At 36.2% G+C, this 144,179-nt stretch overlaps 1 pseudogene; it reads right to left on the bottom strand.

Moving 5' to 3' along the window:
• Positions 1-25,978: 25,978 nt before the first annotated feature.
• Positions 25,979-132,195, bottom strand: LOC129086814 (ribosomal biogenesis protein LAS1L-like; annotated as a pseudogene).
• Positions 132,196-144,179: the final 11,984 nt, after the last annotated feature.

The following is a 144,179-nucleotide window of genomic DNA, read 5'->3' as shown; positions in this document are numbered from 1 at the left end:
AGCTTTTTAGAAAACACTATAAAGAAAAATAAAATATAAACTGAGAACAATTTTAAATATATATGAGAATAATTAGTGATCATTTTAATATATAAATGATTCTTCCAATTATATGGAAAAGTTGAACTATACATGGAGAAAAAGACTAAGAATATAAACAGTAAATATTCTAGGGGAAAAAATATAAATAGCTAATTTTACAGAAAATGGTACAACAATCCCTAATATATCAAGGAAATGCAAATACAGCAGATGAAAATAATTTTTTAATTATAGTGTTAACAGGTTTAAAATGTATGATACTACTTCCGTGTTTGGAAAGGTTTGGAAGAAAGACACTAATATACACTACTAGAAATAATATAAATTAGAAAAAAATCTGAAATTTTTTTATAAAATCACTTAAATAGTACATTCAATTCATGTTTTTATCCAAAGGAAATGATTAACTGAGTAATTGAAGACAAATATACGTATATATATGTATATACAAATATACACATATACACATATGTATATACAAATATACACATATATGTATAAATTAGATACATTTATAATATATACATAATATATGTAACATATGTAAGACATTAAGTAATTTACTCAAATACATTAAGTTGTTCAGTGACCCATAGCTTATAAATGACAAAGATAGATTTAAATTCAGATATGAAGTATAGTTTTAAAAAATTGAAAAGAAGACATCAGGGACTTGCATTTTTCTTTCATTTCTTTCTTTCTAAGAGTTCCATGTAACAGGAAAGTCCCATGTAACACAGAGGCAGATATGAAGCTAAATATATTTGATGGATGTAATTTTAGTCATATTCCAGAGACCCATGAGCCCTAAAAATGTGAGAGCCTCTGGTTTAATCTGAGAGCCCCGTCATCATCATTTCCTTGGCTGATGACGATCCACTGCCCACTGATATCTTGTGTCTGGTCCCTCTCCGTTTCTTTTCACCCTTTTGTTGTATCTCAAATATCCACCCTTAAACAGTCTCAGATGCCTCTCTGCTTCTCCAAGACGAGATCAAAACAGTAGTTTTGTTGAGGCCAGTTCAACAACTAGTCACACAAAATACTAGAGGCCAATGAGAGATAATCTCTTCATACCTCCAGTCAGGGAAAGCACTCAGTTGCAGTTTTCTCTCATTCACTGGCAGCCAAGGAGTTCTATTCAGGTGTTTTGTTTCATACTGAAAATATTTCAAATTGATTCAAAGAGCTTGAATTTTTTAAAAATCCTACTTTAACATATAAAGTCCATTCTCTTATAACCCATCCTATAACTTATAGCCTTTTTCTGGGTTTTACACACAGTGAGAGAAAACTTACTTGGATGTTCACAAATGTGAATGTCTTGCTACATAATGAAGTAAATATGGCAAACAGTACAAATAATTGATTCAAACATTCTTATTTTTATAAAAGCAGAGATTTTTTTCTACTTTGGTTAGGTTAAAATTACACTTTCTCATTTTGCTGGCATTCAACTTAAAATGACCTACAAAATAAGCTATGTTCCTTTCCATGAAAGTATATTAGTCAAAGGAGAAATTAAATATGTAAGGAGCTGGGGGCAAGAGTTGGGGAGAGATGTCACGGATACAGTTATGCAAATGCATTTCTATAAAATAATACTGTTAAGGTCATTTTGTGAAAACCCTGAGTATTGTTAATTTTAAGTACATATTATATTTTAATCAAATTACCTACTTCCCACACATTCCTGAGAAATTTACATTCTGACTACATTTCGAGGGCAATTAGAATCCAGCTAAGCTCTCAAACATAAGTATCAGGAAATCATCCTGAATTATTCATGTTAATTATGCTGAACTAAACATTGTAGGTAAGAAAATGTATTTCCCACTGAAATATGTTTGCCTTAGAGAGGTTTCCAAATTGATCATAGTTTTCTTTTCTTAGACTTAAGGGCCCTAAGATGGTCAGAAGCTCATGTAATGAATTGAATTCTAGCCACCATTGTGCTTTTTCAGCATAACAAGTATCATCTGAATCAATTATGCATTTCTCCTCAGTTTCATAAATAATCATAATTAAGCCCCAGTAAAAACCAATTATCAATCATTGTAGCACACATTTGGATTATATATGGGAAAAAAGAAATATTTTTGGTTGCATTCTATTTTTGTATAGATTTTCTAGCCAATATATTAAACTCATAATACATAAAACACATATTATTCATTATTCTTTATTGTTATTCACAAATTAATTTTATTCAGTTGTTCAAGAAACAATTATTGAGTAACAACTAGGTGTCAGGTATTGCATTGGTTATATTCTCCTTGCCTCAGGTTACTTCTTGTAATTTGCTTTTAATTGTTGTTTGTCTGATTGTACTAATTATCATCCTTAATTAATAACACACTATCACTATTTTATCATTTTTCTCACATTCTATATCTACAACCCCAATTCTAACCTCTCCAGTTCCCTTACACAGACTCACTTTCTTTGTTTATACACATGTATTTTTTAATCGATGAACATGCATTTTTTAGTATTATTTTAGGTACACATATGCTGTAATGTAGTAATTGGTATTATGTTATTGGTCTCATTCTGTTTCCTACTTTTTCCCATGTATATGATATTTAATGTGGATTTGTTTAGTTGTTTCTAAAGATGTGTAATATTCAAAGATAGGAATATTCCACTTTTTCATTTCTTTTGAGATATGGTCAATTTAAAAATCAGTATGTATTTAATGCTCCCATACAACAGCCAAGACATGGGAACAACCTAAATGTCCATTGACGAATAGATAAAGAAAATGTGCTAATATATATACAATGAAATATTATTCAGCCTTAAAAAAGGAGGAATCCTGTTTTTTTGCTCTATCCTGGATGAACTTGTGGACATTATGCTAAGTAAAATAATACAGACACAAAAGAACATGTATTACATGTCCCCATTTATAGCAAAAATAAAAATGTGCATTCCTCTTTTTATCCTGTGGACACCAAGGCTGACTTCAACTCTACTTAGAACAAACAAATCCAAGATGAACACCTGGTGAATGCTTCTGTGTGTCAATAACATAGTTTCTTTGGGATACACAGATAAGACAGAATTAAAAACAATGTGTTTCATTGTCTAGGATAACCAAATTCTTTTACAAGGTGATCTTACTCATTAGAAATCCTATAAAGATTATAAAGCAATTTCTCTACTACTGCTCAAGAAGTTGGCCATTCATTTTTTCCAATATAAAATTGATATGTTATCTCAGTGTTAGTTTAACTTGTATTTACATGATAATCACTCAAATAGAACATACCTTTAATTGATTTTATCATTTCTGGTATTTCCTTTAAGGCAAATTATTCACTCCTATTATTTCCAATTTTAATTCTGTCGGATTTTATGCATTTTTTATTGTCAGTGTCCCCAAGTTTCTTGATCATTTGTAAGCAATTCAGATATCTATCCCAATCTGTTACCAAGCTTGTTTTATTTCTGTCAGAGAATTAAAGAGTAGAAGAGATTGTCCTGGCAATATGAAATGCAAGAGGGATTATAGGATCTGTTTTTTAAACAGACTTTGAACCAGCCCTTCTATTTTTAAGCTAATTTTCGTCAAATTATGGCACTTTGGGTGTTAATCCCACTATAGCTATTAGATTGTTTAACAGGTTTGGTTTCTTCTAGGATTCACTTTTCTCATGTCTACTAAGTTATTGCCACTGTGCATTGATTTTTCTAGCTTCTGACATTTCCTTGCTGGATTGTCTTTACTCTTCTTTCTTCAGTCCTCGAAAATATGCCTTTTAAAAAAATCTGTCATCTAGTAGGTAGCAGGAAAAAAGTTAAACATACTTGGGTAATCTGCGATCTTTAACTAGACATTCTATCCTATTTACAGTTTTTAAAAATTTGTGTCTTCTGAACTCTCTTTAGTTTATTATATATAGATGAGTTTATTCTCACCTTTATAGCCTGGAGAAACTAGCTCCATTAAAATAATCTTTCCTTTAAAAATATAAAGAATGATGTGTTAATCTTTCCCCCACCAAATTTTGACTTTTTACTATGTAGCAACAGGGACTTTCCCATGAATGATGATAGATTAAAGTAACATAATCAGGAAACTTCTATAATAATAAGTAAAATATACACAAGCAACTACAATGAAAAGTAGAACACTGTACAAACCCTGGGAGATTTGGTAAATCCTCTCTACCCTTCACGTAAAGTTACTGGGAGGGTGGGAGGGGTTATGTGCAAATAGATTATTTTAATAATTCTGAGATTATTTATTTTTAAGGTATATAGAAGATGCTGAAGTTTTTTTGTTTATTGACTGTATTTATATAAAAATATGCATAGAAAAAACATATAAAACTGCAATTAATTATAATTACTGCAAATAATTATGTATGCAATTATTTAAAGATCCAACTTGTATTTTTTCATGATTGAGTCTGAATAATACTAATATATTTGAAAAAAACTTCTAATTTTACTTTACTAGAAGTTCTTAAACTCACCAAAAAATAATCTCTTCCAAAAACAATTTCAGCATTCAAAAAACAGAAAAAATGTTCTGGTGCTCAAGGTTCACTGATGTATGCTCTCTAAATTCACTCACTCCTGTGACTTCAATCCAATTGTTAAGCTAAATGAATTAATCATTACCAGCCAACATTCCTTCAAGACATTGCCAAAGAAATAAAGGAATAAGCATGGTGAAGTTACACATTTCAGTTCCAAAAGCCCCAGCTGTGCTCTCCTTCTTGCCAATCTATCAACATTTGATCAAATAAAAATGATACTTCGGCATAGAAATTATTGGCTAATAGATGTCTCCTTTTGCCCTGCAGAATTCCAACAGCTCGCTAGAACCCCGTTATAACCGTATCTTTGACATTGTCTGACATGAAAGCAAATTACTACCACTGCAGAAAGGAACCAGAATATAACTGCTGCAGAATTAGTAGTTCTGCTGCAAACCTTATCATTTTGATCTACTTAAAGTTTCTGTTGCTAAAACAAATCAATATCTTGAGAAATCTTAATTCAGTGAACATGAGGGATACCAAATAAAATGTAAATCCTTATTTCTAATTTCAAAATGTATAATTTTCATATTTGATTTCATAAATATTTCAGATAAATTAACTCCCCTGTATTTCTACCTCACTAAATAAAACTATCTTACTTAAGCTTCTAAGAGACCTAAGTTCTTAGAGGCATTCTTTAAAAGATATCTATGAGAAACTGATACCTCAGTGGAAAAAAACTTAAGAAACAGGCTCAATATTAAAAAAAAAAAAAAAAGAAAGGCAATCTAAATATCTGAGTTCAGAGGGCAGGAGTAGTGCTGAGATATTTGACTACAGAGTATAGATCTCCTTTATTTAATGATAAGCAAGAATTTCTCTCTACTGACTCTCACCTAACCAATCTCTCATCTTTGTTCCCAAAATGAAAAAAAAGAAAAAAGTAAATTTGCTAAAGTCCTCTGAGCTAGTAAGCCAGACAATGAGGGTTAGATTTTTCTTGGGTGGTAGATGCATTATAAAGTTGACCTTTTCAAGAAATTTTCTGAATTTATCACTTAAATATAGGAAGTCATTACGACAGTGGCTTCAGGCAGGATTATGGGGCTGCTGTAGGTGAGGAACTGCAAAGGAAGGCCAGGCTTGGGAGTTCAGCCAGGGTAGGTGGAATTCCCTGGGAGCCTATGAATCACACTGTGATCGGTGCTGCCCACTGCTCCTAAGAATAGTCCCTATTGTGATGACCAATGCTCATGGTTCCTGCAGCTTTGTGTAGCAATCTGCATGAGGCCTCCTTCTTGCTGCCCTCTCCCTGAAGGGCGGAGGAGTTGAACAGAGGTGGACTCACTAGGTGGAAGGAAGGCTTTCCAAACAAAGTGTGATTGCTGGAGAGCTTTAGACCAGAAAACCTCAGGTTCATTGGTTAATATGTAATCATTATCATCCACATGGAAAATGGTGACATGATTCTGAGTCAGTGAGCCAGGGGATCCGAGTAATGGTCTCAAAGGGACAGCTGAAGCCTAGGCAGGTGATTTGAAGGAAGAGAATAACGTGTTGCCACTCAGTCAGGACTTACCCATGTGTCATCCCAGAGGGGAAGCGTGTCCATAAGAGCATGCCAGGCTTTTTAAGCACCAGCTCCATTCTCTTATGTTTGCAGTTGAAAGGTTATACAAAATGATTTTTGTCCTATATGTTATTAATGGATTCATTCTCTTATTCAATAGCCATACCAACATATTTTAAGCAACCACAATTTATAAAGCACAGAGCTGGTGTCTTGGTATACAAATAAAGCTAATAAACCCCTACCATTAAATAACACCATATCTCCAGGGATATAGATATATTATACAAAACCATACTTTTCCTTATAAAAAGTATGACAAAAATTAAAACATATCAAAATTAATAGAAAATTTGAGGTTATTAACATTAATATGAAATTTAGAGGGAAATTCCCATATGAATAACATAAAATCAAATATTATGAAAGATATTTAACACTTCTAGTGGTGCTAGTTAGATTACAAATTAATCCAGCATGGAACACATGAGGTTAATGCTACATGCAAATCCGGTGCATTGTTGACCTGTTTCTTTTATTTTTAATGAAGTCAAGGTGTATACATTCACTTTAGCCCATGGATCTGTTTTGTGTGAATAACAATAATACCACCATGTTTCAACACATTCTATTATATTGCACCTGTTTCATTCCATTATTTTCTATTTATGCCATTAAGCTATGGCTGGTTTGTTATGTTGTAATTGATAACTGAAATAACCTGAAAGTCCTTACCCCATATGGCCCTTATCAAGATATTGTCTCATGTAACACCATGTTCCTCTCCATTCTCTCTCTCTACACAGGAGGGCAATCTCTCTGGATCTTGAAACTGGAATTCTTCCTTGAAGCAAAGGAACATGCGGTTGACTTTGCGTTTCTCTTTTTCCTTTCAAATCTCAAGTCATAACATTCAAATCTCAAGTCATAAAAACTTCCCTTTTCTTCTCTCACTAGGTCATATCCTCAAAAGAGCTTTTAGAAGGCCTTGAACCTCCTTTTAGCACTTGCAAAAATAAAATTTTATATATCTGTATGATTTCTGTATTGATATCTATTTTTCTGTACAATGCTTAGCTTCAAGAGGGAAGAGGTATCTATTTGTGCTAAGCATTGAATACTCAATGTTCAAAATCATATCCCCTGAAACTGTTACAGAGCCAGACATGTTAAGTCCTCAGTAAAGATTTAACTCATGAGATGTAAAATGTTAAGCAATTTTTAGACAAAAGTATATATTTTCCAGTTCTAGGAAGGAAATTTGGAAAAGAAAAGAGGATAGTACATGTATGAATTCTTGCTTCTATTTAACAGAATTGTTCTGCCAGGCTCTTTGGAAAGTAAACATACTAAAGTTAGAGAATAAAAGAATAGTGATTGTCCTTTGCTGTACCTAATCACTTTCACATTTTAAGACAATGAGCTGTTTTGATGTTCAAGAAATCAAAAAATTGAAAATTATATACATTGGACACTTACTGCTAATGCAAGCAACCTTTCTAAGAGCTCCCCAAAGGGATTATCTCTGTACAGATGAGTAAGCAAACTCAGAATAGTAGACAGCCTGCCCACCGAAGGCTGATCAGTTAGCAGAGCTAAAATTTTTCCAACAGCCAGCTTCTTTCTACCATACTACATTGACTCCAAATCAAGGGGCTAGCAAAGAAAAAGGGAGGAATAGTGTTTTTATGTAATTGCAAGAAACAAGCACAGGACTTTTGCCTCAGAACTAGCCTGGCATTATCTTCTCCCATAGCTTTGTAACTGTCAGAAAAGGATTTGGGAACAGGAGGTGGCAAGGGGGATAAAGTTCATAATGATGTTCACTGACTGTATAATGAAAATACCAACATCTGGTATATCTACAACACCAATATTTCCTTAAGTAGATCTAAGTATATCACCATCTATGAACACAATTTTAATAGGAAAAGAGTATGCCCTTAAATTTGAGTCTTATTTAACGAAAAATGGTACCACCAATACATGTACATCAAATAAGGAATTATTTACAAGTGAAATTTCAAGTTAATTCTCAGTGAAATATAGTGGCAAAGAGTTAACCCAAAAAACAAACCTGATAAATAAGTCAGTTAATTAAAGAAAATTTTGGTTTAAAAACGCTTCTAGACACTAGAGCAAAATCTCTTAACATTCACTAAAGTGCTTGGGAAACAGAGCCAGAGAAGATGCACATTTAAGATAAAAACTAGAAATAACAATAAACCTGTTATCAAAGTCCAAAAAGAATATCATTAACCCGAAGGCCAAAGGAACTGATTGGACAACTCAGTCTGTGTCCACCTTATCAGAGGGAAAGCAAAGTCAGTAATTAGGAGATACATAGGAAGAGTTTTGATGATTGTGCGAATCTTGGTTCAAAACCTCACGTATCCAACAAAATAATATAACTGTTCCACTGTCTCACTGCATTGCTGTTGAATACTGAGGAAAATGATGTCCTTTATTCCATCAACATGCCTTTTTATAGACATTAGAAAATAAAGGAGAAGATGCACTTAATGGTTGTCAGGTGGCAGAGGAAAAAAGTCTTGGCAGCCCTGTGCGAGTGAACCTGTTTTCTGGGAGGTTACTTGCTTTGATTAGTGTATCTTAACTACTAAAAGTGTCATATGAAAGGAGGATGAAGAAGAAAAATTCGACCTTGGTCACTAAGACTACACTAGATGAAAGCTGAACAGACTGTTTTTTCCTGGAAACAGCAAACTGGCTGAGAAATGTGCCTACCTCTAGGTGTTTTCTGACTGTAATTCTGAGAACATTAGAATAGCACTGAATGTAAAGAGAGAAGCCAGGGGCAAACCACGCAATCTTTTGGGGCCATTATAGGGTCTGGATATATTTTTCTCTCACTCTCTCTTTCTCTCTGCCTGGAGGATGAGTAAACAAGGCAAGTCAGAATGCAGAAAGACTACATTACAAGGGAAAGTAAAATAATCCTGAAGATTAAGAGGGGAAGCTCTAAATATGACTACAGAGAATTTTAGAGAACATTTTAATATTTTCAACAGAATGTAAGAAAAGACAGCATCGAAAATAAAGGAACAAAAAGTAATAAAGAGAAAAATTGTAGGATTAAAACAAAAACAAAATAAGAAAACTGAGGAAAGACTTTCTCAAATATTTATTAACCATTTGTATTTCTATTATGATAAATTATTAAACCAAAATACCTTTGTATTTTCTTTTCTAAATGTTTTAAATTTTTTGTTAATAATATTCATTTACTTATTTTTGTTGTTAAGCTATTTTTGTATTACACTAATAAAATTACAGAAATGAAGTGGTACTCTATTAAGCAAAGAAAACATTATTAATATTTATGAATATAAATATTTTGTAGTGGAGTTCTTAGGGTTTTTCTATATATAAGATTATGCCATCTGCGAACAGAGATATTTTTAGTTTTTGTTTCCAATTTGGATACTTATTTCTTTTTCTTGCCTAATTGCTCTAATCAGGATTTCCAGTATATATAGAATATAAGTGGTAAGGGTAGGTACCTTCACCTTATTCCTGATCTTAGAATGAAAACTTTCAGCTTTCATCACTTAGTAGCATGTTAGTTGTTGGTTCGTCATATACAACCTTTATTAGGCTGAGGCATGTTCCTCTACATCTGATTCTTTTAGAGCTCTTACCATGAATGGAAGCTGAATTTTGTCCAATGCTTTTATGCAGCTGTTAAGAGAATCAAGTGATTTTTATCACTCATTCTATTAGTGTGGTATATCACATTTATTTATTTGCATATGTTGAACCATTCTTGCATCCCAGGAATGAATCTCACTTGATCATGGTATATGACCCTTTTATTGTGCTTTTGAATTCAGTTTATTGGAATTTTTTGAGAAATTTTGCACCTATATTCATCAAAGTTATTGATCTATCATTTTATTTTCTTTAATGTCCTATTCTTGCTTTGTTATCAAGGAAATTTTGGCCTCATAGAATGAATTTGGGTATTACTGCTGTTCAACAATTTTCTTGAAAAATTTGAGTAGGTTTGGTATTAATTTCTTTTTAATGTTTTATGAATGTATAATTCATAAGTGTATCCATCTGGTCTCTTTAATCTCCTTATGAATTATTGGTATTTTTATTTCTTCATGAGTCTTGGTAAGTAGTATTTTTCTAGGAATTTATCCATCTCTTACAGGTTATCTAACTTATTGATGTATAAATGTTCAAACTAGTCTCCTCTAATTCTTTGTGTTACTGTTGTGTCAGTTGTAAACTATCTTCTTTTATTCATAATGTTTTTTAATCCATTTTCTTTTTTCTTGGTTAGTCTAGCTAAAGATTTGTCAATTTTGTTTATCTTCAAAAAAACACTTAGTTTCATTGATTTTTTCTATTTTCTTTCTAATATTTCATTTATTTTTATTCTAATCTATATTATTTATTTCATTCTGATAACTTTAGACCAAGTTTTCTTTTTTTCTAATTTTCTGAGGTGTAAAGTTAGCCAGTTTATTTAAAGTCTTTCTTGTTTTTTGAGGAAGAAATTTATTGCTATGAAATATCCTCTTAACACTGTTTTTGCTACATTCTGCAAGTTGAATATGATGTGTTGTTGCTTTAGTTCATCTCAAGATATTTTCTACTTCCCTTTTGATTTTTTTAAACCATTGACTTTTAGGAGTATGTTGTTTAATTTTCTTTTCTCTCTTTTTTTAAAATTAATTAATTTATTTTTTGAAATACATCTGTCTCTGCTTACCCCCCACCACTTTCCCTTGCCCCCTCCCTCCCTCACTCCCTCCCTCCCTCTCTCAACTCTTCCCCTTTGGTTTTGTCCATGAGTCCTTGCTATATGTTCCTTGACTTTCCCCTTCACTTCCTTTTCCCCGGCCTCTGCTCCCTCCTTCCCTCTTGTCTCTGTTGGTTGCTTTTCCTTTCAGTGTTGCTGGTCTTATTTTCCTTGCATCTTTGTATTGTTGGTTAGGTTCCACTTATAGGTGAGATCATATGGTATTTGTCTTTCGCCCCCTGGCTTGTTTTGCTTAGCATAATGCTCTCTAGTTCCATCAATGCTGTCGCGAAGTTTAGTAGTTCTTTTTTTCTTTCTGCTGTGTAGTATTCCATTGTGTAAATGTACCATAATTTTTTGATCCAATCATCTATTGGTGGGCATTCAGGTTGCTTCCAACACTTAGCTATTGTAAATTGTGCTGCTATGAACATTGGGGTGCACAGGTTCTTTTGTATTGGCGTTTTGGGATTATTAGGGTATAGTCCCAGCAAGGGAATCACTGGATCAAAAGGCAGTTCCATTTTCAGATTTTTGAGGAAATTCCACAATGCTTTCCACGATGGCTGCACCAGTCTGCATTCCCACCAACAGTGTACTAGGGTTCCCTTTTCTCCACAGGCTCGCCAGCACGTGTTGTTTGTTGATCTGTTTATCATGGCCATTCTGACTGGTGTGAGGTGGTACCTCATGGTGGTTTTGATCTGCATTTCTCTGATCGCTAGTAATGCTGAGCATCCTTTCAAATGTCTCTGGGCCCTCTGTATCTCCTCCTTGGAAAAGCATCTGCCCAGGTCCTTTGCACGTATTTTTATTGGACCATTTGTCTTCTTGGAGTGGAGTTGAGTGAGTTCTTTATATATCTTGGAGATCAAACCTCTATCTGATGTATCATTAGTGAATATATCTTCCCATAGGGTTGGCTCCCTTTTCATTTTGCTGATGTTTTCTTTATCCATGCAGAAGCTTCTTATTTTGATGAGGTCCCACTTGTTTATTTTTTCCTCTATGTCCCTTGCTTTAGGAGACATATCAGTGAAAAAATTGGTGTGTGGGATATCTGAGAGTTTCCTGCCAAAGTTCTCCTCTAGGACTTTGATGGTATTGCGACTTATATTTAGGTCTTTTATCCATCTTGAGTTTATTTTTGTGTATGGTGTCAGCTGATGATCCCATTTCAATTTTTTGCATGTAGCCAGCTCTCCCAACACCATTTGTTGAAGAGGCTATTATTGCTTCATTTTATGCTTCTGCCCCCTTTGTCAAATATTAGATGCCCATAGAGACCTGGGCTTATTTCTGGGCTTTCTATTCTGTTCCACTGGTCTATGGATCTGTTCTTGTGCCAGTACCAGATTGTTTTGAGTATAGTGGCTTTGTAGTACAGTTTGATGTCCAGTATTGTGATCCCTCCTACTTTGTTTTTCTTTCTCAAAATTGCTGCAGTTATTTGGGGTCGTTTATGGTTCCCTATAAATTTTTGAAATGTCTGTTCTATTTCCGTGAAATATGTCATTGGTATCTTAATAGGGATTGTGTTGAATCTATAAATTGCTTTCGGTAGTATGGACATTTTGATGATATTAATTCTTCCAATCCATGAGCATGGTATATGCTTCCATTTATTTGTGTCTTCCTTAATGTCTTTCTTCAATGTTGTATAGTTTTCTGCGTACAGGTCTTTTGTGTCTTTGGTTAAATTTATTTCTAGGTACTTTATTTTTCTTCTTGCTATATCGAATGGTATTTTTTTTCTGATTTCTTCTTCTTCTATTTCATTGCTGGTATACAAAAATGTTTTTGATTTCTGAATATTGACTTTGTATCCTGCTGCTTTGCCAAATTCACTTGTTAGGTTGAGGGGTTTTTTGGTAGAGTCTACAGGGTTTTCCATGTACACTATCATGTCATCTGCAAACAATGATAGCTTTACTCCTCCTTTCCTATTTGGATGCCTTTTATTTCTTTTTCTTGTCTGACTGCTGTGGCTAGGACTTCCAATACAATGTAGAAAAGAAGCGGTGAAAGCGGACATCCTTGTCATGTTCCCGATCTTAGTGGGAAAGCTTTCAGTTTTTGCCCGTTGAGACTGATGTTGGCTGTAGGTTTTTCATATATGGCCTTTATTATGTTGAGGAATGCCCCATTTATTCCCATTTTGCTGAGTGTTTTGATCATAAATGGGTGTTGTACCTTATTGAAAGTTTTTTCTGCGTCTATCGAAATGATCATGTGGTTTTTGTCTTTTCTTTTATTTATGTGATGTATTACGTTTATTGACTTGCGTATATTGAACCATCCCTACATTCTTGGGATGAATCCCACTTGATCATGGAGGATAATCTTTTGAATGTATTGCTGGATGCGGTTTGCCAATATTTTGTTGAGGATTTTAGCATCTATGTTCATCAGTGAAATTGGCCTGTAGTTTTCTTTCTTTGTAGGGTCTTTATCTGGTTTTGGGATCAGGGTGATGCTGGCCTCATAGAAAGAGTCTGGGAGTCTTCCCTCCTCTTGGATTTTTTGGAATAGTCTGAGCAGGACAGGGGTTAGCTCTTCCTTAAATGTTTTGTAAAATTCTCCTGTGAAACCGTCCAGCCCTGTGCTTCTCTCTTTTTTTCTTGATGAGTCTGCTTAAAGACTTGTAAATTTTATTTATCTTTTCAAAGAACCAGCCTCTGGATTGGTTGATCCTTTGAATTGTTCTTTTCATCTCTATGTCATTCAGTTCTGCTCTAATCTTGACTATTTTCTTCCTTCTACTTGCTCTGGGATTTATTTGTTGTTGTTTCTCCAGTTCTTGAAGTTGTAGTGTTAGGTCTTTTATTTGAAATGTTTCTATCTTTTTTAGTTAAGCCTGTATTGCTATGAACTTCCCTCTCAGGACTGCCTTTACTGTGTCCCATAGGTTTTGGACCATTGTCTATTCATTTTCATTTGTTTCCAGAAATTTTTTGATTTCTTCTCATCTCATTATTGACCCATTCATTGTTTAATAGTCTACTGTTCAATCTCCATGAGCTTGCAAGTGTTTTAAGTTTCTCTTTGAGGTTGATTTCCAGTTTCAAGTCCTTGTGGTCCGAGAGAAAGTTTGGTATTATTTCCATTTTCCTGAATTTGCTGAGGTTTGCTTTGTGTCCTATCATGTGGTCTATCTTTGAAAAACTGCCATGAGCATTTGAAAAGAATGTGTATTTTTATTGTTTGGGATGTAAGGTTCTATATATGTCAGTTAAGTCTCTTTGATTCAGTGTTTCATTCAGCGCCACGATATGTTTATTAATGTTTTGTTTGGAAGATCTGTCCATTTTTGACAGTGGGGTGTTGAGATCCCCTACTATCAGTGTGTTGTTGTCTATATCTTTTTTGAAGTCGTCCAACAATTTCCTTATATTACTTGGGGGCTCCTATATTGGGAGCATATAAGTGTACAATGTTGATGTCTTCTTGATAGATTCTTCCTTTAAGTATTATAAAGTGCCCCTCTGGGTCTCTTTTTATGGCCTTTGTTTTGAAATCTACTTTGTCTGTACAAGTATGGCAACCCCAGCCTTTTTCTCTTGCCCATTTGCTTGGAATATTTTTTGCCATTCCTTTACTTTCAATCTGTGTAGGTCTTTGGCTCTGAGGTGGGTCTCTTGTAGGCAGCATATATGTGGGTCATGTTTTCTTATCCATTCAGCTACCCTGTGTCTCTTGATTAGGGCATTTAGTCCATTTACACTGAGAGTTATTACTGATAGAAACTTATTCATTTTTTCTCTTTGTATCTGTGTTTTTCCCTTTCTCACTCTTTTATTTCATCTTCTTAAACCAGTCCCTTGAGCATATCTTGGAGTGCTGGTTTGGTAGAGATGTATTCTTTTAGCCTTCTTTTGTCTGGGAAACTCCTTATTTCCCCTTCTATTTTAATTGGGAGCCTTGCTGGGTAGAGCAGCCTTGGTTGTAGGCCCTTGCTTTCCATGACTTGGAATATGTGTTGACATTCCCTTCTGGCTTGTAGTGTTTCTATTGAGAAGTCAGCTCCTAGATGTATCGGGGCCCCCTTGTATGCTACTTTCTCCTTCTCCCTTGCTGCCTTGAGGATTCTCTCTTTGTCTTTGATAGTTGCCATTTTAATGATAATGTGTCTTGGAGTGGACCTCTTTGAGTCCCTCTTGAGTGGGGTCCTCTGTGCCTCCTGGATCCATGAGAGCCTTTCTCTCCTCAAATTAGGGAAATTTTCCATCATTACTTTTTCGAGGAAGTTCTCTATCCCTTGCTCCTCTTCTTCTACTTCTAGTATCCCTATTACATGGATATTACTGCGTTTCAGGTTGTCCTGCATTTCCCTAAATGACTCTTCATTCTTTTGGAGTCTTTTTTCCATTTCATGTTCTTTCTGGGAGCTTTTTTCTACCTTATGCTCCATCTCACTGATTCGATCCTTGGCTTCATCCAACCTGCTTTGGATTCCTTCTACTGTGTTCTTCAATTCAGAAATGGTAGTCTTCATATCCTCTTGTGTCTTCTTGATCGTTTCTATGTCCTTTTCCAGGCTGATATAGTTTGCTGTAAGATCCTGATAGTTTCTCTGCAGTTTCTCATAGTTATCCTTGAGCTGGCTGAGCTCATTGAGATTCCTTAGAACCATTGTTTTGAATTCAATATCTGATAGTTCCCTTGCCTCTATTTCATTTAGCTCTTTCTGTGGGGAGTCCCCTTTTCCACTCATTTGGGGGGAACTTCTTTTTTTTACCATTTTTGTGAGAGTCTGTTAAGTAATTTACTTATTTATTTATTTATTTTTGCTTCTGCTTTAATTGAGCTGTCTAGATTTCCTGACTTCTTGGGTTAAACCTCTATGGTAGTAGGCGGGTCTTTTTATCTCTTTGTTTGTTTGTTTGTTTGTTTGTTTATTTCCTGTACTTTTCTTTCTGGGCCTGCCTCTGATGATGTCAGTTGTTGACCCCATATGGCCTTGGGTCATTTGTTTGAGCCTGCTAGGAGTCTACTGTCTGTGTCTGACTCCTGCTTTGGGCAGCTGTGTGTCCCCTTCGGCCTGGGATCCACTATTTCTGTGGATCACTCTGCACTCTCATGCCGACTCCTTGATCACGCTCCCCTGCTGGCAGGATCCCCTGCCCACCTGGGCTCCCTCCTGCTTGCCCCAGCCCAGGGGTCTTCTTCGCAACCTCGCGTACTGTCTGGCCCCCCTGGCCGGCGGGCACCCCGGCACTGGTCCGTTTAGGGTCTCCTATTGTGTGGTTTCCCCGCTTTTGGCTCTTTGGATGCGTTGCCTGCCCTCACCAAATGGAGACTACGGAAATGGGAGGAAGTCCGCTCCACGACTCTCCGGTTAATCCTGTCTCCAGTCTCTCTTCCAGGGACTCTGGGCAGCTCTGTGACCCCTTCAGCCTGGGATCCACTATTTCTGCGGACTGCTCTGCACTCACAGGCTGCGGGGGTCGATTTACACCTGTGCTTGCTGATCTGCACACTCCCTCGCGGGCCCCATCAGTGCCAACCTGTAGGAGGCCTTGCCAGCCCCCGCGGGTCCACACACACAGGCGCCAACCCTCGCCAGCCACTTGGTGCAAGTGTGTGCGCCTGTACTGGGTGGTTTGGGGTTGTCTATTGTGTGCTTTTCAGCTTTTGGCTCTTTGGGGGTGTGGCCTGTTCCCACGCAATGGAGACTACGGAAAAGAGAAGGAGTTGGGACTCGGGTTCCTCCTCCCGTTCTTTCCCCAATGCCTCCATTTCCAGTCCCTCCTCTGGGGTCTCTGGGAAGTTCCGTAACTCCTTTGGCCAAGGATCAACCACCTGTGTGGACTGTGTTTCAATTGTGGGCAGTCTGGTTCATGCGCGCCCCGCTTCTACCTCTTTGTGGGGGCGCCTTGCCTGCCCAGAATGGAGACTACTGATCGGGGAGGGAGTTGGGACTCCCTGGTTCCTCCTTCCATTCTTTCCCCAACGCCTCAGTCTCCAGTCTTTCCTCAAGGCTCTCCCAGCCAGTCTGCACTTAGCACCCCCGGCTCACACACGTGCAAGCTGTGTGCGGAGCGCACAAAAGGCAGGTTAATTGATTCCCTTTTGCCTGAGCGAGATGGGAGCTGCAGAGTGGGAGGTACGTTATCACCGGGGCTCCACCCGCTGCTGTCTCAGTTCTCTTCACACAGTTTTCCTCACCAGTCTTTTCCCAGGCACCAGCCCACCCTGCTGCCACCTCTACCCAGAGACCAAGGAGGGTGGCTGCCACTGCAGCTTTTGCGTTGGCCCTTTAAATGTCTCTTTGCATCCCCAGCCACCTGTTTCTGGCAGAGGGCGCCCTCAAGCTTTTCGGCGTTGCGTTTTGTCTGTATTTTCTTGGTTTTAGCTGCTGTAGTTTAGAGGTCCCTGTTTATGATTCAGACCCCATTCTTCTCGGGCGAAGCTAACTGGTCGTTTCAATGTCCCTCTGGTGCCAGTGCCCGTGGGCACTCAGCCCACCCTCTCGAGTCTCCACCACACTTCTCACCCATTGGGATGTGTGAGAGTTGAATCCACTGTCTGTCCGCGGCTCCAAGGCTCCTCTCCCACTATAGTTCCATTGTTTTCCATTATTTAGTTGCAATTCCAGTTTGGTCTTGGGAGGAGGAGGTCAGCGTAACTCCCATTCACTCTTCTGCCATCTTTCTTATATCTGTTGTTTAATTTTCACATGTCTGTTAATTTTTCTGTTTTCCTCCTGTTGTTTCTATTGTCATACCATTGTGGCCAGAAAAAAAAATACTATATATGACTTAATTTTTTTTAATATGTTAATCTTTGCTTGATGGCTTTTACCCCGTAAAATGCTTCATGTCTGTTTGAGAGAAGTTTTTAAGTTTTAGCTGTTGGATGAAATATTCTGTATGTCTGTTTGATCTACAGTATCATGCAGGTTGAGAGTTTCTTTGTTAATTTTCTGTCTGGATGAACTATTCATAGTTGAAAGAGGGGTATTAAAGTCCTCTAATTTTTTTTATTCTTACCTGAGGATATTTTTTCATTACTTTTTAGATAGAGAAGGGGAGAGAGAAATATCAGTATGAGCAAGAAGCATCAGTTGGTTGCCTCCTGTACACACTTAGACTGGGGATCACAACCACCGGACAGGGGTTCAAACCCGCAACTTAGGTAGTACCTGTAACCTTTTGGTTATGGGACAATGCTCAAACCAACTGAACCACACTGGCCAGGACTAAAGTTTTCTTCTTTTATTGTAGAACTATTTTTCCCTTTATTTCTGTTAATATTTGCTTTTAATATTTGGGTACTTTAATGGGTGCTCATATATTCACATTTTTGTATATTTTCTTGATAAACTGACCCCTATATCACCATATAGTGACTTTGTTTCTTGTGATAGATTTGACTGACTATTTTATCTAATATAAACATAGTCACTCCTGCTCTCTTTTGGTTACCATTTTCATAGAATAACTTTTTTCTTCCTTTTGTTTTCAACCTGTGTGTGTCCTTAAAGCTGGAATAAGTCTCCTATGGGGAGAATATTTTTGGATCTTGTTTTCTTTTCACATTCAGCCTTTTTGTGTCCTTTAATCGGAGAATTTAGTCAATTTCCATTTAAGCGAGTATTGATAAGTAATAACTACTGTCATTTCATTTATTTTTTCTGAATTGATTTTAAGTTTCTTTATTCATTTCTTCCTCCTTAATTGTCTTCTTTTGTGATTTATTTTTTGTAGTGAGATGTTTTAATTTTTTTGTCTTTATCTTTCGTGTAACTGCAGCAGGATTTCTGTGTGTGTCTGTGTGGGTTTACCATGAGGCTTACATAAAGCATCTTGTAGACATTATTTTAAGCTAATTAGTTAAATCCAATCACATACAAAACCTCTACACTTTTACCTCTCCTCCCTACAATTTATGCTATTGATATCATACTTTACATCTTTTTTTACATTGTGCTTTTTTATTCATTAATAAATTGTAACTATAGTTATTTTAATATTATTTTTTAACTTTTATACCAGAGATTACAGTGATTTATACACCATTTCATATTAGGGTATTCTATAGTTGATTGTATAGTTACCTTTAACAAAGATAGATAGTTTTATATGTTTTCATGGTGTTATATACCATTCTTTTATTTCTTCTTGAAGAGCTTCCTTTGGCATTTCTTATAAAGTGGGTCTTGTAGTAATTAACTTCCTTAGCTTTTTGTTTGACTGGAGATGTCTCTACATTTCCTTTATTTCTCAAGGAAAGAATTGCGGGATATAATATCCTTCACTGGCAGTTTTTTCCTCTCAGCACTTCAAATATTATATCCCATTCTCTCCTGGCCCGTGAGGCTTCTGCATAGAAGTCTGTTAATAGCCTCATGGGAGTTTCCTCATGTATCATGGGTCATTTTACTCTGTTGCTTTCAAAATGATCTCATCCTTGACTTTTAACATTTTGATTAAAATATGTCTTGGAGTGATCTTCTTTGGTTTGATCTTCTTTGGGGTCTTTTGAGTATCTTGTGCCTGGTTGTCCATATATCTTGCTAGGTTTGGGAAATTTTCAGATATTATTTCTTTAAATAATTTTTTTGCCCCCTCTTCTGTCTCTTCTTCTTCTGGGTCTTTCATAATGTGAATGTTCATTTGCTTGATGGTGTCCTAAAATTCATGTAGGCTTTATTCATTCTTTGTCATTTTTTTTTTTTACCTCTTCTTCATCTACCTGGTTCATTATTTTGATCTATCTTCAAGTTTTCTAGTTCCTTATTTTGAATTTTCAAGTTGGTTGTGGAAGCTCTCTATTGAGATTTTTAGTTCTGTCATTGTATTCTTTTAGCTCCTGGATTTTTGTTTGGTTCTCTTTTATACTCTTTATGTTTTTAAATTACATTTTTAATTTTGTTTCTGCATTGCTTTCCTGATTTTGTTTAGTTGATATGTGTTCTCTTTCATTTCATCAAGTTTCTTTAAAATGATTATTTTGAATTCTTTGTCAGGAAATTTGTAGATCTTTATTTACTTAAGGTCAGTTACTGGAGCTTTAATAGTTTTATTTGTTAGTTTTATATTTGCCTAGTTTTTTTATGATTGATGTAAACTTACCTTGGTGTTTGTACACTAGAGGGAGTAAACACTTCTTCAAGTGTTCATATACTGGTTTCAGCAACTAAAGACCTTCTCTTATCTGCTACTTTAGGTGTTGGGATTACTTCCAGAATTGCATTTTGCTAGTTGAAGCTGGTTAAAATGATGTCTCTGGGTCTGCAGTGGGTTCTATTGTTAGCAAGCTTGTTACCCGGGGCCAGGACAGATGTAGATTCTCCCTGGTCCCTGGGTGAATGGGACTGTTTCTAGTCACTTGTTCAGTAGGGTGGTACTGGAATAAGAATATGCTTCATGTTTCACAGTTAGTTCCTCATACAGCAGGCCTATTACCAGTTGTATGGCAGGTGTGGTTCCTGCTACTTTCCTGAGATGGCTGCATCATGGTCATTGGATGTGTCCCTAGGTAGGCAGAACTGGACCTGGATTGTGACTGAGAGAGATTGGAATCAAGGGCTGGTTGAGATTCCACAGCCCAGACTGATATCTGCAGACCTGGCTCTGAAGGCATGAATGGTCATGTCTCCACACAGGCTGGTGGGCAGGCTAAACTGTTTCCTGACTATGAATGGAGAGACTAGGGCCAAGTAGAGGGACCTTTAAGGATTTTCTGAGATATAGATGGGAGTGTCTCCCACCAGTTTCCTGGATCACCAATACTATTTGTAGGCTAAGAAGGGCTGGAGCTGAGCATAAGGTGCTTTTAGGACCTCCAGGAGCATAGACAATAGTGTCTTCCATTGGATCACTGGGCTGGCAGTTCTGTTGTTTAAAAGAATTTAATGTGCTTGGAGCCTAGTATAGGGCTCTTTAGAATCTCCAGGTGTGTATCGTCATATGCCCTGTTGGGTCCCTGTGCCAATAGGACTGATCACGGACTGTGGTTAGAAAGGATGGAGACCATCATTGGGTTTTTACAGAATCACAAGGGTTGCAGATGAGAATGTCTACCATTGGAACCCTGGATCCTGAAGATTCCCAGCAGACTGTGACTGGGATGAGCTCCAGCCCAGTTACATGGATTTTCTAGAATCTGCAGTCTGACTGTATTTGGTTGGCTTACTTTCAGGGGCTCTTGGACCATAGCCAAGAGGGGCTGCAGCTGCTTAATAGGCCATGTCAGGGCCTGCAGCCTGTTCTCAGTGTTATATATCTGTTGCCCAGTGCACAAGTGGTCATAACTTACTCTTTTGTCACTTGGAGTATGGTACTGGTAACAAGATCATTGAAAATGGGTGTATAATCAATCTCTCGATCTCTCACAAACACAGAGTTGTTTCTAGGTTTATTGCTGGAACCATAGTCAATGAGTCAGCTATGAGACTGCCTTCTCAAAGTAGCTCTCCTTGGTCTTAGACTGCACTGGAATTTCACGGACTCCTACCTGGATCCCAAAGTTCCTATAAAGTCACTTTGATCTGTCAATGAATGTCAGGTTGTAATTTTGGGGGGCAAGGGTAGATGTACAAGGGACATCTTATGCAATAGTTTTCATATATTTTAATCACAGTGTTTTTATGTAAATGTTTTCCTTTTTTAAATTAGCACTTTCTTGTGATTATTTTTAAGTAATTAAATATTTTTCATATCATTTGTTATAGTTATATTTTATATTTCATTGAACAGATATTTATTATTACTTATTCAACTCAACCATTATTTATTGAGCAACCTCTATGATACAGGCACTTTTCTAGACATGGAATATAATAGTGAAGCAAGAATAAAAAACAAAATAAAGTAACCCCCCCCAAAAAAGCACCTCTATCCCCATAAAGCTCATATGAAAAAGTAAAGTCATTATAAGTCAAAAAGTAGCAAATATTATGGAGAAAAATAAACCAAAGTACTAAAAATGGTAGTAAGAGGAAATGGTATGGAGTTGATATTTTATAGAGAAGACCTCACTGATAAAATGATGCTTAAAAAGAGATCTAAAGAAAGTGATAGAATAAGCCATGTGGACATCTTACTTGAAACAATTTCAGGCAAATGGAGGTTCTTGAAAAGGAAATGTCCTCAGTAACTTGTCCAAAATCTATCTGTAGCAACATGTGAGTAAGGAGTAAAGTGAAGAAAATATGTTTGCAGAGCTGGAAGTAGAGTATAGTATGTAAGTTCTTGTAAGAAATTTTTTAACTCAATAGGAAGGCAGAAGCCATTGGAGGCAATTAAACATGTGTGTGACAAAATTTGACATGTTTTTAAAGGAACACTCTAGCTGCTAACTCGAAAATAAATTTGAGGAAGACAAAGAAGAACAAATAAACTACTATTACAATAACCTATGTAGGAGGTGATGGTCATTTAGACAATGTAGTAGGTTAGAATGATCAGATTTTATATCTGTTTTGAAAGTACACCCAGCTTAAGGCTTAAATATGGGATGTAAAAGGAGTCAAGGATGAAAAAAAATGAGGCAGGATTAAATTAGGGGAGTGTATGAAATGAAGTACAGAATACAGTGCTAGAATAAAGACTCCTAAAAATAGTGGTTTAACAAAGAGAGAGACTTGTTTCTATCTCACAAAGCTTTGTAGGGGAAAGCCCTTCAGGAATAGAAAGATGTTTCTGCGTCAGGAGTGACTACAGGATCCAGGTTCTTTTCAGCCTTATTGTTGCATGATTTTCCAAAATGTTGTCTTGTTTCTCATGAGGAGAACTTACTACCATGTCTCAAGTGGAGCCCACACTAAAGGTATTAGGAAATTCCAGAACAAATAGCTTCTTCTTTAAGAAGATGACCTGGAGTTTGAACACAACGCTTCTATTGACATTCTAGGAGCCATAGTTTTATTTTATAGTAACAGCAGAAAGATGACAACACAAATACAGTGGAACCATGAACAACATGAGTTTGAAAAATGCAGGTCCATTTCATGAGAATGCTTAAAATAAATATGTTGAAATCTACTGCAGATTTGTAACAATTGAAAAAAAAACACTCAGAAAAACCACACAGCCTAGATATTTCAAAGAAAGTAAGACAAAGTTAAGACTGTCTTGAATGCAAAAACATGTACATAGATACAAGTTTGTTTTATTATTTACTTGTAAAAAATAAACACAAATCTATTATATAAAGTTAAAATTGATGAAAACTTATGCACACACAGGCTATACATGATGCTATTTTCAGTCAGGAGAAATGTAAACAAATGTAAACATGCAGTATTAAATCATAACTGTGTAAAATTAAGTGTAGTACATACTGTACTATTATAATAATTTTATAGCCACATCCTGTTGCTATTGCAGTGAGCTCAACTGTTGCAAATATCCATTTAAAATGTCGCGTAATGCTATTCTTCGGGAAAGTAGTTTGTCTCTCCAATAAATTTCATATTGCAGTAAAAAGTGATCTCTTGCAGTTCTTGTGTATTTTTCATCATCTTTAGTGCAATACCGTAAACCCTGAATAACACCATGGGGCCCATATGAAGTGCCAGTAGAGATGCTGAAAGTGCTCCCTAGAAAGAGAACAAGTCATGGCATTACAAGAAAAAGTTGAACTGCTTGATAGGTATTGTAGATTGTGGTCTGAAGCTTCAGTTGCTCACCATTCGAGAGTAAATGAATCCAGTGCAAGGACCATTGTAAAAAAAGAAAACGAAATTTGTGACACATCACTACCACTATAGCAGCAGGCAAGGAAACCTTGAACTTTTTATGAAATACCTTTTATCTTGTATTGAGAATGCAGCTTTATTTGGGTGCAGGATTGCTATAAGAAAGGCTAACCTACAGACTCGATATGATTTAAGAAAAAGCAAAGTCATTATATGACAACATAAAGCAGAAGGAAATTGAAGGATCTAAAGTTAGATAATTTAATGCCAGCAAATGCTGTTTTGATAATTTCAGAAAGATGCTTGGCTTAAAAATTGTCAAGATAACCTAAGAAAGGAACTTCTGCCAACCACGAAGCTGCAGAATATTTCCCAGACCCCAGTAAGAAAATAATCGAGGAAAAGGATATATGCCTGAACAGGTTTTTAATGCAGACAAGAGGTGCCCTATTCTGGAAAAAAATGCCACAAAAGACATGAATTAGTAAAGAAGAGAAGTGAGCACCAGGATATAAGGCAGAAAGAGATAGGCTAACCATACTGTTTTGTGTAGATGCAGCCAGGTTTACATTCAGGACTGCCCTTATTTATAAAGTTGCTAATCTCTGAGACTTAAAGGGAAAAGATAAACACAAGGTGCCAGTCTTTTGGTTGCACAACAAGAAGGTTTGGACAAGGAGAACATTTTTTCTGGATCCACTGATGCTCTGTCCCAGATGTTGAGAAGTATCTTGCCTGTAAGAGATTGCCTTTTAAAGTTCTTTTGACTTTAGGGAATTACGCTGGCCTTCCCTGACCCCAGGAGTTCAACACCAAAGGTGTCAAGTGGTCTACTGGCCTCCAAACACAACATTCATAATTCAGCCTCGAGAGCAAGAGTGTTGTAAGGACCTTTCAAGTTTATTACAAATGGTACTCTTTGGTAATTTTATGGAAAGAACCCTTATAGAGAAAACATTGTGAAAGTCTAGAAGAATTACATCACTGAAGCTGCCATTGTTGTTAGAGAAAAAGCCATGAAAGCCATCGTGCCCAAAACAAATTTCTGCTGGAGTAAAAACAATGACCATAGAGGGTACAGAGTTTCAAGATGTAGATCTGGGAGAAATTTGAGGGGTAACGGATGCCACACCAGAGGATTTAACAGAAGATGACTTGATGGAGATGAGTGCTCCCGAATTGGTGCCCGGAGATGAGGAAGAAAACCTTGAAGGAGAGCCAGAAAACAAATTGACATTAGACAATTTGGCATAAGAGTTCTGATTGTTCAAGACTGTTTTTGATTTTCTTTATGACATGAATCCTCCATGGTACAGGCACTAAACTAAAGCAAACAATGGAGGAATTGGTACTATATAGAAACATTTTTAGAGAAATGAAGAGGTAAAGTCAGAGAGAAATTACAATGAATTTCTCTAAATTTACACTGTGTGTGCCTATCTCTCCTGCCTCTTCTCCCCCCTCCTCCATCTCTTTATCTCTGTACCCCTGAGACCACAAGACAAGCCTTCTTCTTCCTCTTCCTCTTCCTCCTCCTCCTCAGCCTACTCAATGTGAAGACAATGAGCATGAAGACCTTATGATGGTCCACTTCCACTTAATGTAAATAATTATCATGCCATACAGTTAATAAATTTATCTGCTGTGTATGTGTGTCTTCATGTAAAAATCTAGTAACTGTGCAGCAAGAACTGTATGAGACATTTTTGAGTCATCATCCTCATTGAGTAAGTATCCTGTGTGCTGAGCATTGTGTGCAAAACTTGTATGGAAGTGGATAGCTTATGATTACATGGGCATAAGGTGAATGATATTTCATATAAAAGTAATAACATGTTGGTTTTCATACTGTTTTATAACTTTTTTCCAAAGAATTACATTACCATGCTATATGCTTCTCCTTCTCTCTCTCTCTCTCTTCTTTCTCCCCCATAACTGGAAAAACTGTGTATCAGCCTATCATTACAGTTAAGTGATTTTTCAAAATATATAACAATGTTTTTAATACTGTATTATGAATATGATGATAATACTGTATGCCATAAATTTTTAAAACAATTCATTCGTTAGTGTATAGGCTAGGATACCATGAAGCAATTGTACCAATCATATTAGGCTACCATAAAGCAATAGTATCGCTGCTTCTTTGTAATCAATCCCTGAATCACTATACTGTTAGTAAATATGAATTTATTTCTTACATTGTCTATTTTTGATGTCTAGTGTTAGCAAAATATATAAAATCTACAGAGTTTTGTATCATATAAGACAATATTTTTTAATACTTTCCTGTTTATTGTTTTTTAATAATAAAAACAAAGCAAAATGACATTGTGGTGAATGCTGAGCTGATGTGGCTGACAAGCGCTGTCTCCCTCATTGTTTCAGGGAACATGAGGTGCACTGGAGGGTGGGTTCCTGCCTCAGCGGAGATAGTACTAGAGTGGATATCATAAGAGCTGCGGACCAGGTTTGAGCCAGTGCAGCTGGCCCTGGCTCCACGAAAGGCCTTCCAACTTGCTGCTGCCTTTGCTACTGTAGTCAGTGCTGATGCCACAGTTTAGGCCCAGGGTGCTCATTCTGCGCCTTGGGAGTTTCCAGCTGCTACATTAGCACAGGCTGGTCTAAAAGGTACATGGTGTCATAATTCTCCAGCATTAGCTCTGCTGGGGCCTCAGTCTGTCCTGGCATTAGGTCAGTTCATCTTCTGAACCAACTTGCCACGTAGAACCCTGGAGCTCCTCTCTTCTGGGCCAGGAGCCTGGCCTTCTTGGCATTGGAGGACCCCTCCCCCAGAGAGAAAGACCTCACCTCCATTCCATTTTCCTTTTCATCGTCTTCATCATCTTCATCCTCTTTCTCATCTTCTTCCTCCTTCCAGTTCTCTTGATCGTCTTCTTCCTCTTCCTCCTCCTCTCTATGGTCTTCCAAGACTTCTTTCACCTTCTTCTCATCTTTCTTACCATAAGTAAGGCTGCCCTTCTCCTCCTGCTGCTGGCTTCTCCTTCAGGCCTGGAGCTGGAACCAGCTGGCTTGAGGCTCCCATGCAGGGTGCCCAGTGTATATGCAGACTTCCCAATGGGGGAGGCCTCTGAGGCACCAGGATGATTTTTCCATTCTGAGTATGAATGGAACAGATGCGCAGCAGCTTCTCTGCTCTTCATCAGGCAACACTTGCCCATGGCTTTGAAAATGACCTGAAGAAGATGGGGGCTGGCCCATCAGCAACGTGAGTCCAAGCAGGACTCAGCCACCCAGGGCCAGTCAAGGGGGGCAGAGCAGCTGAATAGCCTCCAGCTCTTCCTTGTTTCCCACCGGACTGCAGAAAATCAGTGACCATTCTGTCCAGTCTTGGTGTTAGCCAAGGTCAATTCAACAGTCCATCTGAAGATGTAGTTGGGCCAGATCCCACTGTTCCCCAAGGCTGACAACTTGGGGAGCATGCTCACTAGCAGGGCTTGTCCAAAGCCTGGGAGTGCAGGCCCTGGAACAGGGGCTCCCAGAATTGAGAGAATGGCTTTGGCACCAAGATATCATTAAAGTCCATGTTTTCTTCTTACTCTATCTGCAAAGCTGCTAACTGCTCAAAAGTGGGGATGAGAAAGTCATCAACCAGAAAAGCATCTAGCGCAGCTTCCCTGTTCTCCCATGCAATGCCCTTGGGCTCTGCTAGCATACGGTCTACAGGTGGGGATAGGTGAGTCCATGCCTTAATGGCCTGAAGCAAATGCTTAAATTTCTCCAGCACCTTAAACTGCTCCTCTTCATAGGCTACCAGTAGTCCTTGGGCTCTTTCATAGATCTCTATATGTCTCTGAGCTTTTTTCCAATGTACATCAACCTCTGTGTCACCTTGGCTGTCTCCATCGGCCCTGCCATCCAGCTCTGCACTTTTCCCCTCACTCAGGCTTTAGTTTGTATTCTGTGATGTTGTCATCAGTGTTCTTTAATTCCTCCTGGATGTCTTCATCTGCCTCTTCCTTGTCCTCCTCTAACCCCAAGGTCTCTCTCTTAGGCTGTTCTCCTCTTGACAGCACCAGGAGGCCTTCTGGAGTCAACGCAGGACAAAATAGCAATCTCTGCAGCAGTCATTTATATGTGGCACTTTCTTGTGAGTCAACTCACAGCGAAGTTCAACAATCCAATTTGGAATGTTCACCTCCTGGGCCAGGATCTTGAGGGACACCCTGACAGACCTTGTCTTCCTCTCCAAGATAAGAGTCACACACTTGACCAATCCCATGTCATAGAATAGTCTAAGTTCATCAAGTCCCAAGCCACCAGTTACATCCAAGAGCTTCCAGCATACCAGGTCAGCAGCAGAAGTCACATCCAGGGAGAGCTTGTTGCCTCACCTGTTCCTCCACGCTGTGATGTGGTTCAGCACTTACCGCTGTAATTTATGGCCATCACAAAACAGATATTCTGTCACCGGATCCCACTGACCCAGGCAACTAAGATACGCTGGGCCCAGAGGGGTGACAACTTTTTTCTCTTTGTCGCATTTCCCACACCATGCCGTCCACACACCATCCATTCTCCGAGGACCCGGACCTGACCCAGCGCCAAATTCCAACCACACTGTCCGCTAGATGCCAAGCCTTGCGCTGCGGCCCTCAGCAGAGCCTTTGGCTGAACGTGCAGCCCCCTCCCAACAGCCAGGGCTTCAACAGCCAATGGGAGAGTGTGATCCCGAAGCAAGTCTGCTTCCCAGCGTTAGCATAACAAATGAGGACCTGAGAGCTGAGGACCTGCCAAACCGCCAGTTGAGGTTACCGCCTCATCAGCCGGAAGCCTTCATTTCTCAAAGTAAATGCGCCAGCTACTAGCGTTCGGCCTCAAGGTTCCGCTAATTCCCTGGTTACAAATGTGTCTGTGTCTCACATCCGGAGAAATGTGTCTGGAGCATAGGGAGAATTTTAGTTTGTGCTCCCTGGCCAGCAATGGAGGGATTGTGATTATCCTATGTGCTAGAAATGCACTTCTGTTTTCATTGCCGTGAATCAGCACCTGACCCAATAAAACTCTATAGACACTGAAGCGACACTGCAAAGTAAATATTTAGAGTTGGGTCGAAAAATCTGCTGAGATTTTACATCTATACAATGAAGGGCTCAGAACGGGTGATTTCTAGGTTCTCTTCCATAGCTGAAAATTGCAGGGAGTTTACTCTGCCAGCATTCCACTGCTATGCTGGTTTCACCATCCGCAAAGGTATAGTAGTTTTTCTAAATAATTCCTTGGAATTCTGCCACTCTGGGAGGTAAACAATTTTATGAACCCCTTCTGATTTTCCACGTTAGCTAAAATGTGTTCAGGAATCCATCCTAATCCTCACAGAAGTTATTTTTCCAATCTAATACTGGAGAGAAAACTGTTGCTAGCAATTTGAACATCACTGCTGTGAGTAGACTCTTTTTTCACTTTGCAGCAACAAATTCCAACTGGTTCTCCATATGTGCCTCTTTCTCCAGCCAGCTTCTCCTAAGAAATAGTCAGCCCATTGTTCTTGAATCACGGTTACTCTGTCCTGAGCAGTCATACCAACCAGTTTGCCAGGTATCTGCGAGAAACCAGATACCCTTTCACCTTCAGGATCTCACAGTTCTGGAAGTCAGAAGTCCAAAATCAGTATTATTTGGTTGAAATCAAGGTGCTGGCAGGGATATAGTCCCTCTAGCTGCTCTAGAGGATAATCCATTCCTTGTCTTTTCCAGCTTCTGGTAGCTACTGGCATTCCTTGGTCTGTAGCTATATCACTCCAATGTTCAAGGTCAGTATCTTCAAATGTCTTCATATAAGGCAATACTGATGTAGGTTCTGACAGAGATGATAGATCTTGTGAATAGATGATATAAACTACAGTATCAATAAATATAGTACAATACTACAAATGTATTTTCTCATCCTTATAATTTTAATACCATTTTCTTCTCTCTAGCATACTTTATTGTAAGAATATAATATATATTACATATAACATACAAAATATGCATTAAGTGACTTTATGTAATATGTGTAGTCAATAGTAAGCGATTAGTAGTTACATTTTGGGAGGAGTTAAATGTTATATGTGGATTTTCAACTGTACTGGGAATCAGCTCCCCTAACCCCTACATCATTCAAGAATCAATTTTGCAGTCCCTAACTACATGACTATGTATGCAGTCAAAATTCAGGTATTTCTGTTCCAAAAGGAAGACAGAGAGAATGAACATCAGTAGACAAATAGTGATGTTTGCCATAGAAATGAGACTGAAGATGTAATATTTGGACCTATATGCTTTTGGAAAATATATAAATTCAGAATACTAAAATTATTTAAAAATAGGTATAAAGAAAAATAAGTCCTTTGAAGTCTGAGTTCCAGAGCACTCCAATATTCACAGATCAGGAAAATGAGACAGCAAAAAGTCAGATAGAAGCCAGTGAGGAAAAAGGAAAATAAAGAGAGATACATACTTAAGAAAAATCCCTGCTCTTTTTGTCTAGTTGTGTACAAAACCCATGCTGTCCAACTTGGGGTAGCTTTGTGGTAGGTTTTATTCATTGGTGGAGCAAATTTCCTACCATATATATAATGTTTAAGACCACTTTAGCTCATTTTGGCCTTTGAATTTCTATATGCAAGAAATCCCTTCACAGATTGAGACTTACCTGACCCTATATTTTAGGTGGTAGAACTACCCACATTCTTTCTTCCACACTACAAATGTCACTACATTTTTAGTAATCCAACTTTGTTTATAGAAACCCTGAACAAGATCATTTGAATCTAGAGCTCTGCATTAGCCTCTTGTGAGGGTTCCAGTTTCCTCTTTACACTGGTTTGAATGTCAGCCAGCACAATTATTCCTTTAGAGAATCAAAGACACCAATTATCAGATCAACTACAGATGTCATATTTCTTTATAACTACTTTTGTAACCTTATATCTGCTAAATAAAAAGGAAGGTCAGCCAAAACATTGAAATATAACACTGTTACCCATAGTAAAAAACTGGAACTGAACAGAGATTATTAATAATAAGCCTCAAAAGACATAATTAATTGCTTAATCTAATGGCCCCCATTAATTATCAGACCAAAAGCACAACTGAAATTACAACCTGACTTGGAATCTCAATAGACAACTTTACTTTATCTTATTTTAAGACACCTAAAATACTGACTTGAGCCTTTCTTGATTCCAATAGGGACAAAATAAAAAAAAATAGATAAATCAATTTCTTAAATGTAGCATGGTAAAATGTGAAACTATGTGAAGGAATTGTTTTAACTTTTTATTTTAGGTCATTTTTAATTCATATGCAGTTGTAGGAAATACTGAAGAGATCCTGTGTACCCTAACTCAATTTCCAACAATGGTAACATCTTACCAAACTCTAATACAAGTCACAACCAGAATATTGTTATCAATATAATCAAGCTTCTAACACCACTAAGATCTCTGGTGTGGCCTTTTTATAGTCACACTTACCTACTTTCCATACGTACCCACCTAGAGTCTGAAACCCTGGAAGTCAATAATATAGTCTACATTTCTATTTGTTTTTTTCGTTTTAAGAATATCATATAGGTGAAATTATACTGCATGTAACTACATATATGTGTATATGCATTCACTATATAACCTTCAGATTGACTTTTTTCCCCACACAACATAATTACCTCCAGATTTATCCAAGCTATTGCATGTAAAAAAAGTTCATTACATTTTATTGCTGCCCAGTGGCTATATCATTTTATAGTCTCACCGGCAATGGACTAGTGATCCAGTTTCTCTGCATTCTCACCATATTTGATGTTGCCACTATTTTTTAATCCATTTTTGGTTGCATATAGTGATATATCACTGAGGTTTTAATTTACTTTTACCTAATGGTTAATGATGCTAAAAATATTTTGATGCACTTATTTGCCATCTGCTTGTTCTTTTTAGTGAAATGTGTGTTCTTGTCTTTTTTCCATTTTCTGACACATTTGTTTGTTTTACTGTTGAGTTTTCAAAGTTCTTTACATATCTTAGATACAAGTCCTTTGCTGAATATATGGTTTGCAAATATCATACTCCAATCTGTAGCTTGTCATTCTATCCTCTTCACAAGGTCTTTCACAAAGCAAACACTTTTAATTTTAATGTCTTTTTAACTGAGGAACATGACAAGATTCCATTCCTTGGAGCTTTTCTGCAATATTTGTGTTTATCAGGTTCTATAAGGTTCATGAATATTTTGTTGGTATCATATGTAGTAAACCAATTATCCAAACTGAAGGGTGTGTAGTGGTTATTGTGGTTTATCCTTGAGAAAAGTCGCCCCCATCTGTTGATTATAAATGTTAGTACCTTGAATTAATTCCTCACAGTGTGTACAGGCCATCTCAGTTATGGATAGGAGACAATATTTCCACATGTATGCGATATTTGGTGGTCCGCTTTTTCACTGTGTATAGCCATGACCTAGGTAATGCAGTTGAGTCTGACAAAATTGGAGTTTATTTATAGGATTATGGTAGAAAAGTAACAGAGCATCTCTTAAACTTTTAGGAAATTACTGTCCACATATACTGATAATTCCTTACTATGTAAGAAAATAGATAGTGTGAGTCAGGGTGCCTGGTTTGGCTGAAGAATGTTGGCCAGGACTGGCAACTTGGTTTGTGGGGCCCAGTACAAATGAAAATGAGGGCTCTATATTTGAAGTTAAAAAATTCAAGGTGATGACAACAGCTTGAAATTAAGCATAGAACCCTTCTCAGCATCAGGACTTCTGCTACTACACAGATTGCATCCTCATGAAGCTGGTCATAATGCTAAGCATAGATTCTCTACTGTAAAATGAACATTGGGGAGTGGAGATAGGATAGTATTAGAGTTGGCATGGCAGAGAAGTAAAGAAGGAAAAAACCTATTAATATCTCTTGTCTTGTCCCAAGGGATATCCTTACCTATTCATCTGTTTGAAAGCAGAAAGGAGCACTGGTAGTGATAGCAAAGGGGAAAACAAATCCTTTCTGGAGATATAAAGAGATGGTAGGCCACAGCTATTATTTTTTCTCTCATAGGGTATGTGGCTAGTAATCTTAAAGGAATAGCCAGTTCAATTAAGACTTTCAAGGGTTTGTGTATGAATCCCATATCCGGGTGACCTGTGTCTCAGAGACTATGTGGGACAGACTTACGGTCTGATATACGGATAGGGAAAGTATCAGAAAGTGGGTATTCAATCTCTGCCATCAGATGGGTGGATTCTTCTTCGGGGGTTTCCAGAAACCATTTTGATCACATTTGAAAGCAACTGATATACTTAACAAATCTTGTCCCATCAGATTAATGGGGTCAGGAAGGCATTCTGACTATTTGAGTGGGTTAAGGAAAAAAAAAAATGAAATAGAGTTTGAAGAATGATTGAAATTGATTCCACTAAAACAGTATGGTTACATCAAGGAAAAGGTGACAGAATGGTTGCAGAATTAATGACTGAACTATTGCTCATTTGTCCACTAAGAAAATGATCCTTTGTTTCTGTAACTGTACAGCTATTTTCTAATATATATATATATTAGTTAGTGCTAGATCAAGTTAGACTAAATCTTCTCTGAATATACTTAGTTGGCTTTGTCTGCTCACATTTGAACCCTACGGGCTGATTTTGTTTAGTTCTATCTGTTCTTTTGAGACCCGAGTGGTTAAAATGGAGACCAGCAGCAGCCATCCTGGAAATGCACAGCCTCAAGCTTGCGAAGTTTGCAAGTCCTGCTGAGAATACAACAGTTGGAACTTAAAAGATGACTGTGAGCTAGGAAATATGGGGGAGCCCTTGTAAATAACATATGGTGGAATTCTTTTAAATTTTGACTTGAAAATTTCTAATTTAGTTGAAAGAGATTGCCAATTAAAACAAGTTAACATTAAATTGGATATTGAATTTGATGTTTATGATGTTAGCTACCATGGTAAAAATCAATGTTTTACTAACATAATTTACTGTAAATGTTTTTAAAACTTAAAGTATTAATAGTGATAGTAATAATGATAATTTGTAGAAGAAAATAAGCAGTCTTTCAGATAAATATCACTGTAAAATTTATTGGGCAAACATGGATCCATTAGATGAATAATAACAATATATAGTATAAAATCATTATGCAAAAGTTCTTAGCAAAAAATTCAGAATCATATTTAGTAATAGTAACAGTGTACACATTTGCCTGCAAGAAAAGTTGAACAAGTGCTTTATAGAAAAAATAATAAAACATTATTAATAAACTGAAAAAGACTGCATGCTCAGCTATAGAAAGGCATACTGTTATACACATCAATTATTTTTATATAAATCTGCAGATTCAACACAATTACATAAAAAGGCAAGAAATTATTTTTCATAGGACCTAATAGTATGATTTATTGATATAAATGAATATGGAAATTCAAAAGGACAAGAATAACTATGATACCCCAAAGAAAAACTATGATGGATGAGGGCTTGCCCTGTCAAACATGATGACATGTTATATATTGCTATTAATAAACTATAATAATCAAGGCAGTAGAAGAGATAAACAGGCCATTGTAAACAGGACAAAGCACACACACAATAACCAAAAATGGTGTTATTTACAGATCTGATCATGGTCCCAGGACAACTGATTATTCATAAAAAGAGGAGCGGGGGTGGGGGGGTGTTAATTCTAGTTCCATACTTGCTTTAAATGTATAATAAAACAAGACAGCAAAACTCTAATCTGAAAATATTATAGGAGGCTGTTATGACTAGAATAATGATGGAAAGTGATTCTTATCAACAGTATAATATAACAATAGATACTCTGACCTAAATGTAAACATCCCAGATTTGGCTTTTAATACTTGCCTTCAAATTTTACAAATGGTGTAAATGAGGAGCATAGGCATTACAAATTCAATTGCTTCTGAGTTTCACAAAAAGAGAAACAAATCTCTCATAGATTCCTAACATCCTTGATCCCAAGTATGCCTTGATTTTCAGAAGTCCACCAAATGCCTATTTGTTTGACTACACAAATAACGATGACGATTTCCTGATAGAGAAATATATAACTAAGCTTTCTAATTCTGCCTAACAAATCTTTCTAAACAGGTTCCAAGAGAAGGGACTAATCACAGCAGGTTTGGTGTATTTCAAAGGTGAGGGATATCACAGAGGAAAACAATAGCACCTCACCACTGCTTTGGTGGTATTTTGAATTCTGGTCTTTTCACCTTATCTGCAAGATCATGTTCACTTTTCAGACTCTTAAAACAGTTGTTTCCTGAATTCTGTTAAGGTTTTATAGCTGCATTTAGCAGAAGAGATAGGATGGAATTTGCGTGTTCTGTCTTACCTGGAATAAGAGTTATTTTTGTAATTTTTATAGCTTTGATAATTGGAATTTTGTTTCATTGTTTTCTAGAGCATAGAAAAACAATTAGATTTTTTTTAAAATTTAACATATGTCAGGAAACTTGCTAAACTGCCTTATTCATATTAATATTTGTAAAGCAGAGTTTTCTCAATATACAGTCATATTATATACAACATGGTAGTTTGGTTTTACCCTTTTAATATTTATATCCCCCCTTTTTTTGTTATACTGCATTATCAGGGACTTCAAAATAATGTCGAAACCTTGATACCAGATATTACTGTCTTATATCTGATTTGAAAATGAATGACTAATATTTTATCAATATGTATAATATTTGCTATACTCTTTTCTATTTGTAGTTTGTTAAAAGTTTTTTGTATCATAAATGGCTTTTGCTTTTTATCAAATAACTTCTCTACATCATTTGAGACTATTCTTTGCTTTTTCTAAACTCAATTAACATAATAACACAGTGAATTCAATAATTGGTTTCCGATGTCAAATCAACCCAGAATCCTGGAATATATTTTGTCATGACTTTTATATATTATCATACATATTGCTTGGATTCATACAATATTTTATTTAGCATATTATAAAATCTGGGTTAATGAAGAGATTGACATAGTTTAATATTATTTTATAGTATTTGACTAATTTTTATGTAATAATTATCTGAATATTATAAAATGAACTGGAGAGTGGCCTCATTTTCTATTGTTTAGACGCTTGTGTAATACTGAAATAATCTGTTAAATCAATGCTGTATAGTAATTATAAAACCACCTGTGTGTAGAGTTTTCTTGTGGGAAAGACTTAACAAATGATTTATATTTTAATGTTCTAGTATTATTAAGGTTTTATACATATCTTAGAGCCAATGTGCGAGGCTATTTTTAAATGCTTTTAGGATGTTTTTAATTACAAGAGGTGTAAAGTCTCCTACCTTTATAAATCTCTCCTGTATCTGTTAATATATTTCTTTTCAGTTTCTAAAATAATTTTGAGCATTTTATTATTTTCTTGGCGAGTTCTAGTGGAGTTTGATTTTTTATTTTATGTCGTTTTTTAAAACAACCATGGGCTAGTTTGATTTTCTTTATTATGTATTTCTCTGATTCCTTAATCCAGCGCCTCAGATGCTCAGTCAGGCTACCTCCAATATTCCTCTGATTCCTAAGTTTTTACGCTTACCTTTATTACCTCAATTATATTTTAAAGTCAATTGTTCTTTCTTAACTTCTCAATTACTGAAAAACAAAATGTAGTTGATTGGTAGTTTTATAAATGTTTACATTATATATTTTGAGGTTACTTTATAGATCTTTGTTTTCCTCCAGCTTTATGGAGGTATGGTTGACAAATTAAAATAATATATATTGATGTTTTACAACAGAATTTTTATGGAGTATAACATGATGACTTAATGTACATATCAACTGTGAAATGATTTCCACAAACTAATTAACACATCCATCACTTCACATAGTTAGCATCTGATAAAAGAATATCTGTGTTTGCGCATTCTATCTCTTTGGAATTTTCTGTATATATTTTTGTTTCTATTTTATCGATCTTTTGTTGGGTTAATTAAATTCCCATTTTAATTTTTTAAGTTTTACCGCTACAGTATTGAAAATTACATTCTTCGGTATTTAATCTTGTAGTAGTTATTTTAAATTTTACCATGCATATTTAAATTTAGAGAGTTACAATTAAATTAATACTTTATATCCTGCTTCCAGAAAGTGAAAGGAGATTAGGATATTTTAACTCTGATCAGACCATTCCCAAGATATACTCTAGAGACCACTGTAGGCTCTTCCTGGTTTTCTTACTCAATCTTGCATCTCAAATCTACCTAGCAGTTAGGAATTTTTTTTGGCTACTGGTAACATTGAACTGACTACAGTGTCTTAAACAAATAGGGAGATTATTTGATCAAGTTAAAGGAGTTTGAAGCTAGGCAGTCCAGAGATGTGCTTGTGATTCCACAAAGCCATTAGTGATTGTTAAAGAAAAATTGCACTGGACAAGATGAGCAGACAGAAATTGATTTATTCCGATAATATTGCCAGCCAGAGAGGAAAGAGCACAGACCAGGTTTGGATACTTCAGCCCCGCTGAAGTAAAGGACAAGGGAGTGTATTAAGTACTGGGGATGGGGATCATAGCCCATTTTTTCTTTTATCCAAAGGAAAATGAAATATTCTCCTCTCTTCCCGGCAGGAGGTAGTCTTACAAGTTGGAGCAAGGCCCCCACTGAGTTTAGGTTTGTATACTTCCTGAGAGACTGAGGGATAGAGCTCTAACATTTTCCTTTTTGATGTTTACACTTAAAAGAAATGGTTCCAAGATCCTACAGAAACACTAGCCCTAGGGTCTTAAAACTGGCACGTGCCTTTAGGGAGATTAAGACACTTTCTAGAGGGGCAGAGAAAGGATTAGTAATTATGAGTTTTCTAAAGTAAATGTGGTAAGAAAGGGGAGGGTCAGGTATAAAGCAAGGAAGAAACCTGTCTAAAGTTTACTCAATCTGTGGGAAACATTAAAACCACCTTACTCAGAATTCAGAATTTCTTTTTGCCACCTTGTCTTTAGTGTGTTGCTTCCATTTTCCAAGTCACAGGAGGGCTGCAGGACTCCAGCCACTATGCTTGCATTCCAGGTTGTACAGAAAAGGATGACAGGCAAAATGGCGGCCCTCATGTCTGAGTGAGCCTTCTTAAAGACAAGTTCTAGAAACCCTACTCAGCAACTACCGCTTACGTCCCCTTGTTCATTTTAACCTGCAAAATTTGCTGGAAAATGGATGTTTTTAGCTATGAATAAAATCAGCCCAGAGTAAAATAAAAATTATGTTTTAAGGAAGATGGTAAAATGTGATATTTGATATCCAGTATAGTATCTGTGACAGCCCCTTCCTAATTACTCACATCTTTACATGTCCTTCTTCCATTCTGTACTTGTTTCCCTGTCAAAAAGTTGCAACTGAGCTTCTGCATCTGGTAACTGCATCCTGCTCAAACTGCAGGTAATGTGCTACTTTCTCCATCAATTCCACTTGTAGCTCCTGTGGCCTAGTCAATTATAAAGACATCTGCTTTCCCACTCTGGGACATGAAACATACGAATGAAAAAATAGAGGAGGAAAATAAGTAGCTACAGTAAAAAGCTTCCATTGGGAAAAGAGAAAATAATAGGAATCATACAGCCATCTCTGGGCCAAAACAATGAGCCTATCCTGTTTAGAAGGAAGAGTGAGAACCCCTTTTCCTGGCAAAGAAGTACATTCTATTGTTAAACCACCTGGCAGCTTCTGGTTTTGCTGTAGCGTTCCCTCCCTGGCCTCCACTCTTCCATCCAGGAGGTACATCTGTCCTCTTTCTCTCATGGTCACAAGAAGGTGGGTATTGGTGAGGTTGTCCTTTCTGCCCTTTCTGGAGGCCGCACAGCTTCGGAGCTTCACTGCTATTGGGGGAGGTTAGGAGGCCCTGGGTGGTGTTGGTAATTTGACAGTGAGAAGCTAGTATAAGTCTGGCTTAGATGTTCTTTAGAAATATTATTTCCTCAGAACTTGGTAGGTTCTTAATGCATTTGTTTCTGACCAGATCCAAACTCAAGTAATTATAGCCAAAGGTCTTGATAAAGATTGTTTTTAAGATTATGAACTCACCTTTAATTACAGGCATCAATGCTCTGCCTATTCCACTAGCTCCTAAATTAACAGTGGCTACTTTGAGACTTTTTAAAATGATAGCCTCTGTAACAAAGTAATATTGTTAATCTGAACATTGCCCCTTATACTATAGTATTACGTTAGGCTGAAAGAAATGTCAACATTTGTTTGAATAGATTCTGAAGTATTTATATTTTTAAATCATTCCTGTTATATTTTCAATGTCCTTGAGAGGTGTTATGGATCCCCAGGTAATTCATCTGTGAAATGCAAATAATCCCAAAATGCATCCTCGCATTTCTGCATTTTGCATGCTTTGAGGTGATACACACAAAAAAGAGATTATTTATTCTGAGATACAGGACATTTGAAAGAGCAGTGATGAGAGAAAGAAGAACTGCAAACATTTCAATTTCTAAAAACAATAGAGTATATTTTAGAAATTTCTCTTTTATTTATAGTTTTCTAGGTAATTAATAAAAGGTTTAAAATTTAAATTAGATGTTTTATAAAAATATTTTAATATAATGGTGATGATGGCAATAATAAAACAAATCTCATACCTGGGAACTGTGCTAAGATTCTTCTTACATGGAACATATAATTTAATTATCATGACAAGGGACTGTTTCATAGTTTGAAAGGTAGTTACTAGAATCTCTCATATGGTTCAGGCTCAAACTTAAGTAATTTAATTTTGGTATAGTGCCTATGCATGTACATGAACGTCATGCCAAAAGAAACAAAAAGATACGAAATTATACAGTTGACACATCCTGAAATGCGTATCATTTGTGTCCATTTTTGTTGTTATTTTAATTTTAGGCATTTATACAGCACTTTGAGACCTCATGATTCTCCGAGGGCCTTTTATTAAAATCCATCTAGTGTTAAAACTTTTACAATGGACAGCTCTGCTGGCTTCACCTGTCACTGTAGCATCAAGATGTGTATTAACCATGACTTCCAAGCCAGAAAGTTTCACATTTGTTTTGACAGCTTACAGTGAATTTTTGACCAAAGTCAATTTCTTGTGAGAATTTTATGAACGAGTCCTTGCAAAGTAGAAAGTTTTGGGACCTTTTGATGTCAGTGTTTGCCTTCTCTGTATGTAATAGCATTGTGTTACTAACCAAGGCTGTCGTCTAACAAATGACCCACTTTTAAAATCCAGCTGTTTTTCAAGATGGTCTTTTTGAGGTTGAGACAGCCAACTGTTGTAGAAAAGACAAGCAGAATCTGTTTCTTGTAAAGCATAACTGGTGCCAATGATTTCCTTATCACAATTTCTTTTGCTACAGGAAATAAAATAAAGGCTGATAGAGGTATATAAAGAAACACAGCATGATGATAAAGCACAAAAAAGAAAACAGAGAAATATTTGACTGCATGAAGAGTGAAAGAATGAATTGTGTGTGTGTATGTGATAGAAAGACAGAGAGAGAGAGAAGTGCAAATAATAAACAGCAAAAAATAGTTGCAACACTTTATATAAACAAAATGTTCCATATCCCTTAATATCAGATAATTTATTCAGTAATTTTTATGTGCCAAACATTGTGCAAAGTATTTTTATATATTATTTTATTGAGTTTTCATAATAACCCTGATGGTTTATATTCCAGCTCCCCGCACAAAAATCATCTATTGAAGCCCCAACCTCTAGTACATCAGAATGTGACCTCATTTGGAAATAGGGTCATTGCATGTATAATTACATAAGATTAGTTAAGTTAAACTTAGTCATACTGGAGTAGGGTCCCCCAGTATGACTAAGTCTTAGTAAAAGAAAAAATTTGTCTTAGTAAAAGAAAAAATTTGTGTACAGAGATAGAGAAACAGGAGGAATACCATGTGAAGACTGGAGTTATGCTGCTAGGAAATGCCAAACATTGCAGGAAACCCATCAGAAGCTAAGATAGAGATCCGCACAACTTCACCCTCAGCCCTCAGAAGGAATCAATCCTGCTGACATCTTGATTTAAGACTTCTAGCCTCCCGAGTGGTGAAACAATATTTCTGTGATTTATATTACCCAGACTGTAGCACTATGTAATGACAGTCCTAAAAAAAACTAATACAGTAGTTATTATAATTATTCCTATTTTGTAAATCAGTAAACGACTGCTCAGAAAGTTTAAATAATTTTTTATGGTCATACTATTAGTACATGATTAAATGGGTATTAGAAGTAGTTGTTTTATCCAATTTTAGAATAAGGAAAAGAATATCCCATATAGTAGGACAGGCTGAAAAAAATATGGAGACAAGGAAAGCAAGGCATTTTTTGGAATTGGAGGATAATTTCATGCATAGATTGAGGTGAAGGAATTGGAGAAGTGAGTGGAGAAGGAGAGGAAGACAATGTGTCTACTTGAGATGACTCTTCTATGCACTATTCAAGGTTGGATTATCCACTATTTCCTCTATGAAAGGCAGGTAGATTTTTTTAATATTACTTCATGTTCTGAGGGAGACTTCCAAAGTGATTTTCTTGGTCCCATATTTAACACACTGATTTGGGTACTGTCGGGGGCATTGTTCAGACAGTTTCATGGCCAGTGACCTTTTATTTATTCAGCATATAATCTCAGTGTTCTCCAGTGCAGACATCAAATGGAGAGTGAGTACGAATATTCATGTACGATTCTTAGTCTATGATTCTTATTAAAACCCTCCCCCCATTTCCCCCTTCATTTTGATATTCCTGATATGTGGGTATAGGCATTCATGTCACTCAGCCTTCAGTACCTGCCTACTTAATGCCACCAACAACTAACTTTCTTTTTTTTTTCCTTGTAACCTTTATACAGTCAGTCTACAAGACGTTGTTTGGCTTAGAACTTTTCAGCTTGTTGCAAACACAAATTGGTATAATTTTACATGCTTTGGAATCAATTACCCAAAGATATTTTTCTCTCTGAACAGCAGTGCAATGTTCCATTTCTGATATAAGCATCTCTTCAGATGTTTCTCCATTTTTCATAAATTGTGACATGTACTTTATGTGTATATTATGTACCTAATAGAGTGGAATGGCAACAAAGAAAACCAGAAAGCACTCTTTATATATGAATAAAACCAAATGAAGTTGTAGCTAAATTATTTGTGAAAAAAAGTATTTAAAATTAACCAAAGGAAATCAATAATCCTACGAGTAAAAAGACACAGGAAACAGTAATTGGTTTTAGAAATTTACTGAATTGCCAAAACATTTAAAATATTTAAATAACCATTTCAACACAATTTAGTAGTTGAATCCTTGTTCAAATATATTTTAAGTTATTTAGAATGTCGTCTATTTAAGGTAGGTGTCAAGTTGCTGGAAGCAATATTTACTCATGCAATTCAGCAAATCAAAGCTAGTCGTACCATGTACGAGTTTCAGGGATAAGTAAAGAAAACAAATCCTACCTGCACAGATTTTATAGTTTACCCAGGGAGCAGCCAACACACAAACTAATAAATTAGATTATTACTGATTGACAAATTGTGATATGCTGAAATTGAACAGGGTGATAAAATAGCAAACAACTGGTAGATGTCTCTGTCTCATTAGCTGCATGGTAAGGGACAAAAAAGAATAAAACTGGCCTAGACATTCAAAGAGTTAGGAAATAATTGTAACTAGTTTTCTCTTGCTGCTTAACACATAATTAGCACAAATTTAGTGTCTTAATAAAATACCCACGTATTAGGTCACAGTTTTGTTAGAGGTCTGGCGTGTACAACTGGTTTCTCTGCTTAGGTATCACAAGTTCTAAATGAAGGGGTTGGCTGGCTGGACTTTTATCTGGGGACAGAAAGTATCTGCTTTCCAGTTCATTCAGGTTGTAGGCAGAATACCAATCCTTAGGGCTGTAGGTCGGAGGTCTCCTATTCTTTGCTGGAAAAGCCCTCAGCTACTCTCAGCTTCTAGAGGCTACCTTCATTCCCTCGGATGTGGCCCCCTCCATCTTAATTTATCAACAGTGCATTGAATCCTCCTGATGTTTCAAGTATCTTTGACTTCTACCATTCTGTCCCATTACAGAGAAAGTCCTCTGTTTTTGCAACCTCATGTAATTAGACACATCTGGATAACCTCTCTTTTATAAGGTCAGCTGTGCCACATCGCATAATGCAATCTTGGGAGTCATATCATCATATTCATAGGTTCTGTGGATTTGGAGGCTTGAAATGTTTGGGGGAAATTTTAGAATCATACATACAACAAATTTCCTAGACACTAATGGCCACACCTAAACACCTAGTTTGGTTTGCTTTTATCTTCTATTAAATTTGTCTTTTGCAATTCTGAAGAAAGGGAATCACTGTATGTTTCTGAAGCCCTGCTATCAAAGAGGAAGAAATAGTGAAATTTATTAGGAGAAAAAAGAGCTTTTGATAGTGACATCTAGGAATTTGTGGGGCAGGCTGACTTTTTTTTCTAGTTATAAAAGAAGAAATTTAAAGCTCCTGAGTAGCTGAGCAGTTGAATCTTCCTTGTGCAAAATGTTAAAAAAAAAAAAAAAAGCCAACTTCAACACATTCTACTTTGGATATGTTGTCTGCTTGCCCATTTTCTGACCTTAGGAACAGAATTATATCTACCTCATAGAACATGAGTTAATATATGTGCATATGCCTCACACTATGCCTGGCATAGTTTGTATTCCAAATGATAAGTCCTTTCTTTTTTCCTTCTATAAACCCAAAGCTGCCTTAACTGTAGCAAAATAGAAAGGAACTACTGTTCCTTGTCCCTCTTTATAAAACATTTTGTAAGATTTCATGGTTTTACTATTAAACTTTATTTGAAGGTACAGCTTGACAATTATGGGTTATATTTTATTTTGCTGTGCTGTGTTTTCCAGTTAAAGTGTTCCAGGTTGAAGTTTATAATCTATCACATGGTCATTTAAATACCTCTAGTACAAAACCCTGCGGAGAAAATTCATTATGAAACCAGTTCTTTCAATGCTGGGTGGGAACTAGATTGACAATTCATGCAGAATAAAATAGAAAATTGTAAAACCCAGTTTGTACATTGTTTTTTCTAAGCCTAATGCTCAGATGATGGGACTAAAATGGTTAAAATGCAGCCACACACCAGGAAACATGTTTAATTATTTTCTACATGAAGTGTCATTGTATACAGTTACTCACCTGAACTCAAGCTAGAAGCGACTCTGTCCACCAGCACAGACATAATGTGACTTTAGTTCTGATCACAGCAGTTCAGCTGAGAGCCTTAACAGCTGGCTGGAGCAACCAACACCTCAGCACAGGACTCCCGGCCTCGGGGTCTTCCTCAACATGTCACAAAGATGAAGACCATTCCAGAAAGTTGCTTTTATGAGACATTGAGTGCATATATCATGAAACAGACTGTAAGAACTGAAATCTACCCTTAATATAAAACACTAGAGCACCTTCTTTATGTGTATTTATTTTCATCAAATATTTTTATTTACTTCTAAAACTCTCCTACTTTCAGTAAAAACAGACCATGTAATAGTCTACAGAGCTGGGAAATTGCCTGGTGAGAGAATGAAGACAGGAAAAATAAAATTTTGGAATTTATAAATTTATAATTGTATATTCTAAAGCAAAATTGCAAGTGTTCTAAGCTCTCTCTAACTAGGATCACCTTAACTATTCCTGGATTCTGAAGAAGTGGGAACAAGTAGAATAAGTTTTGTTCCTTGGCTCATAGCACGTACAAGAAAATGCTGTGACTCTGGAAAAGTGTGGAATTTCCTCAAAAAATGAAAAATGGAACTGCCCATGACACAGCAATTCCAATTCTAGGGATTTATCCAAAGAAATCCAAAACACTAATTCAAAAGAATATATGTACCCTTATGTTCACTGCAGTGTTATTTACAATCACAAAGATATAGAAGTAACCCAAGTGCCTATCAATAGAGTGGATTAAAAAAGCCGTAGTACATATATACAGTGGAATATTACTCAGCCATAGAAAAAAATGAAATCTTACTGTTTGTGAGAGCGTGGATAAACCTATTATGCTCAGTGAAATAAGTCAGAGAAAGACAAGTAACATGTGATTACACTTATATGTGAGATCTAATGAACAAAATAAATGAACAAACAAAATTGAAGCAGACTCATAGACACAGAGCAGACTGGTGGTTGCCAGAGTGGAGAGGTTACAAGTTGGAAGACTGGGAGAAAGAGGTGAAGAGATTAAGAAGTACAAATTGGTAGTTACAAAATAGACACAGAGATATAAAGCACAGGGAATATAGTAAATAATATTGTGATAACTATGTATGGTGCCAGGTGGGTACTGGACATATTGAAGGTAACACTAAGTAAAGTATATGATTGTCTAACCACTAAGCTGTATACTTGAAACTGATTCAAAAATATCTTAAAAGTAAACTGTAATTTATTGTTGTAATTTAAAAATTTAAATGCTATGATAAATCTATTATTAAAAAGACTTGGTCCCAGACAGTGCATATTTTCAAAAGCTGCAATAGAGAAAGTTTCCGCAAAAATGACGATGATACTCTTAAAATACAAACTAGAAGCAATTCCAGAGATGTTACTCTCTAATCATAATATCCCTGATACACAGAAGTAAATTATCTCAAGTAAGAACAAAACAAGTAGCTACAGAAAGAGGGGAATCTAAGAAACTGATAAAACAGAAGCCCCGATATCACCAAAGCAAAGATAATTATGCAGTTATATTTGACTTTAGATCTTGAACAAAGAGACATGGAAACTTTTTTAAAATGTAAAAATGTGTTTATTCACAGTCCTTGAGAAATTATTCTTCCTTCAAAAACTTCGTTATGAACAAAATGCCAAAAATTTTACAATAGTAGCTTATGCCAAACCAAAAATATATATCTGATAAATTTCTACAAGTTAAAATATAGCTAAATTCCTTATAATTGCCTACCAATTGCTACTTGATATGTCACCTTCCAACCCCTCCCACTCCTCTCGCATTCCCTCTCGCCTACACACCCTTTCTTAGCCTTTCACTATTTTCCCTCTCACACAGTCTTCTCCTCTCCGCTGGCGAGTTCTCACGCTAGGGATTTGGCCTGCTTTATTCTTTCCCCCATAGCATTGCATGGTTCACACTCTGATATAGTACATGTTTAATTCTGTATTTGTTGACTGTTCATCCAACTAGAGAAATAATTCCATGAGAACTGAGGTTTTTATCTTGGTCTGCAGTACTTAGAAGAGTACCTTACAAACAGTAGGCTCTTAATAATTATTTAGTGTATGACTTAGTCTTGAAAATGGTGACAGCCTAATCATTCTAAATTCACCACCTTTCTCTCTCACTTCATGCAATGAACAACTGCAGGAATTGTTCTAGAAAGAATGCTAGACTATACTGACCTCAACTAACTATAGAATCAAGATCATGGTTTCCTCAGCAAGGAAACTACCCAGAGGGCATCCCCACCTTAGACAGCCCTACTGTTCTCTGGGTGTCTTTCCAGGCCAGTTGCTTACCCGCAGACATATTCTAATAGATTTCTACAATACTTGTATTACCTTTGGGTTATTTTTCATAATAACATCATTTAAAATGTTTTAATAAAAATTATATACAGAAATTATTGTATATAATTTTATATTTATAAATTTCTGGTCATAAACAATCTTCTGTGGAAACATCATGGAATGTTCATGTGCATGTGTATATGATGAAGAAATAAAATAGAATGAAATGGATTCTTTCTATAGCTATTAAACTATTGTTTATTTGTTTCAGTCCTCTGCTGCGATCTTGCAATATATTAACCTTGTTGACCATGGATAATCCATAGATCCCACATACTAAAATACATACCTTAAAATTGATCATTCTGAAGAGGACTCAGTGCACAGGATTTTATGTGCAGATTCAAAAGTATTTAATGTTTTATTTAGCTCTTTAAGATTACAGGAACTAGGAAATCCTAGGTTACATTATGAAAGAAGGTAGAAAACATAGCATAAACATCAGATCATAGCTTCACAACTACTTTGGCTCTGAAATCTTAAAATATAATTAATAGATCAATAATTTATAATTAATTATTATAAAACTGGTCAAAATAATTATTTGATACTTAGTTTAAATGACTAGACTTGCTCAGTGATTGTTTTTCTTGTGAGAAAAAATCTGATAGGGAGCACTCAGAGTTGGACAGTGCTTCATGCCACACCTGCTTGGAAATGCTTAGTTTCCCTTATTATAGATAGTTGCATTTAGATTAAACTCACATTATCATTTCAATAATCTGAAGCCAGAGTAGCTGTAGTTGATTGACTATATTGATCAAGTATCCATAGAATGAAATATATTGTGAGATGATACAAAAATTACTGCTTATGTTTCCCTTCTGAGAAGTAGCCTATAGGCATTTCATGATCTGCCCTGTAGATCAGGGAAATTTCCAGTAACTTTGGATGAGTAAGTACAGGAACAGTGAGTACAGTGAATGTTACTATTAGGCACTCATGAATGAGGGAAATAAGGAAAGGCTAACCACCATGAAGGAGCTGTGAGGACAGCATTCTCCCCTTTGGTCACTGTTGGTTTGCTCTTTATTCCCATGTCTCTGGATCTGTTTTGTTCAATTGTTTGTTGAGGAGGCAGAAAGGGAGTAACAGGGGAAAGGGGAAGGGTCAAGTCAAGGAACATGTATAAAGGACCCATGGACAAAGACAATGGAGGGTAGGATTGAATGTGGAGGGTGGGGGTGGGTAGGGCAATGGAGAGTAATAGGGGAAAAATGGGGACAACTGAAATTGAACAACAATAAAATTTTTTTAAAAACATAGCATTCTCTAAAAATGTTTTGCTTGCAGAGAGAAATACAATCATGTTTCCATATTTAGCCAAGCGTTCATTTGGTCTATCTTTTTGTCTAAGACATTGTGGGGTTCTTGTTTACCTTATAACACTATCAAAAATATTTTTAAAAGAAGAGAAAAATTAATTTAGAATGATTGAACCCACACTTTTCCATGATTCACTTATGCAATAAATATCTATTGAAGACCTAGTGTTTGCTCAGGTGGGGCAAATATTTTCAGTATCCATGTATAATAATGGGAAATGACTTTCTGGTCTAGAGCTGTGACTTTTCAAAGAGTTATGGCTCCCAAACACGGGGATGGAAAGGAGAATCTCCTTTTCTTAAAAAAAAAAAAAAGGGCTTACCACGATTTTTTTTTTTTTGTATAAAAAATGGGTATATTAACAAAAAGAGTCTTTGGAGAATCCACCCTAAGACTGCTCACACTGTGAACAGACTGATAGTCATCTCTCCAATTTCTTAAAGAAACATCACTATGATACAAATGCATGCATATTTTTTTCTTCTAGTCAAGTATTATGCAGCAAAAGCTGACCAGTTTTGGGGTAAATGGATACATGTCCCACAGTATGCATATAGATGTTAGTTTGAATCTTCTGAGTTACGGGCAACAATTCAACATTAGTTTTTGTTCATAGCAATTAAGAATGATAAAGCCTAGATCAGCCTTTGAACTGCCCTTAAGTAAGAGAAGATGGTTGTCATTAGCCTTCCATAGTTGAGCTATTGAAAAAGGAAAGCTGACCACTCCTACTCCTACACGAAATTAGATAAAACTGGTCAAGGTTGCCTGTACATCAGTTATACTGGAGTTGCAAGTCTAATCATAAACATACTCAGATATAATATAGTCAATAAAATAAGCACTATGGAGGATTTAAAAAGCCCTAGGGATGTAGGTTTAAATTTGGCAAATGGATAACTGTCCACAAATTCATCCTCTTCCAATATATTGTAAAAACACCATCAAATACACTTAATAATACAAGAAAATACAAAATATCACACACAGATGAAAAAATATCAAGAGATAGTATAGCAGTTATAAAAATAGTCATGGGAATACAAAGCATAAGGAATATAGTAAATAATATTGTACTATGTATGATGTCATATAGATACTAATTAGAGTGATCATCTTGTAAGTTATAAAAATAATATATTTTTAAAAATAAAAATTTAATTATAAAAAGACATAGCATGACAGAATTTTGGAGTCATTGCAAGAAATATATAAGATGGGTAGAATTAGAATGTGAAAAGTCTATGTAATCTTCAATTTATCTCTGGTTAACCTGCATGAAACACAAAACACTTTTAAAAAACAGACTTTCTATATTATAAGGTCACTGTAACAAAACAGTCTCGTACTGGCATAAGAACAAACACATAGATCAATGGAACAGAATAGAGAGCTCAGAAATAAACCCATGTCTCTATGGTCAACTAATATTTGACAAAGTGGACAGAAGCATAAAACGGAGTAAAAACAGCCTCTTCAACAAATGGTGTTGGGAGAGCTGGACAGCTACGTGCAAAAAGAAGAAATTCGACCACCAACCTATACCATATGCAAAAATAAACTCAAGATGGATAAAAGACTTAAATATAAGTCCTGACACCATAAAGTCCTAGAGGAGAACATAGGCAGGAAAATTTCAGCTATCCCCACAGCAATACTTTCACTGATATGGCCCCCAGAGCAAGGGGCATAAAGGAAAGAACAAACAAATGGGACTTCATCAAATTAAAAAGCTTCTGCATGGCTAAAGAAAACATAAGCAAAATGAAAAGGGAACCAATCATATGGAAAAATATATTTGTCAGTGATACCTCAGACAAGGATTTGATCTCCAAAATATATAAGGAACTCACATGACTCCACACCAGGAAGATGAGGAATCCAATTAAAAATCGGACAAACCTGAACAGCCACATCGTCAAGGAGGACATACACAGGGCCCATAGACATATGAAAGGATTCTCAGCACCGCTAGCCATCAGAGAGAGACAAATAAAAACCACAATGCAGTACCACTTCACACCAGTCAGAACGGCTATCATAAAAAAATCAACAGACAATAAGTGCTGATGAGGTTGTGGAGAAAAGGGAACCCTAGTCCACCGTTGGTGGGAATGCAGACTGGTACAGCCACTGTGAAAAACAATATGGAATTTCCTCAAAAAAGGAAAGATGGAACTGCCTTTTAACCCACTATTCCACTGCTCAGTGTATATCCTAAGCATTTTGAAACACAAATTTAAAAGAGCCTATGCACCCCAATGTTCAGAGCAGCACAATTTACAATAGCCAAGTGTTGTAACCTAAGTGTCCATCAGTAAACGAGTGGATCAAAAAACAATGGCACATTTACACAATGGAATACTACACAGCAGGAAGAAAGAAGGTGCTCCTACCCTTCACATCAGAATGGATGGAACTGGAGAGCATTATGCGAAGTGAAATAGGCCAGGCAGTGAAGACAAATACCATATAATCTCACCTATAATTGGAACCTAATCAATAAAACAAACAAGTGAGAAAAATAGAACCAGAGAAATGGAAATAAAGAACAAACTGCCAGTGACCAGAGGGGAGAGTGAGGGTGATAACAGGGGAAAGAAGGGGAGGGGTCGGCAAGGAACATGTAAAAAGGGCCCATGGACAAAGACAATGGAGCAGGGAGGATTGAATGTGGGAGGTGGGGTGGGTAGAGCAGAGGAGAGTAATGGGGTGAAAATAGGGACAACTGTAATTGAACAACAATAAAAAAATAAGCAACTTAAAAAATAAAATATAAAACAGACTTAGTTCAGATTTTGCTATCAATTCTTCATTATCAGTACATATTCTTCATAACAGTAAACACTTCCTTATTTGAACTTGAGTGAATTTCTATACTTTACAACCCAAATCCCTAACTAAAGCACATTCCTGCTCCTTTCCTTTTTTACTGTTTTTAATAGCTCTCACTTAATGGTATAAAAGATCTTAGTTTCCTAACTCTGTGTGTTATGTGCGCACAATTACACACAGCGCTCACAGCAGCAAAGTTGCAGGAGCAGGTAGAAAGCCCTGCCCTGATGATTCACCCTAGGGTTCTACTATTCAGAGAGAAGATGTTTTGCCAGCTCCACAAGGTGAAGTCCCATGCAAGAACTGAATCCATTACAAAGCCCTCTCACCCATCTTTTTCACTTGTCAGACAGCTTTTCATTCTTCATTACTCACCTCAGGTATCATATTTTCAGGGAAGACTGCTTCGACAGCCTCTCAGACACCCCACTCCACAATTATGCCACACACTGAATTAGCTGCCCTGTGTTTGCACCATAAAAAATCACAGTGGCAGTATCAAGATCAATAGCTAACAACTTTGAGTGCTTAACATGTGCCAAGCAATGTACTAAGTGCTTTACACATGTTGCCTCACTAAGACTTTATACAAACTTCATGAAGTGATATTATTTTACAGATGAGAGAACTCAGGTTTCAAGCACTGTACTCAGCACTTTACATTTATTGCTCCATTTTATCATCATCATGATAGTTTGGAGCTACTGTGATCCCTACTCTAATGATGAGAAAATGAATGTTCATAGGACTTAATTGTCTAATTCCCTACTTTTATCTCCATTGTATCTATTACAGAATGCATTAAAATGGAAATGATCTGTTTATGTGTCCATCTCCCTTGTGACACAGTAAATTCAAGGATAAGGGCTATATCTTACTCAGTTTTGAATTCCAAATTACGTGCTCAGTAAACATCCACTTGTAAATGCAGACACTTCCTTGATGTTAGCCCTAAGGGCCTTAAATGTTGAATGTGTTTAAGAAAACAAATTAACACAACCATTCTTCCTCTTGTGTTTCTATTTTGCTACCACACTGCTGCCTTCTCTGCAAATGATCCCCAGGGGATTCTCTTCTGGTGGATCCAGTCAAAGTCAGGGTTTACTGCTGTTGATGCCCTTGTAGGTCTTGGGGCGGAAACTCTGCTTTTCTGGAGCTCAAAGCATTAGTCTTTGTTGCTCTTAAACCCACTGAAGGACTCTGAACCCATGGCCATTAATGCTGGTTGTCCCCAGAAATCCATGCACAGCTCTACACTGCTGCAAGTAAAGCTGTGATACTGGGAAGTAGCAAAAGCTCGTGCTACTGACCATTCTAAACCTGCCTCTGAGAGGCTAGCAGAAGCTCACCCCACGCAGTGGACCTCTTCAGGCTTCAACACCCTTGGCTTCAAGCCCTCTCCTCCAACAACACAGAGAGAAAAGGAATTCCTAAGGCATGCCTCACCAGTGTCCTCAGATTAGTACCTTTCTAGCAGGGCGAAGAGCAGAATCTTCATCCCCTTTCCAGGCAAATAAATGTGTGATAAACAATGACCCCAAAGGGGAATCAAAAAATATTAATATCATTTCAAATTCTTCCACTTTATCACCAAGTCACCTTGTCACAGTCTTGTAACGGTGGTGGAGGTGAAGAGAAAATAGCCATACCTAAAAGCATATAATGAAAGTTAATGTGAAGAACGTGTTGACAGGCTACTAACTACACAGTTGTCATGAAGCAAAGCCCTTTTCCTGTAAAGCACAATGTGGGTGATAAACCACCAGGGCGCTCCCATGCTGGGAGTGATTAAATTTTGTCACTGGTGCCAGGCAGCATTAATCCTACCGCTTCAGTGGCAGAAAACACGTCATCAAACTGTCGGCGTGTCACTGAATTTTTCTGAAGTGCTTTTCCTTTCAATCTCGATTGGACATCTAAATCTTTTTTCTACATGATAAACAAAAATGAATGGATGAAAAATGGCTTTAAATCTCTTTCCGGTAACCACGGGCATTTTAATCTTATGAATGAAGCTAGGCTTCTCATGCACTCAAAGTCTATAGGGGCTGACTTATAAATTAAGTGGTAATGCATTGATCTTTACTCATTACTTTTTCGATAAATCTCTTTTGGTGAGTTATCTGCACACTAACCTCAGAAAGGCACCTTTTTATGTCTGAAGTCTGGCTCTTTTCACAGTGCAGCAAGTCAACAACATCCCTGTATAACAGATTACTAGGGACCTTTCTGTCCTTCCAACAAATAATCCTAAAATCCCTTCACACATGTGTCTGATTATTTCTAGGTCACCTGTAGATATTTTAGACAGCATCAGAAAACTAAGAAGTTAAGTATATTTGATATACACATTTAGTCAAATATATTTTACATTATAACAGATTTTTGGATTTAAAGAATTGATATACTTTCAATGACTTGTATTTTTATCTTCTCAGTCATGTCATTTTATTTTTCAAGTAAATTGTATAGGGATTTATTAAACAAATTTAAAATTAAGGCACCACTGCTTTACAATTATGCAAATGAATAATTTAAGGAGATAGGTATTCACATTGAGGATAGAAGTTCTAGAAGTGAAATCTTCCCTCTTCCTTCTGTCATTTGGGAAGGAGAAGGAGAATTTAGGGGTTTTTTGTTTGTTTGTTTGTTTGTTTCCTTTCTTTTTAAAAAAATTTGCATTATGTTGCTCTGATATGACATTTGGCATGAACACAAAGAGCTAGATGTCCTTGCTGACTTTCAGCAAATGAATGGGGGAACATAGCAGTTCCTGGTAAAGTCCTTTATAATTATGGTTTGGTTTTTGTTCCCAAATGTATACTTTTTGCCCAGTGTTCTTATCACGTGCTGTAGAGAACTTATTTTACATTCATGTGGCTTTTGTTACAAGTTTGTTTTACCTAACGGAATAAAATTATTGCCTATTTTTTTTAAAGGTTTGAAAGTATAGCCATAATAGTATAGGTGGCTTCATGTTGTTGTGCTACTTTTTCATTCAGAGATTCTAACAGAGTCTAAGCTTAGTATGGTTCATGAGGCTCTGAATCAATAATCTTAGGAAGATAGATAAGGGAAGCATAAAGTTAATGTCAGCATAGAACATACTCAGCAACACCTCCAAGGAAAGGTGGCAGCTTGAAGAATGACATTTGTTCTCTCTCCTTTTTTTCTTCTCTCCATTTCTCATCTAGCAGACACAGCAGACATTGCTTAGCAAATGAAAAAGGGATGAAAAAATATGTAGGAATGGGAATTAAAAGTAAAAAAAATCACAAAATTTAAAGTAGGATATTTAAAGTAGGATGTAAAGTAAAATATTCTTATTAACTGGGGCCAGTTCAGGTTGACATAAAATTATAATGAAAGCAACCAAGGACCTTGGAATTTTTATTTTACTTGATGGATGTGCATTTACTCAATATCATATATCATCTAAGTAAGAAAACCTGAGATGTGATTTAGTGCATTTTCCAGGTTTGGAGAAAGAGATAAGGGAGTCACTTTGTTGCACACTGTATATTAGAGATAGGTACTGGAATTTATGGCAAAAATTCTGTTTTATAATATTAATTCACTTTTTTTTTTAATCTCATGTATTTGTCTCCCTTATGAAACTTACCAGGGAAAGATGACCAGTCTGAGACAAAAACAAGGATATTGGTCCCCAGTGCTTAGGACTGAAATTTTTAGGCCACGTTTCCACAGACAGGAAAAGGCAAATGGGTGGATTCTATACATTCTATTCAGCCCACAGTGACTTGTTGGGGCCCATTTTGTAGAAGAGACTGATGTAGGTACTGGAGACACATGGGGAATCAAAAGAGGACATGGTCTCTGCTGTTTTATGCTGCTCCTCACCAACATTTTCCTAAATGGAAACTCCAATTGCTTTCCCTTAACCATACCAAACATCATTATTCCTTACTCTTAGACAGGATGTCAAGTTTGGAATGAGAAGTAAAGAAAACAAAATCCAAAGGACTTCTTCAGCACCCACTAGAGCCCACTTCTAAATGATTAAGAGGAAAAAGAGCAAAGATAGGGACATTGCAAGGAACTAAGCATAGTATTAACAACAACAAATGAAAAATGGTTAAGCTCCTTTTCTATGTCAGTAACTACAAATTGTATAAAAATTTGAAATTAAACCAAATGTTATGTATTTAATATTATAAAAAGCAAGAGATGAAGATTGCCAGAGAAACATTAAATGAATGAATAAACAAAATCATTAATTTCAAATAATGTTGAGTTCAAACAAATGCATATTTAGGAAAGTATCATCAATATATTAACAAAAGGACTGTACAAAAAAGTAAATTCATTCATAAAATTGCATATTTTTGACATAAATAACAGAAAATTGATGGAAATGCCAATGGCAACTGACAACAACACTATTTTAATAGGTACTTTTATCATATATTACTCAGTCATTAGATCATCTACCTAGTCACCCAGGAGATATATCCCCAAAACACACAAAATATACTCTATAGAAGTATCATGTTAAACATTGGTGATGAGCAAGTCAGTAATGGTCCCTGTCCCATGGAGTTTAAAGCTTAGTGGTTGAGATATACAGTAACTAAGTAATTAATAAAAAGGAAAAAATCGGGGCAAATGAGGAAATGAGCAGGCACAGGATATGAGAGATACTATGAGACAGGCAGAGAGAAATGACCTCTCTGGGGAAATAAAATTTAAGTCGGACCAGAAGGGCAATTATGAATCACACAGGTGAAGAGCCAAGGAACAATCGTTCCAGGAATAGAAACAGCATGAGAAAAGGCCAGAAGAGATCATGTGGCTAGAGTACGGTAGAGTGGAAAAGGAGATTGGACAGTTAAATGGGAACCAGATCATGAACACCTTACAAGGCCTTGGGAGGAAGTTAAATTTTAATTCTAGTGCAACATGAAGCCATTACAAAGTTGAGCAGGTGGTATAGTATATAGTAAAATATACTATATATTTTAGTATCACGCTGGTATCACATGGGATTGCACAAAAGCAAAGAAAGACGAGATAAGGGTACTAGATGAGACTTACTGATTAGTCTAGTTTATAGACAAGAGCTAATAATCACAGTTTATAATTTAATGTGAAATTAACACAAGTGAGTGATATTTCAGATGTACTAAGTAAGGGGGAAAAACACACTTATATCATATTTTTGGGCAGTGAGGTAGGTGGTAATGCCACTAGTGAAGTGGGAATTACTGGGATACAAAATGAGAAGTTAAAGAATCAAGGATTTAGTTTTGCACATATTAATTTTGTGATACCTAACAAATAGAGAACTAAAATACTGATTCAAACACAAGGGTGAGGTATGATATAGTAACTAGAATGTTTAAATCATTGGGATATATTTGGTATTTAAAGCCATGGAAACTAATTACTAAAGAGCGAATAAAAATAATACAAGAAGATAATCCAGAATGAAGACTGAGCAGCTCCAACTTTTAAAATTCTGCAAGGGAGATTGAAAAAGATGACCAAGAAGATGAAAGCTGAGAGGCAAGAATATCCCAAGAAGAGACACTTAACTCTGTAGAATGCTCATGAGAAGTCAAATAAATCTGTTATTGAGAAGTACTCACTTGTTATGGGAAGACTTAAAAAGAGATGCCGTGGGTGATTGCTAGGGATGAGAATGCCCTCAGTGGGCCAAAAATTCTGATGACTCCCTTAAAGAAAGAAGGTATGTGAGGTTAATTTGAAAGAGGAAAAACTAAAGTCCAAAACTTGCAAGAAAAAGGACAACTACAAATGGTGAGGGTGTCCTCTAGAGTTCTCCAAGTTCAGGCATAATGGAAAGCAGAGGTAATTCTTAAAGCAACTTAAATCTGACTCTAGATTTGGTTATATTAATACAAATGGGTGAGAATCCATCTCCCATCCTCTATCTTGTTCTAAAAAGCAGTAAGAAGCAGAGACATCTCTGCCTTAGGTAACAATAATAAATAAGTAGGAGTGTTTAGGATGGGGAGATAAGGCTGCATCCTTATTGCTAAAATGACCCCCAATGTTCCACACCCTACTCACCTGAACTTGTGAGTCAACCCTGCGACTGTGTTATGTGTCAAGCAGAATTAAACTTAAAATAGGGATATTATGTGAGATTACCCAGAGGAGACCCAGTGTAATCATACCAGCATTTTAAAAAAACAAAAACAAACAAACAAACAAACAAACACAAAACAAGACTATCCCCTAGCTGTTGAGCTAAAAGCAAGCTAGGCAGATACTGAGAGTGAGAAAGACTCACATGACTTTTTTGGGACAGGAGAGGAGGCATTCAGGGCAGCCTCAAGTCAGAGTGACAGTCAGCAAGGAAACAGAAACCTTAGACCCAGAGCCACCCCGTGGATTCTGCCATAACCTGAATGAGTCTGAAGCCGATTTGTCCCCTGAGACAACAGGTCAGAGCCTAGCCCATATGACTTTGATTTCAGATGTGAAACCCTAAGCAGAAGACCCAATTTCTAACCTACAGAATATGAGACAGTGAATAGGTATGTTTTGGGTCACTTACTTTGTTGTGATTTGTTACATGGCAATAGAAAAATAGGGGAACTGGGAAGCCCCCAACCACAGCTGTGAGGAAGATACCGTTTCCCTTCTTACTGGAGACAGACTTCTGTAAACAAACTGCAGAATCACAGCTAGGCTAACAGGGGATTCTAAGCATAAGGCAGGCACACAATCAAGAAATAGCAAATATTTTAGACAAGTCATCAAGAAAGAATGGCTCCTAGATTGAAAATCAATAACAAGAATAACAGCTGAGAAAACATGTAGGTTAAGTCAGCAGGCAAAAGAAGACTTGAACATAAGTATATTAAAAAAAAAATACTCAGAATTACAAGAGAGAACAGCATGCCTGCCACACAAGAAAAAATTGCTTTAGAAAATACAAATTAGAGATCTTGGCAATGAAAATGTATGATTATTAAAGTATTATTGAAATAAACACAGAAGTTGGACTAAATAATTGGATGTGTACATTTGAGAACAAACAGTGAATTGAAAGATAAGGCTAAGAAATTCTCTGCCAATCGTGCGAAATAGGAAAAAGGTATGAGGGAAAATAAAACTCGATGAACATTGAGGATAGCTTCAGAAATTCCAACAGACAAAATGGGGAATGAAGGCAAGGAAATACAGAAAAAAAAAATGAAAGAAAATTTCTGAGAGGTTAAAAAAATACAAGATATTTCCTATGGAAACAGCCACCTAGTGTCATAAAAAAAGAAGAAAAAAAAGAAGAAAAAATATATATTAACATAGAGATAGTTTGGAGATGGAAATTTTCAAAATAACAAGATAATGAAAAAAAGCTTTCGCAGTCTACAAAATCAGACTAGAATCAGACTTTACAGCCTCAATACTGGTGGCAAGAGAATATTGAATGGAATAATATCTTTAATAATACACATAAAAGTGCTTTTGGAACCAGAATTTTTCTATACCTATTTAAGCAATCATTCAAGTAATGCGTCTAAATAAAGGTATGTTTGGAACTGCTGTCACTCAAACATCCCACAAAATATTATGCTCTAGGCTAGGTCTGGAGTTATCCACAGAAAACGCCTGATGACTAACTCAAGTAAAACACCCGAGCTATGCTGCACAAATTCAGGCAAAGGGACTTTGCTTCCAGCAAGGCTAGCAAAGGAAAAGTTTTAATGCCCAGAAAAAGCAGACATTGATTCTGAGTGATGTGAATATTTTGTGAATTTTCGGATTATTATGTCATATGGCTTTTTCAGTGAGAAATTGTGTTTAATTGCTGGTAACAGATGTACCAAAATAGTGCCTTAAACAAATTAGTCTCTCGCTTCCTCTCGTATCTATCTATCTGTTCTTGTATCTATCATCTATCTATCATCTATCATCTATCATCTACAGATATCACCTATCTGTAGAGAGAGACATTGTCCTCCTCTCTTTTCTCCCTCTTTCCTCTCCTTCTTCTCCTCTTTTCTCCTTTTTCTCCCCCTTCTTACCCACTGCCAAAATATCTTCTCTTACACAAAAGAAATCTTTAAATACTTAGAGTTTCCCAAAATGCCCCCCTTAGGTTATAACTTCAGTCCTGTCCTTCTTATGCTACCAAGATGCCTAAAAAAAAGGTCCAGGAGGGAAAGGTATACAACAGCTGAGTCAAATTTTTATAAGAGAATTTGAGTTACTACTCAAAATTATATTGTTTTGGGTGCTGATGATTTTCAATGTTAAAAAAAGCAAGGAACCCACAGTTCTGTGATTTTTCTGCCTGGAGGCACATTTCAGTCTACATGGTCTGTCAAGACCACAGATTTTGAGAAAAGCCTTTGTGAAATGCAAAGAAAAAAACAGAGTACTGCACCTGTCAATTAGATTCTTCCATTTGCATTCTTGTTGCTGCCTGTTTGCTGTGTCAGGGTGAAACAAACTGAAAACAACCTGAAACTCTCCAAGTCATCTTTCCGTTTAGCCTGGAGCCTAAACTCCATTTTTTAACTTAGCTTTTCCTCTCTAAAAGAATTTCCTCAGCATGAACTCCAACTTAATAAAAAATAAGAGTTATGGGTACAAGAAGCATTCATACAAAACAAAAAAAGAAAAACAAAAACCTAGTGAAAATCAGATATGGCTAAATATATGTTCATTATATAAAATCTAATGTGGGGGGGACCCCAAACACCTGGCACTAAAAACATGGACCTCAATGATACAAAACAAATTTATGATAAGTGTTGCTACAGGAGATGAAAGTAGAGAAATGGAATTTAGGAGGGAAAATTCAAAGTAACACATAAGAAATTATTTCATACACACAGCTATAACTGTACTATAATCATAATAAAAAAATCATAACATAGGTATATTCTCATTTTATGAATATTGTCATGATAAGCTCTAGGTGTATTGAATCTTTAAAATATTTTAATAACAAAAAATGGAAAGCTTCATAAGTAATTTAAAATGCAAAGTAAACATTATGATTCTGTTTTGTTTTTTCCTATCATGTTGGCAAAAGACGCAAGTAGGGATTCAAAATTTAGGTCATGCAGACTTAGAAGAAGAGAGCGTGTCTGGTACATTTGATATAGCCTTTTTTAAAGCTAATACAAAAATATTTATTCAAAGACTTAGTAACATACAAACGTTTTAATCTAGAAAATCCACTTCTGGGAATTTATCCTAATCAAATAATGAGAAAGTATAGAAATGTTTATCAAAATGTTAATTCTATCCAAAAAACCCATGGAAACATCCTAAATGCGCCAAAAGAGGGAAAAAATTAACCATGGCTCACTGACTCAGTATAATACACTATAATCTTAAACAATGAAGCAGTGGAAGTTTATGTTCTCACTGAAACTTTTATCTGAAAAAGATATACAAATATTAATGGAAATTATCTCCAGGTGGTAGAATTTCAAAAGCATTAATTTATCATATTAGGGTTTTTTTTGTATTTTCTAAACTCTATCAATAATTCTGCACTACTTTAGTGGTATAAAAAATAAATTTATTAGCACAAATTAACAATTTAGAATTAAACTAAGTTTAGAATAATGCAGTCATTACAATAAGTTTTACTTGTGCAAAAATTCATGAACTCCAAAGCCTAATTTAAATATAAATACTTCACTTAAATAATTCTTTTTTTGAACAAGTCTATTTATATGGTGTTTAAGTTCTATTTAAATTAATGCCAACCATTTATTTAAATTTTGATTAGTATATATTTTTTAGTTTGGCATTATAAAAATAGGCTTGATCCAGTGATACTACATTAACTTTGCTACATTGTCATTAAAAGTAGAATTTTATCCCATTTTTAAATGGAAATATCATCTATCTAATATTCAAAGTCCTGTCCACTCCATTATTAAAGCACATAAGGCCCAAATTAAACAATGCTTGCATATGTCAGTATTTCGTTCTTTTCCTATTATATAACTGGGACGTATTTGCCAGCAGGTATTAAATTCTACCTCTTAAGAATTCTAGAGAGCTCCATAAATGTGTGCAAATTTCCTATATGTATATTTTAAATGCAAATTTCTGTGACAATTTTATGAACAGCTGTAGAGTTCAAAAGAAGTGCATTTTCTAATTCATATCATCTATATGCAAAGTCACGGAAAATATCAGATGTGATATGCTATAGCTTGTTTCAGTAGAATATGACCATTTATATTTATAGAGCACAGCACCCCTCTTTCCCAAGCACTTCTTAAACCCAAAGATAAAAGTTAGTTAGCCTGCCATTACAAAAGAACCATCTTCAGGATGAAATAGTGGTTTCCTCTCAAACATAAAGCAATAAGCTGCTTCAAATTGAAAGAAAGAAATTAAGTCTGACCAACTGCAAGAATTTTTAAAAGGCTGAAATGAGTGCAAATTTCACTGAGAAACCAATTGTTGTGCTTCCGAGTAAGTATCAGACTGGAAGTGAATCAGTACTATGTTTTTGTCCCAGTTCCGAAAGTAGGACTCCAAGTGGCCATGAGTAAGTCACTCAACTTTATTAGGTCTCTCTCTCTCTATCAAAAAAAAAAAAAGTAAAATAAAAGAGAAACATAATTAGTATCTAAAATCCTGTCCAATTCCACATTCTATGACAGTAAATAAAGTCTTCTGGCACCCAAGTTGGCCTTAGCCACAAGCAACACATCTTGATCCCAAAGGAACAAAATAAAAGGAAGGGAGGGCAAAGATGGAGACAGAACAATGTCTCTTCCTTCTTTCAAATTAATGGAGCGACAGGGAGAACATACTAGAAAGAAGAAAGACTCATGATTGTAAAGAAAAATGTGCTGACCACACATGTCCCAAATCTTCTTTTTCTCGATAACTTACATTCCATTTTAAAATTATGTAATAAATAAATATCTACCAAAAAGTATTTATTAAATGTGTGTTGGGCTGCTATAGGTTATGGTAGGTTTCTTCTGAAATAGGATCTGCTACCATGCATAGTGTTACAAGGGGCAACTGGACAGTGTGGACCCTAAATGATACTAGCAAACTTACCATACTCCAGAGGCATACCCTTGTACACAGTTATCCTGTTAGAACCTTGGGGAAAAAAAAGCCCTGGGAAGCTAGACAAGTTCATACAAAAAAAATAATATAAATGTAGTTGATAGTGTGCAAATATCCTCAATCTTTCTTGTTTCCCAGTCCCTAGGGTCTTAACAATTGCCTCTTGGAAATCCTAGGACAAAAATATACTTACAATTCTATGTAGCGAGAAGTTAGGTTCAAACAACTTAAGAAGTACTCATGTCTTAACAATTTAATAGCTATTTAAAAAAATATTACACACAAATTGAAAGAAAATTTACATAAATTGAAAGAAAATAATATTTTTATTTAATTTTTATATAATCATGGTTACCTACTGACAGGAAGTATACACCTAACTGGCACTGCACAGTTGCTCAAATCTTGGGATCATATTGAACCCTCCCACTCTGGTTTCTTATTCTGTGTTGATTTTCACACAGCTTTCTTTTAATTGTTGTATTCACAAAAACAGAAAACAAAACAGCAACAAAAAAACCACAAATGCATGATGCCATTGAAAGAAATAGAGCACAATATAATATTGAAATTGATAACTACTTCAATCTAGTATTTCCTGTGCTATTTGACATAAGGCAAGTATTTTTCTGTTTCATTCTGTGTTGTCTATGAGATTTTCTGTGGGATCTGGAATGCTTTAGTACACAGTTGGGGAACTGAGAGTTTAATGGGGTTTTATTGCTAAATGTGTTTAGCATTTAATCTTCTTGTCTTTTGGAGTTATCAGATTCTTTCTTGTATCATATTGGTCTTTTCCTCTCTAATCTGAAAATGACTAAAAAAATTTTATCTTTAAGTATCCACAAACTGTAAGACTTAAAAAATGAAAAAAATTTCCCCTTTTCCCTCTTAGTTCATCTGCCTGGTCAAATAACTAAACTGACATAAGTCAGACTCACAAGAGAAAATAACCAAATTTTGTTAGGTATGCACATATGAGGGTTCCATAAGAATATGGCTAAGAGGACAAATCAAATCTGGCAGTTGAGGATTATATGCCATTTTGAGCTAAGAAGAAAGGGAGGTAGTGATTTGGGACTTCGAAGGGCAGGAAGGCAATTCACATGGAGACAGAAAAACAAATGTTTGCTAGGCCTTCATTAACAATGGGACACAAAGAGCACTTTGATCAAAAGTTCTTTGCTAGCATATACCATGTTCATGGATTGGAAGAATTAACATCATTAAAATATTCATGTTGACCAAAACAATCTATAGATTCAATGTAATTCCTATTAAAATACCTATGACATATTTCACTGATCTAGAACAAATATTTCAAAAATTTATATGGAACCAAAAAAGGCCCCAAATAAACTTAGCAATCTTGAGAAAGAAGACCCCAATATCAAACTATATCTTAAGGCCACTGTAATCTAAACAGTCTGTTACTGGCATAAGAGTAGACACATACATCTATGGAATAGAATACAGAGAGCCCAGAAATAAACCCAAGTCTTCATGGTGAATTAATATTTGGCAAAAGGGACAGGAGTACACAATGGAGTAAAAATAGCCTTTTCAATAAATGATGTTGGGAGAACTGGACAGATACATGCTAAAATATGCAACTATACCACCAATTTATACCATATACTGGAATAAACTCAAAATGAATAAAATACTTAAATATAAGCTATGATACCATAAAAGTCTTAGAGAAAAACATAGGCAGGCAAATTTCAGATATCCCATATACCAATATTTTTGCTGGTATATCTCTTAGAGCAAAGAAAATAAAGGAAAAAATAAATAAATGGGACAACACCAAATTAAAAAGCTTCTGTATGGCTAAATAAACCATCACCAGAATGAAAAGGAAATTGACTCTATGGGAGAACATAATTGCCAGTGATACCTCAGACAAGGGTTTGTTCTCCAATATATAAAGAACTCACAGGACTCCACACCAGAAAGACAAACAAGCAATTAAAAAATGGGCAAAGGACCTGAACAGACATATCTCCAAAGAGGACATACAGTTGGCCCACAGACATATGAAAAGATGCTCAGCATCACTAGCCATCAGAGAGATACAAATTAAAACCACAATGAGATATCACCTCACACTTGTCAGAATGGCCATCATTCATAAATCAACAGACAACAAGTGCTGGTAAAGATGTGGGGAAAAGGAAACCCTGGTGCACTGTTGTTGGGAATGCAGACTGGTGCAGCCACTGTGGAAAATAATATGGAATTTCCTCAAAAATCTCAAAATGAAACTGTCTTTTGATCCAGCAACTCCACTGCTGGGATTATACCCTAAGAATTTCGAATCACCAATTCAAAAGAACTTATGCACTCCTATGTTCATAGTGGCTCTATTTATAATAGCCAAGTGCTGGAAACAGCCTAAGTTCCATCAGTAAATGGGTGGATCAAAAAACTGCAGAATATTTACACAATGCAATACTACACAGCAGAAAGAAAGAAGGGTCTCCTACCCTTTGCAATAGCATGGATGGAACTGGAGATTATGCTAATTGAAATAAGCCAGGCTGTGAAAGAAAAGTACCATATGATCTCACCTATAAGAGGGACCTAATGCACAAAATAAACTAATGAACAAAATAGAACCACAGGCATAGAAATATGAAATAGACTGACAGCACAGTGAGGGAAAAGGGGATAATGGTGGAAAGAAGGGGAAGGGAGTAATCAAAGAACATGTATGAATGACCCATGGACATGGACAATAGTGTGGGAATCGACTCTGGGTGTGGGAGGTGGGATGGGCTGAGGAGGGCAGACAGGGGGGAATTGGAACAACTGTAATAGAAAAACAATTTTAAAAAATGACTAAAAAAAGATCAAGTTGTTACAATTAAAAAAAAAAGTGTTTTGCTAGGTTACTCCCTGCCTATCACATACTAGTTCATGTTAAACTATAGTTATCTATGAAGATAGCACCCTTTTTGGAGTAAGTCCTCTATCTAAATTCTTTTAGGCAGTTTGGGGTAGGAGAGTCAAAGTTGCATCTTGAGTTCTGTGTTTCTTAAAAATAACCAGCTTAAAATAATATCACAAAGAGGCATATTTTGAGTGAGAATCTTACTTCCCCTTTAGAAACCATTGGTCAGAGTATCAAATTCTCAGAAAGGAGTTGCAGCAGGTTTTCAATGATCAGAAACGGAACAAGATTCATACTAGGAAAAAGAAAGTAATGTGACTAGGCAGACAGACTGAATAGGAAGTAGTAGGGAAACAACTGCACTTGGTAAAAAAAAGAGGGGACAAGGGTCTTCTAGACCCTAGCATTCTCTTCCTCACCCAGAAAGAAACACACTCACCCCTGCGTGCAGTTCATTACTCAGATACTAGATGGTGGGACTTAAAAAAAATAAAAATATAAAAGTTTTACCACCTGACTAAAGTAGGACTACACCTAATTACAGAGATCAGTCTCTGAACCAAGAGAGCAGTGAATACCATGCCTTGATTATATTCATTCCTTAATTTGGTGGCTGGAGTTGAGGGTGTATAATTTGTTCCGGAGAACAGAACCTTCATGTCACTTTTCTTGAATATAATTTCTCTAAGTAACTTGGTATCTGAAAGCCAAAATTAATCATCTCATTGTTACTTTCAGAGTTAAGGGGAAAAAAAGGCAGGGGGTTGGTCTAGTCATGAGAGATACACACATCCTGGCCCATAAAAATTCTCCCTAACCCACTACAAATTTTACCTCCATGAAAAGTTGGGAAATATATGGTTGATGTGCCACTTCTTCCCAAACTTGGCAGTGTCACTAATCAATCAGGGCATGATTTCTCAGTGAGCCTAGAAGGAGCCTTACAATCAATCATTCTCGATACTCTATACCAAACACTGCACCTCAACCGGTTACTTAGAAATAAAATCTATTTCCAACATAGGCAAAGAATGATGGAATTGCTCCTATCCATGAAATTCAGCATCTTCCCCTCAGTACCATTCTGGGTACTTTGTTGTTTTTTTCTCCAAATCCCATTTTTATATTGTTCCCATCCCTTTCTGTATTTACAATCTTTATTTGTATGGATTAAAATCACTAATTAAGGTAAAAGCAAATTAGCATGCTAGTGGTTTCTAGTGGATGTTGGAAACTTTCATCCATTAGGCATTGAACTAGTCAGTTTAACTCTAATAAAGTGACCTTAATTTTACATTCAGGAATGACGAAATATTGTCACCACTGTGTGCTGACTGCATCTTAACGATCAGAAGAAACAAGTTTGCGGTTAACTCTGGATCCAGGAATCGATCCTCCCTCCTCAATTCTGGAAACTCGATACCCTGAGAAAAATTAATTAACAACGTCAAAACTCATGTAAAATTGTCAGAATCTGACTACCTTTGTTCATAATAAGAAATATAATAATGATGTGGAATATTTGCCTGTCAGTCTGTCTTCTTTCCCATTGGAGAGTCACTCTCAGGAATTTAAGGAAAGACTGTAAGACCACTTATAAAAGATTTGGAAAAAGAGCAATTGATGTAACTAACAAGCATTATCTAGTCCAAATCAACCAGATGCTGTCTTTGGCTAGTCTCTCTTTTTTTTCTTGCCAGACAGTGCAATAATAGAAAACTTCTCAAGTTACCATCTCACATCTTATGGTTTCTGGGTAGGATCCTAATCTCTTCAAAAAGAAAGCTTCTATAGACAGTCATCTCAAACACATCTGGCCTTCAGAGGCATCTGCCTACCACAAGCATAAGGACAATCTGAAAATTAAAATATTTTAAACAGACCTGAGATGATGTAGCTTCGGCTCCTCAAAGCCTCTACATTCCCATTAATTATTTGCAGATACTTCTTGCGCTAAATACACACAACTGGAACTGCAGTTGTTGTTGTTTTTTTTTTGTCAGTGTTTACATAACACATTTAGTTGTACAACTTCAAGATACATTTCCACTGTGCATTAGTATATGCACGAAACCAAGCAGGGATTTTTTGTTTTATTAAAATTAAAGTTTTGCTCAGTTTCTTCAACTTTAAATGAATGGAACTTAGCTAATTTTCTCCACTTTAAAGGTAATTACCCCAAAAATCATCCACATACATAATTGTCTCATGTATGAAAGCAAAAAAAAATGTTCGTTTTCTGAAATATAATCACCGTAGAGAGTTCACAACATTTTGGTTTATATAAGAGATTGACAAACACTTTCTTATAAATAGTAAAGTAAAATATAGATGGTAAATAGTTTAGGCTTTGGAGTCCATACAATCTCTGTCTCACAACTTACCTTTGTCATTGTAGCACAAAAGCAGCTGAAGATAATATAGAAATAAGTGGTTTTAGTCGTTTCCAGGACAAGTTTATTTTCAAACAGATGGTGGTCTGGATCAATAAACATATTACATTATTTTATTCATTCCCCCATCAGAGGGTACTTACTTTTATTCCATATATTAGCCATTGTGAATAATGCTAAAAGGAGCATGAGAGTGTACATATCACTTCAGGATAATAATTTTGTTTCCATTGGATATATACCCAGAAGTGGAATTGCTGGATTGTATGGCAGTATATTTTTTTAAATTTTTGAGAAACCCACCATGCTATTTTCCATAATGGCTGTACTAACTTGAGTTCCTACCAAGAAAGTACAAAATTTTCCTTTCTGTATATCCTTGCCAACACCTCTTATCCTTCACCTTTTTGATAATAACCATCCTAACAAGCGTGAAGTGATATTGCATTGTGATTTTGATTTGTATTTCCTTGATCATTAGCAATGTTGAACATCTTTTTACTTATGTGTTGGTTATTTGTATATTTTCTGTTGAGAAAAGTCTATTTTCTATTCGAATACTTTTTTGTTTTTTATTCAAACTATTTACTTTATGGAATTCAGCTCTTTATAGAATTTATATATTAACCTCTTACCAGACACATAATCTGTAAATATTTTCTCCCATTCCATAGGTTGTCTCTTTAATCTATTGACTGTTTGCTTTTCAGAAGCTTTTTAGTTTGATAAAACCCCATTTGCCCATTTTTGTTATTGTCATCTGTGTTTTGGGGAACATATTTTAAAAAATTATTGCTGAGATAAATGTCAAGGAGCTCTTTATCTATGTGTTCTCCTAGGAGTTTTATGCTTTCAGGTCTTTCATTTAAGTCTTTAATCCATTTCGAGATGATTTTTGTGGAGTGAAATAAGGGCCCAATTTCATTCCTCTGCATGTAGATAACCAGTTTTCCCAGAGACTGTCCTTTCCCCATTGTGTATTCTTAGCTCATCTGTCAAAGATCAATTTACTATAAATGCAGAGATTTATTTCTAGGATCTCTATTCTGTTGCATTTGTATATGTTTGTTTTTTGTATCCTGTATCTTTGATTACTATAGCTTTATAGTATATTTTTAATTCAGGTTGTGTTATGCTTCCAACTTTATTCCTTTGCTAAAAGATGCTTTGGCTATTCACAGTCTTTTTTCAATTCCACGTGAATTTCTTTAATTTATGTGAAGAATACCATTGGCATTTTGATAGGGTTTGCATTGAATCTCTAAATAACTGTGAGTAATAGGAATATTTTAACAATATTAATGCTTCAAATTCATGAACTCAGCATATCTTTACATTTATTTGCATGTTTTTTAATTTGAGATCATATGTTTCTTAAAGCTATTTCCCCCAGGATATGAGCAGTTTTCTCTAATCCTACAGTGTTCTGTAATTTTTTCACATCATGCCATGCATAGAAACCACCATATTCATGGCATACTTGGGTAAAATCTGAGACCCCTTATGACCAGCTACTCAAAACCCAGCCCAATTCCTTGACTGATCAATATACCAGGCCACCAGTAAATCCATCATGATATACCAAAGCTCCACAGCATACTGTTTAGAGAAGTCTGCTCCAAAGATATGGGAGGGATTAGGAAAGAAATAATTACAACTATTAAAATAAAATATGAATTCTCTGATTATCAAATATGAATCAAATACTTTTTCCAGGATTGCGATATGTCTTATCTTATTTGTACATTTCACCTGTTCCCATGTGGAAACTTTTATTTTAATGTAGGAAAATCTATTAACCTTTCTCTCTATAGGTTAAAAGCTAAGAATCTTTCATTATTTTTCTGAATATATTTGAGTACATTTGTTTTTATTATATATTAAATTTCAAACATATTTAGAATAGAAAAACTAGAATCTAATTGTGATCACCCCCCAAAAGAGACACACCTTTAATCTCGTCACCATTTACTGAATAATTCATTTTAACCATTAATTTTAAATGCCATATACTTTATACAGATCTGAATGTTTTTTCTTTATTTTTATTTGCAATTCAGATTCACTGATCTATCTATTTACTTGAGCACAAGTAGCAACATGTACATTTACTGTGGTTTTATAGCAAGTTTTGATCTTATAAAGCTAATCTCTACCTCGTTTGATTCTTTTTTTCAAATATTTTCTGACAATTCTCATGCATTTAGAAGTATAAATTTTCTCATAGTGACTTGGGGTAAATACCCTAAAATTACTCTACTGTTTACAACAAAACATAAGTCACATAAGAGGGACTAACAGCTCTCTATAGTGAGTAATCCTATAGAAATACAAAAATTGTCTCTCCATTTACACAATTCTTATTTTATATCTCAGTAAAGTGTTGTGGTTTCACAAAGTATTGTGATTTGCCTCATTAATTGTTTATTGCTACATATTTTCTCTTTTGATGGATTATTAAGCTATAGGCACAGATGGATTATTCAGCTTTTGTGGTTTTATTATCATTTGGCTTGGATTTAAGTTTTATGCTGTCTCTTAGTAAAAAAAATGGACAAATTCTTCTTTCTGTGTTTTGTGTCACACATTTATCTGTGTGGAGGTGAGAATGTGAGTGATAAGGATGCTGCTGAGCCCAGTCTGGGATTGTGCTGAGCATGGAGAAGTCCTACTAGGGTGCTACACACAATTGCACAATTTTACGTGGATAGACATTCATGGGCCTGTATTTAAACAAGCAAACATAAAAACACAGCAAAGCCACACATTTCCTAATCAAGGGCACATTTTCATCAATTCGTATTTATACACAGAGATAGCAAGAAAACTTTCTTTTTGTGTTATGTACATCATAAATTGCTTTTTTTAATTTCTTATTTAAAAAACAAATAAGAAGAAAACTTTTGTTCTGAGTTTTTCATAAAACCAGGTTCACACATCCACACTGGTGAGCAGATTGCTCAACTCCAGTGTGTCAAAATGATGGCAAATGATGCATCTGAGTGTGTTTATTTTAAAATTGCAGACTGTAAAAAATAGTAAAAAGAAATGTGATCCAAATAATTGCAATGCTTTTCTTCCCCTAATTTTTCTGATATAATAATGGATTTAATGATGTTTCCTGTCAGTACAATTGGATGGGATTTTAAAGAATCCCTTCTACACCTATAGCCTCCAAAACATGTTTTAAATCCCAGGCAGTACACGATTAAGTCTGTAACCGGTGTCTGTGTGCTGTGGCACATCAGCCAGAAGCTGCAGACACCAGCCTTGCCCCACCTGAATCCATCAGGCTCCCTGTGCTCTCGCCAACTCCCAATGGCTAGGGGCTACATCTCACTGCCTGCAGATTTTGTTTTTCTTTTTCTGTATCTTAGAAAGGCTCCTTTGCCTTCAGGGATAGACCACAGCCAGTGGCTCTCAGGGAGCCAAGTATCCTTTCTCCTTCACCCTTGTGGTGATCCTAACACATATATTTTACATATTTCCCACAATTTACCCACAGGATTATGCTGGTTTTGGGCTTAAAGTAGCATACACTTTAGGTCTGTCTTCCCTTCCAAGTACATCATTTGTTCATTCCTCTGTGTTTCCTGAACATCTCAAAAAAAAAAAAAGCGCTTTCACTCAAATCCTCAAATTGCCAGATAATTAAGCTAGAGCCAGCATAAACCACCACCAGTAGCTGACTATGATAAATGGAATATCTTCATGTGAAACAATTTTTCTGTATAAATATGGCAAGTTAATTACATTATACACATTTTATTAATATACAAGTACAGGATATCTTCACTTTCCCATCTAGATGTATTTCCATTCTTTTACATCTTGTTCTACATGGAGGGCATAGAGAGATCTACATGGACTGCATCGAAGGGCTCCTTGACCCCTGGCTTCTGATCAGTTAGCCAATGGGAGAAACCTACAAGGTCTCAAGAGTGAACGAGAATGATCTCAGGGTATTTACTCCCCTGGTGCTTTCCCCTCTTCCGCATCATCATGGATGGGCCACATTTCTCTCCCATAGGCCACCCTCCTGTCAGGGTCCTTTACCTTCACAGTTCATCTTTTTGGTTAGGGAGACCACTTCCTCTTCTCCTTTAGGGTTAGGCGGTATAATGGCTCCTTACTATTAAGTCAGTGTACAACACTTCTGTTATTGGCAGGAATGGAGGAACAGAAATTTTTGTAAATAGTCTCTTGGTTAAATGCTTCCTAGATTATTCTGTTTGAATATGACTACACTTCATGACAGGACTCTGATTTTTACTGTAAGACATATGTAAAATATATATAAAATCCCCAAACCAAACAGAAAGGTACAAAATTCCTCTGTTCCTCTCCCTAATTTTCATTTCCTGGAGATAAACCTCTTCAACTGTTTCTCTTCATATAATATATTTTTACTTACATATTTTGGGTGAGTCAATAGCTAATATCTATTGACTCCTCGTTTTGAAATACAAAAGGGTAGCTTATTCATATTATTGATAACTCTCCTCACTGTGCTCAATCAGTCTTGGTCAGTTCTATCATTATGTGAAGTCCCCCTTCTATCTTTATTTTTTAAAGATTTTATTTATTTATTTTTAGAGAGAGGGGAATGGAGGAAGGAAGAGAGGAACACCAATGTGTGGTGGCCTCTCACACGCCCCCAACTGTGGACTGGCCTGCAACCTAGGCATGTGCCCTGACTGGGAGTTGAACCAGTGACCCATTAGTTCACAGGCTGGCACTCAATCCACTGAGCCACATCAGCCAGGGATCACCTTCTATCTTTAGGTTATTAAGTTGTATAATCCAATGTCTCTTTATTGAACCATTAACTTTAGAAAGTATATTTTCTTTCACTACCATAACAAAAAGAGAAAATTAGTAAATCCACATTTTCCTACCTCCCTTCACCCTCCCCTCCACTTCCCTATTTCTGTTAGCTCTGTTATAAGTTTATACTATAAGATTGATAAAACTTACATTTTTTTCCCACAATTTTGACAACCAATTACTCAGGTTTCAGGGTTTCCTGAAGTTACAAAGACTTGTTTATTTTTTCCTACTTAAAAAACCAAAATACTGTTCCTTTACCTTATCACTAAGTTCATCCAGTTTGAATAATATAATTTGTAACAGTAAATACAATCTCACTTTTTGTTTTTATTATTTGCTAAGTCTGCTGAACATCTTATCTTCTAAGTTTCCTTTTCATTGCCCTCCTCTTGTATTTACATATTTTTGTTCTTCCTTCTTGGATTTCATTTTAACATTCCAAAGATATATTCTCAATTATTTGCTTTCAGTAAAAGGTCCACAGAAAATAAATATTCCAAGGTCTTTTATGAAGAAAATGTCTTTATTTTCTTCGTAATTAATTGTTACTTAGACTTGTTATATAATGGTAGTTCAAAATAATTTTCTTGAAAAACTTTGAAGACCATTCTACTGTTATGATTGCAGCAGTGTTGTTTAAATAAATGGTTGTCTTTTTTTTCTTTCTGACAGGTTTTTTTTTGGATTTTCCTGTATTTTTTTAGTGTTCTATTGATTTTTCTTCCTTTGATAATCATATATATAAACACACACATATAAAAATATATATGTGTATATATACATATAAATCCTCATTGAGGATATGTTTATTGATTTTAGAGAGAGAAAGGGAGAAAGAAAGAGAGAAAAACATTGATGTGAGAGAGAAACATTGATCGATTACCTCCCCATACTCGCAACCTAAGTATGTGCCCTGACTGAGGATTGAACCCACAATGTTTTGGTGTATGGAACACATTCCAACCAAGTGAGCCACCTTGCCAGAACAATAATCATACATTGCAAGAATCATGTGTTCTTGCATAGCTCTGAAGATAATAGATATTTTTAAGTATCTTCTAATGTGTGGCTTACCCATTTCTCTAGAGTCTGCATTGTGCTTACTTATCTTGGGCTCCTCTCTTCTACATTTTCTTTTCCGTGAGTTGCTACTGCTCACTGGCTATCTATGAATGAGGCCTAGATTGATTAAATTCTAGAAGGATTTCTTTTTTCATAGGTACGAATTCTTTCCAACCATCTTTTTAAGATCTCAAGGATCTATCTCAATTTTCATGTCCACTGATTGGGCATGTCACATGTCAGGTGCTATGTACATCTGGGTATGTCATTTAGAGTTCTCTATGAATATTAGTTGAGATGTCACACAGTAGGGTTCTCTTAACACCACTTGGGCTTGTTCTATTGCAGGGCTCTGTATACCTTGTACACTGATTGAACTTGTCTTATGGTACACTGTTTGGATATATTATAAGGATATGTTCACTGGTTGGCAATGTCATATGGGAGCTTCTGTGCATACTGGTTAAGGATGTCATATGGAGGTTTCCAAATATACTGATTGTGCATGTTGTATGTAGTGTATTTACAGGTCATCAGTGGAAAGAATTAAGCTGGCCCAAAGTAAGGAGAACTTTAATCTGCTGTGTTGATGCTCAAACATATGGTCCTTGCTATTCATAGCCAAATCATTAAATTCCTTAAAAATAACAGTGCTTGGTGTTAGCCTGGGATTAAATCTTAATTCTGACTGTCATTCTTTCTTTCTGTGAAAATAATTTGAGTGGAATAAAGTAGGGCCTGACTAACACAACTGAATCTATAACTTTCAAATAATGTGAAACTAGAAACTTCTTGGGGACATAGCTTCCATCTCTGCCACTCTTGTCCCCTGTGTATCTTCTCAGCCACTGTTTCCTTCATTTTGTTTTTTCTGACTTGAAAATTGTATCAATTTTTGTCGTCTTATCAGTTTTTGCTTTCTTATCAGAATATCTAATCTATTGGTAGTCCCCCAGTTAATTGTAAGCATGATTATGGTTCTATTTCCTTTTCTTAGAAAGACATTACATCATGATCGTTAAGATTGTGGCTTTAAATTTAAACTCAGACTCTGACATTTATTCCTGTGACCTCCAAAAAGTTATTTGACTTTCATATGTCTTAGTTTCCTCATTTGTATATGATAAAAAAATTAACAAAATAAGGATACTAGTAATGTCTATCTCATAAAGATAATAAGCATACTTATCTCAGTAATTTAAAACTCATTAAAAACTTAAAATATTCCCTGGCACATAGTAGATACTGGATAAATATTAGCTATTGTTATTCTGTGTTATTCAAATTATGTGATTTAAATAGAATTTTGAGAAGTTTGGTAGACAGACCACTAGCATGAACCACAAAGCAATAAGATAAATATTAAGTTCAAAAATATCCTCTTAAATGAATATTGAAAAAAATATAATTCAAATCTGAACATAAAATAAGTACATATTCGTGCCATTTTTTGAGTCTGTATTTTTAACCAAACAGCTGAATATCGAGTTGTTTCTTAGAGTTATCCACCTTGTTATACCATGGTTGAAATAATGAAATTCCAAGATTTTGTAATGAAATTCCAAGAGAATTATTTAACGTCTTCTCATTCTAATTAGAGCAAAATTTACTAATTTCCCAGTTCTGATACTGAGTCTTAATGTTGAGATTCAGGTAGTTCTGAACAAAGAGATCTAACTTTGTTCCTTTCCTATTTATATTGTTTGTTAAATTTATGCACTTGAAAAATTCTAAGCTGTTTATTTGTCTCTCAACTTGTAACATACAGTAAGACTTTGTTACTGTGAGCCCTATCGTCTTAGAAAATGACTTTGGCATATGTGTTTCTTCTCTTAAATATTCATAAAGATATGAACTTCTATTGTTTTCTATTAAACATATTTATAATTAGACCACAGAAGAATAAACTTTAGCATGTGTTTTAATTGTTTTTACAAATACATATTTAAGTATTTCTTTTTCTCACTCCACAGCACTCAAAATGTTGCCCCTCTAAAGGGATGACAATTTTCAAGTAGCATACACTTATAATTACATTATTTTAAATAAAAGAGATGGTTTTTCTAATCTGGTTTAATTCAACGAACCTATAATAACCATCGTCCTTCTCAATATAACATCATTACAACTAGGAAACATTTTTCCCTAAAGAGTAAAAAATAAATAAAAATAAAATAAAATGGTATAATCTTTTTAAGTAGGAGCTATTTTAGGCAAAAGTTGTTCTATATGCTATTTAAATCTTTTAGCTTAAACCCAAGATGCTGATACTACAACGAAAATTACCATAACATTTAGAAAGCCAAAAGCATTTACATTTGAATAAAATCAAAGAGAAAGAGAAATGAAAGAAATGAGCAAAACACTGTCATCTCTTTAGCCTGGGTTTTTAAAGAACAGTCTCATAGCATCAGTCTCTTCTCTTTAAATAACAACAGCAGCAGCCCAGCCATTCTACTTAGCATGAAATGAGCATGATTTCCAGGTGGCCTTCATCAATGGGATAGGAGTGAATAACAATTTACATTTTCCAGGAAGTATAACATTTCTCAAGTAAGTAGCCTATACAATTGAAATGCTGCCAAGGAACTAAGAAGGGAAGATATTAAACTGATACCTATCTAGTGCCACCATCGTGGAGCATTCCAACATTTTTTAAATGAGCAAACCTAATGATAATGGAACTAATTTTACCAAATCATCTTGAGAGAGGGAGATTTTTTAATAAACTTTTGCTATTAACAGCTAGAATATTCTGAAACTATTTACAATTAAGAGATAAGCACAAGGAGAAAAGGTAGGTTTTAATATACAGCAGAGAATGTGGAAATAAAACCACTGATATAACAAAATCCCAATATAATAGCATTAGCAATAGTCAACTTTATAGTTAAAGTTACAACTCAATTTCATATTCCTGTTTCACTTGCTCATAAAAACTTGGTAGAAAGTTCTTTAATATTAAAACTTTTCCTACTTGGCTCCAAGTAAATTTGAATGATAAACATGAATGTTTTCCAATTTTAATAAAGTATTTTTTTTCCTTTTCTCAAAGACAATTTGCCAACACAGGCTCTCTGACAAATAAAGTGAACAATGAGGAATTTAAAATTCACAAATCCCTTAAGTTTCAAATATTTATTACAGAACATTTCCTTTTAAACAGCACCTGAAGTTCAGGGAAATTAAAATTTTTATGGCAAAACACTGGTCCTCCAAAATGAACTGTCTTATGTTCTAAAAAAACATTGTAATCATCTGAAACATATTCATGTCTTAACTAGATAGGAGCTGATAATGTGATTATGGAAAGTTTAACAGACTCAGATCATAGTCAGTACACTACTAAAATCATATAAAATCATATTTTTCCTTACAGATCTGCCTTAGAATTTTTCCCTTCTGTCCAGATTTTACCCTAAGATTCTTTGGCAGGGAAGCATTATTGAGATTTACTGATAAATCAGATTCTTAATATTTGAAAATATTTCTTTCTATTTCCTTCTATCAAATGACCTCTTTCGAAATTTGTTTGATATTCGATGAAATATCTAGCTCTGTTCTAATTATGATATAAGACTGTCTTCTAAAAACTGATGACATCACTCAAGACCTTCTTCTAACTTTAAGGATTGATTAACCAGGAGTCAGAGACCACCCGCCCAAGGGGGCTTTTGGAAATATATGGAGATCTTAGCTTGAGGGGTGGGGTGGAGAGGGTAAAGCTTACTTTTGTTTTATTTTAAGTCCTCAAGGATATGTTTTTTGATTTGAGAGAGAGACACAGAGAGAGAGAGAAAGAGACAGAGACAGAGACAGAGAGAGAAACATAGATTGGTTGCCTGAATATGTCATGATCAGGGACCAAACCCTCAACCTTTTGGTGTAAAGGACGACACTCCAACCAACTGAGACAGCCAGCCAGGGTGGTTGCTTTTAGTAAGTAGGAATCAAGGATGTTAATTATTTTGCAACACTCTGCAGTTACACAAAATGAATTGTACTGTCCAAAATGCCAATAGCACCTCCTTGAGAAATAATAATTTATGTATTTTTTACATCAAGAAATTGATAATCTAGGATGTTATTCATGTTAGACCAGCCCAGTCCTAGATGCTTTACAAACTACAGTTGCAAAAACAGATTGTAAAACTTGTAACTGAAAATGGCAATATTGTAGTGGATATTGAATAAATCTCAAGAAAATGCCTTGATAGAGATATTTGAGACTTAGATACTTAAATATTCAGTTTCTTAAAAACTTTGGGCATTCATAAATAAAGTGAGTCTAGGAATATATATTTTATATATAATATATATCCATTATTTCACATATATATGCACCCTTATGTTCTTTTTAGCATTTACAATAGCCAAGATATGGAAGCAACTTAGGTGTCCATTGATAGAGGAATGGATAAAGATGTTTTATATGGGCACATACACACACACATGTCCCACACACAATGGAATATTACACAGCAATAAAAAAGAAAAATCTTGCTACTTACAACATCAGTGGATCTAGAGCAGGGGTGTCCAACTTGTGGCCGACGAGCGGCATGCAGCCCAGGATGGCTATGAATGCGGCCCAACACAAAATCTTAAATTTACTTAAAACATTGTGAATTTTTTTGTTTTCATTAGCATTTGTGTATTTAATGTGTGCCCCAAGACAACTCTTCTTCTTTCATCATGGCCCAGAAAAAAGTTTGGACACCCCTGGTCTAGAAGGTATTATGCTAAGTGAAAATGTCAGGCCAAGAAAGGCAAATGCCATATGGTTTCACTTGTATGTAGAATCTAAAAACAAAACAAGTAAACAAGGCAAACACAGACTCATAGAAACAGAGACTAAAAGGATGGTTACCAGAAGAGTTGGGGTGGGAGAATGGGTGAAAAGGGTAAAGGGAAAATAGTCAATAATATTGTTATAAGTTTACATGGTAACAAATAGTTACTAGAATTAGTGGGGTGGTCACAATTTAAAGCATAAAAATGTCAAATTACCGTACTGTATGCTGAAACTAATATAACCAATATAAGATTGTGTACCGACTTTACTTAAATAAAAAAATTAATTAAAAAAGAAACTTTGGGTATTCATATATACATTGAGGGCAGGTATATAAAAACCCTCACTCCAATTTTCTACTGGTGTTGCTAACAGAGCATGAAGGCGACAGGAAAGAGGGGGAAAGGGGTACAGGTACTGCAGTGGTCTGGAAAAAAGAAAACAATACTATCCACATAATGAAGATGAGGGGGTTGATGAAGAGAATATTCTTTTAAAGTATAGACTTTGTGGCCTGACACTCCCAGGTCCAAGTCCCCTGTTCTGTTGTGTAATACAAATGACACAAAGCAACTTCTTCTACAAGATGGAACTTTTAATAGATACAGTACATGAGAAAACATGGAAAGGATGAACCAAAGGCTAGTTTGGGACCTTGCTTCCTGAGAAAAGCAGCAGCATTAGGAAATAATAACAGGTAGAACTTACTGAATGCTTACTCTGTGCAAAGTGCTAATACATTCATTATTTCATTGAATTCTCTGAACTCTGTTTCCAAAGCAGCCCCAAGTCACAGAGAGCCCTCCTTGGGCCTCCATTTTGCTGGGGACAATAAGCAGTATTTGAAAAGAGTGGAACTGCCTAGATTAACCCTCAACTGTGTCAGACAGAAAGCCAGGAGGAGGGTGACATCTTGTCATTGGCACTGCACTGCACAAAGAAGGAGCTTGGACAAATGCTCTGTGGCAGCCATGGAAACATGCTGGTCAGCTCTCCTATGTGTGAGCATAAATTACGGAAAGCCCCAGCAGCTCCCTTTCTGAATTAGCATTGCATTCACAGCCAAGAACTATTCCTAGCTAAAGACTGAGCACTAAAGAAATACCAATGCAGATCCATTTCTGTGAGACAGGGGAGGTCTTCCCCAGCAGACAACTTTGGCTTGAGGATTGCTGATTGGCCTGGCCAAAGTCACTTAGAAATATTTGGCAGCTTGAGGGTCTTCCTTCTGCCTGTCTCACAGTGGGATCAGACCTGCACTGAGACTGCACTTTGAAAGTTTTCTCCAACTTCTCCAGCACTGGTTCCATTCCTTCACAGAGGTTTCCCCTAGTGAATATCTTACATATCGAATTCCATACTGGGGTTTGCTTCCAGAAGACATGAACTAGTGGTCACAGATCATCCAGAACCCCTAGATGGTTTCTCCAATCTTAAGGAAGAAACAGTGAAGACATAGTTTCCTTTACTAGGATTATCAGTGGCTTTGCCTTCCCCCAAACTCACTTATCTTGGCATCTGAAATGCTAATGCAATAGGACAACTATGAAAAGGAAATAAAATAGAGATCAATAAAGTAAAGATTATAGGGTAAGTCAAAAGACAAAGATTTATAATTAATGTTTTGATTGGTGAAGGGTATAATTGATGTCACAAAAGTGATTTTACAATATGCAGGAGTTATGGAAGGGTTCTCCCCAGGGAACAGTCATGGAAACTATAAAAGGATCGTCACATCATGAAGGAGAAAGACCAAGGAGCCAACATATGAAGTGACTTGTGATCATGAAGAAAAGACCTGAACTAAAAAATAACAAAGATAAAATAGAGCAAAATATTCTTGAACTGAGGAAAGAATTAATTGTACAGAAAAAGGGTTTACCAAGCTTCAAGTTAAATTTATAAAAAGAGCACCTCAATTGTTCTGATTTTTCAGTCTCGTCTTTATCTTTTAAGCAACAGACTCTTTTCATATTTCTAGAGGCTTTTCTCCATTCAATCAACCTTACTTTTTCAAAGTGGGGGTTCAGACAGGCTTTGTCCAACATTGTGTGAATTACAGGGAAAGCAGCCTCATGACGCTTTGTAGATTAATTCTTTGTCCCTGTCAGGAGAGGCAAATTGATGTTAATTACCGAACTGTCCTCTACTTCCCATCAATATCCCAAATGCCCTTTACAGCTAGCTATAATAGTTTGATTACCAAGTCGGCCAATTGGCAACTGAAGATAAGCGTAATAGCCAGACTCAATACATAGGCACTCATTACTGCTGCAGTTCTTCATGGTATTTATATTTGCTGCTTGCTACCTATCTCCCAATCAACTCCCCACCTTTGCCTTCAGTTAGGATTGAAATATGCTTGGAAGCATTTGCATCAGTTTTAATGTTCAGTTGTGAAGAGTAGGTGGGCAGATAGAGGAAGGAAAACTAGAGGGAATGGAAATGTATTCTTGCTCTGAGAGGGCAAGGGTATTCTCCTTTACTTTTGTTTGTTTGCTTATTTGGGTTTTTTTTTGTTTGTTTTTGTTTTCTTTTTTCTTTACTATTTAGGTAACCTGAAGTTATTTGCACCAGCTTTCTATCTAGGTGACAACTGCTAATTTAAAAAGCCCACTACCACAAGATTCCACTTTGAATGGCATGCCTTATCTTTGTTCAGCCATCCATCACATGGGATTTCATGAGATTTGAAAGGAATTAGGTTGTGAATGTAACAGGCAGGAATTTTCATTTCAAACTTATAGATGGTGGCTAACTGATTAAGCAGAAAAGTAGTTGAGATGTGTGAGAAGTTGACATAATAGTTGAGAGGCCTAGAGAACCAAGCCTAATAGTAGGATTCCAGTTGTCAACTATCACTTCCCATAAAACCACCAGAAGAATTCATTAGGCCTACAGCAGCAAGGGAAAATACAACCTTGTAAAACTCTTAACTATCTCAGAAGGACAAAGTTAGGGGCAGATATTCATTGGATATTTTTAATGCAGGTGTTTCAGTGGCTGGAATTGCTTAAAATTGGGCATGGCTTATGACAAAATAACTTCTGATTGATAGGCACTGTGAGGCAAGTTGAGCTTTAAAGAGGTTCTTGAGGGGTAACATTTTAGTCTTAATGGAATGTGCTGGTTTAGTTGGTTTTATCTTATCTTTCAGGAACTATTTCTTGTAGCAAGTAGCTAGGTTATTTTTGTGAGTTCTAAGTACCAATTAACAAGGGGACAAGAAGAAATGCCTGTCTAACAGGAGAGAAGGAAAATGTGTCTAGCCCCAATGTTGCTTAATCGGGGATGAAATTTATGTTGGTTTCCATTCTCATAGTATTTATGGCCCCAAAAGCATGCTTCCAAATTGCCCTGATAGAAATATATGACTCTTCCATTTCACTAAGCAACAGAATAAGCCCCATGCAACTGCATTACTGAAACCACTTCTACACTAGAAACTCTGGAATGCAAGAAATCACCGTTATTACCAAAAGCCAAATATATGTGCCTCCTGCAAAAATACAAACTGAAGTAAAATAAAATAAAATCCTCCTTAGAATTGTTTCCCATTTGACAAAACCAGAGGTTAGCTCTCAAATTTGTATCTGAGAGAGACAAGTCCAGGAGGCAAATGTTTAGTTGTTCTGGATTTTATTGGAAGGATTTGAACACAAAAGACTATACATTTAGTAAATATAGCAGGCATGTTCAAAATACATGATAGCCAGAAAGTATGACAAAAAATTTCATTAGGATTCACCCCCTAGATGCTCAACAAAAACCAATACCCTTTATCCATGTTTTAAAAAATTAATAATAGCACAAAAACAAATTAATCATTTCTAGTATTATGCAGCTATCTCATAAAAATGGGAAGAGTATAATTTACTTTGTGAATGAAAAAATATTTAAATCACATGAGCTATTGTATCCAAATCTAAATAACAATGAATCTCTGGATGATAATTCTTTCTCTTTCTACTGTCCCCTTTCATCTTAATTTTCTGTAACATTTTGCAAACTTTAAAGTTAATGGCACCAACACATGCTATATAAATGAGTTGGGAAAAATGGGTGAAAAACAGGATTATTAGCTAACAAGTATAAATAAGTACATAATACATAAAGAAAGGAAATACGGATATTTCTTTCTGCATGACTTGCCTCTGCCACTAACTTTCCACATTCCTTCTCCTTTAAGTGTGCCAGGTTCTTTGACTAAAGAGTTGTATTAGTAAGGATAAAGTTAGGCTTCTATAACAAAAAGGTCCAATAATAAGTCATGGACTCAAAGATATTAAAATCTCTCTCTTTATGAACAGTACAGAATGTTCATTGAAGGAGAGCATCTGGCTACATGTGGCTTCTAGGAGGCTCCAGTCACTCCCACTTCTGGCTGGCAGGAAGGGAAAAGTGGGGAGTTCAGGGTACAGGGTTCCCTCTCGGGCAAGTGACTACATCACTTTACTCGCATTATATTAGTGAGAACTATGGTTGGAAAATGACCACTCTAACTGCACAACCGTTCACCCAGGATGAAGGAGAAAATGGCTTTAGGGAGATAACTTACTGCTTCTACCACATACAGTGACTCAGATCTTCATTCCTGAAGGGTCTGTGCCCTTTGTGATTCTGTCTGCATTTGCAGCAATTTTCTACTCCCATGGTTCACAAGATTATACTGAACTAGAAAGTCTCCCCGGGACAGCTCCCAGGCTCAAGATATACTATTTCCTGACTTCATATAATGGCAATATTACTTTTGCCCATTGATAATCAGGCTCATTCAAACATGCCACTCATCATACTTAACTCCCTTTCACTTCTTCATCAGGTGGAGTAAGAAACTTGGAGAACTCAGGAGTCAAGCACCATCATCCAATTAAATTGAGTCATTGCTGTGTCCTATCATGAAAATTTTCCTCTTAGGGACCCAAGCAACTATGCCAGCACTGCCCAAAGGTGAATAAATTAGAAATAAAAATTTTGTGAGATACTTAATATAATAATGAAAGGAAACACTATCACTCTCATTTTATGTTCAATTCACTGCCTCTTCCATACTTTTGATTTCTGCAGGAAAATATTCTTTTAAAAAAATCAAACATGTGCTGGGCCTCACCAATAAATTCTTTCACAAAGTATAGTGAATGGATTTGTGATCCAACATTTTTCTCCTTCCCCTTCTCCTTGAGCTTGAGCGACAGCCACTCCAGTAAGTGATTCTCTATCAAGAATCAAACTTTCCTCTACGAGGCTGTTCCACTTACTAGACTGGTCGGTGTACAAGGAGTTAGGATGCCTAAGTGTTTGGCTCTTACTACACAGTGTGTTTAGCCAAGCCTTACTTATCAACCATAATGGTGATATTTGCTGCTGCATCTGCACTTACTCTTACATTTATTCAGTGGGCTGTACTTTAGGTTATACAATCCAGTCTCAGCCACCATCTTGTCTTTTTTAGATTATCAGAAAACCTCTCGTCTCCTCCATCGACTACTTGCTCCCTTGAATCTGTTCCTCACACACAGCCACAATGAACCTTTTAAACATAAGTTAGATTATACACTGTTGTATTCAACATTACCCACAGATAGCCAGTGGCTATTCCCCCTGCTTCCTTTGTCTTTCCTTGGTGATTACCTGAACAGCAGATCTTACTCTGACCAAATGGTATAGACTAACATCTGTCCCATCTCATCTAAGTATTTTTCAATTTTGAAATACTTTTTTAAAAAAGTTACCATGTTGACACTGAAATTTTTTAAGGCTCAAAAAAAAAAAAAGGTTACACAAAAGACAGGGAAGGTAATTTTCATGTAGATGTTCTATAAAGATTTGTTTCCTTCTACTTGATTATTTAAAAATTTTGGCTAGTATAAAAACAAAAAATATATGTATGTATGTGTGTGTGTGCATGTGTGTATTCTCCTTCAGACTCATCTTATTTTAGTATTTACTTTCAAATAAATAGGGCTTGTGCTTGTGTCTGCATCTCAGTATGCATATACCTCCTCCTAGGAGAACAATTTTAATTTTATAAAGAATGTGTCTTAGCAGAGGGTTAGATGACATCTCCCTGCCAGAGTTAGTGGTATAATTAAAAAGTGTATGAGGCAGATAGATGGCAATTGACTCCCTGTGGTTCCCTCTAATATAGATTCTCTAAATCATGGGCCTTGGTTATGACTACAGCAGTGTGTTGTCTTCTCCCTAACTACCTTCTTTACAATTGCATGCATCAAGCAGGGAATGAATTTCCCCTTATTAGCTGTAAGAAAGCAAGATGTAGTACAAGGCCTGAGTTCCATTTTGCACATTTTCTGTAATCTGAGGATATACAATAAGATAAAAATTTCAAATTCAGTGGACAATTGCTCTCCATTTCCTATGAAATGAGCTTTGGAAAGTAAAATGACAGTCTTTCAAACAAGCTAAAGGTACTCATTTAGCAAGGCAAGTGCTTTGGATATCATAGTTTAATGTAATGTTGCCCCAAATGAGCTGTGTCAGTGAGAACTGTCAATTCCTAGCAGAAGAAGACAGGAGTTCAATTCCTAGCTGGTACTGAATTTGAGAGCTATAAAGCCCAAATAACAAAAGCAGAGCCCCAAAGCTTAGATCTTAGGAGAAAGCTTTAAGGAAATGACCAAGAAAAAAGTGTGCCTGTATTCATTACATCTGTATAAATACATGATACAGGACTGAGAATATCCATTCTCAAACATATATAAATAATAGATATGTTGTTAAAAACATTATTCCAAAATAGTGAAAATAAATATGCATCCATAGACAAGAGAGAAATAGTGGTGTATTTATGCAATAAAACTATATATAGCAATTAAAGTTGATGAATTAGAGCTATATACAATAACATAAATGAATCTCACAAAAAATGATAAGGAAAAGTAATCAGACACAAAAGAATTCCTACTGTGTGTCTATTAATTATTCTCATCATTCAGAGATAATTTATAAAGATATGAAGAGATGGACTAGTCTATCAGCCGAGGTCTCATCTTCCATAGTACTGTTCTAAGAAAACAAGAAAGAAACCCTACTCTTTCACTAGGTATTATTACTAAAATCACACGTTAGTGAGAACATCAATCCTTTCCTTTAAATGTTAAATTGCTTAAGCATTCAAACTTCCTTGGAAGTGGTAACAGGTTCAGCAAGCAGTCAATTTAGTAATAAGAGACATGAGTATTTATTAGGAACATAGAATAAGGTCCAGACTTGAGTAGTTAGAAGGCTGGTTAGAAAGCCAGCCTTACCACTTACTGCGTCACTTGCAGCAAGTTAATTTCTTAAAGGTTCAGTTCTTCTGTGCCTTAATTATAAAAGGAGGGTAAAAATGCCTACTTAGAGAGATGTCATGAAAAGTCAAGTTAATAATTTAGTAAAGCACCCTAACATAATACCTGATACTGAGAAGTGCTCAATAAATGATATCTATAATAAAATCATGATGGCCCTAGGGTTCTCCAGGCTACTAAACTACAGCATGCAGAAGAAATCTGGTTCACCTCCTGCTTTTGTAATCACACAACCAAATCCATCGTTTAGGAATTGTCTATGGCTACTTTCATACTACAATGGCAGAGTTCAGTAGTTGTGACAGAAACAATGTGACCAACAAAACCGGAAATATGTACTTTCTGGCTTCTTACCAAAAAAAAATTTAATTTTAAGGTATTAAGAAAGAACCTTGGCAGCAGAGTCCTGAAAATAGCAGTCTTTGATGTTAGAATTTTGCTTAGAAAAGAGACATTGGCACATAAATGGTAAATATATATTGTCCTAATTTTAAAAAGTTATTCAAGTTAGAAATAATAATTACTCTGTCTGGCCAGAGTTCTTGCAAATTTCTGTTATTAGCATAATAACAGCCAGACATTAGTTTGAATGATCAAGCATAGCCATTATTACTGCTGAAAAATCCCAAGTGTACTGAACATGTAAAAATAATAACACAGGGTTTTCTTTCTATAAAAATAATGAGCTTTGTGATTACACTATCTGATCATTATTAGCAAAAGATGTATCATGAAAATAAAGATTGTCTACCATTTTTGTTTAATACATTAAAACTATGTTATAAAATTTGTTAGAATCAAATTTTATTTTTACTGTTTAATAGCAACAATAATATTAATAATAAAAATTCATTAAGTGCTTACTATTTCTCAACCTCAGAGTTATCTAGTATACTGAGTCTTCACTTAATGTTAAGGAGGAGCAGAATTTGCCACCACAAAATATGCCTTTTGTGGGATATTGACATTTTAAGCTGGTTATTTTTAAGAAACAAAAGCCTCAGAAAGAAACTTTGAACTTCCCTCTAATTGTTTAAAAAACTTACAGAGTACTTGCTCCAGTAAAGGAACCATCATCATCATCATCATCATCATCATCATCATCATCATCAATAACTATGTTTTAATATGAACTAGGTGTCACAGGGAAGAACCTAGCAAGGCCCCTTTGATGAAAGCCATCTCTGTGTCCCATTGTTAAAGATGGCCCAGAAAACATTTACGTAGCAAACGTTTGCTTTTCCACGTCCATGTGAATTGCCTTCTTCCCCTTTGAAGTCCAAACCACAACTCTCCTTTCTCCTTAGCTCAGGATGGCACATAAATCTTAACTGCTAGATGTGTCATCATGTCTCATATTCTTATGGAAGCCAGCTATGTCCACACATAAATAAATTAGCTTATTTTCTCCTGTTAAATCTGTCACATGTCAATTTAAAATTTAAGCCAGCCAGAACTAAAAGGGGAAAGAAGAAAAACATTCCCCTCCTTCACAACATCAATAGTTCTGTTAGGTTAAGTAAAACACTATATGGAAACCGAATTTACTGTAGACTGATAAAAACAAGAGTTAAGGTCCTAAAACATCTCATCAATGTTATAACAAAACAATGTTGAATGAAATGACATTAATTCTGCGATCACTAATTCAAAAGATCATTATTCTGATAGATATAATACTGATATTTATTTTTATGTTTTCTTATATTTCCTGAATACTTTACAGTAGTCTACGCTGTTTTATAATTAAAATTAAACTAGAACACACTTTACAAGTGGAAAGGAAAACAAATCTGCTTATCTAAAGTTATTTATCTTATTTATCCTATATCTGCCACCACCTTAATCATTAAGATATTTCAGGGGAAATGTTAAAGACAGTCAGAGATAAAAATAAAGGAGAAAGAAAGCCAACAGTAGAGTGATAAAAGATCAAAAGATAGGAATAAAAATAAGCAGCTTAAGGAAGCAGAAAGTAATAAGTTAATAGTATTAATAGTAATAATGTGATGATGATGGTAATGATAATAATAATGTTAATAAAGTTAAGAAGACTCCATGTGAGAAAAGAAGAAAAAAAATAAGTTATCCATTATCTCAAGAGCAATAGCCAAGTAGAAAAGGGAAGGCAATGAAAACAGAATTCATATAAATCACAATGAGTTTTAAAAAGAGAGCCATGAAATTTTTTGGCTTCATCAATAGGTACAGCAAGTAGCTAAATGAAGGTAGAAGAAAAAAAGTTCAGAAATCACTTTAGTAAGAACATGATTGATGAAACCAATTTGAATTGGGAGGGAAATACATTATTTTTCATGTTTGTATTCCACTGAGAACTGTCATATGGCTAGAAGAATGGAATATGAGATGTGTAAACTATAATTGAGAATAACTCTTATAGTCTACATGTGCAAGAGAAGAAGAAGATGGACAAGTTTCATACAGCATCATCAAATACTTTTCCATTCTAGAGAAAATCTTAAACGGTTTCTTAGAAGTTGGCAAAGAGGAGAAACAGGTTTTCATTAGCCAATAGCTAAAGAGGAAAAATTATCAACTTTGCATTGATGAACCAAAGAAACAGAAGTAAAAACTAATGTGAGGCACTGTCATAGCTTTAGCACTGAGACTCCCCTAAACCCTTTATTTTGGGGCAACCCTTTGGTAGTCTGGTCGTATTGCAAGAACTGAGAAAGGACAGGAACTACCAATACCCATATTTAGTCTTGGCAAAGAGATCCACTTGACAAATCACTTGCTCATCAACAGAGATCACTTAACCCACAAGGCCCCTGACCTAATGCCCAAATGTGCAGATCAAAAACCCTTTTTTACTGCATAAAGTCAAGAGGGCTAAAGGTCCCATGAACATCTCCTGTCCACAGTAATCTGGATGAGAAAGATAAGGCAATTGACAGGAAGAATTGGTGATTAAACCGAAAAAGATGTTCAGCAAGGGCTTTTCAGGCACCATTGAGAATATTTCCACTTCCTTCTAGCCTTGGTGAGAAACACACACACACACACACACACACTCTCTCTCTCTCTCTCTCTCTTCTTTTAATCTGAAGACAAATGGTGAAATGATTGGTCCAGGATCCACAGATACCCAAAGAAATTAAATGTTTTTTCACATATTTTTCCCAGTATCCCAAATACTTTTAGAATACAACATAAGAGACTTTCTGTGACTTTCACTTCATGTTTTAGCTTTTGTTAAATCATGAACTGAACTTGTATCATGTTTTCATTTTCTATACCCAGAAAATAGAGTTCTGAACTCAATGCACTGTAGTAATTACTAGGACTGTAGTATTTGTACTGTCTTCCTGATTTCATTAATACAAGTTTTATATTTTTATATATATGTATTTTTTCCTATGATTATTTTCCCTTAACAGAGAGAGACTGAGACAGAGAGATTAAATAACTTGCCCTCTTTTACAGCTAATATAATCAGAATCAAAATATGAATCAGGTCAGCCTGGCTCCAGAAGTATGTGTGTTTAATTACTCTGCTGTACTGTCAAAAGAAGCAACAACAAAAAGATCTATTTTTGAAAATAGATCTTTTTGGACACTGGACTGAGTTTTAAGGTAAAAAAATCAGGAAAGAACTTTTCTCTGAGGAGCCTAAGGCTTCTTTGTAAAGTATTCATGGTACTTAATAATTATTTTTAAAGGATAAAATGAGAGACTTTTAATGTTTTTATTTTGTAAGAGGTAAAATTCATAACTTGTCAGAGAATGTGAAAATCATATTGTTTAAAAATATTGGAGGCATTCAAGAAAGTAATGGGTTCTAATTTAATAGGATATAGCCAGGCATATACACACATGCACACACAAAGCCCCCAAGGTCTGTGCAGAAAAAGTTCAGCTATTGTTCATATAACAAGAATGGTTTGCATGACATCATTGTAACCTGGCAGCCAAGGAGGGTGGACTGGAATGCACATACATGAAAAATGAACAATGATGGCTTCACTGTACTAGTCAGTAGGGGCAGTAGACACCATTGAGTGAGCACGTGTACTGTGTGATCAATGCATTCAAAATGACCGAGAGAGTAGAGGAACGAATCTGCATCAAATTTTTTGTTAAGCTTCAACAATCCTCCTCAGAAACTAATCAGATGATTCAGAAGGCCACAGCTATGGGTAACTGATGATTGGCAGCTTTGTCATTACAATGCGCCTGCTCATACATTGTTTCTCAAACGTTTTCAGTGTAACATCAAATCACCCAGGTGACTCAGACCTGCTACAAGCCCAGATTTGGCGCCCTGAACTTCTGGCTTTTTCCAAAACTACAATCACCTTTGAAAGGAAAGAGATTTCAGACCATCAATGAGATTCAGGAAAATACAGCGGGGCACCTGATGGCAATTGGGAGAACTGTGTGAGGTCCCAAGAAGCCTACTTTGAAGGGGAATGAGGCATCATTGTCCCATGCACAATGTTTCTTATATCTTGTATCTTCTTGAATAAATATCTCTATGTTCATAGTACATGGCTGGATACCTTCTGGACAGATGACATATGTAAATAAATAGGGCTCATTCTATTTCCTTCATTCAGGAATGACTGACTATCTGACCAATGTTATAATAGAGGTCCACTTACATTTTCAATAAAGCACAATCTTCACCTATATTTACCATAGTAGGTAGATGAACACATGAACTTTGTTTTTTTCCTAGAAAAACCTAGTCAGGAATAAAACATAATTGAGGAAACCTAAAGAGCAATTTTAAATCAACAACATATGCAAAATATGAATCAGAACAAATAATATGGTCAACATAGTAATCCAAAAAATCCCTTTAAATAATCATAGTATAGTTACCAGAACAATGTGAAATACTACAAATATGATAATCTAGCAGTCACTCCCAGTTAATGACCTGACACAAAATAATGGAGAAGAAAACTAATTATGTTTTGTTTCAAGCATAACAAATCCTAGAACTGAACATGCAGCATGAGGGAAATTAGTGATTTATGTCCTAAAGAGGAAATCAGCTTTATTTTGTCATATTAAAACTCATCTGCTTACTTCACCGTATCCCTATAAAGCACTCATCTAACCTCCAACTCTTCTCATAATCATACTGTATTTGCACCTAATTATCATCAATGTGTTGCTATAAATGGTTAAATTACTTCCCTTAGAAAGCTTCACTCCCTAAAGCTTAATAAAACTCAATCTAACTTTTCCATTACTAGAACTTTAAGAGGTGTAATGAGGATTCTGAATAAAATCAATTGTGTGCTGGATGTGCAATTATTGGGATCTTTAGCATATATGCAATAAGTAAATAAGCATTAAGAGTCTTGCTGGGAAAGGATTCAAAATAAAATAAATGAGAGAACGACAATTGAGGAAGCAGATTATTTCTCACCAGGTGTTGTGGAAGTATGGAAAGACATTGTAGTTCTTCTTCTTCTTTTTTTTTTTTTTACTGCTTATCCTCTGAAACAATTTGAAAATGCCTCAGGAATGACATTAAGACAAATAATTTATACCACACAAATCATTAAACCATAAGCAACTTCATTAAGTAGCTTCCCATTGGTAGCCTGAACTAAAACAGCTGGACTGATGGTTGGATAGTGAAGAAAATAATAAAATTTCTTTTGCAACCAAGCCTTCTCTCCCAGATTTATAATGAGTTCCTTTATTTAAAGTTACCAGAGGAAAACAAACCAGCCTAATTCTTGCTGATAATTGGGGTCTGAGAAAATTCCAATCAGATGTTTGCCCTAAGAAGGCCCTGGATACTTTACAGTAATAATAATAGTTATAGCCAGTATTCACTGAGTACTTATGAAATGCCAAACACTATTGTCAATGTTTTATTTCTATTAACTTATATAATCTTCAAAAAATTCTATAAATATTACGAGGGCTGGCTATGGAATTTAAGAGGCCCAGTGTAAAACAGAAATGCAGAGTCCTTTTTTTCAAGAGGCATGTAAAAAGTGTGGGTTTTTTTTCCTTCATCATTCTTTCACTTGATGTGCCATAGAGTTTCTTATTTGCTCTTTAATGCTGCGCTCTCTCACATATGGGGAGTCAACTCTGAATAGTAGTATCCTCCTTTTAAAGACAAGAAAACTGAGGAGAAGAAATACAAAACACTCATATGGACATGATAGCTGTTTCAGAGACAGCTACCCGACACAATTAGAGACAGTGAAATGTGATGAGTCTTTGTAAGGAATCTGGGAAGAAGACTCCCTTTCTCATTGGACTTGAACAGGGGAGGACAGGAGGTCTGGAGCTGTTGCCACTATCATCCTGTCATGCAAGGCTGAGTCTAAAAGCAATGAAGTAGGAGACAACACCAAAAGAAGGTGGCAGAAAATGGATCCATGAGATATTTTGAATTCCTCCTTAAGATACATCTTTCTTTGGATTTCTCCATTATATTACCCCATAGATCCCATCTGTGGTTGATTCTAGCTGGCTTCAGCTGAATCTTAGGTTTGCTATAAACAGGAAAAGTTTCCTTTCCCTCATAAAAAAAAATGTCCAGGTCCTAATCTCCAGAACCTGTGGATATGTTATTTTACACAGTGAAGGGACTCTGCAGATGTAAGATAAAGATCTTAAAATCAGGGAATTATCCTGAGTGATCTGGTGGGCCCAAAGGATCCTTATAATAGGGAGAATGGTTGGTTAGACTCAGAGAAAGAGATGTGATGAGTAAAACAGAGGCTGGAGTAAGGAAATCAGTTTTCCCCTAGAGCCTCCAAAAGGTCCTGCTAAATTAATAAGCTTCTATTGGCTTAAGCCACTAAATTTGTAGTAATTTGTTACAGCAATAGGAAACTAATACAGCATCTCTTGCAGAAGGAGTCCTGACACATATTTATATTAGGATACAGGGTAGGAGATTTAAACATTTACATTTATTTAAATATAAAATTTAAAAAAATGGAGAACTTTCTGTCAGCAACACAAACATAAATGTATTCAGTTTTTTCATGTCCTATCAAAATAAACTACCATAAGGCGGGTTATCCTTTATTGCCATTTCACATACTCAAGCTTTTTTCTGTTCTGAAGAATTTATTGTCTGAACTCTGAACAGGTTGTGATATCTAGTGATGAAGACACTCTGGGAGATTCTGAAGTTTCAGGAACTGACTCATTAGAACAGGTATTCTCAGTCTTTCTTTTGCTCCCTATGCCCCTGCAAAACACTGCACAAACCAGGAACTAAATTTTAAGTACATGGGCCTGCTCTCTTCCTGCCCTATTGTGAATCTCATCATTAGCAATAATGGCTTTCTACTTGGTCACAGAAGAAAAACTCAGGATATGTGTGTACGTGGACTCTTTATCTTGAGTGTTAACCAAATCCATGCTAGTGATATCTGAAAGACAGTTGCTGGAATCTCTACTGGAATATATTTTCATGAAGATGTAGAGAACTCCTACTTAACAACAACAAAAAAAAAAAAGAAGAAGAAGAAGAAAAAGTCATCCTTTGGGAAGTGCTCCCTATGAGTTACTCAAGGAGAGAAGCAGTTCTGGTGACAGCATGGAATGTGTCATTGAGATTAGTGCTCTGGCCCATAGGATCCGCTTCTGTAGAGGAAGAAGCCACAACTCTAAAGAAGAGTGAAATGACATGGGTGTCTTCAGAAGAAATAAACATGAGAAAGTAAAAACATAAACCAAAGCCCTGGCACTTGCACTAGAGACTCAGTCTACAGCAGAGAGTCTTATAGTTCTCAGCTTCACCATGCTGATGGCTGAGGGGCCTCAGCCCTAGCATGATGGAACCCAGCTTCTAGGAGGAAGGGGTGCCCAGTGCACACAGATCCAAGAGCAGGAGCCAAGATAAGACAATGAAGGGAAAGAAGCCAAGTTCTTCATAGATTAGACTAGGTGGGGGTAATGGGAGACTTAAAAGATTTCAGCAGTATTTGATGGAAAAAAGAGTTAGAAAGATAGAGCTTGAAGGAGAACGTCAAGCTTCTATTTGTATTGTTTACAAATAGCAGCAGGCACGTAAGAGTGAACTGTGATTACTAAGAAAGATAACTGCTCTGACTACTCCAAGGGTAAGAATTGATAAAGGCTGTTCATACTAAGGGAAGAGAATTTGTCCAGACTCTGTTAGAAACACTGTACATTTCAAGACAGAGGGAGAAAGTGGTAATGAGTAAGTGTGTATTGCTGCAGCCTAGTTCGTGGTCATGAGAAAAGAAGGGTGGGAAAAGATTAGTTAGGAATATTCTTTTCTTTTTCTTAATTGTTGTTCAATTACAGTTGTCCCCATTCCCCCATTACTCTCCCCTGTCCTTCCCACCCCAACCTCCCATATTCAATCCTCCCCTCCCCCATTGTCTTTGTCCATACCCTAAGAATACCAAAACACTAATTCAAAAGAAACTATGCACCTCAATGTTCATAGCAGTGTAATTGACAATAGCCAAGTGCTGGAAACATCCTAAGTGTCCATCAGTAAATGAGTGAATCAAAAAACTGTCATACGTTTACACAATGGAATACTATACAGCAGAAAGAATATCCTTAACTAATGTTTAAAACAAATTTGTTATTGTCAGTAACAGTGAGTTAACACCCTTCTCAGCCACAGGTCTCCTAGAAGCACAAACTGGAGCCCTAAGGCCATGTCTACTAGAAGCAAATAGATATCTTACCACGCAGTGAAGGAGAACAGAAATCTAAGAATTAAGGCTGTCTGAGGACATAACATGGTATTTGTTCCCCTCAAGTTTGTTAGCAAAACTTTCCTTTTTGACATCATGGGTACTTAAAGGTACATTTCCAATTAAAAAGAAAAGAGAAATACTGGGTCATAAGACAGTTCTATTTTTAATTTTTTGAGATATCTCCGTACTGCTTTCCATAGTAGCTATACCACTCTGCATTCTCACCAACAGTGCAAAAGGGTTCCCCTTTCTCTACATCCTTGCCAGCACTTGTTTGTTGATTTATTGATGATAGCCATTCTGACTGGTTGTGAGGTAATATCTCATTGTGGTTTTAATTTGCGTTTCTCTGATTAGTGACATTGAGCATCTTTTCATATGCCTGTTGGCCATCTCTATGTCCTCTTTGGAGAAGTGTCTGTCTATTCAAGTCCCTTTACTATTTTTTAATTGGAGTGTATGTTTAAGGAGAAAATTTTATCCTTTGTGACAGCATGGATGGACCTGGAGAACATTATGATAAGTGAAATAAGGCAATCAGAGAAAGACAAATACTGTATGATTTCACTCATATGTAGAAGCTAATGAACAAATTGAAACAGCAAAAGAGAGGTAGACTCATAGCTAGAGAGCAGACTGATTGCTCTGGACTGGCAGGTGGTGGGGGGATTAGGGGAAGCAGGAATGGATCCAAAAGGAAAAAGGACTCATGGATATGGACAACAGTATTTGTCTGTGAGGGAAAAGGGTTAGAAGGGGAATAAATGGTAATAGGTAAATACAATAAAAAAATATAAATAAAAAATTTACAAAAGAAAAGAAAAAGGAAGAAAGGAAGGAAGGGAGGGAGAGAGGGAGAGAACCAAAATAAATTTAAAGTTCCCCTCAGTTTGAAAACTTTGGACAGGCTCTTCCTGAAGATAGGCCCTGACTTCCGTTTTCTTAGAGCATTCACTTTAGAAAACTTGTAATTGTGAATACGTTATTTTTCCCCTTTGAGATATAAATCTTCTCTGATTCAGATAATGGCTTTCTCAAGGTCCTAGTAGCCATCCCTTTGAAATATAATTATCAAGAAGGATAGGGCCTCTATCCCCCAGGTTCTAAGGGAGGGTCGGAAACTGAAATTTGATGGGGGACAATTAGCAAACACAGATGATCTAAGAATATTGACCAACCTACTCACTAATGTACTCCAGTACTTTTCCATTAGCTCTTCCCAGCATTTAAAAATTCTCCCACCTTTAGTTTCTGCAGTGCCATATTAAATCTTTCTCCCCTATAGAAAAAGTCTTGACTCCCATTAGTCTTGAATAAAATCTTCTTACTTTTTAACTGGTCTGGTGTAAAGAAAAGAAGTATTTTAATTTATAATTTGGAGATATGGGGTCACACTTTCCATAACTTTCATTGTGTCCTTAGTTCCCTGTATTTACTCTGTCCTTATCTAATTGAAATATTGCCTGGGTTTATCCTGTTTCTCTTAAATGCTACAAGAGCTGCATGTTTATAATGATTATAAGAAATAGAATTAGACTCAGGCAACATTTCAGCTAGGCAGAGCCTGCAGGCCTCTCTTTTGTTTAGCTTTTTCCCAGGTTGTCTGCCTGGCCAGACATTCATTTCCTCAGCAGTTATTTACTGAACACTTGCTCTATGGCGTGTGCTCTCAGAAGCCTCAGGTATTGTTTACCAAACCCTAAATAAATTCAAATGAAAGTGCATAATTTTCAGGATTAGGAGATTCCATAACCCCTCACTGACATATGTGATTTTATAAAATAATAAATTCTTTTTAAAAACTTCTTCATTGAAACATGGTTGACCTAAAAAAGCAATTCATATTTAACAAATACAACTGCGTGTGTTTGGGAATATGTATACACCCACGAAACCATCACCACCATCAAGGCCAAATACCCAGCATTTCAAAAGTATCCTCCCATTTGCTCTCTTATTATTGTCACTTATTTCTCTGTGTCATTAGAGCAATTAATGTAAAGTATGACTTCTTAACCAATGTTAAGTATACAACTCAGTATTGTTAGCTATAGCCACTGTGATGTACAGTAGATCTACAGAATTTATTGTACATGACTGCATCTTTATTTATCCCTTTACCATGGCCTCTTTGTGTTCCTCTCCCTGAGATCCTGGCAACCACTATTATACTCTCTGCTTTTGTGTTTATTTTAGATTTCATATATGAATAAGATTATATAGTATTTGTCTATCTGTGCTGGCTTATTTTACTCTAATAATGTCCTCCAGATCCATCCATGTTGTCATAAAGGGCAGAATATCCTTCTTCTTATAAGGCTGAATAATATTTCATAGTATGTATGAGTATACACCATATTCTCTTCATCCATTTATCCCTCAATGAAGTGAGCATTTGGGCTGCTCCCATATCTTGGTTATTGTGAATAATGCCATAATGAATATAAGAGTGCAAATGTCTCTTTGAGATCCTGATTTCATATTTTAATGTAATAAATTCCTAATCTAGAGGAATGCATATCCAGTTGGGTAATTAAACAAACCAAGGGCCAGAGGAATATTTGAGAGACAGGCTGCGTTAAATACCTACCTAGAAAACATTATGTGCACAGCCATGAAGTTGATCCTCCCCACCAATTGGAGATACTGTTACACATTATTAAAGATGTCTACATTACTGGAAAAGGGTCTGGAATTATTTTACAATAATGTCCCACTTTTTAAAATTTATTCCTCTTATTTTCTATAACAAGGAAATGAGGGTGGTTATTAGCTTGGCATTTTGTTAATTAAATCAAGTTTCCACAGTAATGTAATTCAAAAATATTTCCCCCAAAGTAAGCCTTTAATAGCCTATCATTCATGTTTAAGGATTCAAATAAAAAAGAAAAAATAAAAGTTCTTTTTGTAAGAGGAAGATAAAATTCCATTGTGTTCAAGTATTTCAAGCATAAAACCTTCTGAAATCCACTGTCATCTAAGGGCTCTACTCCATAGGAGTAAACAGTTTTCTGTTTGAAAAGCAATTAACTCTTTGAAACCTCAAAGGAGAGAACAATGTTATTTATCACTCATCTTCTAGATTAGGCATGAGGTGTTTATGACTATAATACATGCAATCATCCCTCTTTGGGGTTACTTCCTATATTTAGAAGGCATTTTGATGTTTTATGACAATATTTTATCTAAGGAAAAGAAAAAATAAATTGTAAATATTTGGGTGTTTCACACCGATAGTATCTCTGTGGTTTCAGCAAACAGCTTTGGTAAGCTTTAGCACAAAATGACTGCACTCTAAACACAAATAGTAATCCCACAGTACCAAGGGCAGTGGAGCAAAAACTTTTTAGTTGTATAATGAACCCCCTCTATTGATATTCTTTTAGAGGCTTAAACAAAACAATTTTTAGTTTTTTATGTCATTATTATAAGCCATTACAGCATGCATAAATAATTAAGTGAGAATGCACTTTGATATTATAATTAAGATCATGGAATTTGAAAGATGTATGTACCAGAGAACATATCCTAGCTTCCTCATTTATTCTTCATGTGACCTTGGGCAGTGTTGGTGGACAAAGGACCTGGCCCTGAGCAGGCCTGCCTAGGGCCAGCAGGTAGCATGTGGGTCCTTGCCTTCGTGCAGGAAAAATTTCACAACACAAGTCCAGGTGACTGTGAGGTACATTTATGAAAGCTGGAGACAGTGAAATAAGGACAGGCTTAGCGTAGAAGAAGCAACTGGAGAGCCTAAGCGGGACTGCCTTGGCTCTCTGCAAATGATATGGGAGAGAAATGAGCACTGGCGGGGCTGCTCTAGCTCACTGAGTCAGAGAAAAGGAGTCCTTGGGGACAGGTTCAGGGAATTAGCCTGGAAAGGGCTGCTGCTGCCCATTGCTCCCCTGGTTTCAAGTCTCATGGGGTTTCTTAGAGTTTAGGAAATGTGCGTCTGTGGGGGAAAAAGGAGGGAAAGGGGAGGAGGAAGGGAATGGCTTGGGCTGTTCCCAGAGAGAGAGCATGTGCTGGGCCCTTTGCCTTGAGGCTTGTATTTCTCGCTTGCTGGGGGGGCGGGGGGCCGGAATTATAGAGCAGGGTTTCAGCAGAATATTCATTAATTTTCCAGGTAAGCTCTTCCAGGATCGTAGTTTCTATTGATTGGTCAGCACCAGGGCAGGGAGTCATTAGTCATTGCGTTTGGTTCTGGTGTTACCCACCTGGTTTTACTGCTTTTATGGGCCTAGAGCTGAAATATATCTGAGGCCTAGCTGTTATCTCTAGGGAGGTGACCCTATACATCTAGCTGTAAGTTGCTCGGCCATTGTGTTCAGCTGTCTGTCTCAGTTTCCCTATTCTGCTTGCCAAGAAATTTGCCAAGCTTCTTACTATGCTGCCTCAGATAGGTTACATTCTAAGGCTATTTTATTTTCTATGAAAGACAGCTATTAAAACCTACTTCAACATATTGAGGGAATTGGGAGAAAACCCAGCACAATGTAGGTCTTACATAATTATGTAACTGGCAGTTTTTATTTTTCTGTTGATCAGGTAAAGTTGATCTGAGGTTGTCATCCCATTATAAGAGAAGCACAGGATTTGAAAATAAGACGCCATTACCCTATTAGTAAAAATGTTGAGCTTCACAGGATTCTATTTTGAACTTTGCTTCTGTTAAATGAAGTAGAATGGGCTCAAGAATTCAGGTTCGTTCTGATATCAGCCCTGTCATTGAGGAAACTGGGGAATCAATTGGTCTGATTTAATAATGAAAACTCATGACTGGTCTTGAAAAAACGTACTCACTTCAATGTAACATGAAATCTATGACTTAGGATTATTGACAAAAACAGCCAGACCAAACATATGAGTTATAAGAGAAAATAATAAAATCAATAATATTCAATTTATACAATGTTTTCTCTGCCTTGGCAACATGAATGTGATGAGGTGTTGGAGGACAGATTGAAAATATAATAGGTTGCTCAATCGAATAGCATAGCTGGAATTTGTGGATAACAGATAAAGCGACTATGACAGTCGAGTCCGCCATAGTCTCAAAAGAAAGTTTCTATTCCCATACCTCCACCAAAAAGTCTTGATCCATTATTTTTTCAAAGCATGTGTTAGTGGAGCTCATCTCAGAAATTTTAATTAAGAGTGTTGGATAGCAGTTAAGAGCACTGGCCCTGATACCAAACTTGCTTAGGTCTAGTCCTCACTCAAACATTTATAAACCACATGACTTTAGACAAGTGTCTTATCTTCTCTGACTCATTTTTTTCATTTTTAAAAATGAGTAATATAAAAGCAGACAGACGATTCCCAAGTGGCTGTTTTGTGTATTGAAGTAGTTAATATAAGAGAGCCCTTAGGACAGTACCTGACACAGAGTAAGTGCTTTTGTTTTTTTTTTTTTTTTCAATTTAGCTATTTTGACCTTTTGTTTTTTCCTTTCTTATCTTGTCTACATGTGTCTACCTCTGCATGGCTCCCCTGGCTGCCAAGCAACTAAGACTCCCTGCCGACCACTCCCACTTTCTTGTTGCCCGAAACAGAGAACAACTCAGACCTTCCCTCCAAAGCCTCCAATAATTTTCAGAGACATCCATGACGATGTTTTTTTCCTTTGGTTTATGCCCTACCCATGCCTAGACTTATTTTCAAATTACTTGGTGTGCATTAGCCAATCAACTAAACTATTCTATCTATGAGCTCTAGCCGTATCCACCTCTCTCATCTTGAGCTACCTAACCTATACCCAGTCTTTACTAGGAGCCCATTTGACCAAACTGTAGTTATCCTCAGCCCAATATATCTGAACATTTATTAAATCAGGAACCAGACTAGATGCTGGGAAATCAGAGTAGGATAAGCCTTCAAATACCTAGATAAGAAACTAGGCAGCTGACATTAGCTCTACATACAGACAGATATTTGAATTATAGAGATCAGCCTCAGAAGACTTCCAGAGCTACATGTCTATGTACAGTGAGACTTCCTGGTTCAAAGTTCCTGCATCTTAGGAGGTCTTGCTTTGCACAGAGTGACTCTGAATCATTGGGCAGATTGTGATTACCCAGAGATCATCTGGCCCAAGGGCAGCCTTTGCATAGTCTCATTAAAAGGAAGGAAGGAAGGCAGGAGGGAAGGAAGGAGAAAGAAGGAAAGAAAGAAAATAATGTAAGAAAAAAGAAATGATTTGGGCCAGTTAGTCTCCCTTGTAAACCTGAACCAAGAATATGTGGATCCATTAGTGATAGGAGGTAAAGTGGAGGATGCTGTGAAAGAGAGTTTTATTCCATGGCAAGCTGTGTTTATTACACATTAATCACCTTAAGTATTTAATTGCTGAAAGGCCTCACTGGACTCAAAGGGTTTATACTCACACAATAGCTTTATTACAGGCAAAAAAGTGCAGATCATGAGCAGCAAGTGAAGAGTATTCATCGAGAGGGGCTGGCAGAGCTTGGAAAGGAGCCCTTTCTTGTTTGGATTGGGCCACACAGAACTCACTCCATCTCTGGGTCTGGAATTCTCACCGGTGTGCATGCAAAGTGCCTCAGCACCAAGAATCCCAAAGAGATCTCTTAGAATGAGCTATCTGACCAGATTTTACCATTGAAATGCCCCTGACCCAAATCGTAAATCAAATTGTTAGTACTAAACAATGCTGACAGGTTGGCACATCCTTTTCAACGATACATGATCACAGCAGATCATATAGTTTTAGTTACAACATTCCATAATGTTAGCCAAGGATCAGTAGCTCTGGAGATAAGCATATAATCAATCAGCCCAGTTGAGATTTACCCTCTGTATGCACTCCTGGAAATTAGAATTGAGTAGAAAATATGAGTAAAAGTAAGAAGCTCTTCAATAAAAGGAATAGCATAGAGTAGGGAGAAGCTAAAAGTAACGAAGATTGGGCAAGAAGTGGGGAGTGAGAGAAACAAGTTTTTAGGGATTTCTCCATCTTTAATGACTTTGCAGATCTCATTTTGTTTTCTCTTTATTTCAAATAAGCTAGGTAAATACCTGTTCTTTATTTAAAAAAAAATTCTCTAGTTAGACTTCTCTAGAAATGACAACTATAGCATCTCTGATCTGCATTTCTGACAAATGTTAAGGTTTAATAAAAGGCCAAATAAGTCATACCCCTTCCATTATAAGTTCTTAAGTAACTGAGAAATTCACAGACATGAGAGAAATAAAAATATTAATATTAGTTTACTACAAGGAAGCAGGGAAGTAGAAAGGGTAGAATGCTCACTCTCTCAAGACAACAGTTTCAAAACGAAAAATCCAGAAACTGTCCTCATCAGTCTTAGCAAGCAAATAACTCAATTCCTCTTCCTTAAGAAAACATGAGTTAAAAAATAAAGAAAAATAACTCAAAGCATTGTGGTAACTGAAATCTTCTCACAGACTTGTGAGAACAGGGGTTAAGGTTTCTACAACAGAGGAATATAATTGACTATGTTGAAAATATTGGTAGTTTGTTAAAATATCACAGGCAGGACCTTTACCTTTAATTGAAGTTCTCCTTGTTTCTCTCTTCCCTGAAAACTGCCACCCACCTGCAGTTTCCTCAAGTTCATTCATGTAAGAGTCCACTCCATCAGAAGGGCAGAGAGTACTCCAATCCACCGAGTAATTTACCTTACATAGCAAATCATTGAAAGTTAAGTTCAGGATAATGAGGATGGCACCACAGCTGCTATGGCAGCTACAAGTTCTTTGAGTGTAGATTATAGCAAGCATTTGCTCAAGGAAAGCAGCTTGCCACTCTGTACTTTTGTAGCAAAAGCAAAACTAGTTCCAAACTCAATTCACTGAACCTTAAGAATAAATCAGCTTCCCTTCACATTAGTCTCCCATTTATCTCTGTGCTTCCAAGATTCTTTCTGACACCACAATTAGGGAAGGTGAAATACTGAAATAAAAGCATCTACTATAGTCATTTCTCTTCAGTTAGGAATACAAATTATTAGGAGAAATCTAGAAGACTGCCTGCAAAGATATGTCTTCCAGTCCCTTGTTACAAACTCTTTTCACAGACAATCCCAAGGGGTACTGACTGGCTCTCCCAGTGAGCCAGCCCTACACCACACCAGAATTATTCTGGTTGATGTCCATGCTAAAAAGCAAAAAATAAAATTGTGCTTTAAAAAATGAATGCACATGTTAAAGAACATTCACAAAAAAAAATGCAATGTAAAACTTAATCATTTAAGAACACTGATCTAATACTAAATTCCCAGTTTAACAAATATCTAGAATCAAGATAGGATGTTAAAGAAATAGGATAGTGCTAAAGTCTTCCTTGCAAATAGATATAATTTCAAAGATACTATTGTATTATTACAATTAATAATGTTACAAAAATAGTTTAAATTGTTTTATTTAAGTATAACCATAAACTAAATTTAAAATAAAATATATTTAGAGCCCTCACTGGTGTGGCTCAGTGGATTGAGTGTTGGCCTGAGAACCAAAGGGTCAACAGTTTGATTCTCAGTCAGGGCACATGCCTGGGTTGCAGGCCAGGTCCCCAGTAGGGGGCACGTGAGAGACTACCACACATCGATGTTTCCCTCCCACTCTTTCTCCCTTCCTGCTCCCTCTCTAAAAATAACTAAAACAAAATCCTTTAAAAAACAAAATAAAATATATAATTTTCTAAAATTTATAAAGGTAAACATAGTATACTTGATGCAGCAAATTAAAGGAAACAAAAGAAACAGCAGATCTGATTTTACTGACCCAGCTTTTGTGGTTGTGCTAGAGTCTGGGTGACCTGCAGGGATGGAAATCTCCATTTCTACATAAGCAGATGCTCCATTCCCTTGCAGAATCCAGCCCAGGGCCCTTCCGAGAGCCTAGATCCAGCTTGCTAAAACCATGATCAGTAAAGGCACTTACCATCTGAAGCTCTCATATCCTACTGCTATAAACTTTCAACTTGCCCTTCTTATCAACAGCAATTTTTTAAAAATTTCTCTCCTGATTTACAAATACTTAACTGTGCTGGGCACTCTTCAGTTTATTAGACTTTGATTCTTCTCAGAGGGTTTTTTATCAGTTTTTTTCTTTAACCCAGCTGTAAGCTCTCTCATTAGCCCAAAGCTCATGAGGTTTCCATAATCCCCTATTTTACCCTGTGTTAGGTCAACCTACCGACTTTACATTCACTTAAGTTTTCTCTGGGAAGTTTGAGAATTTTAACACATTACATTAAATAACCCCCCTTTGTTTTGTTGTCATTAATTCTACTAATTTATAATATTATTGATGTTTCTTTGCTCCTCTCCACACTTCTTTTCCCATTTTGTTTGCATACACCATGCTTATTAATGTTATACATGATATAATTGTTATAAGCATAAATCTCCTCTCAATATTTCCAGTAATTTCTTAAGTCCTAGAAATGTTTGCCCTATTCATCCTGTGTTTTAGATATGTACAGTGGAACATATACTCAAACAAAATTAGACATAGGTGGGGTACAAAACTAGATAAACAAAGTACTGAATTTTGAGATAAAAATAGAACATACATATATAAATATAGAAAACATACTAAAAATAACATGTAAACATTATTGTGTTCGTTATTTTGGTAGTAAGATTACCAATTCCTTTAAATTATTGTTCTTTGCCTTTTAGTAGTTCCCTATCTTTATATGTATTATTATTTCTACAATATAAAATGTTATATAATATCTAGATAGATATGTAAATAGATACAATATTTAAAGTAATGCAAAATATAAATAGCTATGTATTTCTGAATAAGCCCTGAAGTCAGTTATTAAAAAAAATTACATAAAATTTATTGTTTTGTACCAGAAATAGAGTACATTCTCTAGAATGATCCAGACATATAGTGCTTTAAAAATTAAAACAAAGTCATTCTTATAATTCTCCTTTGAACATTCTTTTTTCTTGCCTATCAACATCTGCAGAGGAATAAATATATTCAAGCTTGTTTTTCTTGTCTGCCAAAATGTTAGGTGTATAAACTCTAGCTTTTATGAATATCATGAAGCATGCCAAAATTAAGGTACAGTCAAGTTAGTGTCATGTTTCAAGAAAAGAAAAAGCAACAAAAAAGAAAAAGCACTCCCAAAGAGCAATCTTAACTGAAAAGCCTTTTGAATGTGGCAATGTCATTAACTGATGTACCATAGCAAAATCCTGAGTTATTGGCTACTCTCTAGCCTAAAGAAAGACATCCCATATTGTGATTTATAATTTTAAGTGGACTAAGCAATCACCCCTCCCAGGAGAGTTGAAATCAAATCCATCACAGACAATTAAGGTAACCCATCAATGCTTCCAAGAAAAGTACAATTCCCCAAAGTAGGTCGAAACAACTTAAGGACACACACCTAAATAAAATATGTTCATATCTTCTCATTTTGTGGAGACACAAATTTAAATTATCATTGTCACAAAATATTTTATTGCCTAAATGCAAAGGATAGGCAATGTGTAAAAAGCAATTCCTCTTCTCTACTGAGAAGTCTACTGTTGCATTTTAATAAAGAGCATTAAAACTAAGATCTGGGTTGCACATATCAGCTTTCTTTTTTTTTTTTTTTTTTGATGTCAAAGATAAATTATCATTCCAAAGGGACAATAGCTCTAACTTACACCACTAAAGAAGAAAGAAAAATAAAAGTTGTTAGAGTCGTCATTTATTCATGTGGAAGTAATATTCAAGTTAAGATTTCATGGCATTTCTTTGGGGCTAAAGAAATTAAGGGGCTAAAAAGTTGCATGAGGTTAAGAGAAATAGTCAAAAAGAACTACTTCTCAGAGTCAGAACCTTTCCAACCACCAGCCCAGTTTTCTTAATGAATTCAAAGGTCTCCACTGACCCCCCCCAAACTTGATCCATTCCTCCCATTCGCCTGCTCCACCTATTTAAATCTTAATCATCTTTCAAGACAAAAGTTAAGACATCTCTTCCTTAAAGCTATTCTCTTCAATAACCCATAGAGATCTCTGCCCTAACTCCTTATGAACCTCTCATTGGAGCCCAGCAGTCTATGCAAATGGAGAAATCTTTGGTTTCTATGTGTACATCTTGCTTTGTAAGCTTTGTATGCTTCTCGAAGCAAACATTTTTTGTATTTCTGTGAATCCCATGTTGCCAAATAGACTGTTTCTGACCATGTGATAGCTTCTAGCTATACCTATATCTCCCTTCCTATTTATTTGTTCTCACTCAATCCTTTAAGGCAGCAGGAAGTGTCAAGAAAGAAGGGAAGTGAGTATGTAGTTCAACAAGGGAACTTGGGTCTTCTGGTGTCATATGAGAGGTTTTCCTCCATAACTGGTGGAGTGTGATTGGGAAACACATTTCTGGAGCAGCTAATTAACACTGGGAAAACAAGGAAAGCTTTCAGGTGGAAGGTTTAGATTTTTCACAGCAAACAGAAAATGAGTAGGGAAGAGTGTTCAGAAGAAATATCAAAATATATAATATAGAGAGATAAGGGAGAACTCAACAACTCTTGCAGGGAAGTGAAAAAAGTTCACCATTGTTCATTATAAAGCGCAAGAAGGGAAATGTCAAGAGATGAGTCTTGGACAGGTCCCTGGTGCTAGTTCATGAAAGGCTTTATGTGCTCTTAGGATTTTGAACATCATACTAAGGGAAATGTAAAACGATCATTCTAGCCACCTTATGGAAAATGCACTGAAGGGGAGTAAGGAGCAAGTGGAAGGAGGTTAAGTGAAATAACTCAAGAAAAGTATACAGATTGTCAACAGCAGAATATCTTGGGGGAACCATTAACAGTAATGCCAGTAATTAGAGACTAAAGGAAGAAAATAAGGATCCAAAAAAGATTTAGAAAAAAACAGTCTGCTCTGGCCAGACAGCTCAGTTGGTTGGAGCATCGTTCCATACACCAAAAATGGTGGTGGGTTTGATTCCTGGTCGGGGAACATGCCTAGTTTATGGGTTTAATTCACAGTCAGGGTCCAGTCAGGGCATGGCCTAGCCGCAATCAAGACATGAAAGAGAGGCAAGAGATCAAGGTTTCTCTCTCACATCCATGTTTTACTCTCTATCCCTCTATCTCTCTGTCTTCCCCACTTCCTCTCTCTCTAAAATCAATAAACATATTGTTGGGTAAAAATTTTAAAAAATAATAATAAAATAAACAAAGAAACAATCATAGAGGCAGGAGAAAACAAAGTATACTGTCACAGAAACTGAGAACTATGTTTTATACAAAGAAGTAATGAGCAACCTAGAGCTCAGATCTTGCTTTATCATTTTTTTTAAATACAGTGATGAGAGCATGTCAAATGACCAGGATGAAATTGAAAGATCTCCCAATGGTCAACATGGAAAATTTTGAGTAAGAAAATAAATAGTTTTGGATTAAAGCCCAAAATATAAAACATATGTCCATGAACTTGTAATGATAAAAATAAATTATTTAATAAATAGCAGAAAATAGGAAAATCCTTATGCATATTTTTATATAATTTATATAAATACTTCAACCTGAAGGAGGTAAAGCATAATCCTCTACCCTTTATGTGTCAGCTACAGATAGTGGCTTCCTTCCAAAGACTATGGTATGAAAAGGGAGAAAATAAGGAGTTAATTTACAACAGAGAAACCTTGCACACAGCACCCCACCCAGATGACTGAGGTCAACATGAACAGTGATGTCATATTGATAATATGCACCTTGATGTGATATGATGAAATAGTACTTTACCTCTGGGATCTTCTTTCCAAAGGCGCATAACTCCACTTTAATCCTAAGAAATCCCAATTGATAGACATTTTACAAAACACTTGAACTAAAGCCTTCAAAACTGTCAAGGTCCCCAAAACAAGGAAAGTCTGTGGAAATGTCAAAGCTAAGAGGAGTCTGAGGAGGCATAATGACTAAATAAAATGTGATATCATGGGTGAGATCCAAGAAAAAATACATTAGGGAACAACTAAAAAAATCTGTATTAAGTTTGGACTTCAGTTAATAATAATATATCAATATTAGTTCAATAATTATAAGAAATATTTCATACTACTATAACATAACCACAGGGAAAACTGGGTATGAATTTTATACCATCTTCACAAGAATTCTGTGAATCTAAAACTATTCCAAATAAAAGTTTATTTAAAAAGATAAAGTTTATTTAACTTTGTCAAATGCAGCCAAAATAAAAGGAAGATACAGACTGCTAAACATCCTATGTCTTTTTTTTTTTTTTTTTAATATCCTACATCTTTCGAATCTTTGGTGATCTTGCAAAGAGTCATTCCAAAGTAGAGAGGAGTGAAAGTAAGATTGAAGTACAAAATAAGAAGAAGTACAAGAAGGGTATACAAAATCATTTCAAGATGCCTAACTCTGAAGGAATGAAAGAGTAAAAGCTGAAGAAAGTGAGATCAAGAGAATATAACTTTGACAAGACAATAGAGAAATAAGTTTTTCAAACACTGATATGTAAAAAAAAAATGAATAAAGGCTAAGAAGCAGTAACTTCTCAAAATACTTTTGAGATTGAGACTTTTGTGCCCCCGTCAATTAAAATCAGTCATTTTCCTTACTTGGGCCATGGATTGTTCTCCAGCCATAAGACTTAAGCCTGAGATTGGTGTGTAGGAAATTTGAACTCAGGATCAATATGTGCAAAGAAGGCAGAGGGAAAAGTTAGGCTTTTGGTGAAGATAAAATAAGGACTCGATCAACCCTGCAGGGAGCGCTAAAATTCAGATGTAGCATCAAAGATGTCCCACATTGCAGTACAGGAGCCAGGCTTTTGTACTTCTTCATATCCCAGTCACCGAACGCCAGCTAACCCAAGGAAGGACACGGCGTTAGGTAAGGCAGTAACTCTGGTAAAAGGCTGACTACTGAGGACTGATGGCAAAAAGCAGTACCTCAGAAGTTGGGACACAAAGCCTTTTAGTCCTAAAGGGAGATCTCGGCAGTATATCATAGCTTCTACTATACTTGGTATTCTTGCTACCCCTGTTTGATCTGTTCTGAATTTTGCCTGGCCTGTCTTATATATTGGTTGCCTTATATATGGTGGTTGCAGATGTTACCTACTTTGTTTGAATTTAAATTTTCATTTTTGCCTCTCACACTTCCCTGTGTTTTGAAGTAACTGCAGAGTGGGTTTTGTGGAGAGTGAGTTACTGTATTTGCATCAGAGTGGGGGGTTTGTAACTGATCAGCTCAAGGACTTGATATTTGTGCAGAAATTATGGGCAGCAGGTCCCAGTCACCTTACTGTAAAAAATCATGTAGCTTTAACATTAGAAGTTATTACCAACGCATTCTACACAGGCCAGATTCCTCCAGAAAAGACGTCTTTCAGATAAACCGTTAACTTTATATCCACAAGGATACAATGTGCTGAGTGAAGGCAATTAAAACAATTGCTTAAGGTCCACTCATGAGCACCACGGGCTCCATTATTCGCACTGAAGTAGTAATGTTCTAAAAGATACCACAGAGACTTTTAGAAGTCTACTGACCTTCAAAAAATTAGCTTTTCCCTTCCATTCACTGGCAGATCAGATATAATGTAATGTACTTTGGCTTATCTTGCAAGAATAACACCAGATCTATACTTAAGACGTAGCTTAAATGAGTAAACAGATGTTTTAAAAATAAACAAAATTTCCCTTCCATCACCATTTATCTCCCTTTAACTATCTTTTACCATCCCCATCCTCCTTTCCCTCTGTAACTACTATAATGTCGTCTGTGTCTATGAGGATTTTTTTTTTTTTGCTTAATTCCTTCATCTTTATCAGCCAGCCCCATCCCAATCCCACTCTCCTCTGACAGTCTGTTCTCTGTATCTATAAATCTGTTTCTATTTTGTTTGTTAGCTTATTTTGTTCATTAGATTCCACATATAAAGGAAATCATATGATACTCGTCTTTCTCTGACTGGCTCATTTTGCTTAGCATAATATTCTCCAGACCTATCCATGCTGTCTCCAAAAGTAAGATTTCCTTCTTTTTTATGGCTGAGTAGTATTCCATTGTGTAAAGATACCAAAGCTTTCTTATCCACTCATCCACTGGTGGGCATTTGGGCTTGCTTTCAAATCTTGGCTATTGTAAATAATACCACAATAAACATAAGGATGCATATATTCTTCTGAATTAGAGTTTCAGGTTTCTTCAGATATATTTTTAATTTTTTTGAGATAACTCCATACAGATGCTTTATTATAGAATTGTACATCTGGAACCTATATAATTTTATTAACCAATGTCACCACAATAAATTCAATAAAAAATAAACAAACTTTTAAAAAAGAGTAAAGGTATAATAAGCTAAGTATTGGATAACATACCATGGGAAAAAAATTTAATCTTAGCAAAATTAGTGCATTAGTCAATATTCTACTCAAATGAATAAAGGACTTTAGACTAAACTAGTAATACAGGCAATGGTTAATGAAAGGCCAGTAGCGCATGGACCAGAAAGTGCATAAAGTTTAAGCTTCAGGGCTCCTCAATGTCATCCTACCCAGGTTTCTCCCAAAGTCCTGGGATTAGTTTCAACATTTTGTATTTTTTTTCATGAAGAGGGCCCTTAAAGCTGTATTACCTTAACTGCAAACCTGAATACCACCCTTAAGAGAGACTTGCAGACATACAAAAATCTAATACTACTTGAAAAGTTAAGTGATATTGGTGACTCATGGTAATTTCCATCACCCCTATCTACCATAAGTATATTTTGAGGTCCTGAAATAAAATGTCACAAAATATACATCTGTGTTAAGAAACAACTAATGGGACACTTAGAAATGTCATCAAGGCAGGCAAGTTTGACATGCAGGTTAAAATTGAAAATATGCAAACATCATTTAAGAAAAAAAGTAATTTACAAGCTATTAATTTTCTGCTTAAGTAATATTTAATTGAGCAAATACTATAGGCCAGGTACAGTACTGGTCTTCAACAAATAAATTTTAAATGACCAGCAGAGCTCAAATGAAAAGAAGAATTTTATGCTTGAAGTATCAACAGCCAATATGCAAAACTACTTCTTCAACAGTTGAGTCTGTCATCTTTGTGAATTTGAAGGGAATAAAGATTAAAAGATTTCTGAAGAATCATCTATTTGCCATTGGATTTGTTTTTTATGGAATCATGGAAGTTTAGGGCTCCATAACAACAGTTCTTATATCTTTGAACTCTTTGGCCTTATGTACCTATTGGTTGCATTCCTCATTGGGGGTTAAGTACTTTCCAGGTACTATTCCGCATAGAGAACATGCCAAGGGCAATGGAAAGGAAGTGAAGTAATAACTAGTAAAACATTCATTCATTCAACAAATGAGTGTTGAACATGGCATCTATCATGTGCTAGACACTTGTCTTAGTCCTTTCGGGCTGAGATTAGTGTACTAGCAAGGCTCGTTCTAGTGAAGCCTTCTTGCTGTGCCCTCACATGTTGGAAGAGGCCATGAATCTAAAGCCTTTCTTACAGGAATTTCATTCATATTGGTTCACTCACAATTTAAGCACTCCTAAAGAACTTGTTTCTTAATACCATCATATGTGAGCATTAGAATTTCAAAATATAAATTTGGGTTGACTCAAACATTCAGACCATAGCAGTGCTGGACATATACCAGTGTGTAGGACATAGCCCCTGCCCTTTTGGTCATGTCTGAGAGCAAGATAATGAGAAATGATTGCAACCCATCAGACTAAGTTCAATAAAAGGAGATGTACAGGATGTTCTGAGAGCACATGAGAGGAGAATGGAGCCCAAGGTTAACAGAGTGTAAGTTCAAGGAAGACTTCCCAGAAAAAAAAATATCTAATTTGGATCCTAAAAAGGTGAAAGGGAACCAAAGTGTTTCCAGGAATTAAAAAATAGTCAAAATATCCAGAAGCTAGAATGGGGTGGGATAGGGTAAGGAGGACTGGAATAAAAATAAAAGTCACGTCACCAAAGCCTTATCTTTCCATGGTAAGGAGTTTGAAAGTGAACTAGGACAATAAGAAGAAAGATTTCATGATACGTATTTGGAAGTGGCCATGACTTCACATTCTATCTCCAATAAAAATTAGGTGATGTGAGCTGTGGCATATTATTTAACTTGCAAGAGACTTAGTTTTTTCCTCTGTAATGGATGAATAATAACTTATTAAACAATGTTGTGTGAAGCAAATAAGATAATAGATGAGAAAGCACTGTGGGAAAAATGTATAGACATGCTCTACAACTCTAAGGTGCCATTATTACATAAATGATTGCAAAGTGTGCTTAGGAAATGACATGAGCGCTGAAGACAAAGCGCAGTGATATCCAAAGGCTACTCAACCAAGAGGATCGATGCTTTCTTCAGAGCAGCTGATGTATGGTTGAGAATGAAGTCTGACAGCATAGCCAGCGCAGTCAGCACTTCCCTCGGCCTCAGCGCACAGCATGGCAATGCGACTGGGGCTCTTTACAATTCCCACAAGGCCCAAGGATATGCAGAAGGACTCTGATTGCTGAATACACAAATTTTGCTTTGCATCCACGCACACCGGAAAGGTTATACATGGAACTGTGAAGGTTACTTTTATGAATCAAAGTAATAAGCCTGATGGCCATGTTAGCAAACTATAATTATAGGCATAATAGCAAATTGAGGACTTGTCATTTTGAGGGCTTTCTCTGTGTTAGGAACACTCATGCAAACATGAACACTTACTCTCACGGTGGTCCTATAAGGTTGAAATGAATATTAGCTCCATTTGGGGAACCTAAGGCTTAGACAAGACTAGTAACTTGCCCAGTATTATACCACCAATAAGTGTTAGATTTGTACATCCATTATTCACCTGGCTCCTGTATTGTGCAGAACCTTACATAACAAGATACCATACTTTAAAAATATATAGAGATTTGTACTTGTAGATTGAAATGGATCACCAATGCAGCCAGCCCAAAATTATCATTATCATGTCAATGAAGACAAGAAAAAAATATTAAAAATCTCAATATCATTAAAAATTAAGATGTACAGATGTTATAGTGCTTGAATCTAGAAAGAGTATTCATTCAGTTGAAGATTCTATAGCTCCTGGAAAAATTGACCCAAGCTATGCCTGATGTCATGTAATGACTTACAGAATTGAGTTTGAATCAATCCGAGTTCGGCCAGGCCTTACTGTTCTAAGCCTCTTTTGAGGTCTAAAAACTGCACCCCAAACTTGTATTTTATTTCAATAGATAACAGTGCTGATAGAAAAATTCTGTAAACATAGAGCATTTGGACTTTAGCCAGACATCAGACAGGCCTTTCATGTTAGCCTTTGGGATAAATTTAAGAAACATGAGCTAGCAACTTTAGTTTGAAGTGTTAGTAATTCAAACATAGACTTGGTGAAAAACATCTAATGGATTAATGGTCATATGTTCAGTCAGTTTGAATCACAGTGGCTGGTCTGCATTAAGATCTTAGAAAAGAAAATGTTTGCCGAATTATAGAATGGCATCTAGTTAGGGATAAGACCATACTGGTTTGATAGCAGAATCAGTATCTTGCAAAAGTAGATAATATGAAATGTTAATAGGCACAAATGAAAGTTTCTGCTCTGAGATCTAAAATCTAAGTACAAAACACCACAGAATCACTGACAGTCAATTATCCATATCAAGGGCTCCACTTCAGAGAACACAGCTGACAGGAAGCCAATAGGCCTCTGCAGGCCATGGAGAAGAGATATCAAAGTCGACAATGACAATTCAGTTACCCCAATGGAATGACAGTGTCTATGACCTGGAAGCAAAAAGCTTGCTCACACATGCAACAGTGTGCCCTGATCAGTGTTCCACCTCAATGACACCACTGAAAAATTAGTCATAAGAGAACAGGTTGATCAAGGACTGAAGACCAAGTACATGATTAGAATGTCAAGAAATTCTAGTGAAGAGGAAAGATATTTAACACTCTAAGTACCAGAAGACTCTCCTGCTCCTTTTGATAATAATTACATCTTCTTCTCATTAAGGATAAAAGATTTTTGGCAATGTTGGAATGGGAGCAGAAATTGGGAGGACTTGAAGAAGGCATTGTAATAATGAGTGAGCACCTCTGTAAAAGCCCTGAAATTCCTCCTCCAGGCAAGGTCTGGGGCAGCTCGTTGATTGCTCTCATGAGGCCCGTAGGCTCCAAGGGCTCATTAAAGGCTTCTCAGTAACACAAATGTCTCTGCTTTCTGCATTACCTGGAAACCCTAAAAGATGTTGCACATACCAGCAAAGTTTCTCTTACTGGTAACAAAAGGCATTCAATAAATAAATAGATGAATGAAAGTTCTTAATTCTGCAAGGGAAGGGCAGAAATGATCTTACAAGGCTGTCTTAAACAGAAACATTAAGATTCTAACTAAACACTGGTGGAGTATAATAACAATGAAATTGATACAACAGGAAAAGGGTTAAACCAGAGTAACTACCTATCCTGAGGTTCTCGATCATCACAGATATTCCTAATGACTGTGAAAGAAGTTCTGAGGGACAGCGTACACACACACATCCCCTACCCCCTGAGCCATTAATAACTACAGGGGGCTTCAGAACACCTCTATGTTTGCCATAAAATCTTTTCTCTACACAAAATATCATCCCAGGTCTCCAGACTCCCCCTCATGATTTTCTCATCCTTTTCTTATTTCCAATTTTGAAATTGGTGTGTCACATAGTAAGATAACCTTCAATACAAGAGATTTCCCTCTGAAAATGTGTTAAAAGATTGGATGCCTTAGGGGATGTATTAAGAGTTCTCCAGAGAAACAAAACTAATAAGGTTTATGTATGTGAAGGAGAGAGATTTAGGTTAAGAAATTCATTACTGTGACTGTGGAGGCTGACGAGTGACGAGTCCCCAGAACTGAAGTCCAGGTTGTAGGCAACCTGGAGACCCTGTGGAACTGATGGTGAAGTTCTAGCCCAAATGCAAAGGCTTGAGAAGAACAGCTGATGATGAAAGTTCCACATCTAAAGCCAGCAGGTTTGATAACCAGAAGAGCCAACACAACCAAACTTTGGTTTTCAAGTATCTTGATTCTTGAACAACTCAGTTCTCACCCAAGCTGTTCATGAAGAAAATTTCTCAGTTGTCTAACAAAACTTTGGGTCTTGATTCTATAACTGACAACCCTTTCATGCTGATACCTGTGTGATCAGTCACCTGTCTCTCACGTGACAAACAAAAGAGATTGGGTTTTCAAACAAATCGCTTCTCAGTTTTCCGGAACAAATTTAAGTTCAAGAACCGGAGTTCCACTGTATTTTAGCCAGAGTCCAAAGCAGGAAAAAACTGATGTCCATTTCAAAAGCAGTCAGGCAGGAGGCCTTTTCTCTGAGGGAGAACCAGCCTTTGTTCTAGTCAGGCCTTCAGCTGATTGGATGAGGCCCACCCAGATTAGAGAGGGCAATCTGCCATGGGGTATTCTCATCATGATTTTACCTGTCTTCTTAGAACAGTCCACAATCATCCCATTAAGAATATACCCTCAGGGAAGAAAACGCAGTATTATTGACAGTTCATTTTGATTTGCAGTCTTTGGTTTTCCTTAGTCTTAGGTAGACAAATGCTAATACCCAACTTTCCTTGTTAAAAGGAAAAAAAAAATGGGGTGTGGAGGTCCATTGCCTTAAAGACATTTCAAACATTAGCTGATTAGACTAGAATGTGTTTTGTGAGGGAAAAGGTTCTTTTTCTTTATCCGCTCAGCAAGGCCTGATGCCCACACTACATGTTAGAGCCTGTCTATGGATTATTTAGTAGATTCAAATGGTATACTACCTCAAACAGTTCCCATTAATTTATTATATTCTATGGCTACCACTATTTTATTTTTTCCCTTTGTGGCATAAACCTCTCACTTTATACTTGGCAGCAATTTTGAGACCAAAACTGACATTTGATACCAAACACATTGGCTAAACCTTTTCCCCGGGTAACAAGATCAGAAGAATAGTCAGCCTCAAAAAAAGTCAAAGCTTCCATAAAAGCTTTCCAACCTTAAGGTCTTTCTTTCAACCTAGTTCCAGAGGGATTTATGCTTGCAAGTTTTATCTTTCTGAATAAAAATAACTGCAAAGTAAGCAGTATCTAAACAGGGTACACAGAATTGAAAAGAAAAAAAAATACCCAGAAATTAGGAGAACTAAGAAATGAGACTTTCAGGGAAAAGGCTAAGCACATATGTTATTCAAAGGAAAAAAAGCAGTTGCTGTGCCTCAGAAGAAAACCTCTTCAGGAATATGAAAGAAATGCCTACGGCAGTATCAAGAAAAGTAAAATACTGTTCATAGATGTCCTTGATGCTTATTAAAGTAAATATTATCTTCCTCGTTTAATTTTAAGAGGAGAATTCATTTAATTTTTGGTAAGGTATTTTTTTAATTCAATTTCATGACACACAGCATTTCAATTTCTATAATATAAAATGCTATTAGGATAGCATATTTGGCTTATTATCAGTAATGTTCCCAAACATCATTTATTACTTAAAGGTGGATTTCCTAAGCAATTAGGCAATCGAGCTTTCTAATTAAAAAATTAAATCAGTGCTCAAATAAGCATAACCAAATAATAACTATAATCCTCTAAAACACATTAACTGCTAGGAAAAAAAAATCTAGTTTTATCATATCTTTAAAAATCTCATCATATCTAGTGAAACTACTCTGAAAGTACATTCAGAAATCACCCACTGGGAGACTTTCTGAGTAAAAGCTTTGAATTAGTGGTTGTGGGTGTGCTTTTGATTTCTTCTTAGTGAAACAGAGAAATTACCATGGCGGTATGTCTGTCCAGCATAGAATGAAGGGACTCCAAGGAGCACAAATGTGATTGAGGCAGGGCTGGAGAAGAGGGTTTCTAAAGTCCCCTGAAGTCTTTGAGCAGTGATTTTAACAACTCCAGGAGAGTTCTTAGCCTACCTCATCATAAGTACCAAGGCGAAGGTGGGTTAAGTCAGGCTGGGTAGAACAATCACTGACGCACCGAGGACTCCGGAGTTAGACTGCCCAGTCCCTGATTCCATCGCTTATTAGCTGGACGACTTCAGACAAATCATTTTCCCTTTCTGTAACTCAGTTACCTTATGGGTAAAATGGGAATAATGCTACCATTACTTCAAGGGTTATTGTAGAGATTAATCAAGCTAATACATTTAAAGCCCCAGAATGGTTCCTGACACATGACAAGCGCTCAACAGACCTAATTTGTTAATTGAATTGGGAAGCTGGCACGTCGCAAATGACTGAGTAGGGTCAGAGTGACAATCCTGGGTTTGCTACTTAATCCTGTGTGACTTTGGGCATGGTATTTAACTTCTCTGATCCTCTATCTTCTACTCTTCAAGTAAGGGTAACCCTAGTATTTACATCACAGGTTGTTAGGAAGATTGAATAGATCAGGAGGCCTGACTTCACAGCTGAGTCAGGTTAAATGTGAGCTCCCCCAGGAAGGGACACACCCATCCCCGAATGTGGCACAGGCCCTGGTGCTCTCTGCTCTGCAAAGACTTTAATTATGGGCTGCCTTTTTCACCCTTATGTTTATGGGAAATAGTCAAGGAAATTTTATTCACCCTTGTTTTCTTTCTCATGAAATTAAAAGCAAAAGGCAGTGCTTCCAAAGACCTCCCAGTGATATGTGCTGGTTTGTCAAGTACTGGAGCTTTCAGCTGATTATACTCAGGCACCAAAGACAAAGGGCCATGTGTGTTCATTTAATTTTCTTGGCTGGGTAAATTTAGAGTTGATAAAATGTAGTCAGATACAAGTGAATTAATTGCCTGGGCCTCACAGAAAGGCAATGCAAAGGATTTTGCCATTTCTGCTTACCCCCTTCCACTACTACACTCTTTAAGATGGTGACATCACTTGGAGCCAGGCTCACCTCCTACCAGGTATGCAACATGGCACCAACCGAAATGGCCTGCTATTATAGTTCTAAAAACCACTGCGTCTCAAACCAGACTGACCCAGAAAATGCTAGGAAGAGCTCTGACCTGGGTACATGGCGAGGCTTTGGTTTGCCTGTCTCACTACTAATGAGTGTCATTCTGAGTCATTTTTGTCATGTGGGCACTTCCTCTGCAGAGGAAGCACTACCAAACCTTTCCTCATAGGCCATACCTTGGTCAGGGTGAAAGGATTTCAACTGTGACCAGCTCAGGCAAGGTTCAAACAGGAAACCCATTTTGGGATTTGGAAGAAACCTCCAGACTCTACAGTCTACCTCAGGGCTTCCTCAGTCTCTGCCTCCCATTGATGTTTTCAGGCAACTTAAGCAGGCAAAGGGAGGGGACAGTTTTATCCAGAGAATGTAGGTGTCAGCTAGCCATAGCAGACATCAGGATTCAGCAAATTCTGCTTCCTTCATCTGCAAATGTGAAGGCAGTGTCTCCTGCCCCTGTCTCTGCCTGAATCACTGACCCCTCACCTGGCTAAAGTCCTTTAAGAAGACCTCTAGCCATGCCTGCCTTCCAATCTAAGCTAGATCTTATGTCTATATACTACTCCCTGTGGTTGGCAGAATTCTAAGATGTCTCCCAAGATTCGCACACTTTTGTAGATGTCATATATAATCCTAGGGATCTTTGAATAGGGTGTGGTCCTCTCTTCTGTAGTGAAGTTCTGTTCTATGGCACATTTCACTGTAAGAAAGAGAGATTATTTTGAGTGGACCTGACCCAATCAGGAGAGCCCTTAAAAGAGAGTCAAAGAAGGTGAAACATTCAACATGAGAGGTTGCCCACTGCTGACGTTGCAGATGGAAGAGCCAGTGGCGTGAAATGTATCTGAGGGTGGCCGCAGTTTACAGCCAGCAAAATAAATTGACCTCACTCCTCCAGCTGAAAGGCACTGAATCAACCACTTACGCTTGGAAAAGAATCCTGACCCCACATGAGAAGGCAGCCTAGTAACGCCTTGATCTAGCCTTATGGACCCTGAGTGGAAAACCTAGTTATGCTGTGTGTGGATTTCTGACCTACAAAACTATGGCCAAATAAATGGTTGTTCTTTTAAGCTCCTTGAATATGTGGTAATTATGCAGCAATACAGAGATAATACACTCCCATAGGACTCTGTACTTACCTTTCAGAAACTTATCTAAGCTCCATGAAGACAGGAACTGTATCTTTTATTCATTCTTCTGTCCTCAGCATCCAGCTGAATGTCCAGAATTTAGTAAATGTGCAAAAAGTGTTTGAATAATTGCATATATTAATCCATCCTTTTAAATCATATTGTTTTCAGTGAGATAAATCAAAATATTTCAATCATGAAGTTAGAGAGGAATGCTGTTATCACTCACATTATATTGTTTCCCTTTCCATCCCTTTTTCATGATCTAATATGTTTCATTGATTTATTAATTTAAACAAGACTGAGACTGCTGATATGTAGAGTCGAGGCATGGCCGTCATCATCTATGGAGTAGACCCTACCTTCTCCTTGTTCTTGCTCCAGCCCTTAACCGCTGAATTCAAATTTGGGGCAGCAAAATGAGGGTATATGGGTGCTCCAGGCCATTTGCAGCAAAAATTATACATGATGTTTCTCTTGGTGAAAACTTTTCTCCTTCCTTTCCTTCCCCTCCTATCCTAGCATCCCTTTCTCATCTGCCTTTTGATCATTAACTCAATCCCACAAAGGTATATCTTGTGAATACCTTCAGCCCTGCCATTGCCCCAGTCTACCCCACATTGTCTTTGCTCATGGGATTGACCTCTGTCTGTTGTTCACTGCATGAAAAATATCAAGACCCACATTAAATGCCAACTGTACTTTAAAACTCTCCTAGGTCTTCCCTCATTATTATTTTATATAAAACACATCTGTTTAAGTGATGCTCATTCTATAAGAGAGCTATCTGTTTACACAGATATGAAATGCCTTCTGGACCATGGGTTCTTTGGGGTTGGGAACCTGCCCCCATACCTAGCAGAGTGCCAGTTCCAATTAAGTGTTTATAGAGTCATCTATCACTTTATCTTTGCTTATAGTTGAAATAATTTAAGGCTAGACCTTCAAAGGGCATCAATGTGTTAAATAGGAAACCTTGAAAGCAGTAAGCCTTACACTCTTGTTTTAAGGGAAATCTCTTGGTGACACCGAGACCCTTGTTAACCCACTGTTGAAGAAGGCAAATGAATGGACATTAGAATGGACATTACAGAGTCCTGTGTGACTTCATTCATGGGACATGGGTCCCCTCATAACTTCAAACAAAAATTTATCAGCCCTGGAAATCTATTTTAAAAGTAAAAAAGTCCCTTTTCATGCAAGGATAGCCACATTACAATATTCTTATACTATAGTTCTAATGGAAATCAGGCAGTGAAACATGGAGACAAGGGAGATAAACATAACTTGATAAAGATTGATGTTAATATTATTATGTATACAATGTGGAACAAAGGTCTAATCTTATATTTTGTAAATAGACCAAAGCAATTTGACGGAATAACAAAAATATGTAATTTTTATTAAGAACTTAGTATGTGTCAAATGCTTCACAGGCTTTACTTAATTTAATCTTCATGGAACCTCTGAGGTAAGTAAATAATATTATTTCTTATTTCCATTTTATAGGTTAGGCCAGTGAAGCTTAGAAAGTTATATGTATTCCAAGGTTACATGGCTAGTGGCTGTCAGAGCCAGCACTGAAATGCAGGGCTGACTATGCTATGTAGTCATGGAAGGTAAAAAGGAAATGATTCCACACCGATCCAGGGGGCTGCCCCGGGTGTGTCAAACACAAGGAAAAGGACAAATGGTAATAGAACTTGGACTTGAGTGCCACCTTATGGAATCAGACCCTTGATAAACTACATGTCTTACCTTCTGAAGACAATGGGACTAGCCTCTCCGGGCTAAAAATGGTTAGAAAACAAATATCTCACTTTCCTTCCATAGTCCTGTGTCAGAGTTTCTCAACTTTGGCATTATTTACATTTGGTTGTGGGAAACTGTTTTGTGTACTGCACTAAACTGATGTTTAGCATCTGTTGCCTCTACCTACTAGAAGCCAGTAGCACCTCCAACCAGTTGAGACAACCAAAATGTCTCCAGATATTTTGAAATATTGCTGGCAGGGGTGAAAGAGGGGTGGCGAAGTTACCTGAGTTTGAGAACCACTGTCCTAGTCAAGTACTGAAACAAGAATCAAAAGTGCTGTGTTCAAGTTCTGGAAATCACGTAATCTTTCCAAATCTTGGTTTTCTCGTCTGAAAAAAATATTGGTATATGTTCTAACTAGATCATAGGATTCCTATAAGAGCAAAAATGCAAACTTAAAATTAGATTATATGTATTAAAACAGCAGCAGTAGGAAAGAAATTATTAGCTTCCTCTATGAATCATGCAGAATTTAGATAGAGTTACAATATGGGAAAAGCATGGGAATGAATACTGAAAAAGCTAAGTCCTACTCCTGGATCTGCCTCTAGCTACACGTTTCTTTGAGCAGATCACTTCAGGTGAGCTTCTTGGGTCTATACTGAAATTCTGTATTATAATTAACATTGTTATTATTATTAATTTACCTTGAAACTTTCTTGCCCTACACAGCAATGCCCCATTTCTTTTGGAAATTATGTTTGCCTTACTAGGTATGTGGTCTCACTGGGGGCTATGCCCAGGTGCCGCCTCCTGCCATGGGAACCCCTAGGTAGATCCCTCCTCACCACCTCTACACAGCTACGGGGCCAGCATATGACCCAAGCCCAGCCTATGTGCTGCTCTTGCCCAGAGCTTTGACTCCTGATCAGGGGAGACCTGGATGGAAGCAGTGCTTGAATACATTGCACCCTTCCTAAGAGAGATTTCCTGCAGTTTTGCCCTTTAGCCTTCCAGAGTTGCCTCTTGTCATGCCTGGGTTTCTACTTCCCGCCTTCTTCTGTGAACTCCTCATATTCTTCTGTGTAAGAGCCCACTGATTATTCCTGACTATGCATTCTTCCCTCCTTACATAGTGATAGCACCAAATTTCTTATTTATCACATCATTATATGGAATAAAACATATTTCTCAGGTTCTTTAGGCAGCCAGGTCAGGCTGTAAAATTAAGTTCTGGTCAATGGGATGTGTAAGCAGAGTGGTCAGTGTAAATTCCAAAAAGTGTCCTCAAGAGGAGAAGCCACGCTTATTTCCCCCTTTCTTTTTCTTCCTGTTTGGAAGGTAGACATAATGGCTGGAGTTTCAACAAGCATCCTGAACCTTAAGATAATCTTGGAAATGTAAAAGTTTTGCATGATAGAAGGATCTTGGCTCCCTGACGAGAGCACTATGCCAGACCTGGATTGATTATTTGTACAATTCTAAAACTTGAGAGGAAGATAAACTTCTGGCTTGATTACTAGGGTTGGTATTTCTTTGCACTGATCCTAACGAATTTACCCTTTTGCTTCAGTTAGCCCTGGTTACTGTCTATTCCTAATGCCTCTTTCAGATGAAGGTGACAGAAAATTCAATTCAAGCTGGCTTACACAATAAGAAAAAATATTGGCTTAGAAAACTGTAAAGTCCTAAGGTAGCCCAGGCTCTAAGCAAAATTCAATCAATATTTCAAATAATGTCAATCATCACAGATCAAGTTTCTCTCCCATCCTGCCTTCCACAACTTCGACTGCACTTTCAATTTCCATATGTTGATTCTCTACTGGCTCCAGTAGCTTTTTATGAACTGCAGAGAAAGGCTGAAGTAGTGTGAAACCTCACATTTTATTTTCACACCTATGAAAGAGAGAGGGTCCCTTGCAGGACCGTCCCCCCTCAGAAAAGAGGCTTCTTGCCTTCTTTTCTTTCTTCCTCCCTCCATCACCCCTTCCTCCCTTCCTCTCCCTCTCAATCTAAAAACAACAAAAACAAAAACAACAACAACCCTCAGGAAATATATTTTCACCTTTTATTGGCTCTCACTAGCTTACCCTCCTGTCCTTGAGACAATCACTGTGGAGACTAGGTTAGAGCAGGGGTCCCCAACCCCCAGCCACGGTCTGTGGACCACTAGGAACCAGACTGTACAGCAGGAGGTGAGTGGCAGGTGAGCAAAAGAAGCTTCTCCTGTATTTACAGCCACTCCCAGTCACTTGCATTACCGCCTGAGCTCTGCCTTCTGGCAGATCAGCGACGGCATTAGGCTATCACAGGAGCGCGAACCCTACTGTGAACTGCACATGCTAGGGATCTAGGCTGCATGCTCCTTATGAGAATCTAGTGCCTGATGATCTGAGGTGGAGCTGAGGTGGCGATGCTAGAACTGGGGAACAGCTGCAAATACAGGTTATCATTAGCAGAGAGGTTTGACTGCACAGAGACCGTAATAAATCAATTGCTTGCAGACTCATATCAAAACTTTATCAGTGAGTGGCAAGTGACAGTTAATTTGCAACTGGTAGCAGGCTATAAAGCCATTCCACACCCCGGTCCATGGAAAAATTGTCTTTCACAAAACTTGTCCCTGGTGCCAAAAAGGTTGTGGACCGCTGGGTTAGATATATTGATTGACTTCTATTAATCAAGCCCCACTCTTGAGACTGGGAAGTGAGCCATTCCAATACGAGCCATATAGCTTAGAATAGGTTACATGGTTTCCCAAAGCAAAGAGTAGATGTATTCATCCATAAAATAGAAACAGCAATATTTATCTTGCTTATCTGGGAAGGCTGCTATGATGATAAAATCCAATTCAGGTCCAGATGTTTTGAAAATAATAAATTTCTACATATATAAGAGATACTATTATTGGTATTAGAATATATTTCTCTAATATTTGGTTTAGTTCCCATTGAGCTTTCTCAGAGCTTGTGCCACTACTTTGAGAGTAACAATAACCTACAATTTTATAGATTTCCCCACTTTTTGGAGGAAAACATTTATGATATTATAATATCATAATATCCTTTTAACTACAATGGAAATTATCTTCTCCATTTCCTCATATTGTAGGTTTCTCATACACCTATGGCATGGTCTTTATCTCCCTTTGAACTTTTGGAGATACCTAACTGTCATGGGGAGCGACATGTTGCAGGGAGCGCAGGGCTCCTGGGTCTGACGGTTACTGTCCCGAGCCAGCTGAGGAGGGAGCAGGGCTCTGAATCCCTCAGAGCCTGTCCCGGGGTTGTCACAGATGGGGGGAATAAACACGAGTCATCGCAAACAGTTCTCTGTTTGCCAGGAGAGGGGACGTGGCTCTTCCCTCTAATGGAGAAAGCCCCAAACCCCCATGTCCAAAAGCTTCTATTGAGAACCATATGCACAGGGGTATGGATGCAAAGCTCACCAATCAATGTCAAAAGGCTATGTTTACAGAAAACAGATAGAGATCATGGATAACAATTGGAGGAACAGATCTGCCTTAGGTCAGGGTCTATGAATAATGTAAATCTCCTTCTTAGTATGAGCCAGTTATCATCGCTTATGAGGGAAGAACTAAATATGCTTAGAGGAACTTCTATTCCTGATTGTCCCCAGGAACCACTCGATCCAGTTTAGGGCTGTACCTGCCTTTAGCATTGTTTCAAGCCTGAGCCAGGCAGGCTGGGCAGAGCCACTAAGAGAGAAGGAGACCGCTTTCAGACAGAATGAGGACTCCGGCCACGTCCAAGCTGAGCTGAGAGGTGTGGGCCTTTTTGCCCTTTCTCCATGTCCCTCAAGTCCTTCTCCCGCTGCCCATGCCAGCCGACGTCTGTCTTAGGTCATCTCTCCTCACAAGAGAATTTACCCGTCATCAACTGACTATCACAGGGCCAAGCAGGGTGATGTGAGGGGGGAAGAGGCTGTGCCCCTGCCAGGGGTACAGGTTTTGTCTCCTCAGTGGCCTGTTTTCCCAAGGCCTCCTTGATTAGCTCCAGCCTTGGGGCCCTCTCATCTGTCAGTGGGGCTACATTCCCTGAAACCAGAGGGGACAGTTCCCAACACCTAACTAAATCAAAATTTTTGAGATAAGAATGTAACTAGGGAATTGTGAAAAGGCAGTATTGCTTGCTGTCTACTCTTTTTCAGTCTGGACTATGGATTTAAAATACAATTATAACCTTATTACACATGGAATTAAAATTCTTCAATGCCTTTCCATACACTGGGGGGTAAATCCAAACGTGGCTTATGTGACTCTATTGTCATGGGGCCCTGGCTACCTTCCTCACCCATCTTCCATCTCTTTCCCCTTTCCTCTGAGGTCAGATTGAGCTCCTCTAGGCTCCTCATTGTGCCACAGTCTCTCATGGGTTGGAGATTAATGTTCCCTTTGCCAGTAATACCCATGCCAACTCTCGTGCACCTGCTGGCACCACCAACAGTTCCACCAATTTATTACTCCTTATACTTCCAGACGTAGCTTAGATATCAATTTCTTAGGGCAACCTTCCCTCTGAAATCATGAGACCTAAGTGGGTCCCCCATTATCTGTCTCATTAGCACAGTATGCTTCTATTTTCGCAATCCTGATAGTTATTTGTTTAGTACCTGTTTCCTATTATTTCCCCAAAACCCTCAATTCAGGGAGTATGTCTTTTACAGCACTGTATCCTCAAAGCTTAGCACAATATCTGAAATATAATGGCATTAAATAAATATGTATTGAGTCAATCAGTTAACCAATGAATCAACAAAGGCCCACCCGGTTATGCCTACAAATAAGATGGTAGAATATACATGAGAAAAATCTAATACCATGTAGTAAGTTAGAAAAATGAATAGGCACTTTGATAAAGGTTTCAGAGTATCAAGAATATTTGAGCATTAAGTTATATTCCCAACATCTTCAGTTTGATGTCCCGTGTTTACATCTGGGATCTTCACCTTTTAAAATTTGAACATGCTACAATTTATTTGATTGCATAATGGTCTCATTTTTTAAAAGGATTTTTTTCTAATACAACGGATTAAAGATTATTTTTTCTTTTGATAACGTTTATCAGCATTCCCTGAGATAACTGATAACTCTCAGAGCTCAAAAGCTTAACACTAATAGTCGTTCAGGGAAATCTTAAAATATGTATAATCCAGCAAACAAAATCCGGCCTTGAGAGGTGGGATTTGTGTCTTTGTTCTTCTGTCTCAGGCCTCCAAGGGAGAGCATGGCAAGGAGATAAATGTGGGAAGGTAGGAACAGGCAGTCCAGGACAGATCATAAAAGAAGTCTGGGGTGTTAACAGATTTTGAAGCTGTCATCAATTTCGGTTCAAAAGGAGATACTTTTTCTTTGTCAAAGTTCTGCCTCTAAAATGGGAAGTAAGAGGTTTCTAACCCTAGGACAGGAATCAACCATGACGGATGGATGTTCTTGAAAAATCATAAAGAGGCAATGTGAATAGTAAAGTTGACTCCAAGGCTGATCTTTCAAGAGTCTCCTGTGACCCTTTAAATCTACTTTATAAGAGGAGCATTTTAGGTTGATTTAGTGAGATGGCTCAAACTTAATTAGTTATCAAATAATTGCCTAATGGACCCTTCTTGAGATATTAAGGTTGAGCCACAGCTCTAGCTGCAATGCAATTAATTTTAAATTTTATAAGCCATAAAAGGTAGTAATAGCCCTACAATCAACTAAGGCAGGAAGATAATATTTAGATGCTGCACTGATACCAAGACACCTAAAACAGGTTAAGTGGCTGGCAATTAGTAAGAAGAGTGTCAATTAATATTCTAGTCTTATATTATGTAAATGAAATTAGGTTTCAATTATCAGTTAAGAAATCAAACAATTCAAAATGTATGGGCAATAATAGCAATTGGCATTTTTTACAGGAGCAGAAAAAAGTACTCTTCTAAAGGGGAGATTTTGATCTTGCTCTGAATTTAGTAAGGTTGTGATTGTGTTCTTATTTCTGTGCATTAATCTAGAAGTGCAGCCCAATATTTTAGAGTGGATGCGTGCAATACCAAATGTAAGCTATAACAGTATATACTACTTTATATATGAAAGAAGAAATTTGTGGTTTATTTAGTTCTTTCTCTCCCTTAGTACCGGAAGAAACTAGGACTAAGAAAATATAAACAACTTGGTTCCATACTAATAGTTAATTAGAGAAAAAAATAGATTAAAATTTCAGAATACTAATACCAGGACACTTTCTACTATATGATTGCCAATGGTAAAACATTGCTTATTGTCAGTTAAATAGTATACATTTCAAGAGCCTGGTATTTGTGGTATTTGGTGTTATATCCATCTGGATCTTTTAATTATTAGCTATGGTGACTTTGGCCAAGTTACTTAACTTCCCTAAGCTTATATTTCCTAACCTCTAAAATGAAATAAAGGACCCACATCATCATTTTCTTGGAGTTATTATTGAAATAAGCTATTTAGAGTTTGGCTCAATAACTAGCACATAATAGTAAGCAGCCTCAAATCATTAGCTATTGATATTAGTACTGGTTTCATAAGAAAATAAGTTGCTATAATTTAAGTGGCTCAGAAAAGTAATTCCCTACCCTCCAAGCAGTCATATCACTTAAAATGCTCTCATTACATTTTTAAAAAATTTTTTATTGTTATTTAAATGCAAATGACACAGGAAACAATATCAATTTACCTTATTGTCAGCTAACACCTTAGGAATTAAAGTTCTAATGGTAACTAAAGACAGAGTGTCCAGTGACTTTAGACTTCTTGGATGGAATGCATAAGTGATTCAGAAGTAAAGAAAAATGGGGCACAAGGATGTTGAAAAGAGAAATAGAAGGGCACAAAGTAAATGTTACTGTCATTACCATTTTACCAAGGATGTCCTACTGGGAAAATTTAGGTTGAAAGCTTGCCTCTAGGGGTATAACCATTGACACAGGAATTATTGAGTTTGGTGGTTTTGTTTTCAAGCTGTGTAAATACACACAAAGATAAACAGCGATTTTGGTTATTTTGACCAGTATAAGCTACTTCGCTAAAATCATCCACAGTCGAGGCAGAGTATTGAGGTTGGTCATGCTTCTGTTTTTGCCTGAATTATCAGTGCAAATACATACTGCTGACAGAGGTCTGATGCATTATAAATAACTTGCCCATAAATGAAAGTGACAGGGGAGAAATGGGCAGCTGAGGCTTTACAGTGTTTTCTCTGCAAATGTAGGAAAACGGCCATTTAAAATCTTGTAAAAACCGTGACTTACATGATTGTAACAATGGATCAGGTTCATGAAAGAAAAGAGGACAGTTGGTTTAAGACCTACTTAAAGAGTGCAGGACATTTAGAAAAAATGCGTGTATAACTGCATTTTCACTTGACGCTTAGGTTGTTTGAGCTAAAGCAAACTGTTTTAGATAAATGTGGTATTAAGGTTGGTTGGTTTGTTTTTCCAAAAATTGCACAAAGTTAAAGTGGAGTTTTTGTTGAATAGACTGAGAGTTGTAAGAGGGGAGGAGGGAGGCGGGGCCTCTTTGAAAGAAGGTGGAGGGATGAGACAAAGAACATATATGAAGCACCCATGGGCATGGACAATGGTATGGGGACTGACTATGGAAGCAGGGCAGAGCGGGGTGAAGGGGGAAAAATTTGGGACAACTCTAATAATGTAAACAATAAAACATTAAAAATAATAAATAAATAGATGTGGTACTAATAGAAATGGCTTGTGGTTGCTTACTTTACCTTTTCAGCTTTCTTTAAATTCCAAATTTCACCCTCAGTTATCTGAAGGTTCTTCAAGTGTGTCTCATGCCACTTCTTTTCTAGAACTGCACTGTATCAGATATTCTGAGCAACATTCCTGATTTAAGCAACTGAAAGATATTAAGATGGCAGCTCCCCATGGTCTCTGCTTCCTGATACTTACATGGTCGTGTAATCTCTTCACCTTTAGTGTGGGCAGGTTCTGTAATTTGCTTCTTTCCAATAGAATAAGGCAAAAAGCACTTCTGTGATTATGCCATATAAGATTGTAACATTGATTTTGCTAGCAGACTCTTTTTCTTGCCTACTTTGTTGAAGTAAGTGGCCATATTGGCGAGATCCGTGAGGCAATAAAGTGAGGTCAGTCTCCAGGCAACGACCAGCTAGGAAATGAGGGCAGCTTCCAATTGACAGCCAGCAAGAAATTGAAGTCCTCCATTGAATATCACTCAAGGACATGAATCTTGCTACTAACCATAGGAGCTTAACCAGAGATCTTGCCCCAGTTGAGCCCTCAGATGAGAACTGGCCCCGGTTGTCACTGCGAATGCAGCCTTGCAGAAGACCCAGCTAAGCTAAGGTTCCCTCAGAAAGTGTGATAATAAATGTGTGTTGTTTCAGTCCACTAAGTTTGTAATAATGTTGTTATGTACCTGTAGGGTAAGTGGAGGCAGTCTGGTTTCCTCACCCAGGCATCTGGGTAACTAAGGGAAGCAGTTTCTTACAACATTGAAGGAGTCTGATAAAGTAGTGTTCTCACAGCCTTGAGACTGGGTCTCACAGCCTTGAGTCTGAGCTTGATAAAAGGTTCCCATAACATGAAGTGGGTTCCCACGCGCAGCTCGTGCTATGTTACAAAACCATTTGTCCTGAGGTCGGCTTTGTTCTTTCTAGTACTTCTAGAAGGGAGGGGTTTCTTAGAATGGGTGCAGACATAGACACGGGCTTGGGCTCTACATGGCTCCCTCGAATGAAGGCATGTCAGACATCCCAACGGCTCTGTGAACATTCTTCCATATGCATGAATCCCATGAACCTGCCCAGCCCTGAGAAGTCGCAACACAGTACCCATTGATAACTAGTATAGTGATATTGAGTAAATTATTGTAAAATTATATTTTAAGTGAATTGCTGACTTGTCACAAACTAGGGAACCCAGAGATCTGAAAAACAAGTTGAAAATAAGAACTTTAGGCAATAAACTAAACTTAAAGTCCGATTTCATCATGAGGATATTTTATATAGCCTGGAAATACTGAGTTTTGCTTTGACTGTTGCATGGGACATTGTGAGGAAAAAGAAATTCTAAGACTTTGCCACATAGAGAAATACAATAGGATAGCATTGAGAAAAAAAGCTAGCTGCATCTGCTATACAAGGACTAATAAGAAATAAACAGGAAAAAATAAAAGTACAGTAAGGAAAATTACTTTTCTCAAACTCAGCACTTAGTAGAATAACAACAACAACAACAACAACAACAACAACAAATCTCTATTAAAATTTATAAACGCAAGCCAGTATTATATGGGTTTTTGATCCAAATTTATCTGAAAAACCTCAAGTGGACAACTTAGTTTAAAGTAATCAAGACAGGTTGTGAGCCAGGAAATTATCAAATTAAATGTTAATCTTATTAAGTAAATCTAAAATGAGCAAAGACATTAAGAAATTTTAATAGATAAAATTCCAAGGAAAACAAGCAGTACACAATTTAAAAATTACAGAAATACACAAGTAAATAAAGTGCAAATAGGGAGAACCAGCAGAAATAATAGCAGTGCAAATAGAAACACAAAAACTACAGATATAAATATTTGCAGTTACAAAACACTAAATAATGATGCTTAATATTTTTTAAAAAATAATATAAAACCTTGAAATTATAAGCAGATAAAAAACAAAAGTAAACTAGTATACCTGAGGAAGAACAATATAGATTTTTCTAGAAATAAATCACATTCAACACATTAGATGAAGAGAGAATTAGTGAACTAGAAAATAGGTCTGATGAAATACGAGGTCTGTCCAGAAGGTATCCAGCCATGTAATATGAAAAGAGAGACATTTATTGAAGAAGATACAAGATACAAGAATCATTGTACATAGGACAACGGCACCTCAGTCCCCTTCAAAGTAGGCACCTTGGGACCTCACACAGTTCTTCCATTCACCATCAGCTGCCCCATTATTTTTTCCTGACTCTCATCAACAGTCTGAAATCTCTTCCTTTTCAAAGGTGATTTTAGCTTTGGGAAAAGCCTGAAGTCACAGGGCACAAAAACTGGGCTTTAGAGGGACTGAGTCACCTGGGTGATTTGATGTTTTGCAAAAAAACTGCTTGTGGCATGATACACTAGTGGGTGCATTGTAGTAGTGAAGCTGCCAATCACTAGTTGCTTATAGCTGTGGCCTTCTAAATCATACAAATAGTTTCTAAGAGAAACATTCAAGCTTAACACAAAATTTCATGCAGATGTGTTGCTCTACTCGCTTCGTCACTCTACTTGCTCTGTCATTTTGAATGCAATGGCCACACAGTACATACATGCTCACTCAACTGTGTCTACTGTTTTCACTGACTAGTTCAGTGAAGTCATCATCGTTCAAGCATGCACATTCCAGACCACTTTCCTTGGCTGTCAGGCTACATTGATGTTGCACAAACTATTCTCATTGTAGTAACAATGGTTGGACTTTTTCTGGATAGATCTCATATTCACAATGCAACCCAGTGAAGAGAGGTTACTGACATGGAAAATAGAGTCAGTCTAACATTATTATCATATTATATAATAAAAATAGTATTTTGAAATTAAAGCAGTACTTTAAAAAAATATATGGCCTTAAATTCTTAAATTATAAAAGAAAAACATTTCAAAATTTATGAACTGAGGGTTTTCCATATGAAGTTATAGAAATTACTTCAAGTAAATCTAAAGAAATTAGAAAGTTCAAAGTCAAAAATTAAGGAAATAAAAATAAACATAATAGAAAAGATCAATGAACTCAAAAGCAGATTCTTTTTAAGATACAATAAGCTTCATAAAAATATTTCCTGAAATTGATCAAGTAAAAAGAACAATGGTAAGAATAAGAAATGGCACATAACTAGAGATGTTGCCAGGGCTAAACATTGAAAGAATATATAACTCCCACATTTTTCTAGGTGATAGAAATAAAGAAAATGCAACTTTGTTCACTGTGTGAGGCCAGAATAACTTTTATACTAAAACCAAACAAGAGAGGAACAAAGAAAATTTCAAGTCAAACTGTCTCATGAACAAAGTTGGAAAATTCCTCTGGAAATCATTACCAAGTCAGGTTAATTTCAGGAATCCAAGGATGATCTAATATCAGAACACTGAAAAAGCTACTTCAACATATTAATATATTGAAGGAGAATAAATGTGTGATTTTATCAGATAATGTGAAAAAATGTTTATATAAAATTTAACATCAACTTGAGACAAAATTACTCAAAGTTAGATGTAAGACTATTTCCTTAATTAGATAAACAACATTTATAAGAACAAGCACATGAACACAGCTACATTAAAATGTGTAACTAATGCCCATTTTATCTATTCTATTCAACATCATATGGATGACCTATCAATGCAATAAGGACAAACAAAACAAGAATAAAGAAAAAAGATATTGAAAAGAAAAAAAAAACTTTTGTTGCCATTTAAAAGCAGTTTGATTGTCTATATAGAAAATTCAAAATAATTCAGAGATAAGTCAGGAAAATTTAAACGTGAATTGTGTGAAATTGCTGCATTTGTGGTTAATATATCAAAAATTTATCACACTGGTACATACCAGCAGCAGTCATTTGCATTACATATATAGATGATATTTGGATATGAATATATGATATGTATATCATAGATATAGACCAAATAAAAATACTGTAGTCTGTTATGTAAAAATATAAAACTTAAACCATTTAAGAAGGCCTAAGTAAGTACATACAATAGATTGATATGCATATGTAGGAAGTATAAATAACATAATGATGTCAACTCAACTCAATAGAGAATAGTAGGCTAAGGCATTCCAGAGGAAGGGAAATACATATAGCTCATAAATATGTAAAATTTTGTATTTTTTTTAAAAAGTATAGTCATTCATAGCAAACACACCACATTAGATTCACTTTAAACACAGCAGGGTAGCAAAAGTTACAAAATCTATCATCCAAGTACTGAGAAAGATGTGAAGAAATGAGAAAACACATGTTACTAAAAAAATGTACAAATTACTATAACCATTCTAGAACACATTTTGATATTACCAACTGATATTGAATATTTTCATGCTCTAAAAGCCAGTAATTTTACCCAGACATATTTCTTAGGAAAAGAATACTGCATTTCATAAGCATATACCTTAGGAAAAATTCTTGCATGTGAATTAGGTGACATGTACAAGAATGTCCATAGTAGCAATGTCCATAAGAACAAAACAACTTAAATTAGTTAAAATGACCAATAATAAATGAATGAATAAATAGTTTGAGTATGTATCCAACGGGGGAAAAAATCAATGGACTGCTCATTCATACATTAACTTGGCTTAACCTTAAAAAGATGTTTATATATACATTTTAAACAATGTTGAGGAGAAGCATATCTCACTACAGTAGTAAGAATTTTTTCTAAAAGCAAAAATAAAGCCAAGCTAAACAATATATTGTTTAGGACTGTGTACATATATGTTAAAACTTGTAAAAATGATTGTGAAAACGGTTACCACAGAATTCATGATGGAGGCCAAGTCAGGGAGACAGGGTGGGAGAGGTACATAGGAAACTTTGAGATGCAAATAATGATCGATTTCTGAATCTGAATAGTCACAACCAGATGGTGGTCACTTTATAACTAGTTTCCAAATAATAAAAACATTTTAAACCTCTTTCGCACATTTAACATATTTAAAAATTTTAGAAAGTTGTTCTAAAGTTCTTTCTACTGCCATGTAGGGCGGGGTACATCCTTCCTTTTCCGATCTGTCTCCTGTGTTGTTTGTTTCTAAGTGCTCAACTCTCTGAGCATAAAGCTGAGAGAAGCCCTGGCAGGATTCCGGACGCTTGGGTGAGCGGCCTGCCTGGGGGCACGGCTGCATCATCGCCCAGGCGCTGAGAACGTGCCGAGCGGATGAGCGCCCAGCAGCAACGGTGCGCTCCGAAAAAAATTCGGAGGACATCTCCCCACCCCCTCCTTACCTACACTCTGCCCCTCGGGAAATCCAAGGGTTACATTGCCCAAGGTCTCAGTGAGTTTTAGTGAAAATAATCGCTGTGTTTTATGCTAGCATTTCCTCCCTAGGGTTCAACCCCAAAACTAAGGGGTGCACCAGGGGAAGCATTTGAATCAAAAGAATTGAATTTATTCTGATTCCCCCAGACATATACCTGAAACATTTGTCCTTTCCTGGACCAAGGGACTTTGCTTCACTTCCTTTCTCCTTGGCATTCATATTTTCTAGGGGATTTCAGTTTCCTCTGACCAGCACTCTCTCCTTCCATGAAAAATGCTCAGAGCTTTCTAAATGTTGGAGGAGAACAAGTGCTTTGTCAAAAGAGGTGGGGGGAAGGCAGAGACAAATGTATTTAAAAAGTAAATAAATTAATTAATAAAAAAATAGAAATTTGAAAGCTATCCATTATATTAATAAATAAAAACATCAAAAATATTCCAAACTTAATAGAGAACTAGTAAAATTTGTTGTGGTGTATCCACATGATAGAATTCTTCCCATTAATATTATGTAGAGAAATGTAAATGAAATTAAATGATGTCAACCATATAAATTTAAATGTAACTGCAAGTTAAACAGTATGACATCCTGTTTGTAAGGTTATGTGGGTATATGTGTGCACCTGTGTTCGATTGCATGTTTGGAAGAATGTACACATAGATATTTTTTAAATTTTTAAAAATATTTTCATTGATTTTAGAGAGGAAGGGAGAGAAGGAGAGAGAGAGAGAGAGAAAAAAAAAAACCACTTGATGTGAGAGAGAAACATCGATTGGTTGCCTCCCACATACGCTCTGACTGGGGATTGAACCCACCACCTAGGTATGTGCCCTGATCAGGAATCAAACCCTCGACTTTCTGGTGTGTGAGACAATGCTCCAACCAACTGAGTCACACTGGCCAGGGTTGTACTCAGATTTTAACAGTAGTTATTTTTGGGTAGTGAGATTATGAGTGATACTTTCTATTAAATAATAATATATAGTTAGTTATTTGATTTTTAATTTTCCTTATAACAGTAATATTTCTTAAAGATAGTAAAAGTCCACTTCCAATTCCTACAATCTGATTTATATATTTGGCTTTAATAAACACACAAAAATTAATGCTGATTTATTTAAGTATAGTTCCTATATCTGACCATTTTTATTATGTGAATGAAAATCGTTGAAAGAAAATTTGATAACACAAAACTCTGAACTGTCAATCATATTCACCCAAAGGCTTAAAAGAGCATCCAATTTTACTGTTGTTCAACATAAGAAAGATATTTTTACCATTTAATTAAAAGACAATCCCAACTGAGATTAGAATGATACAATTATTTTTACGTTTTCTTACTTTAAAAAGAACAATTATTCATAGCACAAAAGTATTGTATTGATTGTATTAACATTGATAATCAGGTACTTTTATTGTCATCAAATATACAAAAAAAGAACATTAAATTAAAATTAAGCAAACTTCCTGAATATGAGCCTTGCCTAGAAAAGATAATTTATAGTAATATTGATTTTTTTCTTTATTTTCCTATTTTTTTGTTTTATTCTAGCAAGATCTCAAGTCAACTATAGAGGACAAAAAGTACCAAAGCAAAAAAGACAATTACAAACTCACACTCAATTACGTCATTCTCAGGTCCAGTGGATCTAAGGAGAAACTGAAAAACTTTGAGCTATGCAAAGACACATGTTTGCCATTGAGCAAGACTAGAAGGTGCCATTTGAAAATAGAAGAGAAAATTAAAAATTTTAAAAACCTGAAATTCTAGATATTTGCTTGTTGATGTGCATCCAAGTAAATATCTACATTTTGGAGTAGTGTACTAGATGTGTCTCATGATACACAGCAAACCCTGCCAGAATTTCCTGTTTACCTGTCAGTCACCAAACCCTGGCTGTCAGGAAGGACAAAGCTGAGCATTTTATTTCCTAATTTGTTATTCTCCCAAATCACAGTATACAATGTGCCCCAAAACATGAGTGTCTGGTAATTGTAATAAAAAGTGACCTGATTTGTCAATGCATGAGTAAATATATCAGAGAAGCACATACAGTTAGAAAAATAAAACTTGCTCCACTGATTATAAATATATAAGCATTAAAATATAAATGAGCTAAAATTAATAATGCTGTTCTCAGTGTCCCCTGACAGCTACAAATCACAAACTGAAATTAATTTAGATATAGGATATACACTCCTTTTACAGTTTTAAAATCCCATTTTAAAGAACGGTGTTTTAAAAGAGCAAGCTGTAGGATAGGTGTTCAGTTTGGATCACAGTCAATACTTACACAGAGAAGTTATCCCATATTCACTAATGCATTCCACAAAGTCATCTTATTGTCAGGTATTGTGCTATATAATAGCTATACAACAGTGATAAAAACTGACAGGGTCCTTGCCCTTAGATGTAGTGGAGAAGGCAGACTATTTTCAAATAAACAGATTGAAGTCTGTAGTGAGCGTATTACCGGATGGGATCTTTTTTTTTTCCCCTCATGATTATATCCTTTCTTTCATATTTGCATCATTACTGCTCCCACACACAGCCTTTTTTGTTGTTGTTTGCTCATGAGAGAGTATATTTGATAAGATGAAAACAGAACATAGAGACAAAGTTAGAAGAAAAATAGTGGCCATCACTAGGTAGAGAAACATTGTTGCAATGATTCCCTCTGAGCCATCTAGAAGAACCAGCGCTTCCTCCTACGCTGAAACTAAGGAGTTGCTGCATCTTACCTCCTTGTAAATAGGAAAGATGGTGTTTTCATGGGATGGAAGCAAAGGAAGGAAGACCTTGGAATGGGACTCAGAGATACCCATTTTAAAGGTGTGGGCAACACAGTGAATAATCAATTTGTGCAACGTCTGTGCAAACCAGGGGAGCTCTGCTCATTGTTGTCACCCAGACTGGCAGAGGCGTCCACGATTTCTCAGAAGGGTAATAAAAAGTAGGAAACCATGCACAGGCTTTTAAAACATCCACCTAGAACACACAAACACCACTATAAATTCTGATCACATTCCATTGGCTAAGCCAGTTTATATGGCCACACCTGACTTTAAGGGGATGGGGACGTAAAAGTGATTTATTTGTCAAAATCCCTATAGACTCCCAGACTGAATTCATTATAAACTTTCATGACAGTGTCTTCATTGCTAGACCAGCCACAGCTGAAGGAGAAGATGATGATTCCCAGGCAGAGTATTCCCTTCTCTGGAACTCACTTCCAGCTACAACTCTCAAACAGAGGATCTTTCAAGATCAGGAACAAGCCAAGGATCCACACTCTGACCTCTTTTATTCAAGATAGTACTGGAAGTTCTAGCCACATCTATTAGTCCTAGCCAGAACAGTTAGACAAGAAATAAAAGTCACCCAAATTGAAAAAGAAGTGAGCTCTAGTCACAGATGAAATAACCTTATATGTGGAAAGCCCTGAAGATCACACACAGACACATATACACACCAGTTAAAACAAAAAAAAGTGTAAGCAATTTTCAGGATTCAAAATCAATGCACAAAATCAGTTCTGTTTCTCTACACTAACAATGATAACAATTGAAAAGAAAATTAAGAAAACAATCTTATTTACTATGATATCAAAACAATAAAATGCTTAGGAATAAATGTTGCCACAGAGGAGAAAGACTTGTACACTGAAAACTACAAAACATTGCTAAAAGAAATGAGAGAAGGTACAGATAAAAGAAAAGACATTCCATGTTTATAGATAAGACATAATATTCTTAAAATGTCCATACTACCCAAAGTGATCTATAGATTCAGTGTAAAACCTATCAAAATTTGAATGTCTTTTTGGTTTTTACAAAATAGAAAAAAAAATCTTGAAAATTCAAGGGATCCCAAATAGCCAAAATGATTTTTAAAAAGAGCAAAGTTAGAGGTTTAACATTTTCTAATTTCAAGACATAGTACAAGGCAACAGCAATTAAGATGGTGTTGTGGTACTGGCATAAAAAGTGACATATGTACTAATGAAACAGAGCTCAGAAATAAAGCCGCATATATATGGTAAAATGATGTTCAACAAAGGTGCCAGGACTACACAATGGGGAAAGGACAGTCTCTTTAACATCTGGTGTTGGGAAAATTCGATATCCACATGCCAAATAAAGAAGTCGTACCCTTACATTACACTACATACAAAATTTAACTCAAAATGGATTCAAGACCTAAAACTATAAAACTCATAGAGGAAGACATGGAGAAAAAGCTTCAGGATATTGGGTTTAACAATGATTTATAAGATATAACACTGAAAGCACACACAATAAAATAAAAATACATTAAAATTATATCAAACAAAAAAATCTGTATATGAAAAGGAAGCAATCAACAGAGAGAAAGGCAGCATGGAGAATAAGAGAAAATAACTGCAAATCTTATACATGATAAGGGATTATTGTGTGGAACATACAAGGAACTTCTACAATAGCAAGATTAAAAAGGAGACAAAGGACTTAAACAGACATTTTTCCAAATACCATAAACAAATGGCCTATAAGCACATGAGAAATGTTTGACATCACTAATTAGGGGAATGTAATTAAAAACCACAATGATATATTGCCTCCCACCCATCAGGATAGCCACTATCAAAAGAATACAAAATAATGAGTCTTTTTTTTTATGAGTCTTGGCAAGGATGTGGAGTAGTTGGATTTCCAATAAATTGCTGATGGGAATGTACAATGGTGAAGCAATTATAAAAAACAATATGGCAGTTTCTCAAAAAATTAAAATAGGATTACCATATATGATTCAGCAATCCATGTCTGACATTTATCCAAAATAATTCACAGCTGGATATCAAGGAGATATCTACACATTCATGTTCATCGCATTATGCACAATAGCCAAGAGGCATAAGCAGCTCAAATGTCCCTTGCCTGATGAATGGATTTAGAAAATGTGATATAAACATACAATGGACTATTATTCAGCATTAAAATGAAGAATATTCTGATATGTACTATGACATGGATGAACCTCGTGGATATTACTCTAAGTGAAATTTGTTCTTTTGTAAGCTGGTTACAAAAGAACAAATACTGTATGATTTTACTCATAAAATACAGGGGTAGACAAAACTAGGTTTACAATTGTTTGTATGCAAAATACAATAATTAATAAATAATATAAGAATAAACTCTGTGTACTTTTGACTACTCCTGTATTTAAAGTCAAAATTATAAAAACAGAAATTAGAACGAGCTGAGTGAAGGGATAACACTGTTCAGTTAGTATAGAATTTTATTGTTGCAAGATAAAAAGTTCTAGAGCTCTGTTGCACAATAATGTAAATATACTTAACACTACTGAGCTGTATGCTTAAAAGTGGTTAAGATAGTAAACTTAATATAATGTATTTTACCAAAATAAAAAACAATCGCAGAAAAGAGATAAAAATGTAACAGACATACTACACTAAGTTCAATGAAAATTTGAAAAGAATAATGTAAAGATTTTATTTCATATATATGGAATATATACATATGCATATTTACATGTACACATATACATCTATAAAGTATTAAAATAGATTAAGTAGAGTTAGATAGTCTGAAATAATCAGGCATCTGGAAAGACACTGAAAAAGTTATTTTTAAAATATATAAAAGAAAATCCACTTGTAGAAAGGGGTGAAAGCACATATGATTAAACGAGAAATTGCTTTTAAATAGTCATGGACCAAAAAATTCCCATCCTACATAAATTTATCCTGAGCACAAAAAAGAAATAAAGCTTTTCAATTCGTTTACTCAACCTGGCTTAATAAACCTGTTACAAAGCACAATAAAAGAAAATTGTATACAAATTCACATCCCAGCATAGGAATTCTATTTAATACACCAGTAAATCGAACCTAGAAGAATACTAATAGAAAAGTACACATTATTAAATCCATAGAATTGATTTTTTAAAAGAATATTTTAGCACAAGGAAATATGTTGATATAATTCTCACAGTGTGATTTCAGATCTCCAGATCTAGAGTTACACTGGGCTTCCACCTCCATACGGCTTCACCAGTTACCAACTATGTGACCTTGGAAAATGACCTAATCATTCTGGGTCTCTTTTTTCTCACAGACAAATGGATATAAAATATTACCTGTCTCACAGGTTTATGAGGATTAAATGAGATAATGTATGTAGAGTACCTAGCCTGGGGAGTCATCAATAATTAGCTATTACTTACTATTGGATAGACAAGAAATAATTTTAAAAAGCATTGGATAAAATTTAGCATCCATCCTTGATTTTTTTAAGTATAAACTAGGACTAAAAGAATAATATCAGAGCCCTCACTGGTGTGGCTCAGTGGGTTGGGCATCATTCAGCAAACCAAAAGGTCACTGATTTGATTCCCAGTCAGGGCACACGCCTGCGTTGCAGTATAGGTCCCCAGTTGGGGGTGTGCAAGAGACAACTGACCAATGTTTCTCTTACAGATACATGTTTCTCTCCCTCCCTTTCTCCTTCCCTTCCCCCATCTCTAAAAATAAATAAATAAAATCTTTTAAAAAATAAGAAAAATATCAGGACAAAATAAAGATTATGTGTGTTTGAAACCCTAATGATTATACTTAGCAATAAAAAAAATTCTAATACACTCAGGAATAAAACAAAGGTGATCTTTATTACCCAGAGTTTTTAGCAAAACCACAATGTTAAAGACATAATGCTCAAGATTTGCTAAGTCGGCCCAAGACTTCTAACACCACCTGCAAGGAGTTTGGGTCCAGCTCCACAGTTTTCAGGAAAAGTCCACGTATAATCACTCTCACTTCTGACACTAACTGCAAGTTCAGACGGCTCCCAAACTATAATTTACTAGAAAGAATCACAACTCACAGAAAAGGATTGTATACATCATTATGGTTGATTTCAGGGAGAGTAAATAAATTAACATCAGCCCAAACCCAAAAATAAACAGTCTCATAGGGTAGAGTCTGGAGAGCTGCAAATGGGAAGGTTTTGTAATGCTCAGGATGACTTACCCATTCCTCATCTATGTGTGATGGACACAGGGAGTATTCCCAGCCCAGGAAGCTGTCTAAACTTTGTGTCCACAGTTTTTATTGGGGTTTCACTATCTAGGCATGATCAATTGATTAACTGACCATGTTGTTAAATCAGTCTTTACCTCCCCATCTCAAAGATCAGACTGATGTCATATGGACCAAGGCACCTACTCTTATCACTCAGGAAATTCTAAGGATTTAAAAGTTACCTCCCAGAAATCAAAGACAAAAGTCAGATCTCCCTTCAGACAAGGCCACATTCTTTACCACATGTTCTATTTGTGCTATCAGTTTTGTTCTGGACATTCCAATCGATACAATTATGGAGGTACAGATTAAAATACCCATTGCTGAAAAAATAAATTAATTATTCATACATGGCATCGTTTTCTACCTTAAAGCCCTAAAGAGTCAATAGTAAAATTCAATCTATTTTTCAGATTCAGTTCCAAGAAGTTAGGCTAAATAAACAGGCTCAAAGCAAAAAAGAAAAACAAAGCAAAACAAAAAAACTCCTCAAGGTTAATTTACCATTCTCAATAAACATTAAGCAGGGGAGAGCTGACATCATAGGCATTCTCTGTTAGTTTACTTCATCAGTTGTCATATACATGGTAGTTTTACATGCCTAGGGACTGTTTCTCTCTTGATTTACAATGTATTTTTGGAGATTAATGAAATGATTATTTTCATTTGTCATGATTAAATTTGTTAATAAATTTTGAGTATAATTTATCATTAGATTCCTTGGAAGGAGAATAACTTTCACAGATATAGTGTGTACTCTATTATTTTCCTCTGCTTTGAAGATTATTCTCTTTATCCCTTGATTTATTTATTTTTTATTTTTTGATATTTCTGAGATTCATTTATGTGGTTGCACATATCAGTCATTCATTCCTTTGTTTTATTTTTTTTATTTCAGAGAGAGGAAGGGAAAGGAAGACATTGATATGAGAGAAACATTGATTGGTTGCCTCTTGCATGTGCCCCAGGAGGGGACAAACCACATCCTAGGCATACGCCCAGGTAGGGACTCAAACCCATGACCCTTAAGTGTACAGAAGGACGCTCCAACCAACTGAGCTACACCTGCCAGTTCTCTTTATCCCTTATCCCTTATTTTAAACAATTTGTTATGATGTGATATGGTACATCTTTGTTCATGTTTCTTATACTTGGGATCCATTAAGCCTCTGGGGTATGTACATTTCAAGTTCTTTTGTCAAATTTGAAGTTTTTATTCAAATACTTCTCTTGTCCTGTTTTTTTTTTTCCTATGGGGACTTCAATTATATATTTATTAGGTTGTCTGAAACTGTCTTGGGGCTAACTGCTGCTCTGTTCATTTTATGTTCAGTATTTTTCTCAGTGTGTTTTATTTTGGATAATTTCTTTCACATGTATTAAAGTTCACTAATCAATTCTTCTGAAATATATAATCTGTTGTTTGTCACAGACATAATTTTCATCTTTAAAAGGCCAATTCTGGCCTCTTTTATATCTTCCAGTTCTCTACTAAATATTTTCAATATTGCCTCTGTCTTTCTGAATATATTTTTTATGTCCACATTTCTACTTGTGTCATACAAGAAAAAAAAAAGCAGCCCTTGTCACTGCATCTTCTCCAGGCGCAGAAGTCCTGTATAACCAGTTTTCATTTTTTTCTATTGAAAAAACTGAGATCTCTGTTTAGAAGTCTAATTTGGCTATAACCTCTTGCTATTCATGTTCATGTTAATATTATTAAATCAATTTAAAAACTTGACTTTTTTTAATGTTCTAGAACAGTGAGAAACAATATTAAAAGAACATAAATTCTCCTTAAATCAAAACATCACTAAGTTACAAGGTGGTGCTGGAGGAGGTTTTAACAAAATTATCCAAAAATTTATTTGGAAAAAATGAATAAAATTAAAAAAAACAATACTGAACATAAAAAGAGAAATAAGAGAGTTTACCCCTCAAAATTAAAAATCAATGAAATAAAACAGAAAGCCCAGAAAGTCCCTAATAAGGCAATACTTTGATATAGTAGAAGGATAACATGTCACAAGTAAGTAAAGGATAGTTTATTTCATAAGTGATACTGAAATGACTAGTGAACAGTAATAAAACCATTATTGATCTACCTCATACCACTAATCAAAATAAATTCCAGAATAAGTTATATAGTTAAATTAAAAAGTAAAATATAAAGAAACTGGTAGAACTTTCAGGTAAATGTCAGTTAGTATATTGGAGAATAAATCTCAAACTATAAATTCAAGAATTGCATATAATAAAGAGAATGTTAATATATTGATATTTGAAAACATTAAATAATATTTCTTCATCCTGGAAAAATACATAAATAAATTAAAAGACAAACTGGAAAAATTACAATATATAGGAAAAACAAATTCTTATAATAATAGAGCTCTTACAAATCAATAATAAAATTATCAAAAACAATATAAAAAGTGAGCAATGTGCATTTTCAACAATGCATAGAACTAAAAATGATTAATAAACGTATAAGTAATATGTATTGCATTAGTAATGCAAAATCAAAATCAAGTCAAAAAGTGTATTATCTCAAAATTTGTAAAGCTTAATAAAATTCCCAGAGTGGTGAAGGTAGTGAAAAAGACATTTTTATGATGCTGATAAAGGTAATTTTTTTAAAAATTGTGGTAGAAACTTGGCAATATATTTATTAAAAACCTTAAAAATGTTATATCATTAAACAACCTAAAATATTGATCTTAAAGCCATTTAAGAAGTAGAACACACTTATAATTTAGTTTAAATAAAAAGAGAATTAAAAATTCATGTATTATCTAATATACCAATTTAATAAGAAAATATACCCAAGTGGCTCTCTCCAATTGTGGAAGTACCACTGACTTTTTATGAAACAATGTTACTTATATCATCATAAAATAATTCAACATGTTACTTATTAATCTATTATTTTTTCTTATTGTGATGTAGGTCCCCCTCCGAGGTGGTGATGGGGTTTCTTTTCTATAAGACACTGGAATAAAGTAGTCACCCCCAGAATGCTGGCTCCATCCAGGAAAGAAAAGCTCTCTAAAGAACTCTGAAGCCAAAATAATTTCTCTTTCTTTCTCTCTGAGTCTGTCACTGTGAAGTTTAATCCTTCTGCTGATAGTCAGGCAATTTCAGAACTAACTTTTTGAAGCTGGACAGACGTGGGAGATAGAATTATTTTCTCTGGACAGAGGTTCCTCATTGTGTCAGTCCCTTTATAGCTACTGCTTCAGGGTGACCTTGAAAGGAAATGCCCTGAAGAGCCAGCAGTTGGGTAGTGTTCTCTAGAGCATGGTGTTGCAAGGTGCAGTGTGTAAGAAGTTACTTTATTTCTCAGAGAGGGTGTGGCATCATCTCTGCACCTATAAAATGAGGAGAGATGCTTGTATGCACATAAACCTTTAGAAGTCTCACCACTGCAGAAAAATGTATCAACTTCAGGTGGTTCTCAAAAGTACCTTGGTTACATACTCAAAAAAACAACCACTAAGTGCTCAGTGAATAGCTGTTAATGAATAAATGAAGAATGAATGAAGTAATGCAATCTCATTTGCCTGGTATCTATTTCAGAGGGTTTTTTTACCCTAATTTCCTTCAGAACCATTTGGGAGATTTTTTAAAATACAGCTTCCCAGATTCCTCCTCAGAAATATCACTGTGACTGGTCGCAGAGGGACCTGCCAGAGCGTCCAAAGACAGTTGTCTAGGCTTTTCACGTACAAGGGTGCTCAGGCATGGAGAGACGTGGAGCTGGAAGTTCAGCCTGGGCTTTTGAAATATGGTAAATTTGCCCAGAGGAGGGGATCCTTTATTCCTAATCCACACAAATGTGTGCCTGATGGCCAACCCACCAAGGACCAGGGATGCATCTTCGCAGAGACAATACCTGTTCTATTTACAGAAAGATGCAGTATAAACTTCTATATCCCTGGGTCCAGGCATCCGCATTTTGTTGAAAGTGTCCCAGGTAAAAGCAACAAACAATGATGGTGAAAAACACAGAGAGAGCAAATCAACAGTTGCTAGAACTGAGCTCAGATTCCTTCCTGAAGAAACTGGTTCCTGACTTCTCGCTGCTTTCCATTGCTGCCCCCCCACCTCAGTCATTCCTGAGCATCCTGAGCAGCTGCGCTCCTCCCCGTGTTCTCACATTCATTTCATCCCGCCCATACATCCAAATTCTTCCTATGAACTACAGTTGGATAGTTTTTATAGAGCACTCAGGTTGAGCATTTTGAATAACATATTACGTAGTACAGCTTGCAGGAAACTGGACTGCCAATTTTCATTTAAGTTGGGATCAGGAGAGCTGTGACTTCCCTCCAGCCCTGCGGTTGTCATCTGGGAATGTTAGTTAGCCTAAGGAGGCTAACACATGAAGAATTTGCTGCCACATGGCTCTGAAAAATTATTTCATATTTGCCCATAAAGCTTAGATATCATTCAGTTCAGTCCAACTAAATATAACATATTTTTGATAGTCTTCTATGTGTCAGGAAATTTGAATAATAAAAATAAGGTAAGCTATAGGTCTTACCACCAAAATCCACACAACCTAGAGGTGCTACTTAGGAATTAAAGGACATGAGAGACCCCCTTTAAGATGCTACATTCAGTTGCTCATCAGTATACCTGGGAAGTCTCTGAAAGAGAGAGAGAGAAAGAGAGAGAGAGAGAGATCAAAGCTGGAAGATATATGCATCAGATGTAAGATATATATGTAAAAGGAAATTGTCACAAAAAACAATCCAGAAAAAGGAAGGAAATGCAGAGAAAATTGTCATTTGGATGTCTCAACAGGTAAAACCTACAGAAAAGCATAGAAACAGGAAACAGCGT

Source organism: Pteronotus mesoamericanus, unplaced genomic scaffold (assembly GCF_021234165.1).
Source record: "Pteronotus mesoamericanus isolate MK-2021 breed Mesoamerican mustached bat unplaced genomic scaffold, CSHL_Meso_final scaffold_45, whole genome shotgun sequence".
Taxonomy (NCBI): Eukaryota; Metazoa; Chordata; class Mammalia; order Chiroptera; family Mormoopidae; genus Pteronotus; species Pteronotus mesoamericanus.
This window is presented reverse-complemented; position numbering and strand designations above follow the sequence as displayed.